The 125304-nt window shown below is 29.7% G+C and overlaps 11 protein-coding genes and 1 pseudogene across 17 annotated transcripts; 7 read left to right on the top strand and 5 right to left on the bottom strand.

The window, feature by feature from the left end:
* Positions 1–6777: 6777 nt before the first annotated feature.
* Positions 6778–11581, bottom strand: LOC113846380 (auxin transporter-like protein 1). Of its 4 annotated transcripts, none has more exons than XM_027474557.1 (9): positions 10996–11581; positions 10574–10764; positions 10303–10488; positions 10095–10207; positions 9788–9971; positions 9575–9672; positions 8546–8753; positions 8181–8438; positions 6778–7377 (listed from the first exon to the last, which is right to left on the bottom strand). In XM_027474557.1, exons 2-9 carry the CDS (start codon positions 10751–10753, stop codon positions 7159–7161), a joined length of 1446 nt encoding a protein of 481 aa, XP_027330358.1. In that variant the 5' UTR covers positions 10754–10764; positions 10996–11581; the 3' UTR covers positions 6778–7158. The 4 variants fall into 4 exon arrangements, with proteins under 4 accessions (XP_027330358.1, XP_027330359.1, XP_027330357.1 ...); XM_027474558.1 differs by having other exon boundaries at positions 6824–7377; positions 11440–11581; XM_027474556.1 differs by having other exon boundaries at positions 6982–7377; positions 11194–11581.
* A 19334-nt stretch (positions 11582–30915) lies between these two features.
* Positions 30916–32597, top strand: LOC113847644 (nematode resistance protein-like HSPRO2). Its single transcript, XM_027476872.1, has one exon. It carries the CDS (start codon positions 31080–31082, stop codon positions 32403–32405), a length of 1326 nt encoding a protein of 441 aa, XP_027332673.1. The 5' UTR covers positions 30916–31079; the 3' UTR covers positions 32406–32597.
* A 2565-nt stretch (positions 32598–35162) lies between these two features.
* Positions 35163–37710, top strand: LOC113847403. 2 transcript variants are annotated; one of them, XM_027476496.1, is made up of 2 exons: positions 35163–36925; positions 37262–37710. In XM_027476496.1, the coding sequence occupies exons 1-2, from the start codon at positions 35724–35726 to the stop codon at positions 37509–37511; spliced, it is 1452 nt and encodes a 483-aa protein (XP_027332297.1). In that variant the 5' UTR covers positions 35163–35723; the 3' UTR covers positions 37512–37710. The 2 variants fall into 2 exon arrangements, 1 of the variants encoding a protein (XP_027332297.1); XR_003501773.1 differs by having other exon boundaries at positions 35221–37030; positions 37262–37641.
* A 683-nt stretch (positions 37711–38393) lies between these two features.
* LOC113847404 (glycosyltransferase family 64 protein C4) lies at positions 38394–43298 on the bottom strand. The gene is made up of 5 exons (XM_027476498.1): positions 42642–43298; positions 41066–41462; positions 40229–40392; positions 40047–40117; positions 38394–38799 (listed from the first exon to the last, which is right to left on the bottom strand). Exons 1-5 carry the CDS (start codon positions 42839–42841, stop codon positions 38639–38641), a joined length of 993 nt encoding a protein of 330 aa, XP_027332299.1. The 5' UTR covers positions 42842–43298; the 3' UTR covers positions 38394–38638.
* Positions 43299–50570: 7272 nt separating this feature from the next.
* LOC113847405 (probable aquaporin PIP-type 7a) lies at positions 50571–52379 on the top strand. Of its 2 annotated transcripts, none has more exons than XM_027476500.1 (4): positions 50571–51037; positions 51131–51429; positions 51605–51745; positions 51967–52099. In XM_027476500.1, exons 1-4 carry the CDS (start codon positions 50701–50703, stop codon positions 52057–52059), a joined length of 870 nt encoding a protein of 289 aa, XP_027332301.1. In that variant the 5' UTR covers positions 50571–50700; the 3' UTR covers positions 52060–52099. The 2 variants fall into 2 exon arrangements, with proteins under 2 accessions (XP_027332301.1, XP_027332300.1); XM_027476499.1 differs by having other exon boundaries at positions 50668–51037; positions 51605–51749; positions 51967–52379.
* A 3605-nt stretch (positions 52380–55984) lies between these two features.
* Positions 55985–58999, top strand: LOC113847554 (annotated as a pseudogene).
* Positions 59000–64456: 5457 nt separating this feature from the next.
* On the top strand, positions 64457–65319 carry LOC113848424 (WUSCHEL-related homeobox 7-like). Its single transcript, XM_027477931.1, has 2 exons — positions 64457–64793; positions 65120–65319. The coding sequence occupies exons 1-2, from the start codon at positions 64457–64459 to the stop codon at positions 65317–65319; spliced, it is 537 nt and encodes a 178-aa protein (XP_027333732.1).
* A 4782-nt stretch (positions 65320–70101) lies between these two features.
* LOC113848298 lies at positions 70102–70914 on the bottom strand. Its single transcript, XM_027477754.1, has one exon. The coding sequence runs from the start codon at positions 70702–70704 to the stop codon at positions 70102–70104; it is 603 nt and encodes a 200-aa protein (XP_027333555.1). The 5' UTR covers positions 70705–70914.
* A 4273-nt stretch (positions 70915–75187) lies between these two features.
* LOC113847289 (uncharacterized acetyltransferase At3g50280) lies at positions 75188–77149 on the bottom strand. Its single transcript, XM_027476290.1, has one exon. It carries the CDS (start codon positions 76991–76993, stop codon positions 75551–75553), a length of 1443 nt encoding a protein of 480 aa, XP_027332091.1. The 5' UTR covers positions 76994–77149; the 3' UTR covers positions 75188–75550.
* Positions 77150–90204: 13055 nt separating this feature from the next.
* On the bottom strand, positions 90205–90669 carry LOC113874487. The gene has a single exon (XM_027512708.1). It carries the CDS (start codon positions 90667–90669, stop codon positions 90205–90207), a length of 465 nt encoding a protein of 154 aa, XP_027368509.1.
* A 5481-nt stretch (positions 90670–96150) lies between these two features.
* On the top strand, positions 96151–99051 carry LOC113846687 (probable signal peptidase complex subunit 2). The gene is made up of 5 exons (XM_027475217.1): positions 96151–96334; positions 96472–96623; positions 96979–97060; positions 98442–98584; positions 98730–99051. Exons 1-5 carry the CDS (start codon positions 96254–96256, stop codon positions 98824–98826), a joined length of 555 nt encoding a protein of 184 aa, XP_027331018.1. The 5' UTR covers positions 96151–96253; the 3' UTR covers positions 98827–99051.
* A 4870-nt stretch (positions 99052–103921) lies between these two features.
* On the top strand, positions 103922–109331 carry LOC113874998. 2 transcript variants are annotated; one of them, XM_027513380.1, is made up of 5 exons: positions 103928–104554; positions 104661–104776; positions 107170–107413; positions 107584–108366; positions 108467–109276. In XM_027513380.1, exons 1-5 carry the CDS (start codon positions 104156–104158, stop codon positions 108482–108484), a joined length of 1560 nt encoding a protein of 519 aa, XP_027369181.1. In that variant the 5' UTR covers positions 103928–104155; the 3' UTR covers positions 108485–109276. The 2 variants fall into 2 exon arrangements, with proteins under 2 accessions (XP_027369179.1, XP_027369181.1); XM_027513378.1 differs by having other exon boundaries at positions 103922–104554; positions 107584–109331.
* Positions 109332–125304: the final 15973 nt, after the last annotated feature.

Below are 125304 nucleotides of genomic sequence, written 5' to 3'. Positions count from 1 at the left end.
TTAGACTCCACCCTAATGCTTTGTTCATGTCCTCTATCAGTTTGCACAGCCAAATCCTTAACTTCTAGAAACAAAATAGACAACGATTTGGCATTAGCAAGAGAAAGATCAGAGTAGAGTTTTTCTTTACTATTTGGAAAATTAGACGTCATTTTTCCAAATGCTCTGAAGTTAAGCAGCAAATGTATCCTGTGCTTGCAATTGAACCATAGCTTTCAAACTATTGAATTGCAGAAGAAACTTTAACTTGTATATTAGTTTAGTTTAATGAATCAAACTCCAGCAAATAAGTAACCAATCATGCTTATGTTCATAGAAGACAGATTTATACATGTCGCCGAACACAATATACCAACCTTGTTTTAGGAACTGAAGTTCAGGAAGCTCATACTCTTGCTAGCTGTGAGGACTTGAGTAAATAGATTTCAAATGGAAAGAATTGATAGAGGTTGGAATAACATTACCAGTTTCTACATTGCCGAGTGATGCAGGGTCATGATCGTTGGTTTCAGATACAGAGTCCAAACCATCACTAGTATGAAATAACGTTTCCTGAGCCAGGCAAGAGAAGCCAGCTTCAGTAATCTCAGTTGTCGGAGAAGCTGCAGCTGATGTCTCATTAACACTGTCCCTTCTTGCACTGTCCTGCAAAGGATCCTCGTTTTTCTTGTTTGAAGGAGAGAAATGTATATATTAGTGAGTGATAAAAAGTACCATACATTTAACAATCTAGGCTTAGCGTCTTATATGCCATCCAAGTGAAATCTTTCACATTATTTATTTAGTTGTTCATTCACTCATTCAATTAAAAGTAAAGGATTATTGAATATCGCGAAATATTTCCTCTGGTTGGATAGCATGAACTGTTATTTTGAAAAGGTGTACACAACCAACAGAAACAGTGAATAAGAGATTATGATCTAAGTTTCAGAGCTAAAGAAAATAGAATTTCCCCAGAAAGGTTCCATATTTGATAATTTTCTGATAAGCTATGGCTGCTAGTGAATTATGGCTGTAAATCATATTACCTGAAATTCAGAATCTCAATACATTCATAAAACTTGCAAGTCCACTAAGTTGATAAAAAATTTAGTTTCCTACCAAAGAATGATCTGGGAGGCACCTACAAAAACCGGATGCCTATGTTTCTTATACCTAACACATGCCTTCCATAAAACATGACTTTCTAAGATATCTATCTTTATACGTTAAAGAAAAAACCATAAAGCATAGAATAAGATCCGTAACATCAGTAACCCAACTGGAGGAAACTTCTATCATGGACATTAAACAACACCAAATCCAAATGGCATTTCTATGTGTACGATGTGTTAAACAATAAAAAGGAAGCTTTAGACAGTTTTGATGTCGGAGAATAACTAATGAAAACGCAAGAAGAAATTGACCAAGCGAAGACTAGAAAAATGAGGGAAACCATAATAAGGTATTATTTTCTCCACATCTCGGAGAGAATAGTGATCAGAACTTGGGCACATTACAGAAGAGCAAGCTTTGCGATGAAGTAGAATTAAAAATAACAAAACCCAAAAAGGGAATAATTGTATAAACATAAGCGAAAGAAAGAAATAATGAACACAAGTGTAAAATGGGAACATATTAACTCGTTTGCTATAAATATTTACCCTATCTTCTGCTGAAGTTTGTTGTTTGGCAAGTAAGGTTTCGATTAGGAGCTTGTAAGAAGCCTCTTCAATAAAGGGCCATCCTTGTGTTCCTTCATATACCTGAACAAACCAAGGGATTAAAAGTAAACCAAAATGATGAAAACATTTAGCACTTTTTTTCCTTTAAGAATTTGGAGAAGAGAACACCAACATCTAGAAGCTCTTTAACCGTTTTTCGAACCAGATGTTTCTGAAATCCAAGTTGAAGCATGGCATCCAGGGCAGCATCCATGCGCGTGTTACCCACCATCCTGTCCTGCAAACATAATGCAGAAAAGTTGAAGGAAATGTGAAGAAGAAAGTTGAGAGGGTGAGAAAACAGCAGAGAGAGCGAGAAATGAAAAACCTTTCTGCGGTGTTCTGCTCTTGGCGCCATTCCTAGTGTTCTTCTTTCAGCAGAAGAAACGAAATGAAGGGCCCTTTTTTCTTGTTGAAAATATCAAAGTGCACAGAATAGAAGAGAAGAAAAAGAAAAATAACTTGATGCGTGTGTTTGCAAAGTTGGATTTGAGAGTGAGTGCTGTAGAACGAGGAAGAAATGCAACGAGAACGTGTGTCCTTCAAATGGTACAGCTTTCACAGAACAAGGAAGGAACTGATGACGTGGCAGTAACCATGCTACCATTGGGGTTTGCTCTTTAAACGCCATGTTTTTGGTATGATTAGACATGATTCTTGCTTCATAATCATAAATAATCATTAAACACGATCCGTGCTTAGGGATACTCACAAAGGGGGGCAAATTTTTGGGTAGTTTGAGAGCCACTCTCACCTTGTGAATAATTATAAATTTTATTTTAAATTATAGAATTTATATACATATTTTTACAGTACAAAACTTATACGGTTAACAAAATTTGATATTAAAAATTACGACACTAATATTAAATATTGGTACATATTATCAATTAAACTCTCCTTTTAATTAAAAAAAAACACAACCAACAAACTGGAAATTACATAATTTTTGCCACTCACCAACTATAATATTTATTTGTTTGTTTAAAAAAAATATGCATTTTCCAGTCATAAAAATTCCGTCTCTTCCCGGTTCAACGAAAAGAAAAAGGTTTAAAAAATTTGTTGTTTATCACTCCTATCATATACCCAATTTTCATCCATATATATATATATATATATATATACCAAAATCAATATTTTGTTTATTTTTATTGAATATACAAAACTTAGTTTGGGAAAGAAAAATAGCTAACTTTAAACTATAAAATTGAATTTAAACAAATAATGATAAAAAAAACATTTATTATATTTTTAATATAATAAATATATTTTTAATAAAATTTATTATTTTAAATGCTTAAAGTCAATCTCGAAAGTTAATGTTAATTTTTTCATTGCTTTAACGTAGTATGTATGATGCAGACTTGTTGCCATAGTGGGTCAAACCATTCTGAACAAATTTGGACCTCTCTCAATGCTGCTAATGTTTGATGGGTTGGGTCCTGATGAATTTTATTTAGAATGTAAGAAAAAGGGCAAAGAATAAATAAATATAGTGTTTCTTTTGTCAGGATTTATATTTAGATGGGAATAGAAAGATAATAATAAAAAAACTAGACGCGTAAAAAAGAATGTGCGTGTACCATGAGATGATGGCATTGTAATTTCATAATAAAAAATCATATATTTCATTTATTATATTTAACGATTGGCAGGATTTGACCATATATATAGTTCAAAACCTAATTAATCTACCTTAATTCTTATCCACGTGTTCATGAAAAAAAGTTTTGAAGTTTCATAACGAGAATTTTTGGAAAAAAAAAAAGTGTAGATAACATGCAAAAATATTTTCAAATATTTTTTTTTTTGTCAAAATATTTTAAATTAAGCTGCAAAATTATGAGCACCTATTAATCACGCTGAAATAATTAAAAGTTGCTTTGAAACAATCAAAATATCTTACACTTACAGTGTCACATATTAAAAAAAAAATCTAGAAGTTGAATTTGAATTATGAGTACAGCATAGAAACATTTATCTTTATTTATACATATTGGCTAATTAGTAGTCAAAAGAAAAAGTTGTCTATTACATTGGTCAAGACCAATATCTTTGTAGAAAAATAGCTTAACAATTAAAAATAATATTATTATTTTATTTAAAATTTTTGCCTATTAAAGGTCAAATCTTGTATATTGATGAATTAAATTAGAAAGAAAATTCTTCGTTCATAAATTTTCTTTTGAGAACATTTTAGAATTATGTCCCACTGATATCACTTTTATTACTTTTTATATTTAAAAATTTCTATTTTATTTATTTATTATTGTTATTTTATAAATTCATTTACAATTTTACATTTTATAAACAATGTCTGTTTAGTAATAGTAATAAATGAAGGGTAAAATAAGAAATTAAGTAATATTTTTTATAAAATTTAAAATGTTAATAATTTTAAAAAATTCTTACGCAAAATTTTAAATGTCAAAGAAATAAAACGAAAGAAATAGTCACAAATTAAATATTCAAGAGTTCTTCGCACATATTTTTCTTTATTAGACTGCTGAAAAAAGGTTTTATCAACATTAGTTTCTAAGGTCGAGTTTACACATGTAATAATAATATTTTATTACAAATATTATATATATTAACCCTAAAATGTACTTAATGATCTATAGATATACTACTATATTACATGAGACATTAAGGTCCATCCGAAACGTATACAGCACCTACAGTAGGCTTTGCTTGGTTGAATGTAGCAATAATTAGCAATAGCATGGTTAACAATCCATCAAGAAAAGTAAAAATGGACCTATGGATTCCGTCAACTTGCACAAGAATGTAAGCATAACGTAGCTTATAAAGTCAGTTTATAGTATAAATTATAATTTAATACTCACCAAAATCATATTCAAATTCAACCCAGAAAACAGGTTCGGTGAATTATCATGATAATGGCAAAAGTAAATTCACCGACACCACATCATATCTAGTTCTTTGAAGCCATGACACCAATCGTTGTCAGTATAAATACCTTCCTCTGAAGGATAAGCGTGTGGCATTGTTTACTACTATACTGTACATATTCGTCGTCTTTGTAAGTTTCTATTCCATTCTCCATCCAAAAGGATAAGAACCTAAGATAGTCACAAGTTATACATCGAAGAAAATGTTGTATCCATTCATACCTTTAGACATATATATCAGATAAGTTTCAACATAAAAAGAAAGCATGGACTTCCAAAATATCTACACAGGAAAAATGATTCCTAATAGTGCATGATCCACTTTTTTTGGGTCCTTTCTTGATCCACTTTAAGCAAGACCAAATGAACAGTTAGTCATGCACGTAGGTTTCTATTCTTCCCACGTATACTGTGTTTTTGCCCTTTTTTCTTATTTTAAGTATAAAGTACGAATAATGATATGATAACATATGATTTGAGTGTCTATTCCAGACACCCTAAACTGAGTATTAAAATAGTATTACACATAAAGTATACATTGGATGATCTTGTAATCGTTAAAAAATATTTTTAAGCACCTAAATAATATTTACACTTATTATTTAATATTCTTTATTATATCATATCATATAATTTATCACTTTTCTTTTTTCTATTTCACTCTCTCTAGCTATAGTAAACTATTACATTGGAATAGTAAGAATTTGCTCTGGCCCAACCTCACTGCCTCCATCCATTTGAGAGCACACAGCTTTGTGGGCTTTTATCAAGTATAGTCTTTCTTCCGGTCCTGTCTCCCTTGAGCATATCATGTTGACGTTGTTTTACAAACAGTTGCTTAACGTGCTATTAATACTGTTTATTAATATAAATTAAAGTTTTATTTTGATAAATCTATAATAATATTAAATATAAATATAAATATTTTTTAAAATAAATGAATTAGATGCTTGGTTTTGAAATCAATCGCACATTCCACCATGTAAAAATGGTAAAGAAAATCTCACCTCAATTTCCAGTTCAAAACATTTCTTATTTTAAATATTTCAATTATTTGAGTGGAATATAAAAATTTATAGGTTTTAAGAATGAAAACCACTAACATAATGATATTTATAATAATTAAAATTGACCCAAAAATTATTATTTAATCTTAAATTAATTATAGCAAAGTATAAAAAATTGTAATTAACTTAATTTTAAATATCACTTCTTTTAATTCATTATATAAAACTTTTTGAATTAAAAAAATTATCGTATAACGTATAAACCCTTTGTTTGGCTAATTTTGAATATTTCAATCAGTGTAGGGAAAAATAGACTGTCATGACAACTATTTAGAAAGTATTTTTTTTGTAATACTGTGTTAACTCTAAACTTATTATTAGATAGATAATTATTAATTTTTTACGTGAATAATTGATAAAATACTCATGATAGATTGGTAAGACGACAAAGGTAAAGATAATGAGATTCCTCGTTTGAGGATTTTTCTTCCGTCTGTGTCTGTAAGGATATAAACAAGTTATTTTTATTCATCTTGTTTTGTGGGCTGCACAGTGCACATATATTCGATTTGTTGTGTAATTGCTTTTGATAATTCGATCCAATAATATCAAATAGAAACAAAGGATGGTTCTTTTGCTTATGGCATTTTCAATGAGGAAGCAAAATGAAAAATCATCTCATTGCCTTACAATTAGGGAATTTTGCTGTTTTCCCCTCAATTCCAGGTCCACCTTTGGATTCTATATTTCTAAACAAGACTCAAGATTTTAAAAGAAGGTTGAATTGGAGAGGTCGTGATAAGGGGAATATAGATAAAGGTGAAAGGTACAAACACCAAACTCAGATTAAGCCTTTACAAAATCCTCAATTATTGCCCACCAAATTCTAAAACCTTTCCATGTCATACACACCCCAATTCCCTTTTTTCCGCTGATCAAATTCCAATTTTGACTAGTCAGACATACAATGAAACTCATAACTTGAACGATAAAGAACATAATGATAAAATGGCTTCAACAGAACGAGGGAATCTTTAACAAATATTGTAAAAAATGCTGGTCAAGAATTTCAGCTTACCGTGTTTATAATGAGAAATACCGGTACGAGTTCATGGATCGCATAAGTAGGCTTGGAAGATAAGAAGCAACATACATTACACGCCTTCATATTTTAATTTCACAAGACATACATGATTTAGTAATACTTAAGATTTTCAAGGGAAAAAATCATTATATAGTCCTATGGGAACATTATTAGAAACATGCAGGCTTTACTTAAAGTCGCTATATGCCAATTGCCAAACATCAATCCCTATATATATATATATGAGCTAACTATAGGCCATGTTTATGATTAACCCAAATGATTCAAAAGCAAAATATAACAATGTTGCCTTGCTACACAAGGGAACATATGCATTGACAATATTTATATGGAGATTAAACAAAAAGATAGGGAAAATACAGCTCACGCCACACAAGGGGGGAGATGCTGATGCATCCCTATGTATCATGCGAAAGAACTTATGATTTTCAGTGATGCAGTGTGTGATTGGAAACTGGGGCTTTTGGTGGGCACTGGTAGCACTTAGCAAATAGTCCAAATGTGTCAACCTGTTTGATGAAGTTTGACATGCTAGCCCACCCTCCAAATCCGAAGCCTACCAATAGAACCCACACTACCACAAATGCATTTATCACATACATTGCAGTCCAGCTTGGGATGAAGAAGGGCAATTTCTCTGCAGCATTCTGTGAACAAAACAGAAATAAATAATCAAGTAAAGAAGTGGCTTTGAAATTGTTAACTTGTTGCTTGAACTGTTAATAAGACAAAAAGTGGTGTCAGTTCACTGTAAGATGTTGCTGACTTATTTTAGCATCTGTTAGGAGTGAGAACAGGAACAGGAACAGGAACAGGAACAGGAATAGTAATGTGAGTACTGAGTAGGGTCACTTAAGAGTTGGTTAGGTTGGCCATGGCCCAGTTCACAGTTAAAATGTTGACATGTGGTTAGCATAGTAACAGTGTAGTGTATGACTATAGCATGTAACTGAATGACAGAGAAATGGCACCAACCTCATCTTGACTCATAAGTTTTTAATTCGAATAATTAACACAACTAGTGGGACAGATACTTAAACTGCCAGTGACATGGGAAGTCTCTTCCAAGTTTAATCATGAAGCTAGAATCATATCCTCAAACACAATTACACCATGCCACATAAGAGAGAAAAGAATCTCATTGGATGCTTTATCAGACTTGCTCATAAAAAAGGGATGGTCATCAATATTGAAAACATTTTTTAAAGGTTATATAGCTTTTGGGCAGGGAAGAAAACAGTGCCTAATTAAGTTGTTTGTAAAGCACCCTAGTAACCCAGTTTCATTGACTAGAACAAACAAGCCTCAACAGTTACTATTAGCATATGATTTGTCTACACATTATGAATGAAGAAAATTTCACTATCTACACAGTAGAGCAAGTTGGATGAGACACACATTAGGTAGATTGTGGAAACAAAGATAAGATTGGAGAGATTGGACTATTTACCTGTCTAGCAGAAGCAGACCTATAAGTGATCATATGAGCAGTAGCAGGAATGATATAGACTGTGAAGCTAACCAAAAGAGCCCCCACAGCAGAGTTAATGGGACCAAAGAAAGGGAAAATAATAGCCAAAAACCAGATTGGTATCACCACAGGCAACCTTGCAAGAGCCCTCAAACATATACTCTTTGTGTCATGCATTCCAATCACCTTCTCCCACACAAAATACAATGGTGTACAAGCAAATCCAAAAGTGATAAACTGAAATTCATATATTAAAAAAAGGTATCATTTTATATAACATTTTTTTCATTTATAAATAAAATTATTATTTAATTAAGAAAATTAGAAGTTTTGAGGAGATGGACCTGGTGAATGAGCATTAAGATGACACCCGCATCACGCCAACCAGAGCGAGGAAGAAGAGAGAAGGCATTGGAGTGGTCCAAGAGTTGGTCACCAAAGGCCCAGTAAACGGCAGTGGCAGATGGGAGGGTGAGTGTGAATACATAAAGAGTAGCAAAAAGATAGATATATTTGAACTTTTGAGGTTTCCACATTGCATGCATGACTTCCCTGTATAAGTCATATATGGTCCACGTTAGTGCATATTGTTACATCAACTTAAATCTGCAAATGACCCATGTGCTCTCGTCTCAAAATCAAATCCCTTCTATTTCCGCTAATATGCTCCAAGTCGAAAATGAAATTGGGTTTGTCAGACCTGGGATATGTCCAAATACATTACAATCGCTTTGTAAACTGACTTTGCAGTGCACCTTTTATTTTTTAATTTAAACACATTGCTTTACCCGAAAGGGTTGAAATTATATTAGAAAGGAAACAATTTGCCTATTGGAGAATTTCTAAAAAAGATAAATTGTGCATTTTTGTACTAATCACTTGTTTCAAAATCAATGGCCCCATGCATTGGATGATGGTGATACTAGAAGCAACTCTGAGAAATCGTACATTAAAATATTAATAAATGCGTACACAAGTATACATAATTTTTGTGTTGCATATTTTTCACTGTAACTACAAAAAATTACTGGAGGCAACTAGATAGCTAGTACATATCATGAGGTAAAATGTCACTGCGGTTGTTGTATTGTATAGATAATTAGATATATCTGAAGAGAGAAATTGATAAAGCTCAACTGGGGCATGAAGTATTTTATAGCTAAGTTCAAATGGTTGTTCAAAAGTGTCAGATTTACTGTTTTGTCTTATATCCAAAGTCCAGAGGCAAAAGCTGCAATTGAAGAAAGTGGTCGTGCAATAAACTTCTACTCTCTTTGATGTTTCATTGTCTTAAGACAATAAAGAAAACTTTCATGATTGTATTGTCTAACTAAATACTCAAAATATTAAAAAAAAAAAAAAGGGGGTCTCACACTGTGACGGCGTGCCCGCCGAAAGTGTAGAGTATGTTGGTGGCGCCAGTGAAATACAAAACCAATTTTTTTGGGCCCGTATGAGTCACATTTTCAACCTGCAAATTAAATAACCAATTTTTTTTTTTTGTTACACCAATTTATGATCAAACGGCATCAAATGAGAGATACCCCACAAGAGAAATCAACACCGTTGTACTTGGTATTGCTTACCTGGCCATGAACAAGAGCTGCAATGGTCAAGTACCAAGCTGTGTACGTGGTCATGCCAAGGCCAAGGAAAGACCAAATCCTATAGTTATGAAACGAAGGTATGAACACTGTGGTGGCACAGCAAGCTCCGAAAATGTATGTCCAAGTCCTCTTATCCAAGTGGTCATTTATGTAGTATATGTTACTGCATAGTGTATAGTACATACCCCAAAGGAAATTATCTAGTAAAGTCAACAAATCTCACTGTTTTTTTGTTATTATTTAATTATGTAATGAAATTCATGCTATAACCAAAGGAAATTCAGACCTTGCACAAGCTATGAGCTGAATAACAGATCCAAAGAGTAGAAAAGTACAATTGAAGGCCAAGCCAATGGCTTTCCAGTACGGACCCAATAAACCTTCCAACACTTCAAACCACTGCATAAAATGAAATTAAATCACTGACCTTGTTCAATAAAGTAAAAATGAAAGGGTTTAAGAAAAGATTTTTTTTTATTTCATTTTATATTTACCTGAATGACATGGTTTTTGAAGCTGACATTCTCTTTCTCTTTTCTGCTCCTGTACTCAATGTACAGAATGCTAATCAAATATGCAGTCCAACTTCCAACGAGGCCATAGAAGATTTGGAATATGACGCCTGAAAGTATTCCCAGCTGAGAGAAAGAGTATGGCAGTGTTAACAGAACCTGTGCAACCTGCACAACACAAAAACCAAAAACTTTATTCTCTTCCACTAATCCAAACGGGGTACAGAATGATTATGTTATGTTATGTTATTACCTGATTTGAGGCACAGCTGAACCAAGCATCATAAACAGACCCACCATGCCAAAGAAGGCTTTTCAAGGTAGAATGTGAAGAACTACTACTACCCACCTTCTCTTCCTCTCTCTCATCACGCTCAATCGTCTCACTAAGGCTTGACATCATGGTTTCTTCACCTTGCTTCTGAGGTAACATTGTTTTCAGGCCTGAAAATGCATACACAGTCTATCATAAGACAAAACCAACTTAAGTGTATTTCGTCGGAACTATTGGTGGTGTTCACTAATCAAAATTAAAATTTTACTTTATCAATATAGTATATAGAACGCGCATAAATTTTGTCCTATTTCAAACAATGAGTTTGACATTTACCAAACCCAGAAAAAAAATTGACAACAGAAATCAAGCCGTGTACGAAAGAAAAAAAAAAGAATCACCTAATATTGGTCAATGTTACTCTGTGGTGAAAGCAGAGAGTTTGTATGTTTTTATAGTGACAGAAACGCCAGCTTATTGGGTAGGTGTTGCGGTTTTGCTGAGGGACGTTGACAATTTCACAGGGTTTTTTGAAGTCTTAAAAGTTTAAACTTGAGGGCTCCAATTGCAAGAGAGGGATGGATGCTTTTATGCAGAACCTTGTGGCATTAAGGTAACTCTCTAAACCTCTTAAATGCGGTTCTGCACAAGGAATTGGCAGAAGCTGGGAGTTTTCAATGGGAGTTTTCAATGCATGAGGTATTACCAAGTACTAAACTCAGCAAGTAAGAACCAGAAAATGAAGAAAAGGGTATTAAATAAGAAGGAAAAAGGATTGGTGGAGGGTTGAGTTTGGTTCCTGAACTTGGAGAATTGAGATCTGACAAAAGGAAGTAGAAGTACACCTGAGAGAGTGAAGTTGAAGTTTTGGAGCTGCTTGAGACTTAATTAAAAATAATAGTGATAAAAATAATAAAAGAGACCAATGGAAAAGGAAGAACTCTGTTTAAACTCTCTATTTGGTTTATTCTTGACAGGCACAAAGATGTTGGTGTGGCTTCTCTTATAGTATGTGTAGTTCACCTCTCTCTCTCTTTTATGTGTTTATTTCTGCCTCCTGCTTTTTGGCTGGGAAGTCTATCAAAATGGTTGGCCACTGCTGTTTGTGTTAGGATCAGTATCAGTGATCAGTATAAGGGAAATATAGATAATCTCCTATATTAGCTAGTTAATTTTTTGGGACAAAAAGTTGGCAAATTTTGGGATGAATAATCAAATTGGTCTTTAAAAAAAAATATCAAAAATATTTTTATCTCTAAAAAAATTGTTTAATTTTTTAAACTTATTGGGGAAGAAAACTTTAGTCTTTACATTTAATGAATACAAAACTAGCATGTTTTTACTTTATAATTTGAGAGATTGTTTATTAATTTTATTTTCAAAAATTAGATTGAGCTGAGTGATTGTTTTATGAACAAAATTGGAATTTTATTCTATTTTTAAAAGTAGAGTTGTATTATTGTTATTAAGTATAATAAGAATATTAATTAATAATATTTAATAATTTGTTAATAACTGTTAACTATCACTTAATATTTACTTACTCTGTAAATGACCAGGAGTCATTTAGTTTAGTTCGAATTAAAGCCCCATTGAGTATTTAAATTAGACTTTAAAAAGTTTTAATTTTATTCTAACTATGAAATAAAAGCTGAAGTTTAAATTTTGAATTTACATTTTATAATTTAATTGTTTAGGTCAATTTGAAATTGATGATGCATAAAAGATTAAAACTATTTCAAGTTTAAAACTTATTATTAACTCTACTTATAGCCTTTCAATTATGTGTTTTAAAGGGAAAATCAAGCAGGGATAAAAAAACAATTAAAGGAGAAGAAAGCACCTCCATAAGTAAACCAATAGTAAATATCACTTTTAAGGTACGATATGAAATATATTTATCATTTATGAACAATATTAAATTAATTATACCTATTTTATTCTACAATTATTCAAATCAAAATTGGAACACCGTTGAAATTGCGGTTTTCGAGAGAAAAAAAGTAGTAATAAAAGTTTTTGAAATAAAAAAATATTCATTATTAAATGAATTATTATAACAAAATAATAATATAGGGAAATTAGAAACTTTAGTTTCATTTATTCATTCATTTTGAAAAAAAAAATTAAAATAAATAAAGATGATGAACAATGGAGAAATAAAATATAAAGTAACATTCTATAAGAAAAGAAATTATAAAGTAACTTTCTCAAAAGGAAAACCAATATTAAATATCATTTTTGAGATATGATAATACATGTCTATCCTCATATGAAGAATATTAATTTAATTATCTATTTATTATGTAATTATTCAAATGAAAATATCAACACTATAAAGGTGAAGTCTTGTAAATAAAAGTTAAAATTGTTTTTAAAATTATATAAAAATAGGAAATAAATGATACTGAATTAATTATTAAAACGAGAAGGTAGAATAGACTTTTAAAAACAATTAAATGAATAAAAGAGGATAAATAATTGATAATTAAAATAAGGAGATAACATTCTCAAAATGAAAACAAATATTAATTACCATTCTTATGACATGATAATAAAATGTTGGTCCTCATATGAACAATATTAATTTAGTTATCTATTATATTCTACAATTATTGAACCAAAACTAAAGCTGTAAATTACAATGCAAAAATTTTGATAAATTAAATTAAATATTAAACTGTAAAGTGTAAATATATAACCAATATTAAATAGCACTTTTATAGTATGATATCAGATATAATTATCCTCCTATCAACAATATTAATATTTCAATCAAATTTATTCTAAAATTTCCTTCAAGACAGTAGTTTTCAAAAATACAAAAAAATAAATGTTTTAAAATAAGAATAGTATGGGAAACAACCTATAAGTAAACTAATTATTAAAGCAAAATAATATTAGACTTAAAACTGTGGGTTGTAAATATTGGATCTTAAATTTTATATTTTAATTATGAATTTTGTTAATCTTAACTCTAAAAGGATAAGTAGCTAATAATAATAAAATTTTATTTAAAAGAGAAATATTTATTATATTTTTATAACTTCAGTATAATAATTATATATTTTTTTATAAAAATTTTATATTTATAGATGCTTAAATTTAAGCATAAAGGTTGAGGTTAATAAAGTCTTTTAATTATAATGTTTAGATATATATTATTTATTATATACATTAAAATAAATAAATTTAAATTATGTCATGTGACAGTTTCTTATATATATTTTTTGTTTAACATTATTTCTTTTTTTAGAAAATTAACTAATTATTATTAACATTATATAATCCAGAAATTCTTATTAACATGCTTAAAGTTAGAGAATCTAAAGTGTTAGACTTTTGACGTATACATTTTTTTATAATTATAAGAAACTGGCATCATGCTACAAAAACCTACGTATACATTGCATTATATAAACGAATCATATCAGAAAGAAAGAAAATTGTTTATTATTAGACTTATGTTCATTTGTTTTTTGAATAACAAATTAAAAACAGTATAAATATTAGGATTTTTTTTTTATTATGTATATCAAGAATATAGTTTAGCCGATAGCAAGATACTAATCTCTTTTGAGATACAGAGATTTATACATAATTACGAAATGCATCTTAATCCACATATTTAAATATTTTTATTATTTATTAATACGTAAGTTTATTATTATTTTAAAATATTTATTGTTATTTTTAAAAAATATTTTTATTTAAAATACTTTTATTGCATTTTTTAAATTGATTAAAGTTCTAAGAACAATGAAATTTAAATTATAAAAAAAAGCATCTTAAATTGACGTAGTATTTTAAGATTTTAAATAAAATAAAATTGAAATAAAGGAATACTATTTAAAAGAAATAGAAATTTAACAAAAATAAAGTTAAAATTTTAATTAAAAAAATTAAAATGTAATTCTAAAAGCTGGTATGACTTAATAACAATAAAAATAACTCTTGAAAATATAATTAAAAAATGAAGACTGATATAAGAATAAATTATAAACGAATAATTATATTTGTTTATGAGAAATATAGCACAGTTGGCATAAAGACTATTTGCATAAACATCCTAATATTATGTTGTTAGCATAGAATGACAAAACAAATTTCCATCAAATAAAGACTATAATAGTGAAAAGTAGCCTAAAGATTGACATTTTTTTCATTAGGATGTTACTTTTCTTGGTAGCCAAAATAACACTTTAATATGAAATAATTTTATTAAAAAAAAGTGACGAAATGGAAAATGACCATTCACAGATAAACATGATCATACACGGATACATAAGCTGTTGAAATGTAAGATATATTTTAATAAATTCATCACGATTCATCTAGTCTCGTTTCATGTTCATCAGAGCATTGTTACAGTTTGTTGTGTATGTATAATCATTTATAGTCAATATAGAGTGAAGAACACAATTATAACTATATAGCTGAAGTCAAATATAAGTTTAGTTATTTGTAGACAAAATAAACATAGAGACATAATTGTAACTATATAATTACGACTCAAGAGAAAAGTAGAAAAATAAGTAAAACAAATTAAGATACATGGGTTTATTTAAAAATTTTAAAGTAAACTACATTTTAAATTATAGTATATATATTGTAAAATGAACAATTTGAATAGTTTATTAAAGGATTTGATTGAAGAAAAATGAAACTTTTGACAAAATGGGAGTCTTGGTAACAGAATTTGGTGAACTAATCCTTTGAGAGTCAAAAGAAAGGGGCATTGGATGTTTTATTTTGTTTATATGGATCTATCAAAATCATATCAATGTTACCTTTCCTTATGAATGAACTAAATTAACATGCTTAGTGATTGGGGGGACCGCTCTCCCTCGTTCACTCGGTTTCTAACTTTTCCATAATATGCTCCTTGTCTCCCTTTTTCTCTTACTCTTGACTCATTATTTGCTTCAACCTTATTATTTTGCAACTTGTTTCATTTTTACACAATTTCAATTTAGCATTATCCTCTCCTATTTCCTGTTCACCCTATCAAATCCACCCTATCTCAGTGGAGGGCAATTTGTGCATCTCTAGGCAGTTCCATTACTAAAGAGAATCTTAGATCATGAGGTAATCCACCACTTAAGTCATCCCTTGTCTTTTTCCCACAATGCTATGTACCATACATAGTATTAGTGTAGATATTAACAGGAATAATAACTTCATTATCTCAATATAATAAAACTAATAATACTAGCAATCTTATACAAAATTATATATTTTTATCTTTACTATCTCAAATTTGTGTCAAACAACACTTTCCTATGTTTGTTTAAGCTTTTAAAAGCTCTTTAAGAGTTGTTTTCCGCAATAAAAAAATCTATTCATTTTATTGCTTCAAAACTCTAGAAAAGAATGCTTGTTTCCAAAGAAAAATAAAAATAAAAACAAAGCACGTTAAATAGGAGTGAAATTCACATAAATTTTATTTGATAATAAAAAATGAATACGTCAAATAATTTGCCACATTCCTCACATACCGAATGTTTAAAAAGAAAGTCTTGTACCTATATTTGTTTTACTAGAGGAAGTATTTCCCTTTTTGCTTTGTTATATATGGCCCGAAACTACCGTACAAGGAAATCGTATACCGTATACGCATATGTTGAGATGATGAATTATGAACAATTATATAACCCTCCGAAACTTGTTCACTTGTCAATGATGAAAGCAGGTTAGGTAACAAAGCATTTAGATGGAAGAAAAGAAGCTTCAACCTTATCTTTTTATTTTCCGTAAAGTTACAAGCTAAAGGGATCGGATAATCCACATAAGTACACATACATGTTTGGTAAACATTGCGTCGATTCAAATCAACACGCAAGGTACAGAGTTTTTGTTTTTATCGATTTTTTTTTTCTTTTAGAGTGTGTATATATATACACTCACACACATCGGAATGAGTTCATGTAATGAGACAAGATCTCTTGAAATTTGCAACCATAAATTGCAATAGTTGAAGCAGTGCAACACATTACGTTTCTAATCATATACTCAATATGTCAATATTTGATACTTAGGGTGTTTGGGTAGCCTAGTTAGTCTTCCCTGAACCAGAGGATCCATGCAGAAGATGATGATTAGAAGGAATTTTGGGGGTACCCACAAATAGAAAAAGATGTTAATTGAAATACCAACGAAAAGGAAAATATTGGATTTATTTGGCTTTTTCCTTATCTCCAAAAGCTTCTTTTCGAATTTTATCCCTTAAAAAACATTTATACGTGCAAGCTTTCCTTTACTTTTCGTGGCTAAACCTCAATTTTCTCTCACTTTCCGTCTTTGGAATCGACTTTATTAAGATTAAAAACGAGCATCCTAGGACATGCTTATGGTCTAAGTCCCCACAATTAAGTTTAATTAAGGGCTCAATCATACACGGGATTAGAAAGAAAATATTTGTCTATTTTGTACAATATTGACGAATAGAATGCAAATCTTTTAAATTCACACTAATTAAATTGCCTATAATTCTTTTTATAATTAGACTTGAAACTTGTAGTGGGATAATAATGAACGTAGGACCAAGAAATATGAATGCCAAGCATGAAACTTGCAGTATTATGTAGTGTGTCTATCTGCAATTCCAAAGCCACATAACATTCTTGAAAGTGCTGAATCCCCATTTCTTATCCATCATTACAGCAATAGGAAGGCAGGTATATGAATGCCTGAGCAATAGCTAGTATGATGGGTTATTCTTACCCTTTGTTGGAATGCAGTTCAAAGTGACAAATGACTAGGCTCTTATGTATGGTATCCATTGGATATGGGTTAGGTAATTGAGCTAGCAACATATACTATTTTTTGTTTTTGTTTCATTTTTTTCCAAGGCATCACGCAGAATTTTAAAGTTGAAAGGGTTTATCACTAATTTTTATTCATGGTTCATGATTATCGTTAATATATATAATAAAATTTGAATATAAATTTTTTATTAAATAAATTAACCTCACATATATACATATAAAAAATCTTTGAATGCTGCACCAACCTTTAAAACAGTATATTATCTACACAGACTTTTTTATGTCTTTCAATTATTTATTTAGTGCAATGGAGGATGAAAATGTATTTCATTATGTTTAATGTGGTATTGGCTATCATTTTTGTTGCAGCAGCATGGGTGTCGTGTAATCACTGCTTTACTAATTGAATTCCCTCTTTTCTTGTTCTTTCTTCTAATTTACTGATTTGAATTCGACCGGTCCTACGATGTGGGATCGCAAATATTATGGGGTCTGGGCCCATTCATCATTGCTATAATTGGTTTGATTATTGGGAGCTGTTCAGTGCATTATATACTAAAAAGAAAGAGAAAACGTAAACAAGAGAGAGAGAGAGAGAGCTTTTTCAATGCAAAGGAGGTGATAGAGGAGAATTACCGCTCCAAATTAGTAAGAATCATTGAATATTTATTTGATGCAACTAAAAAAGTGGAAATGCTAAAAATTAAGTGTCACTAATTTACACACGGCACTCTAGAATTTCTACTTATAGCGCAGAACAGTGTTATCAGTTTTCAATGAACAAAAATTCTTTATCTCGCTTAATTTCACACAGATCAGCTTTACCTATTCAATCAAAGAAAGTATCAGTTGCAATGCTTTTTAGGTGTGCATATCTACATAGTGATCGATATATATATATATATGTGGGTGAACATGAGTTTGGAATAGAATTTTTTAGGTAGAGTTAGTGGAACTCAATGCAACCATACGTTTAACTCAGCTGATTTGTGAATCAAAATCGTACAATTAGTATTGCTCATAAATTGATTGATATAGGCGTGTTCTGCATAATATTTCTCTAATAAACGAGATAGGCCCAACTTGGGAATAGATGAATTATTTAAGGAATTATTATTCCGACAAGAGATATTGTTGGCAATGTAATATAGATTGCCATTGTGATGGGGAATCTTAGCATTACCTGCATTCAAACTCAAGCGGTGACGGAAATAACCTAATACACTATTGGAAGGAGAATAAGAATAATCTCACTGTTTAAATGTTTTGAAATATTGGACTTTTCATTAATATTTTTATTCCTTTCGCACAACACGAGTATGAAAACCAAAGATACCCTACAAAGGTGCAAATTATCAGAGTCTTGACACTAGTTAGCCTTCAAACTGTTTTGGGTAAAATATTTTCTCTTTTCAAATTAAAATTATTGTCGATTTTATTTTTTAACATTATAAAAAATAGTTTTAACTTTAGCTTTTGATAAATACTATCTCTAGTCTTAAAAATAATTTTTTTTAATTACCTCATAATAATTTAAAAATATGTATGGTTAATTTTATTAATGACATAATAGTTATTAATATTTTATATTGTTTTTCAAAACTACCTTTAGAATTACTGGGATCTAATATCTTACTCTCTGCTCAATTAACTATTCTTTTTATATCTATAAAGAGTATTTTTTTAGACATAAAAAAATATTATGGATATCAAAATTTTAGAATGTATAAATCAATTTGATATATTTTATTGATCCACAATATCATTTTTAAGGACCAAACTAATTGATGGATATCAAAATCAGAAACTAAATTTCTAATTGTCATATATTAAGAATCAAACTCACGATTCATTATAGTTATATGCATACTTTACAATAATTTTACTCATAATGTCTATATAAAAAATATTTCCCCCTATTTTAGGGTGTGTTTAGATAAATTTTAAAATACTAAGGTGACTTTGTTAGATTTGTAAACATATACTTAATTTATGAGGAAAATACTAACAATATTATGGTCGAGTCTTTTAATTATCTAAAGCAATTTTTAAAAAATATAATTTCCAGTTGAAAAAAATACACACAAGCAAACAGAAGAAACATTTTTTCTCCATGCAACTGAGAATAAAACAGTTCAGTTTGATAGTTTTAGCTTTCAGGTCATGTGTGAGCTCAAACGGTGCACTTTCACGTCTCTAATTGAAACGATGGTGATGATGATTCATTAACCCTAGATTCACTTTTTACTTACGTGTTTAGGTCTAAACCATGAAACAAACGATAGCCTTTCTGTTTGCTATACAGGGCAGCATAAAGCCATTTTTTCTAGGTGTGGCATTATTGTATGGAAGCACCAAAATCAAGGAACGGTTGCGTCAAATTTGATATGCATGTGGAAGACAAAGTCGGCAAATTCCATCAAATAATAAAGGGTCATAACGCAGCAAGTATACGGTCAATTCCCACTTGAAATCCCACTACATTAAGTTTCATACTTTCATTCTCTGCAATTCGTATGAATTATAGCAACTTTTTCTACTTTGGTCACAATAATATGTTAAGGGTTGGGCTTTTCTCTTAATTTCATATTCTCGTGTGTTTGCTAATTTCTCCTCTCCTTTGTAGTGGGGATCTAAGAGGCATCACTTTCAAGCACTGCCCAAGGTTATCTCTCTCTAGGTCTTCAAGGAAGATTCCACAGAACTAGACTCTCGGGCCTAAGTGATGGACACCCATCACCAGCTATTAACCCTATCATTGGAACAAAGACACGAATTTTTAGCCACTGCTTGTTGCCATCAAGTCACTCAACTCTCAAGTTTTAGCTGCCACTCAGGCTAGAACTGATTGAAGGGACAATGAGCAATTGTAAAAAAATCAAATCATTCTAAAAAGTACAAATTTATCTTAGCTTAAATGATGTGAGTGGAAATTTAAGTACTTGTAGTAAATCAAAATTACAATAATGACTTTGATGTGTAGCTATTATTGACATATAGAAAAACTTAAAAAATAACCATGTTTAAATTAAGGATTAGATTTAAATATTTGGATTATATAATATTTTTTATAAAATGTAAAAATATCAATTTAATTATTGCATATTTTATATTATTTTTATAAAAATATTAAATTTCACATAATTTAAAATTCAATATTGTATTTTTTAAATTTTGATATTTATTTATAGTTTAAAAATATATTATACATTAAAATAAATTAATATGATAAATATTTGTTAACTTTTTAAATTATAAAATTGATCATTTAGATAAAAACTTTCAAATTATTAATTAATCTTATATTTTATAAAAAATTTATTAAATAATATAAGTTTATAAATTTAACACATAAATTAATGAATTACAGTCTATTCAAAATGTCTTACTAAATATGCACTAAAAACCTTTATTTTAAACTGAGACTACGGGTAACTTCAGAAATATTGGAGAAAATTTAACTTGATATACTGTTTTTGATGACTCCGAGGAAGGTAATCAAATGCTGGTGCGATACATACAACAGTAACTTTTTGATAGAACTACCCTTGAAATATTTTTAGCTCTCTTTGTTGACTGTGTGAGTATGTGACCCACGAGGGCCTAACTGCACTTTATTTCACTTGGAAATTGGACCATACGCTGCAATGTGCCTAAATATAACCTACTCAGGGACCAAAGCACACACACCTCACTATTCAGAGACCATAGAATCTACTATAGGTAGTTAAGTATGTAAGGTCCTTGTCATCATGAGTAAATTAGTAAATGAACTGCATATAAAGTTAGAAGCAGAGTTGTACCCAAACTTTAAAGTTAAAAACATAGGGGCTAGTAAAGAGACAGAGAAATCGATGAAGAATGTGCAGTTTTCTTGATGAGTAAAATCAACATCTGTCTGCAATTTTTATAGATTCTTTTTCCCATTTACAAGTCAATTATAATGTTAAAAGGATTTAATGTAACAAAATTGATTAAATAAAAGTAATATCAAAAGGTTTAATAAAAGAGTTCAAAAGTGACCATAAATACCAGTAATCCATACTATCCACACCGAATAGTATTACTTAGTACACAAGTTACCACTAATTGTTGTTACCAAAAAATTTTCCAATTTAATATATCAGCATATTGCTAAAATTTTAGCCAGCTTTATTAGATTTGAGGGAAAAAAGTCACGTGAGTCGATGTATATTGGAAATGCTTTATGTAGGAAAATGAAAGTCTCGAAATTCGTATGCCGTGAACCTGGGCCTTTCCTTTTAAGGTGAAGTCTATCTGATATCAGTAACAAATTATGATGAAACAGACCAAAGCAAAACGAAAACCAAGGGTGGTGTGGTTATTTCTTTTCTCTTTTCACACGTGCTGTCACCTTTAAGTCCAGTGTCATGTATAATCATATTTATAACCTTACATGTGGTCAAAATGGTCCTCATGCAGCTCTGTAGCAATCACAGGCTGCTTATGCTGAGCTTGGATGTATCTTCCTATCTTTTATCTCTACTATTCTGATCAAAGTGGAATTTATAAGGACGGATTCATAGCTAAAACTAGTAAAAGAGGGAGATTCTCCTCATCTACCAAATCAGGGCAACATGGGCTAGGTAAGATTGACTTCAATTTTGCCTTTTTCATGCCTTCAATCACTCGAGGGCATTTGAGTGCGATTCAGAGACCCACTAAATTTTATCAACTTTCAGAACTAAGAACCTCAATCTGACTTCATTTTCAGATCCTTATTTTCTTTGTCTTTTTATTTAATAATATCTTTGACCAAGCCAGACAGGTGGCGGCTAACAACAGAACCAGTTAAACCCACTAAAAATCTGGCAAGAAAAAGGAGATTCTTAGCAATAGCTGCAGCAAATGAGTTAGTGGATTCTCATCCAACGTTTACATAATTAACCAGCTTTATTTGTTTGCATCCATATCTATTTAAAGCAAAACATTTCAATCGCGAATAAATTTGGTGTTATCTGCAAGATTAAGTACTATTTGAACAGCACTTTGAAATATTAAATCAGTATAAGAGAATCCTTCTTTAACTTCATTGCAAGCTTCACAAATAATATAATAGACAAACCATGAGACGTATAGAAGGTCTTTAATATATAAATGAACAATGAAAAGAATGGTTGGTAAAAATATTTATCTCACACATAAGACTTCAAAAAGGAAAAAAAAAACATCAGTGTAATAATACAATGTCAAAAAACTTCTTACACTATCACGTAAGTGAACAAAGGATCGATTCGGTAACTTAAAGGCATGTGGCAATATGCGCACTACAATAACTAGAAACGTGATATTTTCTTTCGTCCTCCTTTTTGCATCGCAGAAACTCCCTCACCTTCCATAACAATATGGTGATTCTATATCAGTTTACAAACACTCGTATATTTCTTACTCAAGTCGCTTAGTAACACCTATAGTGATTTCCAAACAAAAGAATATGGGAATGCAAAATGTTTACAGATAACGGAGCTCTATCTACATGCAAATAGAACACATCCGCATATTTAGCTGTTCTTGTATTTTTGCCTCCACAGAAGATCGAGGACAAATTCAAGTAAGCCATGGAGAAAATCTTCCACGATTGGCTATATTAGGCCACAAAGAATATGAAGATCACGAGGAGAAGTATCAGAATGCCAAATATCTTGATTAGAAGCCGCCTCCTTTAAGATATTTTGTTGAGATGCCTCAATAAAGAACTGGGAGCTCCTTCAACACTTGCCAATGACTCATTCATATTGTCATCAATCCTGCCCAAATTAGTTAGGTGGATTTAATGCTAATAGCTAGAACACATGAACATCCATAATATTGGGATTCAATTTGTTAACATTCACCAAAACCATGATTAGTTGGAGGAAAATTTAGTCCACGTAATCAACGAGTGTCAAATATTCAAGTCAAACAAGAAAAACCTGATAGCAAGCTCCCCTTGATGGGCAACCATTGTGTAGCCAGATATAAGAAGATCCCACTAAGTTCTGTGATAGTAGATTCCACTTTGTGCAGATCAGTTGCTCGACTTTGAGCATAATTATCTTGTCAAGGAACAACCTGCTGTACCGTAGACATTTCTATTTGCTGAGATGGAGTGCTGTCCCCAGCCAACCTTCGTCTGTGTCAGAAAATTTATCAGATCTTGTAATTTAAGTTATATGTAAATCCTAAGCATACCTAAAAAAATTGATCAATTCATAACCAAAAAGCAACTCATCTCAAGAATCAGAGGATAAACTTTTACCTGAGAATTCATAAGCTTCATTAGGCATTAGGCAAATAATTGATTTTGTAACAAGCTCCAAATTTAATGACCATAATAAGCAACAATCTTTTGTGACACTGGTAATTTCCCACTCAGTTTATGCAGCCAAATTATAAATGGCAGAAATGTAAACATCAAGATGTGCAAGGCTTTAAATAGATGCTATTATAATATTTTAGAAAACCTATACGGGAATCTTTGCAAGAAAATTACTCTTCATCAATGTAACAAGGTGGCAAGAGATCTATCAAATTAAACTCAATCAATGTAAGGTGTAAAATGCTTATATTAAGAGCTGAGAAACAAAACAAAAGACAAGCTTAACAATTAGATGATTTATAGTACTGAAGTGACTTCTATGATGAAATTATGATGCAACCATTGATCAGATGAGTTGTGGATTCAAGAGACACTATTGAAAACAAGCACGATTTAGTTCACAATTGAATACTGTGAATATATGACTCATCAAATTAACTAGGATTAATAAATAACTCCCGAATGATTCTACTTGTTGAACCATAATTTTAATTCATTTGTGCAACACAGACAAGATCAGTCATGCACACTAAGAGAGAGAAGGAAGTTTAATTAGTTTGAACCAAAAAAGAAATCCATGACCCTGTAAAACAGAGCCTCCACATATTTAGAAACCTAAGTGGTTATCTCTACCCAGACTATCAGGTTAATATGCTAACTGTGAAAATACTCATCAAAATTGTTAGCCATTCCATCGTGTTTTTTATTATGCTTGTTGCAGAATAAGAGAAAGATTAGTGGATGCTCTGTATCCATCAACACATAATAGTGAGCAAGGAAGCACTCAAGAATTTAACCTCAAATGCACCTAGAGATATGTTGTTATAGCTTTAAAAGAACATTTAAACAAACCTTAGTTGATTGCCAACAGGAACTTCATTTGATGGTAATCTACATGAGAGATAAAGATATATTATTTTACAACAACTAAGCTTTTAGAGTTCTATTATTTTTTGTCATAAAATAAATAAAGATACACAAACTCAGTGTTAATAATTTACAAAGTGAGAGAAGCTTCAGAAATAACTTTTTGAAAGAGACCAAAGCAAATAAATAAATTACACAGACAAACTACATTATAAATTATATGTATTAAAAGTATCATCTTTAAATATGATCAGGCTATATCATAGTTCATTTTATGTCCCCGCACATACATACAGTGCCAAAAATTGAGATTGCCGCACTTCAAAGATGCCATAAGATTTCTTAGCAGTAGTAAACTACCGAGGAAATAGAAAGTGTTATGTAGTTAAGAGATTTTAACAATGTCCCACCAGGTGTTGCCGATATTTATTGAAGCAGCATACTAAAAAAGAATACCTGAAAAGGAATTCAGTAAAAGGCTAGTGAAGACAATTCCCCTCAACCAGTTTAAAAGCACAGTTCAGGACTTCGGTTTGAGTTATTCAGCAGCATGTTCCTGTTGGAATTAGGAAAAAGTGAACTTAGATGTTCTATTCAGGTTAGCCTGGTCCTGGACCTGTTATTTAGGACTCAATGGTAGATTATAAGATTCAATTTTCTCAGAAAAAGGAACAATGATTTTCTATCAACATATTAAAGACACCCAGGCTCTCTCCAGAGAATTTTTTGGGTGGTGACTAAGCAGTCTACAGCACTCACACCTTGTTACGTGTCTACTTTTTTTACAAAAATACATACATGTTGTGTTAGGACTATGGAAAAATTTCTCCTTTCTCAAGTGTCCTTTGTAACCAATTGTGCTTCTCTTGAATTGCACCGTGTTTATAACTATTACTTATCCAATTAAGATAAATATCAAAGTTAAAAGCCAAGAAATTCAATCTTATCCCATTGTGTGCATTAGGAAAAAAATTGAATTTTTGACATTCAGCAAATAAGGTTTGTTAACATAAAAAAAGAACTTTGATATCTCAGCAATATGAATTATAAACCATGTCAAGAAAAGTTTGGCTAGATAAGACCCATGCACATACATATATGCAAAGATTGACCTATCCATTATACAGAAGTCAGAGCCTACCAGCAGCCAACATATGACAAGAAGAGCACTCAAGAGTAAGAAAGCTTAAAATTTTGAAACTGGGATACACCAACACCTAACCTAACTCCCAACTATTTACAGAAGCACAGTAACAACTAACAAGTAGCGATCACATAAGCCCACTTTGCAGATTGGCTAGATTCCCTAATTTTACTTCACATTATGGTAGTTGGGAAGGAACATCCATGTCATGGCATACTGAAACCATGATTTTATTATTCTTTTTTACGGGGCATAAAAACATTAAAACAACGAATTTTTAATTTGGATATGAGTGAATTTGTAAATGTTCAACTTAATTTCTATTTCTATTTAAATGGTCATAGCTTGGAAGAGATTAAGAATGAATAATATCCGTATCGGTTATCTTCACTTGTGCGGTACACAACTATTTCAACTACAGCTTCTTCTTCTTCTTCTTTTATTTTTCTCTTCTTTCTCAAGTAGGTAAATTGTGTGGTACTCACAAAAAATGTTCAAGGTATTGTATATTAAAAATTTTAACTAATAACATTTAAATATGTGTTTAAATAATAAATTTATTTAATAATAAATTATTATATTTGAATTACTTAAAGAGTATTTAAATTAAAATTAAATAAATTAAAATTTAAAAATAAAATAATAATATTATATTAATATATTTTTTATATTCTTAATTTTATTATTAGTAATATTTAATTATTAAATTAATATATTGTTTATAATTTTTTATTTATAATAAATAAATAAATAATATTTAAATATAAATTATATTTATTTAAAACTAAAAATTTATAAAAAATTTAATATACAATATATATATAATAAAACTATGTAGCAAATAATATAAATAATATAATTTTAAATAAATTATATATAATAATATTTTTTTAACTTGACGCATGTTTTATTTTTATTAGTATAAATATTTTAAGTATGATAATCGTACAAAAGTTTTAGGATATCACATCACACATGTTTCAAATATACAACAAAAGGTTATTAATATAAGAAAGTTTTTCAGTGTGACAATTTAATTTTAAAAACATTTTTTTAATTACAGTTTAATTTTCAAATTGGGTGAGTTTTACATGCAACAAATAGTTGATTTAACAAAACACCCCACCTTTTTTAGAAGTACGAATATATAAGATTTGGACACTGTCAAAGTTTTGAATCTAGATTCTCTATAGTTTTTTAGGAAATTGTAACTTGCAATTTAAATTCACTCGAGCAAAATAAATTTTGCTTTTGGTTGAGTAAATTTAGCAAAAGTGAAGCCAAAATTATAAAAAAAATTTAAAACTTTATCTTCTTTCTCTTTAAACTACATAAAAGTTTAGAAATATTTGTGTAAAATTATGTAATTACACTTTATGGTCATCAGAACGTTAAGTGTTTCAAAACATGTAATAATATAACTATTTCTCAACAAATTTCTCAAAATTATAATTTATATAATTCCTATCATCATTCTCAACAATTTTACTTGATTTTAAATGATTTTACATAACTAATATTTAGCACACTAAATAATATATTTGAAAATATTTGTGCAAGATCATGTGGTCACACCATGAAAATTTAAGTGTTTTAAAACATGTAATAATATAATTATTTCTCAACCAATTTCTTAAAATTATCATTCTTATAATCCTTATCATCATTCTCAACAATTTAACTTGATTCCAAATGGTTATCTACCTTATTAATGTTTAGCAAAAGCGGCATACTAAACAATATATTTGGAATATTTTTTAGTGGGATGAAATATATAAGATTCTTTGCTAACTAGGTAGTCATTAATGATAAACAAAAGTTCTTCAAATTTTTTGTAGTTTAAAAAGAAAGAAGATAAAGTTTTGAAATTTTTCGCAATTTTAACTTAAGCTAATTTTTTGGCTTAAGCAAAAATCACTTTTTGACTAATTTTGCTTAAACAAATTTTTTTGATTTAAACCAAAATCACTTTTTACTAAATTCACTTAAGCAAATTTTATTTTGTTTAAACGAATTTAAACTATAAACTGCATTTCTTTCCAAAATTACAGATGATTCAGATTCTAAATTTTTTAGATGATGTAAGCTTTTTAATTGTAAGTGCTTTTAAAGGAGTTAAATTGTGACTTTTTTGAAAAAAAAAATATCGATAATGTATAAGTTGATATGATTTATATAAAAAGTTTAATTCATTTAATATTCTTTGCTGATAAATATTTATTAAAAATTCATCTAAATTGATTTTGTCTGAAAAAAAATAATGTTATTTAATAAAAAAGTTTTGTGTAAAAGTCATTACGATAGTGATACATCCTATGAACATTAAAGAAAGTAAACATGCAAGGGCAAATATATTTAAAGAGTTCAACGGTAATTGATAATTCATTATTTTTATTAGAGTAATAAATATAGTTAAAAAGTTTCACGCCAAATAAAAAAAATAATCAATATATAAATAATAATAACTCACGTACTTTATAGTTTAAAATTTCGGATTAGATGTGATGTTAAATTAACTTGTAAAATTTTCCTACAGCCATTAATAAAAGTCTTTTGAATGTTTTTGCCTAACTCTTATATCTATTTGATAAATTAATAGAATAAAAATATTAAAACATTCTTAAGACTTCTAAATATTTAATAAATAATAATTTTTCCAATTACAATAGGTTTTTCAATAATCAAAGATAATAGTCTAGTGAGACTCTAAAATGTTGAAATTGAATTCACGAGTGCTGTTGGCAATTTTATATAGTTTTCACAAGAAAGTTTACATCATGCTTCTTAAAATCGGACCATTATATTTTATCTTGTAAAATTAACACGTTTTAATATATATTACAATTTTGTGTTTGAATATAATAAAAATTAATTTAATATAATAAAATATTTAATTTATAAAAAACATGTTAATTTATTATATTAATTTTTAATTCAATATTATATATATTCAATTGAACTAATTTTAAAAACTTCGATTTATATCAATTAATTTATATGTTTTTCTTAATTAGTATTTCAATAATATGAATTAAAATATTAAATATTTCTTATGAAATATTTTTATTATTTAAAGTTTTTAATGTTTTAAATTTATGTTGTTTGTATTTTAAAGACATTTGTTGATAAAATATATTTTGTTGTACCAAATATTTTATTTTTTCAAGGCAGGCCTTAAGCAAGTTTTTTTTTTTCAAAATATAATAATAATAATAATAAAGAAAAAGAAAAAGGAAATGGCTTTTATGATTCAATGTTAAAAACTGTTGCCTTTGATAGATGAAAATGATTGATGATGAATAAAAATGAGGGACGCGATGCGATGCTTATGCAGCCGTAGACGACATTTTGCATAAAAGATTTCCACAAAATGATTGTTAATTTCTTATGGTAATGAAAGGAATCGTGTTTATGCAGTGACGCAATCAAATGCTAGTGACCCAAATTCTTGACCACCATACACTACTATCCATGAAAGTGGTAATGGAATAAGTGCATGCCGCTGTCTTCTTTTCTTTACTTCTTTTCCCCTTTCGTATTCCTTTAAAACCCAAACATTTCTCCATTCCTTTTCTACCGCTCCCTTGGATTCTACTCTATCTCCAACACTATCTCTATCTCTCTTTTTCATTTTATGGATCATCTTCTCTCATTAATCTATGCGGATAAACACACAGAACCCACAATTGACTCTCAAAGTCAAATAACTATGCATGCAACTCACTATTTGGGTGGTTCCTCAAGACTTCTCATTGCCCATTCCCCACGAAGACGAAATCTTTTTCTATGGTAACTTGAGATTCAAGAGGATATTTTAAGGTAAATATATAATATTATAAAAAGAAAAAATCATCATTAATTAACTTGAATTATGAATGTATATACGTTATTACATCATTGGACCCTCACGATGGTTTACGAAGCTGGCGAGGGTTCATACATGAGTTGTGAGGAGAGGACGTGGCATTTTCCTTCCTCACGTGGCAGTGTTTCCACGTGGAAGCATCCAAGGCAACTGACCTGGCCGACATGGTGGGTGCAAACACGTGCTTGTCACGTGACGTGTACGGGACAGAACACGTGGCCAAAAAGCGTCGATGAGTTGGATCAGTGAAAAAACACAATGGGAACGGGACATACCCATTTCCCATACATAACGGCTAAAAAGCAAAAAGAGAACGAAAGATAAGTTTATACTTATCTTCTGTGTTATCCACGACACATCGCGTGGATGAAATGAGAATTCAAAATAAAGCCAACAAAATGTTTAATTTTGTATATAAGTATAATTAAAAGAAAGTAATTAGTATTAATTAAAATTGAATAGTGCTTTGTTTGTTATATCTGGGCTCTACACACAGTACTGTTTCTCATTTTTATACTAGTTTGTGTTAACATTGTTGTAAATTTATATCTACGGTTTGGCTCCTCGGAATGAGCTTGTGTAATCTTTATTTGTTAAATGTATCCATCCATTGTAACTCTAGGAGACATGCATGTACTTTTGTTTGAATTTAATTGTATTTTATCTTGCACATGTTAGTTGAGTAGAAAAATAGATGACAAACTTTTGATTTTATTCTTTTTTAATTTAGTCCTCGAATATCATTTTACGCACACTAGTTTTATCCAATTTTATAGTGTTTTTTTAATTAATATTTATATTAGTTCATAAACAAATATTTTAAATAACTAAATTACAAAAAATGAAGATGAGTATAAACATTTGAATATCTAATAAATATAAAAAAAATCAAAAGTTATTATTTAATTGTAGGTGTTGTGTATCACTAACCAAATAGAAACGTGAAAAAGGAAAGTGAAACATTTAAGATGAGTTATGAGTAGGATATGCATAAAGGGGGTTTGAAATTTTGGATAATTTGGTTGAGGAAAAAAAGTAAAATTATGATTATGTAAGTAGAAGAAAAGGGAATGGCGCAATTGGGCGTTGGAGTGGGATTCGAAAAGAAAAGAGCCAAAATGGGAAGGATTCTAGTCTGACGTCGCATGGTGCGGAGTGATTGGGTGTTGATTAGGTTCTTAGAAGGTCCAACTTCAACGACTCAATTGTTGCATTCCAATTTCCAAACACAAACACAAAGTCTCTTCTCCTTCAACTTCCTTTCTTGTCCTTTTTACGGTGTGGATAAGCTCCATGTGCTGCTCCACTTCCTCCATCACATGTTTATATAATATTAAATTTCAAATAAACGGTATTCCACACCGCCGCTACTTTCAAATTCCTTGTTCTTCTTCGTGTCCGATTCCATCCCAACCCCGGTCCACACGTCTTTCTCTCTCTTCTCCGTATAAATACACCTTTCATCTTCCTTCCCCTCTTCACACCCCAATTCCATCATACTATTTCACTCATTCACAACAACAATGGTTGATTTATATTGGAAATCGAAGATGATGGCTTCCAACGTCTCCCCCAAACTCTCTCTCCCGGATAAACCAAAACCCCACCTTTCTTTCCCCACCTTGCAACGCACAAACGACATCACCACAACGTCCTCCCATGTTTGCGCTGCATACGACAACTACCTTCGCCTTCCTCAGCTTAGAAACCTCTGGGACTCCAACCACTTCCCCGATTGGCCCAACGAGCCCATCTTAAAGCCCGCCTTCCACGCTTTAGAAATCACGTTTCGCTTCCTCGCAACCGTTTTGTCTGACCCAAGACCCTACCCCAACCGGCGCGAGTGGACTCGGCGGGTCGAGTCGCTCGCCAAGGCCCAGGTCCAAATCATCGCCATGCTCTGCGAAGACGAGGAACAGAACCCCGAGAAACGTGGCAAGGCACCGGTTTGTGACGTCAATGGGATCACCACCCAGAGCAGAAGCTACAGCCATGAAAGCTTGCTTCCCCGTCTCGCCACGTGGCAAAAATCGAAGCACTTGGCGCAGAGGATCCTTTCCACCGTGGAATGCGAGATGATGAGGTGTTCGTACACGTTGGGTCTGGGAGAGACCAATTTTGCGGGAAAGCCGGTTCTCCGTTACGATGCCGTTTGCAGGCCGAACGAGATTCACTCGCTGGAGACGACACCATTTGATCACGTGGAGAATTACGAGAACCGTACGATGCACGCGACGCACCAGATCGTGGAGTCGTGGATACGCGCCTTGCGGGGGTTGTTGGAGAGGGTGACGGAGTCGGTGGAGAGTGGAAGGTTGGAGAAGGCGGCGGGTGAGTGTCACGCGGTGGAGCGGATCTGGAAGTTGGTGGCGGAGGTGGAGGAGATGCATGTGATGATGGATCCGGATGATTTGTTGAGATTGAAGAAGCAGGTGGGGATGAGATCGTGGAAAGAAACGATGGCGTTTTGCTTGAGATCGAAGGAACTGGTGGAGGTGACGAAGATGTGTAGGGATTTGAGGGAGAAGGTGCCGGAGATATTGGAGGTGGAGGTGGACCCCAAGGGTGGGCCTGGGATGGTGGAAGCGGCGATGAAGGTGTACGCGGAGAAGAGGAGTGGGTTCGAGAGGGTTCATGTGTTGCAGGCCATGCAGGGGATTGAGATTGCGATGAAGAGTTTCTTCTACGCTTACAAGCAGGTTGTGACAGTGGTGATGGGAAGCTCTGAGGGGAATGCGAATTCCTTGAGTCAGATATTCCTTGAACCCACCTATTTCCCTAGCTTGGATGCCGCCAAGACCTTTCTCGGTTATTATTGGGAAAATCATCAATATCCCATTTCTTTCTAGTTAATTCAATTCAATTCATACTCAATCATACACCAACACAAAGTAAAAATTAAAAAAAAAAATCATTTTTTTAGGGGGAGGGAGGGGGTTTATGGATTAAATTTTGTAACTGGTTGTTGTAATGTAAACAATCTTTGTGTGTAAAATATTTGACTATTTTTTGGATCATATACTTCCCCATGGTTATTTATCTCTGTTTTAAATTCTGATCCCCACATTTGAATTTCCAAAGGGCTTACATTTTGTTATGGATATTAGGGAATATAAACAGAACTGTGATCGAGGACCACGTAAATAATTCAAATGCAGTAACGAGTGTGTGAAATTGAGGTGTCGATAACTAATACTCCAAAAATGTTTGATGATAGGAAAACAAATTGAACCCCAAATGCCTCTACCGATTTACAATAAAGTTTAACATAAAAAACGATAAAGGGCCAGGATGATCCTTGGTTTAACTTTTCTGTTTATTGAATAACGAATTAAAATGATTCACTTAATGTGTTCCTACTCGGAGAGAATTCCAGTAATCATTTCTCAGCGTACGTCCCAATTGTGAACCTGCCATAGGTTCTAGTTTGATTGTATTCTAGCCTTGTGATGTTAGAGATTGTGGCCTGTGCATGGTTGCGAATTTCGACCTTGTCTGTGCTGTTAAAGAAAAAGGTGCTGACAGTTTCCAATGAATTTTTTCAACCACTATAATCAGTCAGTGGGCACAAGCAATCTAGCATATTTGGTGAGGCGTGATTGGTTTATGAGAAAGGAGGACTCGAACAACAAAGAATTGGGGGAAGGAAGAAGAATCTTCGGATACAGATACAAGTCAAATATGGCTGGTGAATACCTTGGACAGAAGACAATCAATTTCGCAACCCTTCTAGAGAACAAAGCTAACTAGATCTTCAGATTTTATATGTTCGGTGAGATGATCTTCCAACAAATCTTTTTCTATAAATTAAGTTATTTGAGTAGATGATAAGTATCAATTATTTTGATAAATATAAATTATACATATTTTATGAGAAGGTAACCTCTCATTTGCCCACCAACCAAAATAATGTACTGTTAACACATGTACTGTGAATATAAATTTTTTGCAATTTTGACACAGATTATGAATATAAATTTATATTTGTTTAACCAAAAACAGAGCTCTTTTTAAAATTTTAAGAAAAAAATGTATACTCGCTAGTGAAAAAACAAATATTTATTAAACGAATTAGTGGGCGGTTGTGTTGCTGGAAAAATGCGTTGGAATGGACGGTGTGATAAGCTCAACTACAAATTGAAAGAAGAATGGGTCCGTAATTCTCTTCCAGTCTACAGTCCATAATCTAGAACGTAACTAAAATAAAATTAAGAAAATGGTCAAACACAGATTATGGTAAAGCTAATCCAGCAGGAAAGGAAAATGAGAACAGGTCAACAATTTCTACTATTTTGCTGTTAAATAATCTCTCTTTGATTTATCCTTCCAATTAGAACTTTTTACCAATCCATTTTTTTTTGCCTGCTTGGTACGAATTCAACATATGATTACGAATATGATAGAACAATCAACTATGCGTGTATTGCCTGTTTCAAATCTATATTCAACTGCTGAAATCTCCTCTCTTTTTCCTTAAATAAAGTTTATTATATTTCTTTGACATGGAGCCACATATCTTAAGGCCTATCCAGGGTATGTTCCCCCTAATCACACGTTGCATGGCCACAGTGAATTATGAAATTTCATGGGCTTTTGTTATAAACAGCATTACTCTAAAGATTGAGTGCCACTAAAGATAAGTGGGCTTTAGAAGCTTTTATAAAATTTTGACCTCCACAGGCTTGCTGTATAATAATATTGGGCTAACTAGATTTTGAGATTACACTTGGCTCTTTGCTTTTTATTTAGCTTTTATTGCAAGAGCTTCTGTCATTGTCTGTTAAACATAAAATATATTGCACACACTTGGTCGATGAAAGAAAGAGAGGAGTAGAAAAGGATAAGTTGCAACAAAATCACTGTGAGGATTACATTCTTGAAAGGAAAATGTTTTGATGTGTCTACCTCTTAAGATAGAAAATAATTAAAAAGAGAAATAATAAATGTAATGGATGTTGAATGATATGATATATTAAAAAATTAAAAAAATAAAAATATTAATTAAGTTATAATACTCTGTGAATGTTTATAAATTATAAAAAAAACTTTTTTACATTAGTATAAATTAAAAAAAAAATATACTTAATTTGAACTATTTATTTAATTTACATCTAATAATAAATAAAATAACATATTAGATGTAAGTTAAATAAAAAATATAGATTAAATATAAAAAAATTTAAATTTATACTGGCTTAAAAAATCATACTCTATATTATAGTACTCTTTAAAATGAATACAATGTCACAAGGATTATGATCCTTTCGCAGTACAACTATAGTATGGACGCACTTTGAAGAGATTAAAAACTAAAGTTTCATAATCTCAAAATATATGAATTTATCCTTTGTGCCTATATCCAAAAAACTGAACTATTGGTCATCCAAATCCACTTATTGGAGAAAAAATCTGGTGTTATTTACACGTTCGAAGTGATATAAAGCATGTAACTCGCATCGCTATTGGGATCACGAACCACTCAACTGAAAAGAGCATGATCCACCAATCAATCAATATCAAGAGAAAATCCATTCAAAGCTAATTAAAAAATTAAACAAATATCTTCCAACTTTATCTCATTGCCACGTAAACTAGGCCCCCGTGTTATCCACTCCACTCTTCTACTCATCAAAACCCTCCTACGGCTTATCAAACTTTTTCAGTAAAAAAAAACATCCTCTTCTGTTGCCATCTGTTATCATCGGGTTTTGGCACACAACATTCTTGAACTCTCACGAACCAGCTTCTTCAGCTTATTTCGGTCTCAACTGCACACATATCTTTCTTTTCAGCTTGAACGAACTTCTTAACTCTTTGACTTTGCACCCAAACCCCTGAAAACTTATGCAATCTACCTTACTCAAATCCTGCCATACCCCTTTTATATTATGATTTTTACACTCTCTTTCACCAAAAAAGGATCGTTTTTTCTTTACCCCTTTTGGTCGGTGTCTTTCTATTCATAATAAATTGCGGTGATCTGATTGTGTTATTAATACAGAAAAAGAAAGACTGTGTGTACAACACGTTATTTACTTCACGGGTTTTCCGTGATTTTGATTATTTTCTATTTGGGTTTAATGATGATTCCCTTTTAGGAGGTATAGTTTTTTTTGTTCAGTGTATTCATTGTTTCTGTGATCTCTGGAAGAACTTGGTGATCGAAGATGGGTTCAAGAGTCTCTCCCAATGTTAAATGTTGGCAGTTCAGAACCCCTTATTGTTCTACCTGTGATTCCTTGAAGACACCACGTGCTGTTCCTTCTTCGCTATTGAGACATGCCAGTGAGAGGAACAATGCCATCATGCCATGCGGCTTGGTTCATAGGTCAACCTTCTCTGGCTCAAGGAGTTTGAAGGTGCAAAGAGGAAAACGTGCCTATTCTGCACTTTTTGATGACTTCCACCATGAAGAAATGATGAATCCGGTTCAGGATAGTGGTGGTGATGAAAATGGCAATGGAATTGCTTATGTTGTGTCTGGTAAAACCCAAAACAAACAACTCAAAATTAGAGGTTCCTCTGAGGAAAGTTGGGCAATGAAGCCTGATGTTTTGGAGCCTTCTCTTTTGGGAATAGAACCAGAACCACCAAGCTGGCCAGAAAGAGATGAAATTTTGAAACTGAGGTTTGAAAGGAAAGTGAACAGTGTGGAAATCCCTTTGTCAATTCGTATGATCAAGAAGAAGCTGCAATTGGAGGATGGTATTAAAGAGGCAGGTGAATTGACTAACTCTTCTGTGAAGAAGACCTTCTCTTCTATGTTGTTTATCATGCACGAGCTTCAAAATCATGCTTTGCAAACAAGAGAGAGCCTGTGCTGTGAAGACTTGCAAAGTGTCATGGCCAAGCTGAGGAGAGAAATGGATGCTTCTTTTGTGTGGCTCTTTCAGCAGGTTTTCTGTAAGACACCAACTCTCATGGTCCATGTGATGGTCCTCCTAGCTAACTTCTCCGTGTTCTCTATGGACAACAACACTGTTAAAGCAGTCACTCCTTCATCTATGATCACCACTGCTCTATATTTGACCAACAATGAGAGTAAACTACGACATTCACAAGTTGATGCTGATTTTGATCAAGGTGAGTATGTAAAGGAGGAGTTGACAGAAGAGGAGGAAATGTTGTGGAAGTCCATGCTAGAAGAGGCTTCAATATTGGAAAAGGAATTGAAGAGTGAAGTTTTGGACCATGAGACAATCCAACGGTTAGTAGCCCCCGTGTCTGTGGAGCTTGAAGGGGATCAATACGAGGAATATGTCAAAACTGAGCTTCATTACAAAAAACATTTACTCCGGACACCTCACAGTTCCCTTTTGCTGTCTAATTATGCACAGTTTCTATTCCTTGTCCTTCATGACATTGATGGGTGAGTTCTCAAAAACAAATTATGTGATAAAATGTAGCTAGCATCAGACGATGCTGCATTCTTAGTTATCCTTCAGATTAGCGAGAAAGAGCAAAAGAGCGTTAGGTAAGAATCATGTTGATTGTTTAATCACTGGAGCTCAATTGACTCTTTTTGAGTGGATTGACATTTTGCAATATTGACAGACAGTCAGATTAAAAAGTGTTACCTCTTAATAGGTGAAAGCATTTGGCAAAAAATGTGTATGCATTCTTCTTTAAACCCTGTGGAGTCTACAAGGTGTTGTTTTGCTGAGATATTTTTTCCTTTCCTTATACATTTGATATGGGTTTGCAGGTCAGAAGAGTACTACAAGCGTTCAGTGCTGGTGGAGTCACCTGAGGCTGAGGCATTCAGTCGCTATGCTGACTTCTTGTTGATGGTAAGAAAGGATGTTTGGGCAGCAGAACTGAGATATATGCAAGCATTGGAAGCAGATCCTGGCAACACTTATTATTTATCTAAGTACGCCAGTTTCCTTTGGAACACCGGTGGACAAGATACTACTAGCTTTCCTTTAGAAGAATTGGGCAACTTACAACTATGACATTGTCCATATGATCCATCATAGTCGAGTGAAGGTACTTTTTGGTTTTTCCTGGATAGTTGTTACTCCAGTTAGTTTCTTTTTTTCCTAATATCAATTAGTAATTAATGGAACAACTATCTTTGTTTATATATAAAAGTGAAGATGTGTCTACCCTGAATGATGATATCAGCTCAAAATTATGTTCGTGAATAGTGCCAACTCTACCTTGGAACTCGATAAGTCCCATCCAAATTACATTGCTTTATCGACCTGTTTAGTGTTTACAGTCCCGCTGATGCGACTTCGTTACTTAACTATGGATCCATTAACATTAGCTATATGTAGCATATTTTTATAAAATTTGAAGGAGACAATCTCTCCATCACTAAACTTAAAACTAGATACGTTATAAACACTTTATTTTTAACTTTTATAAATCAAAGCACTAAACAAGACAATTTCTTGTATGTAATATTTTTTGTTGGTGAAGCATGTGTAATTAGATCTCCTGACTTATATCGTTCAACAATTATATGGCACATGCTAACGAAACTACTTGCCTCAAATTCATAAACTACCTCAAAACTATATTATTTTGCTTGATTAAGTACTCACTTTGCAATCATTACCCTTTCTTTGGGAAATTTTGTTTCAACAACTATCAACAATTTGCTATGGTGCTATTCTTTTGCGTTCTATGGAGTCATGCCACTAACTCATTCCATTGTGAATGCCATTTTCATTCTTCTGACACTAACGTAATCGATTGGGCTAGTAGACGATTAATAAAAATTATACGGCGAACCCAGGCAAGCCCCAACTATCCAAATGATAATAATAAAGACAGCAGATCCAGTGAAGAGCCGTATAACAGATGGAGCTTCTACGGTGTAATGCCTCTTTAATATTCTACAATCAAATTCGTAATATTCTGAGAAAAAAGCACCAAAGGATGCTGCCTTGTATTACATGACAATAATACAAGAAATCAACCTAAGGAATTTGCTCAATTAGGGGCAAAATGCATGAATTGTGTATAAGATCCAATATTATACAGCACTGTGACTAACGTGAATGGAGTAACTCAGCTAGCTACTAATTGACGTAGTGGAATTTCTAAAAAAGCAATGATCAAAATTCCAGCGTCACCAAAACCAGATATTGCGGCTATCCACAGCCTTAACTGTCGTGGATACCAAGGGCATCCGCCCAAACACGACAGCAAATTTGTTGACGCATTCTGTTCTTCTTTTACTGTGACCTCCCAAACTACTGATTCCAGTAGATCCAATCTCAAAAATTTTACCTGTATTAACAAACAATGACAAAATAGATGAAGTTTACATATACATACATACACATATATATAATGTTGGTATTACATCAAGATGGTAAAACTAATGCGTGCAATCTTGAATTTGTATTACCGTGACTAGACAACATAAAAACAAGCATTGCGATAGAACTTCACAAACAGCAGTGTACTGGCATGGGTTTCAAAAATAAGTCTTGTGGTCAAACACAAAATGAGTCATCATATTTTTCCAATGATCGCCAAGAGAAACTGAAAGCATACTATAATGATTTCATAGCTAGGCTTTCAATTGACAATTATGTTGATAGAAAGGAACAAAATATCAACCCTATAGTTAATAAGATATGCATGTAAGTAAGCATCAATCCGTTTAGTTTTAGACCTTACAAAATCTTTAATTTTGCAAGTTGTCATTTACTTTAGTTAATTTTGGTACGAAAACAACAATGAATAATAAAATAAAAAAGGACTAAAATCAATGATTTTTTACAGTCTCAAGAACTAAAGTGAAGATTTTAAAAAAAGTTTAAAAATTATAGCGACTGCAGCTTACAATCTCATAGACTAGCATGAAAGTTTATACACGTGTTCTAATGAGTTGGAAATAATTTCTGTATCAGTTTTAGCTGAGTTAGCACATCGTGGTATTCTTTCACACTATACAGGGTGTAAATACACCATCTACAATATGACTGGGAAAAGGGAGCGCAGAGGGTAAGAAGGCCTAATTTCACTGAATATCTGTAGTACAGCTGCTTCCTTTTACCAATTATATATCTCTTTATGCATGCTAACAAGATATCATATACCCAGATACCATCGCAAGTGAAAAAGAGAAGAGAGAGGCAAAACCTCTAAATGAACACAAAAAAACTACAAACTAGTTCAAGCAGTCAATAAGTAGCATAAATCTGCATTGGTTTTAAGTTTATTTTAACATACTAAACAATTACATATATCATTTATTGGCTTCCCAGACACAAACCAATTTTACAAAACGTCAAGAAGTTCATGAATCCCTAAATGGGATAACTTTATCATTAAAGATCAGTCACTAGTAAACAAAGGCATTATGCATTTGGAGCAGTAAAGAAAATGAAATTCTGAACTAAACAAGCAAAAAGGAAAAAAAATCATGCAATTCCTATTGGTTATAAGATATGGCACTGATTCAATGCTATCAGTACAAGGGGGAAAAAAACTCAAAAAATCAAATATGTTTATTACAAATCAATTACCTTTAACCCATATGGGGGGTGCACCAGTTGCATTTGCAACAAGGAAAGACATTGCAATATCTTCACAATTCCTGGTAAATCAATTGAATTATTGAGAAAATGACAAAAACTTTGGAATCAAAGTTTGGGAGATCAAATATAGTTGAAAAGGAAGGTAATAAATAGTTAGCCCAGAAAAAAACCTGTTCTTGGTTACATATTCTCTAATTGAGGATGGCATCTCATTTGTGTAGATATTGAAATACTTTTTGTGAAAGAATGCTGCCTTGGAGAGGACCATGCTATATGTACCAGTCCACCACACAGACCACCATCCGCCATAACTAAATTTGTTGTCATCACCTTTCTGCAAAAACATTGAATAAGTTGAGAAGTTAGCCTTTTAAGATTTTCATATTTTTCCTGTCACAGCACTAAACTTAGGAAAAGTAATGAAGGAAACCTAAACGATTGCAGAATTATAGATCAAACATCACATTCATCATTAAAGTTCACATCAAGTTTAAAGATGCATCAAAAAAGTTAGCAGCTTCTTGAAGATCGATTAAAGATCAACAGAAAAAATTCATTTTTCTAGGATAGAAGTTCAGCTTTCTTTTCCCTGAACTTAGATCCTCAGCAAAATCATATAACAGGTCTCCAGTTTATGATAAGGATCAATTTTATAAACTAAGTTACACATAAGATATACAAAATGAGCTATTTTGGTTGTTTCAATGTCAGTCAGGAGGATTCATGCTCAAATTTGAAATGGATGGACCATATACCTCACAAAAGAATGCTTCCTATGTTTTGCAAAACCACATGTTGAAAGGTAAATACTATCAGTAATCAAGACAGTTATAGGGAAAATAGTGGAGTGCAAACAAAGAACAGGAAATAATGCATGAAAACCAAAATAAAAAGGATTGACTTGCTAAGTTCTCTTGAGCTCCAAAAGTGGAAGCATAAAAAAATATTGCGCATCCAAAATTGCCAAGGATCGTGAACTATATGGTAAAGAAATAGATGAACCATACCAATGAATCCACCCAATGGACACGAGGTACAAATCCAACCATTGTATCAGGTGCACTTTGCCAAACATCAAATGCAAATTCCACCGAAGAGCAAGGAAATATGACATCATCATCAATAGAAAAGACAGCATCTGTCTCCAAATCCTTAATTTCTTTGAATCTATTGTTCAAACTGTCTTCCTTGTTGATATCAAACTTCAAATTCACTTGTCTTCCATCTTTAGACTTGAACTTAACAACACGGTGCAGAAATTTTGAAAGAATATCTGAAGGAGGATTCGGTTCACTCCACACAATATGTACTGATTCAAGTCGAGGACATGATGAATAATGTTTGATGGACTGCTTTAGGAGATCATATCGCTTCCATGTGTTCATTACTATAGAATACCCTTTCCTGCGAACAACATATAAACCACAATGAGTCCTTTGACACAAGCAACATAAACTCGGTACTCTTTAAGGGAAGAAAATTAGAATGAAAAGGACCAACACCAGACTACCTGCCACACATTTGTGTAACAATAATACATGATAAAGAAGGGGATCCTTAATACTCGAAGGAATTATCTTTACAAAGGATAAATGCAGAGGTAATCACACCAGCAAGCAAGCATAGTGCAATAGCAGAGAGCCAACAAATGCTACAACTGAAAGATTAGAATTGAAAGGGGACCCTGAACATCTAAAAGTAAACAGTTGCTATCATCATTCTCATTTCGAAGTCCAATGCCTAGACCCACTGTACTACACCCAAAGTCAAGACTTAGGCTAATAATCTAAACCCCCAAACCTGAAAGCAGTTTACCTTTTTTCCAATTCCAGATGGTTGGATGATTAGAAAGCTCATCAAGAAATGATGAATCTCAAAGTATTAAACACTTCATCATATAAATCATTATCAACCCAAATTCCGTTGGATGATATAATCACTAGACAATAGTACCAAAGAACATTTCAATCCAGGCAATGGCCACAGCGTAAACAACTAGGACAATAGCATGACATCAGACATTCCCAAACATCATTATCCAAAATTTCCAGCACCAATAGCTAACTCAAGCGTCTGATCTTGTGAAACAATCTATAACACTGATCACCTTAACAGATAATTTCCAAAAACACGGGAGCTAGACATAAAATTATGTTCTCTCTAAAATGAACTATATTAACCTAGCAAATAAAAACCTACGTAATTCTATTCCTTTTTAATTTCTTTATTGTCGGCCTGTACGAAACAAACAAGAAGACGACGAATAGAAACCAAACAGAATCCAAGTTGCAAACACGTATATGGAAATTCCTCTAAGGAACTGGACTAGCGTAGACAAAATCCTTTCCAAAACATAATTTCTTCCCAAAACCGAACCGATCTTAACCATTCCACGGTGCAATGGTCAAAGCAAACCAACATTTTATTTATATTCTTTTTCAATTATGTTAACCTAAAATAGAAACACAAAACCATCAAGTGGAGTACATATTAAGTAATTGAAAATTTTAGAGATTAAAATAATTAATTAATGAAAAGAAACAAGACAGAAGCAGAAAACATTCGCATCGGAGTTAAACGAACCTCGAATCAGGAAAGCGAGGGTAAGGAGGTGCTTGATTGTTCCATAAAACGAAGGAAGAAGCGCTCGTGGAAAACGCGAGAAGCGTAAACGCAACGCAACAACAGAGCAGAAGCTTGATCTTGGCTGATTTAAAGGTGGAGATCGCGATTTGGCGGAACCGCTGCTCTGTCCGACGGTTAAACCAACAGTTCCCTCTCATCACCGCCACAAGAGAGTGGAATGCGCGATGATCCCTCGGAGTAGAACCGGTCCGGTTCAGCAACGAACCATCCCGAGCCGGAGCTTTGGAAACAGAGCAGAAGGTACGAGAGGTTTGCTAACGTGGGAAAGTGAAAGTTAACGCTGCAGCGGACTGATTGTGGTGCTTTGTCGTGGCGTGTATCTGTCTCAGTCTCTCAGATCACATTGACAAGAATAGATGCGAGAAACCAAATGAGAGTGATTCCATTATTTTCCATTGGTTGGGTTCCGACAACGCTTTGGGGCGGGTATCTATCAATCCCTCCATTCACATAAATCAGGTGCTGGGTGCCACGTGGCTTCTTTCCTCGCCGCTTGATTTCTCATATCAGAGTGAGACGATCCCGTCGCCGCTCCTGCTTTTCGAAGAGTTATGCTTCGCTTCACACATTTCGTTCCTATACGCAAGGATGGATCGTCTTCTCAAACCTCATACAATTTCTTTCTTCATTTTGATCATATAAGTCTTATTTTTCTCATTTTATTTTGTTCAAACCTCAAGCTCCTCAGCAACATAAAGTCGTACAGATTTTTTCAAAATAAATTGTCCTTATCACACGTATTATCGCAAAACGCATCGTCCAATACTTAAATTATATTAATCAAATCTATTTTATATTATATTCAATTCATTATATGTATGTATATAGAATTTTTATATCAAAAATATCTTCCTGTACGTTCAATATTTTTTTAACAAAGAAAGAGAAGAAAGATATATAGGAGAGAGAGACAGAGAGAGAGAGAGAGCCGAATAACAAAAAAAAGAAATAGGAAAAACAAATGTCAACTTATGAATCTGGTCAAAGTTTAGTGCTGATATAAATTAGTCAAGAGAAAATTGAATATAAGTTTGCCAAGTGTCTAAAGCCAGGAATTTGCTGATATAGATCAAAGTCTTCCCTCGCCCTTTTTTCTCGCTCTCTTTATAGATATATTATTAAAATAATACTTTTTGAACATTAAAATAAATTAAATGGCACTAAATTAAACGTGAAGACAAATTAATGATGTCATCAACAAAAAAATTCGTAAACTCTGCTTTTATATTCTTTGAAATGCCATTCTCATGCTTTTAACACAATCTTTTCATTTATTTAAATTTATACAGGTAAAACAATTGTTATTGAAAATCATTAAATATTTAAATTTAATTTAATAAATATAAAAGTATATTAAGTATTTTATTTTTTAACAAAAATTAATTTTTTAAGGCCTCCAAATAACTGTCGTTTGAAGCATTAATTTTTGGGGGAGAATTAAAAAATGGAATGAGCAACGAAGAGCGAAGGGTTGAACGAGAGAGGGCTTAGGCATATTGAACCAGCAAGAGGGTACGGTTGGTCGCCACCGTCACTCCGTACCTCAACTTTGACGGCTTCATCGCGCTTAAAACCGCGTCCATTTCCCTCCGATTATTTGTTCACATTAATATTATTTTCTTTTTTTAATTGAACTTGCTGAGTTACGCTTAAAATTCAGTTTCAAATCAAGGTTTAATTTCATTTTTCATTTGGACTTGTCTTTTGTCCACCATCTGATGGACATAATTGCCCTTAACTGTTTTGTAGCTGTGTAAATAGATCCTTTTCCTTCTTGTTCTTTCTAAATATTTTGCAACATCTAAATATATCAGGGCCATTTCAATTTACTTTTCCGTTTGGAGAAAATATGAAAAATAGGAGCTATTTTAGGGAACCTTTATCATATAACATCCTCATTAAATGATTCTGTTTAATTATATAGAAATTTGCTCAGTTAGTAATACTTTCCCTTAATACTTCACTTGTCCAATAAAATACTCTTGTATATAATATATAAATTAATTGATATTAAGAAAATGTGTTTTTTTTTTTTGTTGGGCCGTGGTGGAGCCGACAGGAGAATAACAAGACTTGGCATCCCAACCAAATTTGTCGTTCGGAGCCCAAAAGTAAGCGCGGAACTAGGCTGGTTACATTGTTTCCAATGGTATGACCAAAAAACAATATTCGGTTCCAATAGTGCAAGCCAATTTAGTTTCATTGATTGAGTTTCGTTATTATTGGCTCGTTGATACCGTTAAAAAAATTGAAAATTAAAATTTCTTAATTTTTATTTAAGATTAATTATGCATTAAAATTTATCAAATGACGGTTGTTTTATGCATTAAAAAATGTTATAACTACTTATATATAAAATTTTGATAAATAATTGTGCAACTCAAAATTTAAAAGAATAAAATGAGATTTTTGATGAGTTAATGTTAGACCTAAGTTTGGACATTAATTTAACCTAAGATCATGAATAGTAAACCTTGCATCTTTTAAATCTAACATGTTATTTTTTTTTTCATTAAGTTGCTAAATAAAACACTAATTGAATATTCATATATTAACTAAAAATTGGATTTTAAAAAATACTAAATTTTAAAATCTTCCACAAGACACAGACAGCTTAATTATACTTTTTTTTTTCACGGTAAAAGTATTATTTTGAAAATTGACGTTTACGAAAGATAAAATTATACTTTTGATCTTTTAATTAAACTTTTTTTTAGCTCGAATCCTTTTACATAAAATAAAAATAATTAATTCTCTAACTTAAATGCATTTTGAACATGAAATTTCTTATTAACCACGTTATCAAGTTTTTAATTGGGAAGCAGGAGAAGGATAAAGAAGAGAAAAATAAGCAAAATAAAAGTAATGAACGGTCATGTGTGAATAATATTTAACAGGAGACTGAAAATGTTAATAAGATTTAATATTTTTAATAAAAATATTTTTTTTACGAACAAAATTATATTTTTAAAAATCAGGAAATCAAAGAAAAAAATTAGAAAAATAAAAACATATTTTTACTTTTAAGAATTAATAAGTTGTCTTTGATATCAAAATGTGTGTTAATAGGTTGAAAGAATTTAAGGGTGGCAAGGGAACTAAACAAGTATAAATAGAGGCTGAGATTCTCTGCATTTTTTTATCAATTGCACTCTGTAATTAGTGTTATTTTTGCATTTTTATTTAAACAAAAATTTATCACTTGAACAAAAGTAAAAAAATAATTAACTAGGGGCACATTTACTGCAGAAAATCCTGATCAATCTATATAAATATTAGGTATTTTTGGCAAAATTTTGTTCCGTATTTGTTCATATACTCGCATCAGTATAGTAAATTTTAAAAAATTTATGTTATTGAGAGTATCGACAACAATCTATCAATATTTTTTGAAAAAAAAACAAAGCTTATATATAAAATTATTATTGAAAAATATTAAATTATAATAAAAAACAATATTTTATTTTGTCAGTAACAATACAATATAAACTCAACCACACGTCTAAAAGACACCATAAAATAACAAAGTTAGAATCATTTTTATACATGTAAGAATATTTTAATAATTTTGAAGAAAAATATGAGTTCTGTGCACACAAATACTACAGTACCTGCTCGTTTCATTAATAGATGAACAGATAAAATAAATACGCAAGTGTTTATACATAAAAATATTTTTTACACATAACAAAATTTTACCTATAAATATTAACAAGAACGAATAATTTTGTCATCTTTGCATATTACTTAGTTAAAAAAATTATAAATGTCAAATGAGGTTTTTTTAAGAAATTGCGATTCTAAAGAATTTGAAGTGTATTTTTATTCATGCACGACACTTATTTAAATTCTTTTAGTATGAACTTTAAATGAAAACAACTCTTCTAAAGTCTTTGCATGCATAACTATTTTTAATTTCATTTCCTCCAACTAGTATCTTTAGTTGTTTAAGATGATATATCATTTTTACACCTTCCATTATATTGTAATTCAATTAATAACCGGTATTCTAATTGTATTAGCCGATGAAAACTGAATAAAATACGGTTAAAGATATAAAAACTAAACTAAAAATGGGGGATATATTTAAACATTAAGAATGTGTGTTGTTATTTCAATTATCGAATAAGTGAATAGTTGAAAATGAATTACAATGAATGGTTTTTTTAAATAAAGCTAAACTAAACAAGACACCATAAGTGGGTGGAAAAGTAAATCTTACCCAAATCCAATACCTCCCAAAAAAGAAAGGAAACAAAAACAGAACAAAAGGGAACATATACGAAAACAATTGCTAAAATTCACTCAGCGAATAATCTATCATGGAAAAGACGAAGAGTGGGCCTTTCGGGAAAATGCTACAATGGAAAATAGAGTAAGCCTATGACCTAAGTAACAAAAATAACAAGAAAAATAATAATAGGAATAATAAATTAATAATATTACACCGTCAAGTGCAAGGAAATACTTTTTCTTTTGCTTCCAATCAAAGGTACAGTGATTGAAACCATTAACTAAGCAACTTTAAAATGAACCTAATCCTTTCCTCCCAAATAGATAGAGCTGCACAAAAGTATACTTACCTAGAGCTTTTCTTTCTTTATCCTGAACCCTCGATTCTCGCACAGTTCGTAAGCAGGATTTGGAATTTTATAAAATTGGAATGCAAATTAGCTCACTAATTAAGCATATTAAAATTTTTGACAGGACATACGAGTATGTGGCTTATGAACATGAACCTTGTGGCCCTAATTTCGTTGACGGTCTGGAGCTAATAATTTAACGTGCTTTGAGGATAATAATAATAATATAATGCAGCCCAAGAGGCAGGAGAGAGATAATCTGTGGTATGCTTCTCTTAAAATGAAAAAGACAGCTATTTGTGACCACAGAAATCCATTACTTTGTGAACAACATATTATTGTCAAAATAGTGACACGGTAACCACTTAATACGAGAGGTTTCTAAGATTTCAAATTTAATATATATCGTGATAAATCTCCCCAAGATTATAAATTAATATCTACAGCGTCATCTGGAATCGATCAGATAGGTTAGAAGAAATTTCAAATTAGTTATGTTATTGAAGGGATAAATATACTAATTCATGGCGTATTGATTTAATTACAATTAAATTACAATTAAACAACTAATATATATCACGTAAAGGAAAATAATAAAAGTATAGCTAATATGTTAGTACGCAAGCCTCGTACACGAGTCTTTAGAACCAAAGAGTATTCTTGTTAAATAAATTTTCTATAAGATAATTCACATTAGTTTATAATTGATTTTGAGCTGATTCAACTGGCACTCCACCCAATTCGCTGCTTAAATGATTTTGAGCTAACATGATTTTTTTTTCTGTCAATGATTAAAAAAGCTGAGCAATTTAAGACTTGGGGTGTGTTTGGCTTGATTTTTTTTTTTATTTTTTCCTTTCAAAAGTAAAATATTTTCGAATTAATATTTTTTATAGAAAAACAATTTTTTAACAATTTTTTCTGACATTTTATTTTAAGAAACAAAGAAAATAAGAAAATGAACTAAATGTTTTTTTTTCCAACAGTTGTGACAATCGTTTGATATTATTCTTAATCGATAGGAATTTTGTTATCAATACTAGTATTAGTATAAATTACAAAATGGTAGTTAATTATCAATCGTTTGACCACAATATTGCCAATAACAATCATATATCACGTGACTTTCATTTCAAATATAATGAAAAAAGTTTCCCCCTCGGTAAATACATGTATAAAACTTCCAAACAGTAACTGATAAGAAAAATTATTCTTCACTTGAAAACATCATAGTGAATTCAACGAATAATATGATCACTGATTAAACCTAAAAGAGTTATTATATTCATATAATTAAATTATATAACATTTTTTTTTTGTTTTTTCTATTGTATCACACATCTTATCTCATATATATTTTTTATCTCCTTGTCTATCTTATTTAGGAAAATAAAATGTATAAAAATGATGCATGAATATAATTTCCCAACATTAAAATTAATATAGCTTTGTTTTCCCCCTTTTATTTCAGGTTAAAATAAAATGTCCCAAAATCAATGAGAAGAAACCGAACTTTAACGAGGAAATGAACATTATACGAATAGCCAAAAGATGTACCAGACCTACACATTCTTAATTCGAAGCCACGAGACAGAGAAACAAAGGGAAGAAGAGGGCCCTGACACCCAAAATCTGTCTGGAGCTGATGCGTCCCTAACCTGTGGCTTTTGCCAGAGTAGAATGACAAATAAAAATTCCAAAAGATTCCAAAATTTGTTGCTCACAATTCAAAAATCAAATTGATCAAGAACCGTTCCTTTTATTAATGTTATCTTGACAAGTCATTGAGACTAATCAAGGTACTAAACTAATGCATATTAGGTAATGCGAATAATATAATAACGCTCTCAGAGCATTAATATTGTTTATTTTGCTTTTTTACTAACGACTTTTGTATCTCTACGCTAAAGAAATTTGAGCTGCCATTATCCAACTTAAAAAATAAATAAAAGCTACAGTTATAATAATGGCCTCTTATCAGTATGCAGACTTGATCATTGTCTCATCCACGAAATAGAAACAAAATATACAAAAAGAGAGGAAAATGAGTATATGTACATTTAATAATGGACACGAGATTAGTTAATTGCTGACAGCCATGTGCCGACCATGTTTTTATAAATGGAATGAAAAGAAAGAAAAGTTCGAAAACAATAACGTACACAAGAACCTTGTTCATCTTCACCCGTTATTTTAGCTGAAAAAAAAAAACCTCGTTTATCCAATCATTGCATCATATGTTTCTAATCTTCAGTCTCTTGTCAATTCACCATGCTTCGTATTAACATTGGAAATTACAATGCCAACAACTCTTTTTGAGTTAAATTTTAGGAAACCTATACAGTTAACTTGAATTTATGTTCTATTACCTTTAATATTTCAAAATGACAGTTTATTATATGTATATTAAAAATTATTATTTTACATTTAGAAATGAGTGCGCCACAAAAGTTTTGGATTAGAATTCATCCCTTTTAAATTTAACTTTTTGTTTAAAATTAGAATCGTACTTGGACATCAATTCTATATAATTACAAAATAATTAGCTTGAAGTATTTGAGTATACAACCAGTAAAGATCACTCTTGTCCCCTCTACACTTCGATTGTCACGTATACCTTTACTATTTACCGCCCTAATATTTACTACAAGATAATAAAATTAACATTTAAATTAAAATCCTGATTTATATCCATTGCTTTATACAGTCTAAAATGTTTTACTTAGACATTTAAAAAATAAAAATCAAATTCCATGAAAGTATAATTAAATTTTGTGATATAAACATTGATTAAGTTGGTTAGATTGAGGAAAATTCTAAAAAAAGCACAAGAAAAGAGGGGAAAACTGTTGACACCTGGTGACGAGCAGCAGAGTGGTAGTAGGAAACTAGCAGCAGGAGCATTTGCGTGTTGGTTTCTAATTCTCGAATGGACCATGCACTATGCAATGCACAAAGTCACAGGAGTGACACGTGTAACTTGGGAAGCGCGAGTTGAAGGGATTTTTGAAAGAGCATGACAACGTGCACCGCCCAGCAGCAAGGCGATAGAAAGAGCACGTGGAATTTGGTCCCTGCAACCGTTAATCCAATTTACCCTTCTCTGATGGAAACTACAGTAATCCACGTTCCAGTGCTGCGCGGAACATGGTCGGTCTCGCTAGGAGTGGTTGGAATCACGCCAGCTAGGACCGACCTCCCTATTCATGATTGGTCCCTATCAACAAAACATTAAAAAAAATCAACAAATTACGCAGAACGGGACCCACCACACCTCACCCTCACTTCCATTAACTCCAACTCATTCTGATTATAAATCCGCATCTTCGTCCTTACTCACTCACTCATTCATTCACCTCACTGACACGAGAGAGAGAGAGAGAGAGAGAGAGAGAGAGAACAGAACCCGAGACATGGAGGGGAAGGAGCAAGATGTTTCGTTGGGAGCCAACAAGTTCCCGGAGAGGCAGCCGATTGGAACGGCGGCGCAGAGCCAAGACGAGGGGAAGGACTACCAAGAACCACCACCCGCGCCGCTGTTTGAGCCGTCCGAGCTGACATCATGGTCGTTCTACAGAGCTGGGATAGCAGAGTTCGTGGCCACTTTTCTGTTCCTTTACATCACCATCTTGACCGTTATGGGCGTCAGCAGGTCCCCATCCAAGTGCCAATCTGTTGGTATTCAAGGAATCGCTTGGGCTTTCGGTGGCATGATCTTCGCCCTTGTTTACTGCACCGCTGGCATCTCAGGTCCCTCTCTGTTCCTAATTTTTTTCTCCAAAAGAAAAAAACACCAAAATTACTGAAATTGAAACAACTTGTGTGTTTGTGTTTGTGATGCAGGAGGTCACATAAACCCGGCGGTGACGTTCGGGCTGTTCTTGGCGAGGAAATTGTCGTTGACTAGAGCGCTGTTCTACATGGTGATGCAGGTGTTGGGTGCTATCTGTGGCGCTGGTGTGGTGAAGGGTTTCGAGGGAAAAACTAGGTACGGTTTGAACAATGGTGGTGCCAACTTTGTTAACCCTGGTTATACCAAAGGTGATGGCCTTGGTGCTGAGATTGTTGGTACCTTTATTCTTGTCTACACCGTCTTCTCCGCCACAGATGCCAAGCGTAACGCCAGAGACTCTCACGTCCCTGTAAGTTCCCCCTTCCTCTTTTTGCTTTTCTTTTACATATCGAGAATTAGAATATTAGATCATTTCTATCATAAATTAAAATTTTTACTACATATACTTGTTACTAACAAATTTGAAAAGTTAAATTCGAATGTTTCATGAACTTAGTAATGGTGTGATTTGTTTGCATGAGTAGATTTTGGCACCCTTGCCTATTGGGTTCGCTGTGTTCTTGGTGCACTTGGCTACCATCCCTATCACCGGAACTGGTATCAACCCTGCTCGCAGTCTTGGCGCCGCTATCATCTTCAACAAACACCTCGGTTGGCATGAACACGTACGTAAAAAATTATTAATTAATTCCCCTTTTACAATATTTTGTTTATTTTTCTTTGTTATGTCGCTGGTCTTATCTTCTATTTTTATTGTATTATAAATTCGTTATATAAATAGGATTACTCTCTACAAAATAGAATAATTGTCTGATTGTAGAATTTTCGGGAGAGTGAGCCAGAACCGTGTGATTCTGATGCTAATTGAATATCATTATTTGTGCAGTGGATCTTCTGGGTGGGACCATTCATTGGCGCTGCTCTTGCGGCTCTCTACCATCAAGTTGTGATCCGTGCCATTCCCTTCAAGTCCAAGTGATCGAATCAAACGGTTCGTGATCAATCAAGTTGGAGGGAAGCAAAACAAAAGAACAAAACAAAACCAAGCCATGTTTGTGGGTTTCATTTCATCATCATGATCTGTTTATCTTTTCGGGTTTTTTTCTCCTTTTTTATTTTTAAAGTAATGTATGTAAAGGTGGATGTAAAATTATGATGATTATTAGGTGGTGCATGTGTCGCGTCATGGGCATAGTTATCCTCTACTTTTAAGTTGGAACAGGGCCCAGCTCATGTGTGATGTACGGCTGTGATTGTGTATTTTGCCAAATCAAAAATAACACCCGAGTCATTTATGCATCTTTTTTATTTATACAATTATCTTTGGATCCCATTCTGTCCTCACTGGAATTTTTGTCCTCTTCCCCAGAGGATATACCAAGGTTCGGTTTCTTTATCCACGCCTGTGCTCGTTATCCCTTGTTATGGATATTGAAATCCGGGTAGTAGTGACCTTGAGACTTGAAAAGAGTGGGGTTGGGTGGGTGGGTAGTGATGTTTACCTAACCTGGGACCACATCCTTCTTCAATAATGCACATCCTCTAGCGTTGTCCATTTAACAATGATTTGTGATCATAGCTTCGAGAAAAACCATACACTATTTTATAAATTTGTCCTTAATTAATATAATGAGGATAAGCTTCATTTTGTATATGGATTGAAGTTTCCTTCTAATTATTTACTTCCTTAGAATCCTTCAATAACAGAGACGGCACTCGTGGGGTGGGTAATTAAGGAGAAAGTCTTAGCAACTTGACATGTATACCCTCGTTCCTGATTTTTTTTCCCCTAGTGAATTTTCAAATTTTAAAGTTTATCAGATGCCAACTAATATAAGTGATTTATGCTTTGCCAAATAAACGTGACTCGTCAGTGATGTTTTTGTGCCATTGATACTGTCAAATTCAAAAGCAAACATGCGTTAAAGAGTTGTGCCATTGGATCGTAATTTTTCCCACAAGTTAAATTTCAGCTAAGATCTAATGATACGCGTTAATAGTTTATTGTGAAGCATTCTTTAAATTTGACCAAAAAAACATTCTTTAAATAATGCACATTAGAATTAGCGTAAACAAAAGGGACCCAAACCATTGTCTAATCCTTAAAACCAATGCTCAGTTTGGTGGGAGAGAAATGTAGGGAATAGAAGTGACAATCGACGACCAAAAATTTGGAAAAGAAGTGACACAATCTAACCGCTTTCACTAAGAAAAAGGCATAAGGTCCATATATTAAAACAACACGCATAATTAGAACTACTGTGTTCTTTGCGCTTCGCATGTAAATCGACTGAATACCAATTTAACTTTGGAAAACATAAGACTGTCATAGGACTAAGCTCTATATATTAGAATATATCTTATCATCCGTTCTTTTCTTGTATAATTGATAGTTTGTTTTTAATAAATTATTTACATTCATCAGTAGCCCACTTTAAGTTTTTTTCAATCAATGCATAAACTTAAGTATTTGATTTAATTTATTTTAATTTTTACTTGAAATTTTTAAAAAATAAGCAATTATTTCTAAAAAATAATCCATAACAAACATGTATTCAATATGTTAGCAAATGTCATAAAATAAATAATGACGAGTCATTAGACACCAGCTAGAATAATTTTCTAAATTTAGTAATTACATCAATAAAGCCTTTATCTCCATGGATCACAAAATATTAATTTTAATTATCAGATATAAATGATTTTTTCATTAATATTAATAATTTCCACAAGAGTATTGGAACAATGTTAAAAGTAAAAATAAAAAATATATTAGAAGTCATGGTAAAATTATATTAATAATATTTAAGGATATTAGTTAGCATTTATTTATAGACATATATTAACACAACATAGAGGAAAGAAGAAGAAAGCTGACTCCAGTGGACTAAATCTCAAATAGCTTTGAAATAAGTAGTAATTCAAGCTTTTTAAATACAATTTCTCATCCCCAAAATAACACTGCAACTAGAAAGAGGATAAGATGTATTCTCCCAGTAGGAAATTCAACACCCACCTCACTCCTCACTCCTCACTCCTCGTTCCAACCTCTTTTCGCAGCTGTCTTCTTTTGTTTTCTAGTTTCTTTAGCTTATGTTGATGTTTGTGCAGTCTGGATTTTGTTCCCTTGTGTGTCTTTCAGATTTAACTGTTTTCCTCCAAGAACCATCAAACCTTATTTCCTGTATTCTTTTGTCATTATTCTGTTTCGTCGTATTGCAAGAATGATTATACCTGGTTTTGCTCATAACAATTAAAGTAGCATAGGTGCCACCTCACATATTTGCACATAACCCAAAATCTGGAAGTGGTAACAAGTTGGTTTAATATATTGATATAGGGAATGGTTCATTTTCACATTCCAAGGTGGTGATCAGTTGTTATAATTGAAAACTTGTGTAAAGTATGAATAAGGTATAACTACTTGATTCCGGGTAGAAAATTATACACAATTTGTTAAGGCAGGCTTTATAATTGCTTATTTGAATAACTTGATTTATTTGGATACTCTGATTTTAATAAAAAGTGCAAGATAGTGATGATCACGTGTTATGAAAGAGACAAATACAAATTGTATTTATGCCTAAGACGACGAACCCGTCTACATATAACAATGACTATATATATATTTGCATAAAAAATGTTTTGTTTCTAATAAGATGATGACATGGCATTGTCCTGTTGTCAAGAAAAAAAATTACATATATAAATTCTTGTCGATGGTAAAATATATAATTTCCTTTTTCTTACGAGATATACTAAAGCTGCTCTTCTTTTGGTTTGTTTGTACGTATGAAGTCTAATGCTAACACCATAACTTTCATGTTTAAACACGGTTTTATTAAATTTCTAAACACACCTAATCTAGAAAATGCGATTGCTTTCAGCCTCTAAATTCTCATGGAATAGATCTTTTCCTGTTAGATTGATTATCACGTTAATTTTATGTGCAAAATTAAGTGTTTATATTTATTTACAGATATCAAATACTGTTCCTATAAATAAATAAATTATTATAAATTAGATAAAAAAAATTTTCTTCATATTATTAGTTTCGTTTATTTGTTAATTTTACTATTTTTTAATTTCTCACGTATAGTATTCACATATCACTTTTAATATTTTTATGTTATAAAAATTTCATGTTAGTAATTTGACTAAAAAAAAATTGTTAGATTCAGAGACAATCTATATTGATATGATATGTCATATATAAAAAAAAAAGCTTGAATCAATTATGATTGTAATTATCTTAAATTTAATTTATTTAAAACATATATTTAAATTATTATATACTATTATCTAAAATATATTAATATTTAAATTTTGAATTAAATTAAATTTTATTTTATATTTGAAGTGATTTTGTGATGTTTATTCTAAATTTTTGCCAGAAATTCTGTTTTTGCCCCTTGCCAACAATTGACATAGTTTTTCACCGTTAATAATCTGTTTTGGATTTCCTAGGTTATTATTTATCATATTTATTTTTATTCGTATTTTAAATATTTATTAACTTTAATCTCATTCTTTATTTTTATCACATGTATTATATATATATATATATACACACACACACACAGAAAATGCAAAATTATGTTTTTCTTAAAAGACTACATCAGCAGTAGGAACTAGATTGAAAATTCTAAAAAAATATAGAGACGAAAATAATAAAATAAATTTATTCAAAAAGACTTATAAAAAATAACTTGTAGAAAAAAACAAAAAATCAACTAAAATATAAAAACTAAAAATATATTTACTTTATTTGAACTCTACGCCTCCTACTGATTCTTTCCAACAAAAACTGTTTGTTGGTCCAGTATAAGGGTGGGATATTTCTTTTAACAAAATGAAAACTTAAAAATCCTTGACCCTACAAAAAAACAAAAAAACACAAACAATTGAGAGTGCATCTTTGGACCTAATTTGGCCCATGGCCAAGATCCAGCGTTGATGACCCATTGGAATGGATCCTCGGAGCTCTCTGACTCTTACTCACACACGCCGTGCTTGGTTGTCGCTGAATGTAAGCTCCTAGCATGGCGGCGAGGGAACGGACAGTGTTACAGTTATCATCTTCGCAGAGTTTCAGAGCGAAGGTGCATCCTCTCGTTGTCTTCAACATCTGCGATTGCTATGTTCGACGCCCGACCAAGCGGAGCGCGTCATCGGAACACTCCTCGGCTCCGTTCTTCCCGACGGAACGGTCGTTGTTCGTAGTTCCTACGCTGTTTCGCACAGCGAGTCTGTCGACCAGGTCATGCATCTCCTTAGGTTTATTTTTATGTTAATTATTTTTTAAATTCTGGATTTGTTTCTACGATTTTATGAATGATTTTTGCTTGTACAAGCCCATTCATTATTTGAAACTAAACTAGAACTCGACTTATTCTATTTTTGGAGTTTGCTTAAGACTTCTATTGCTGGTACTTTGTTGTGGCATCCATTGCTTCTGAAAATCAACTGAATTACATTCTTCTTCTGTAACTTTCTAAAATGGGAAAAATCTGATATAATTTTCACTTTTTTTTACAGGTTGCTTTGGATATTGAGTATCACCAGAGTATGTTAATATCCCACAAGAAAGTGAATCCAAAGGAAGTTATAGTTGGATGGTTAGTCCAGTTATTTCAAACTTCATTTTTTGTTATTCTCTTTTTGAAGTTTTAATTTAGTTAGTATTTCAAAGTTCTATATATTTTATTCACAATGGTGTGTCAATATAATATTTCCCATGGGTGCTCTTGTTTGTTAAGCATGATGCGTTTGTGTGAAGTGGGATTCTAGAACATTTCCTCAATGCATGGGTTCAGGGTGTCCTAGCGGTTTTAGCTAATAATTTTGTTCATTGGAATTCACCAATTGATATGCCAAGGGACTGAGAGCTCATTTAATCTGATATAATTTTTCCTCTCTTTCTTTTTTACTTTTATGTTCTTTGGAGGGTGTCCCATATTCAGTTTCTGTATCTCCGTTTTGTGCAAAATAGGCAAGGCTAACTTTGTTTACTGCATGTGCATGCAGGTATTCAACTGGTCATGGAATAACTGGTGGTAGTGCATTAATCCATGAATTTTATTCTAGAGAAGTACCCAGTCCCCTATACATTTGACTGTTAATACAGGATTCACAAAAGGAGAGGGTACCATAAAAGCCTATGTTTCAAAAAATTTATCTCTTGGAGATCGTCAAATTGCTGCACAGTTTCAAGAAATTCCTTTGGACCTTTGTATAGTTGAAGCTGAGCGCATTGGATGTATGTATTATTGGAGTTCATCTTTATTATATTTCAGTTTCCTTTATAACGGATTCTTTTTTCTTTCTTGTGTAAAATACTTGCAAAACATTATGTTTTTTGTTTCATCAAATGATGAATGCATCTATAGAGATAAGTGCTTCAAGTTTCCCTTTTCTTTATCAATAACTGACATTGCTCATGTGAATATGCAATTTGCTGTTCAATTTTGAATTTTTCCATTTAAAGGAAGAATGATACAAGAGGCATTGGGGGATCTCAAGATAGCTTAGTGATGCTGTTCTGTCTTTCTTAGCTGCCACTTAGAAAGCCTAGTGATGCTACCTTACCTTTCATAATACAAATTCTCACTAGTTAGACTAGTTTGTCTGAGGTTTCAATTGCTGATTTCTTTAAAGGGTAATATGTTTTTTCAAACTGTTTTCTTTACATATCTTACGTGCCCAATCTGGGTCGTTTTCATGGAAGTTCCCAGTAGCTATTCAGAATGTAGTTGTTAAAGATCTTGTCATTTGTTGCGACTTGATCATGACTAAAAAGTGATCTGTATTCTTATTTGTATTTGTGAATACTGGTATATATGAGTTTATGAAGTAATGTGTTTAGATGGGTTCTAAGTCCTTAGACCAGTTTTTGATGATTATTTTTGGTTGAAGTAAAGGAGCTTTTGTGGCAATATGCAATATTTGTTATACTTTGGTGCATTTGGATGAAGCGTAGCTCTGACAATTTTCAGAATAATATCTCTTCAGATATACAATTGCTTTCTGACAAGTTTAGGTGTTCGACAGACTTACAAAGTAGGGGGTCTTTTCAAAGGGGATTGGGTAGCTTTGTTACTTTGACGTCTTTAGCTCCTTAATTTTTTCCTTTTCTTTCAGGAGTATTTCTTTTCCTCTTTCTCTGTGTTAATAATTTTCTTCTCTTAACATTAGTGTTTTATCAATATATATTTTGGTTTTTTTCCTTTCTTTTTGAATCTAATTTAATTTATAAACTTATCTTTGTGATAAACAAGAAATATTCTTTGGCTTGAATGATTAGAAGCTTGATCATATGTTAATTCTGGTGATGACAGTTGATCCTCTGAAGGCAACTGCTGTTGACAAAATACCCTCTGATTTAGAAGGAATGGAAGCAACAATGGGACATCTATTAGCGTTGATTGATGACATCTACAAATATGTTGATGGTGTTGTGGTATGCCGGCAATGTCTTCCCTATTCATTCTCGTCATTTATGTTTTTGGACTGTATTCAACCTTTTTTCTTTCATTTCAGGAAGGGCGTATTGATACAGATAATAAAATTGGGAGATCTATATCGAATGCTGTAGGTTCCCTTTCCAAATTGCCCTCATCAGCTTTTGATAAGCTCGTGAATGATAGCTTGCAGGTAAGATTAGGTTTTGGTCATATTTTATGGTCACTAAATCAAATGTGGGGGCATTTGTTTGGTTCAACAATTATGAAAATATTTCTTTTGGCCTCCAAACCAGTTTTTTACTATTTATTGGTTTATAAATATATCTTCTAATGTTTTTTGGGATGACGAGTGTTTCGTCTTTTTAGGATCACTTGCTCTTGCTCTATTTATTAAGCATCACAAGGACACAGTTTAACCTGGCCCAAAAATTGAATACGGCTGCTCAGATTTTGTGATTCTGGTTGTCCATGAACAAATGCAATTTTGCTTATGGAAGTGTTACCTTTGTGTGATATTTCCCAAAACTTGGAGTATTAGCATTTTATAATTTTTAAATTGGTAAATGTTGGGCTTAATTTTGCATAGGTTGGTTCTTGTCTGTGGTCGCTATGCAGTGGTCCACTTGTCATGTAATCTGTAGTCTTCAAGAAGATAGTGGAATCCTTTGCTTTGCCGCATATGTAGTTGTTTAATGCTTTATATATCGTTGTACTATTTATAGTTCTTTAACAAGGATCGATTAGGAACTATGGTCTTAAGAGAAATTCGGAAGCTGCTGAGTGCGACTACATCTTGGTAAGCATCATTTTCCCTTTTGAACGCAAAATGTAAGGGCGACACGAAAGTATTTATTGATTTCTGGGACAGAACCCTTGTCTTTGTTGTGAAAAGATGTTCTTATGCTTGGACAATCCCATATTTTAGATAAAACAAATAGAAATTTTTGTATAAATGTGATGTATCCGAGATGGCTGCAATAATCTTAAGTAGTGGAATGACCTTTCTTTGGTTGAAGAAACGTGCCTCTGAAACCGAACATGGATTGAGAGCATGACCCCCAAAAATTTATTGAAGTTCGGTTTTCAACTTTATACATAAAAAATTATCAAGAGCAACACGGAAATAAAGCCAAGCTTAAAAATAATTAAAAATTCTAATGAAATCAAACCATACCCCTTGTCTGCCCCTAGTTATTATGTTTTTGAATGGAAGAAATTCAATTGTTTTTCTTTATGCTAATAGAGAAAAAAAGTCAAAAGAACCATGATGAAAACAGAGAAAGAAAGTATTATTTAAATGGAAAAATAATTGTAACCTGTATCTTTAGTTCAAATTTTGATACTAATTTATATGTTGTTTCGCTTAACGCATTCAAAATCATTGAGGAGCTAAAGTAAATCAATAAGCTATGTCATGAAGCGATTTCGTCTCTATGCAATTTATCATTTTTTTTATTCAATGATTTTCAAGCAACATTTGATTTGTTTATTTTAAAGTTTTTTCACTGAAATTGGAATTGGAATTGGAACAATTTGTCGTTGCAAGGCAATCTCTTTAACGGCAAAAATTGTCAAATTTCTTGAAATTGGATTCTCATTGTAGTTTTTGCGAGTGTCATCAATTCCCCTCTTTAACTAAACAAGTAATTTTGACTTTATTAAATTGTGGGATGCATTTTATTCATAATATGTGGAGTGATAACTCTTGATTGAAAGATTAACTATTAAAATTGATGATGTCTTTCTGTTATTATCATTCGTGTTGTCTACTCATTTCTTTTAATTAGGGTATGATTTGGCTTTTTTAAACTACAAAATGTGCTTTAGAAATTTATAACTATTAATTAAAAAAATATAGTTGAGATTATGATAAATTAAATCCATTCTTTGCTTTAAAAGTGCAAGATATCTCAATACGAATGCTTTAAATAATGAAAACAAAGTTTTGCCAATAAATAAAGAAGAAAACTGATTAACATGTAATTTGGTGTCGTTGTCATTAAAAGCGGTATAGATTAGAGAATCCATGGATGGAATTATATATGTACAATCCATGATACCGTTTAACACTTATTCGGTTGTTTTAAAAGGGAAAAAATTAAATAGCAAAATTGAAACGGGGCCAGTGATTTCACTTTCAGGATTTGTAGGACCAGCAACTTCGTACTAATTAAATGGGAATTGTGCACAAATATAGAGTAAATATTCACAGAAATCACTGGTTATTGCAACTTATTTTCTCTATTTTTATTTAGTTGGAAGCATTAAAATGAGGAAAAAATTAAATATAATTATGTTAAATTACTTTTATATTATTTGAATAATATGGTAAATAGGGTTATAGGTGAACAGCCATGTTTTTTCCCGTTGTGATTTTCTCTTAAGTTATTTTTAGTCCTATGTGATTTTTTATTTTATTTCTTCTCTATTTTCTTTTCCTCAATTAATGTTTTTCTTTCATCTATTTTCTTTACTGCCATGTTACCCCCAATCAATCAAAGCTTAAAGCATGGAAGACAGGAAAGTCAAAAGTGAGTGAGTTCTAATTAGCCAATTAAGCTGTACGTACTTCCATAGTTTCTTTCACCTTTTAATCCAATATATTAACCTAACTTGCCTTCACAAAAACTATGCTCTCTTTTTTTCCTGAGGGTATTTCCAAGATTCCCACTAGCCCGAGACACTGTGACATCACAATATTCACATTATAGAAGTGGGCGAAGCAACCTCTCCCAGTTATGGACAGTGTTGGTAAGACGGAATGTTTGACTCCTGTTAATGCTAATCTGTCTTTTTTGTCTTAACTCAAATGCACATCCACATTGGAAGGATTGTATACATTGTCTTGTTAATTAGTAATCCAACACACTTTTTTATTATTAATTCAAAGAAGGAACGGGGGTGCAAGTGTAACTGCAATCTCATGATGCCAAGTACCAATGTTTTTATAACGTTGTCCGCATATTCGGTAGTTGTTATCGTAAAAGCACCGACAAAAGTGGCGGAGACAAGAAAGTAAAAGACACCGATGATAAGGAGACGGATGGCGGCGTCCTTCTATTTCTAGCTTTCCACTTCTTAAATTATTCCCCATCCTAACCCTAATAAAACCTAACGCTTTCCACTCCTTATATACGTGCATGAAGCTAGCTAGCTAAAAGCAAGTCGCTTTCAACAATCTTAAATTTACCTCAAAATTAGGATTTGATTTTGTTAACTTGGCTACTAGAGGTAAGTTTGAATATTTTTAAATAATTTTTTTATTAAAAATATATATTTATTGCATTAAAATTATAAAAATATAATAAATATTTTTTAATAAAATTTTATTATTATTAGTTATTTATTCTCTTTCCTTAAAATTATTAATATACCGAAGAAATCTTGTATGTTTGATAGATTCTGTTGGTTTTAACTTGTATATAAGTTAGGCTGGATTTATGCTTCTATTCAATAACCAAGCGAACTAAACGAAGCGAAAAATTTCATTTATGTATACGTAATGTTCAAATAAATAAATATTTAAAATCAAAGTTAGATGTTGCTAAATGGGTTGCTCCAAGGCTTGTTTGTATAAAAATGGGGAAATTATAGTTCTTAGGTGGCTAGCTGGCAAACAGGTACAGTCCAAAAGAGCTAGCAGTTAGAGCAGGCAAACACCTTGTGCTTGTGCCAAGTTTCAAGAGACAAAATGAGACTTATGAACAGTACAACATCCTCGGGAATTGTTGAAAGTGCGCGGAAGAATGTGGTCTCTGTCCTTTCTTCACTAGCAATCTCATATTAATAAAATAACTTTTTTATTAAAAATTATATTAATGTTTTTTTATTATTCATTATATCATGTATTTCTTGAGTCTTGTACACACATTTCCTTATTTTTCAAACAAACATGCTAATAAATTATAACGATATTTTTAAAATATATTAAAATTATATTTTTCTCATATCCTTTTTATAAAAAATAAAAACTAAATTACTAAAATTAAAATAAGTAATTAAATTAGTTATATATTTTATAAATATAAATTTTATTTTAAAAATATTCATAATATTAAACAGTGTAATTAATAATTTATATATTTAACGATATTAATAAAAAAGTTTAAAAAATTTAACATTTAATATATTTTAAATTTATTATTATTTTTATTCTGTTTTTGATAAAAAGACTGGAGAAAGTAGTTTGTTAGTATATTAATTTTAAAAGAAATTTATTATTATATGTCAATATTTATAGTTGTTAATATATTTTTTTTATTTGTAAAATAGTTTAATAAATAATAATAATGATTTTTATAATAATTTTAAAGTATAACTAATCAAAATTCTCATTCTAAAATTAGGTAAATATGCCATCACAAGTCTCAAAAGTTTCAGAAGAAAGAAAGGAGGAGGCTTGAGAACCCATTTGTAGGGCTGCAACAAAGCCAGGAGCAAATGGCGTTAATATTAGAGAGTCAAGTTGCCCCGCTCTGTGCTGTTCGGAAGTTGTCCCTCCAATCCTTTCTATTTGGTGCCTCTGTCGTCTCTAAAGTTATGCTCCCAAATCTTAAAAGAGAAGATTCCCATCAACCTTAGTCAACCTAATTCAATATATCTCTGTCAGTCTCTTACGATCACAGCCCTCCAACAGAGATCATACGATGATTAAGCGTGTAACATTGACTTACATTTCCTTGCCATTCCATTCTACTTCAAATAGTAAGTATTAGGAGCATCTCATAATGGCTATTTCTTATTTAAGTAAAAATTAAAATAAAAAAGTAAGTTTGTATTAAATTATAAGTTTACATATATTTATATCCTTTAAAGTGAAAAAAAAGGTAAAATGAGAAAGTGGGAGTTTATTTATCATTAATTTAAAGTAAATTATATTTATAAAATACTTTAATTCAAATCAATGATAAAAAAGTTATCTCATTTTTTTTATTTTATACATTTTCTCATTTAAAAAAAGTTAAATGTGTTTATACAACTTATTTTTTTATTTTCAATCTAGTTAAAATTCAATTTTAACCTAGTGAAATCTATTCTAATATATGTAACAACGTTTAACTATTCTCTATGAACTTTAGCGGACATCCGCTTCTTTTTAAAAGCGAAGTTTGGCTTAACTCACATGTCTTTATAGAATTGGATTTTAATCTGATAAGTATGCTGTCGAAGCACTAAGCATAAGAGATAAGACAATGAAAACTACACAAAAATATATAATGGCAATACGTCTAGATAACAGTATTAAATTTGGGAGTAAGTGCACCTTTACTGAAAAACACATTGCGTTGTGTCTAAGAAGAAGAACTCGAGGAAATAATTTATTTTTATAGAGGATCGTATACAATATAGTTAATATTCAATTAGTGAAACGTGTATGTTCGCTGCTCCAAGACCGAAACGATGAACATTGGCTGCTTTTGCGCATGACTTTACTTCATATTTCTTTAATAGCATGAAAAAACACCCTTCTAAATGTTGATCAAATCCACATATATCATAGAAAAAGACAAGATTTAGTGTTATTTTAGTAGATACTTTGATACTTTTTTTCTAGTAAAAACATAACAAGTGCAAGAATTCATCTATAAAAGTGTAATAAGTGTAACATGATATATTTTTATTAGAAAAAAAAATATAAGGATTTGTCCGATAAAAAAAATCCGCATATAATGGTCCCTCCCATCACCTAAATTCAAAGCAGACAGAACGTCGATTACAAGATCTGTGATCCCCACACAAAAGCAATAAAAAAATAAAAGGAAAAAAATAGAGAGAAAGATTTTGACATTAGATTATTCAGTTGGTATTATATATCTATATATATATTCACACGGATTAGGATCTTTATAGTTCAGATGAACTCAGAGCAAAAGTTTTGAGCTGAATCATTGAGAGGAATATTGGAAGCAAAAAATGAAGGAGGGTATGTCAGGCTTTTATATTAGATCAGGAAATGTGGGTGGTAATAAAAGTGGGAACACAAGTGGCACTAAGTGTGGGCGTTGGAATCCCACCACTGAACAAGTTAAACTTCTCACTGAACTCTTCAGGTCAGGGCTCCGCACCCCAAGCACTGATCAGATTCAAAAGATCTCCACTCAGCTAAGCTTTTATGGTAAGATAGAGAGCAAAAATGTGTTCTATTGGTTTCAGAACCATAAGGCTAGGGAAAGACAGAAGCGCCGTAAGGTCTCCTTTTATGAGAAGGATGTGATTCCTAGAGAAAATTTTATGAATGCTTCTACACAAAGTAAGTAGTTTTATACCTGATCAGATCATGGGGGGAATATATATATATATCTCACTTAGAAACTGTTTGGAAAAGTTTGTAAAGATAATTTATAATTTATGTAGTATTTTTCAATTTATTTTAATAATTTTTTTATATAATAAAAAACTTGTTGAATAATCGTTTAAGTAAGCTGTTACTTAAATGCATTTTAAGTGTAATTATTTTATTTTTATCAATTTTTTAAAAATAAAACTTTCTAAATATGCACTGAATGGAACCTTATTATTTAGGTTTAGATGGTCTATATATGTTTTTGACACTTTTCCTTATTGTTGATCTTGCAGAGATGTATCAAGTTTCGGAGCCAGATAGGGTGATTGAGACTCTTCAACTCTTCCCCTTAAACTCCTTTGGTGAATCAGAATCAGAGAAGCTGGAGTACTTGCATGCAGATGAATGTGGGGGTAGTAATTCAATGTTTTCATACACATTGGGAGAACAAATGGAGCACCCACCATTAGACCTGCGCTTGAACTTTGTGTAAACAAGGCATCAATCTTTTATGGGGGAGGGGAAAATATTTTGTTTTAATAAATTCATTGTTGTTATTTACTCAGTGAACTTATTAGGTTTAGCATAAAAAGAAAGCACTTAGGAGTGTATCATGGACCGTTAAAAATACAAAAATTATGTAGTTTCAAATTAATATTTACTTAGTGATCAATTTTATATCCATATATCTAAAATATATTATAAATGCCTAGACATTCTCCTGCATGCTCCTTCAGCTTGGTTTTGTCTCACTAAGTACTGTTGGATTATACTTTTTAACATTTTAATTTTGGGATTCTAATTCCTTTCCTTTCGTGAGATGTCTCACCTTGGAATGCAAAAGGGATAAGTGCTTTTCTGTTCTACGACTACAAATGAGTCATACCTCGGGTCTGCTTCCATCTTTGAATATCATGAATTATTTACTCACAATAAATTATATATATACCTAACCAACTTGGGGATGCCATTCATCGTTATTCTCAAATTAATCTTAATTTTGTTTCGGAGAAAGATGGAGTTGGATCAATTATGAAAACCATTGGTTGCAGAATATTATATATAAAATTAAAGATACTGACTATTATATATAACACAGATTATAATATCTTAATATAATTTTAATGATATATAATTAAATAATTATATTAAATATGTATTTAATGAAAACCTGTCGGTCATAAATCATAATTGTTTTCAAGTAAATGTGTACTACTTTCTTTTCTAATTGTTATTATCTCACACTATTAACTTTTTAATAAAGCAATAGATATATATAAGTTTAATCAAATAAGATAAAAAATTTCTTGTTCAACACATAGAATGATCAACCTGTCACACCATCACAAAATATTCACACTAAAAACTTAATCATAAAATCTATATATTTAATACCAATTATATATATTTATTTTATGTCATAATTAATTACAATAAAATTATAATAATTTAATAATATTAATCTACAAATTAATATAAATATTAATATTAATGTAAAAAATTTAACATTGCTCTCACTCGATGCGATTGGTTTTGGCTTTTGATCATCCATTATTTTATTAGTTATATTCAAGCTAAATTGTTCGTGCAGATTCAATCCGGTAGGTTTTGGCTTTTAATCGAAGTATTAATACAGTAGCACTTTTTTATGTCCTCGTTCAGAACTCAGTGTGCATGAATCATTCAAAACACAGGTACCACGGAATTCTCTTTTGAAATTTACTTTTTTTTCCTCTTTCAAATATTCAATTTGTAAAATCCCAATAAGCTAAAAAATCAACCAATAAAATTGAAAAGAAAAATTGCCAACAGACAAAAAAAATTTGAAAGTACTATATTTTTTTTCTCATTTCCCACGTGTTTGTCATCAAAACTACACTATACTTTTGTAATATTATTACAAAATAAGCATTTTATTTTATTTTATTTTATTTTTTTCTCTAGAGTTGGGTATACGGCCCTATCCCATGCATCAGCCCCAAACTTTCTCTCTTTGAGAACTTATGAGTTAAAAAGGTACAGTCCACAAGTTTATGGGCCAATCTATGAACTTGAGTAATCTAATTTTTTTTACATTGAATAAATTAATAAATAAAAAAATTAGTGTTGCGTTTGATTTTAACTTTTAAGAATTGAAAATTAAGGTTATATTTGGTTCTCATACTATTATCCTAGTTTTTAACTATTAAGTAGCATATTCAATTTATTTTGTATTAATTGTGTGAAAAGTCAGATATTAGAATTTTAAAACAAATTCACAAGTTTATAAAAAGATTATTACTATTTTTTTTATATTTTGTATTATTTATGAAAACTAAAATTTCCACAAATTTTACCTAAAAACGTATTAATAGACTATATGCAGGTTGGCTCAAAAGATATAGATCTATTTAAAATATGGACTCAAGTGGATTAACTCATTTTATCTGCAGACTCATTATATTCACCTCTACCATTCTAATGTCCCGAGAACCCTGACCTGACAAACAAAGATATTCAATTAGTTACAAAAGAAGCAATCTTGAGCTTCATTTTAATTGGATCTTTCGATTCAAATTTTGAAATATTATATACAATTTTAAATATTTTTATAATTTTTTTCTTTAAATGTAAATCAATTTTTTATATTTTTTTATGTTCTCTAATTAAACAATGACTTATATATATTTATTTAAATTTTTATAAAGCATATTTAATGGAATTTGTTTATCGTAAAACAAATATAACGTGTTTTTGTTTGAAAGAAAAAATTCATAACAAAAGTATAAAGAACTTAAACTAAGTTTTGTCATTTATTATTTAGAGAAAGAGAACGTCGGTAACACGTACGTTGAGCTAAAAATGGGCTGAGACAAGTTAAATTTTATAAGTCGAAATTTAGTTTAATTTTGAATTTGACTTATTATTTGATATAAATTACTTTTAAGATTTAATGTATAAGTCTGTTTAAAATTTATTTTATAATTTTTTAAATATGTTCAAAATTTTACCTCTAAATTAACGAGCTTAAGCTTTATATACATATATATATATATATATATAAATTTAAACATTAATAAATAAATATATAATATCAAATTATTACTTTATTTATTTAAATAGGCTGACAATATATAATTATACATTAGGTCTTTTGACAAACGGCTCAATTTATTTTTACAATATTTTTTATTATTAATTAAAATTTATTAAAAATTTGTACAGAAAAAAAAAAATTGATTGAGAGCAAAAGGAAAGTGAGAATGGATGTGACCCCTTGATTATGGATATCATCCCTAAACAAGTGTTTGGCTAGCTCTCGATAATATTTTTTGTTATTCTTAATTTCTTATCATAATTTGCAATTATGCACGTGACATTTGTTCCCACCAGGAGTTAATCCTTAGTAATAAACATGATGAAACAAGATAAATCAGCATGATCAAGCCATGCATTGTTGCAGCTATGATTCAAATCCTGCTTTGTATATAATTGATCAGAGGTGCTTTTGTTCATACCTCTTAATTTGTTTTATGCAGGTAAGTGCAAAACTCACAGCCTTGAAGCGTTTGGATGCAAGACTCAGCGAGATAAGAAGTTACCTACCTTGATCTTGTAATTGATGGAAAGCTTCCCTTAAACCATGAGATCCTGTGTCATCTTGGTTTTCATTGTTTCTTAGTAACTGCTGATTCTTTTACTGTTATCAGATGGTCCATGAATTTTGCTTAAATTATTTTCTGTCTATCCACATCACTTAGCTTCGCTTAGAACTGGATTTTTAAATCAATCATTTGAATTTAACGAGTGGAAAAATATTACATGAAATAATCTTATTTTTCTGTTCTCTGTCTTACATGAGGAGAAGCTTTTTATTTTTGGCAGGTTTACTCCATTACGGTATTACTGTGTTTCACCATCTCATGTTTATTTTGGTAGGATGTATTCAACCTGCTGCCAAATCTTGATGTGACTGATCTGTTCAAGGCTTTTGTAGTTCAAGAATGTGAACTAGTGTTAAGTACGAATGTCATAGTTCTCTGCAATGTCCTTTCTAGATTGTTGATCCGTGTCCTCATTGTGTAGTGAAAACAAATGATATGATGCTGGTAATATACCTATCATCTCTCATCAGAAGTGTAATTGCACTCCACAACTTGATTAACAAGGTCAGATACACTACGGAATCATGCTGCTAGTATTGCCTATCACTCTTCGCTGATATTAGTTTTATATGCTGGGGTTCCTCCCTTGGGTTTCACAATGCTTTGTTTCTCGAGGTTCAGTAAATTAACGAGGGGTCATTTATTTCGAATTAATTAAACTTCACTTAAATTCAAGTTTAGTATCTAGGCATTCGATAGACCAGATAAGCTTGTCAAGTTAAACATGCTGCAAATTGGGTGATTTTTGTCTTTTTAACATTGGAATTAATCATATGAGATACTCAACAAGGAACATAGAGGGCAGAAGACTCAAAATCAGTGACTGTACCTAGTGCAGCTGGAAGTTAAGGTTTGAGAGGGTTGTGATGCTGGGAGCTCTATGGGCAATGTCATATAATACAATCAATACATGGACCAAGACAATTCCACCTTTGCGACCTTTTGTGTTGGTCATGACATGAGCATTCCTGCATGGTGTAGGGAAATACATGTAACATGTCACAACGATTTTTTTACCCTATGAATTTTGTTCCTTCCGCATGTGGTTCATTCATATCAATCCCTACTGTTGTAACTCTGATTCTATCATCAATGATGATAAAACCCATATGTGTGTGTATTCATGAAAGTAACAAGGTGTGTAAAAGGATGGGCGGATAGAATAACTAATTATATTCAGTGTTAGTAATTATATTGCAACAGCTTCATCAGCTGTGAAAAATGATTGAGCTTCTGGTTATTATTCTGATTTATTGAAAATATATGTACACACAAATACGTCAGAAAATATAAATATTTCTCTGAGCAAAATATCTACATGGGGAACAAGATCTTACAACATAGCCCCCATAAGTATTTATTAAGCAACTACTCAGCAGAAATATGAAAATCAAAATTCATATTTCGGACGTGTATGTATGAAACAAAAATTGATTGGAATGGAACAGGAACATCACCAAAGATCCGTAAGTAAATATATCTCAACATATGCTGTTAGAAAATGAAAACCTTTTTACCTTCAACTATTTTAAAGAAAAAGTAAAATAATACATACAATTTTACATGTACAAGCCTCAATTGAATACAACAAAATATGAAGCCAAAAATTGAAGGGCAAAACCTGAATACAATCAATCCTCCTCTGTATCATCATCAGCTAGAACCGATTGCTCAAAATCAGCATCCATAATAACCCCATCCATGACATGTGCAACAATCTCCCTCTTTCTAACATCCACTATCTCTGATCGAATCCTGTTAACAACCAACATTCCATCGATGTCTTTTGAGATGTACAAGGGAAACCCAGATAATGAATCATAGGACACAAGCTGACCCAATTGCACATTAGCTGAAGAAAGTGCACGAGGAACAGCTGAGAATCCCAATATACGAGTCACAATTGCATATGTATCATTGAACTTTTCTGGTTTCAAACTATCATTCACCAACATACGCAGATCTCGCTTGAAAGCTTCCTCAGAAGGAACAAAAATAGTAAAAGCAAGATCTTGAGGCAACATATCTACCATCATTTCCCCAAACTTGCCCAACTTCACATCTTGAAGATAAACTTTTCTGGATCTGATTATTGGGTAAAACCCCATTTTATCACTCTTTGTTGGGGCCTCTGGAAGCTTGAGAAATGTCACAGTCACAATCAAAAGGCAGCAAGCACACACCATCACGCTTACAAGAGCAATTGAATGCTTCAAAACCTGACGCTTCCTCATTTTGATAAAACCGATTGTTCCAATAGTTGAACAGTTGCTATTCTATAAATAAAGTTCTCAACTTTTCTCTTACCCACGATCAGCTTCAAAAGCTAAGACTCAAACTTTTAAGAGTCATAACAAATGAAACACAGAACTACAATACCCATTAGATGCCGAATCTTAAAATATCAGAAACTGGGTCTTAATTGAAGTCAAATGGTGAATTGACAACTTCAGACTTTTATATCAAAGAAACAAGCAATCCCGATGTTGAACTCTTCGTCAACGTCGCCGTTGATGGTGGGCTATGTTTTGGCCATCTCCCAATTTCTTTCGGAAATTATTTCTCCAGTTTAAATAGTACGATTTTTTAAATTTGCACAAATGATAAAAATTAAATAAATAGTAAAAAAAAATTTAAAAAAAAAATTAATAACATCAACGTATTAAAAGTTTACAACTTTTCTTAAAAATATTATATATAAATTTTGACTATGGGTAATCTTCCTCGAGTTAAAAAGTTAAATAAATATTATTGCTATGATTTCACTTTACGAGGATCCTCTTAAATTTTATATAGATTAAATTGAAATTTTCATAAATTATATTATATACAATATATGAAATAAATAAATAAGACAGAAATGTTGAATAACAAGTTAAAAAATAATTTAAAAATTAGACTAAAATTTAATAGTGTTAAATTTGTTAAATTTAGTAATGTGTTAAAAGAAACCAACTAATGTGGTGATGGATTGGCTAACTTAGAGGCTCTGAAGTCTCATATGTTTTGATTTTTTTTTTAAATTTCTTTGGTGAAAATTGCGGTCTTAAGAAAAAATAATTACGGTATTTATATACAATTTAATTAAAAGTAATAATATATATTACAATATTTTTTCCTCTTCAAAGTTAAAAAAAATATTATAAAATTAATTAATTCAACCGTTAAATCTATAATTATGTAAAACAAATCTTATATAGTTTGATAATTTATAAATATGTTATTTAATATTTATTTATATTTTTAAAAATACAATATTCATTAAAATAAAGTAACATAATAAAATATTTAAGAATTGTTTTTTATTTTGGTTTTTAATTTTTTTAATTATATTTAAAATAAATTTTAGAAAATTAATTTTAAGAAAAATAAGAATAAAAATAAAGTTTATGCTAACAAATAATTTTTTTGACTTTTAAAAATAAATTTTAAAAAAATAGAAAACAAATAATCTCTTATTCATTTTATTTTTTTAATAAAAAAATTTATTTTTTTAATAAAAATTTCAATCGAATTGATTAATATTGTATTTATGAAAAATTGTTAAAAAATTTAAGTGTCTAAATTTTATACTTAAATTATATATATATTTAACATTAAAAAAATTGTCACAAGAATGTGGGAGAAAAATGTGAACATTTGCTAAACTTAGTATTCGAACTCTAGTTATGGAGCTTAAGTACTAGGCAGTTCTTTTTTTAAGTTTTTTGGTCAAGATGTCCTAAAGTAGTTCATGCCACTGAATTATCATCAGAAGGACTTGGTCTGATATAAAGTTTTCATTTTTTTGTTTGGTGTGAGGTCTGACAAAGTTAAAATGAGACAGGACTTCATGCATCAGAAGGCCCAAACTTCATTTACGACCAGAGGCTTTACTATAGGCCCCTTAGCTGCCATGGACACATGCCAGCCTCTTCAAGTTTTGTTATTTGTACGCTAACTCTTTGGGAGGGTGTAACTAAGAAGGAAACTCCCATCAACTTTAGCTACTTTAAGACTTTTGGTGTTTCTCATACATGCCACTATATCCACCAACATTCTTAGCTAGGAATTTCATTGTTCTGAATCGCATGTTGCATTGGGTTAGGCGAGTGTGAAATTGAACAAGTGTTGGGTAAACTGAGGGAGTTCAAGTGGATTGACCCTAATGTTTGGGCCAGAGATGAAGACCAAGACAGAAGATCGAGTTAATCCTTACTTAGTACATAAATTCACTATTATTAAATTTGATTAAGACATAATATTAAGACACTAATTATTAAATTAAGAGTGTCAATAAACACTTAAAAATTACAATAAACATGCTCTTTATTTTTTAACACTTATTAATCTTATAATTTAGCTATTCGATAAATATTTATTGATTGTCCCAATCTATTTTGTCATTTTTCTAATATATAAAAAGATCTAAAGGGAGTGAAAATGACTTGAGAATGGTACATGTTAAAATAGGTTTCGACGATGTTTCATAAAATGACAGATTATTTTATATTTTCATACACGTTTAATAATTATGATTATTAATTTAATATCAATAAATAATAGAGTTAGTATTTTAAAAAAATAAAAACATCTTTTAATATTTTAATATAAACTAAAAATATATATTTAATGTCTCGTCAAATTTAAGAGTACTGTAATAAACATCATTAAAATATCTTAAGTATTTATATTGTTGTTTTCAAATTTTATTTCGTCTTATATTACTAATGAATAGTCTCTATTTCCTTTTTTTTTTCACCTTTCTTATATTATTTTTCTCTCCCTTTTTTTTTCTATATAAAAGAACCCTAACTAACACCAGCCATTCTAAATTTGCGGCATACCTTAACTTCAGAATCATAAAATTTTAGTTTTTCTTTTGTAGCTTTAAATTTGGAGACATTGAACAAGTTCTATGGCAACAAAAATTGGTGAAGTCTAGCTTGGTCGGCACGGTCAGCTTTATTAATAGCACATGAGATAAATCGATGTGCTTTGACCGTAATCAACGGAAATTTCCGTGCGAAATCATAGAACGTTGTATGCAATGCAGATATTCAGAATCAAAATGATGCACCGTGGAACATTCAGCATTTCCTTTTTTGTTTTTGGTCAAACCCATTCAGATTTTCTCTTCCATGACCCCACGCGATTCATTCTAACGGCATGTAGCCAAGCCCATTTTATGAGACATCTACCCCCGAAAGCCCAATGTCTCTGTAATTATATTATTCATGAAATATATTTTTATAACATTAATTGGAATTTTTTATTAATTAGTTACTTTGTTTTGTATTTTATTCTATTTTTCTATTTTTATTATATAAAAATGAAATTTAATTGTATAAATACGATTTCACTAATGTAAATAATATTATGGACTGATAGAATTCAGTGATTTAGTACATTGATATTAGATGTGAAACTATTGGGCCTTTAACTACTCTTTGTTGTTTAGGTAACAAAAATAAAAAGAAAAAATATTTTGTATTCACTTATTTAATTGACAGTAAAAATACACAAGATATAAAAAATGCCGGTATAATTTTTAATTATCCCTTCGAAACCTAACACTTTTCTTGTCTTATATATTTTTGTTTGTTAATTTGTTTTCAAGCTTTTTTCACCAAAATCAAACAAAACCTACAGGTTACAGGTAACTTTTGCAGATACGTAAATGTCATGCCACTGTTGCCAAGGAAAGGACAAAACGCCTCTTACCGCGCGATGTGACCAATAAGAATTCTTTTGGCATTTTTTATTTAAATTAAATTAAATAGAACACTTAATTATTTATCTTTTTATTGTTTTTCTAAAATTTCCTCCAACTAACAACCTTGTTGTTGTCCTAACCCCATATTATCGTTCTCTGTATCTGTTTATTTTCCAATGTGGATGTCAGAGCTTATATGTGTCCTTGTCCGTTACTGTGTTTTATGTTGGGGTCTCATTCGGCCCTTTTCTGATGAAACAGACCACTATCTTTATTTTTATTTATTTGTTGAGAGAAAAAAAATAACAATTTTGTATGTTTAAAATATTTTTACTATTTAAAGAGATTAAGAGTCAAAATAATACTAATGAATAAAGATTATAATAGAGTGTAATAAAATGATTAAAATTATTAATTTGTATATTTTTTATTATGTATCATATAAATTATAGATTATAAAAATCGACAAGTTCAAACAAAATTACCTTTCTCTCTCAATAATAAAGAGAAACACAGATAATCCAATACAGTCAAATGTTGAAAAGGGACAGCACTGTCTACAAATATAATTTGAAGGAAAGTGGAGCAACTTGTTGTGTGTCCAAAAACTTTGTACATCTGAATTTGGTTGATATAAATCACCTATAAGCCTGACATTGACATTGAGCACATATCAAGTGGTAAGGTGGATAGAATCAAAATAAAAGCGCTAGATTCAGCTGTTCGGGAAAATGAAGACTTCCACGGTCAAGTCTCTAAAGGGATTGTAGCACGCCTTTGTAGTCTCTAGTACGGCAGTACTTGAGCCGAGTCCCAACTCCCAATATTTTATCTTCTTTTCGATTGTAATTTATAAACTATAAAATTAATTATTCAATTCCAGTATTTATTAATTAATATAATTCCAAGTATGTATCAGTATATTAAATTAATTTGAATAACACATATCACCATTAATGTCAAAAATAGAACTGACCAGGGATAATAATTTCAAAAATAAAAATAACATTTATATACTCTTAAAACAAAATTAATTAATGGTAATAATTTTATACTTTATTACAATATTTATTTATTCTTGGACTCTCCCTTCAATTATTTTCTAAATCCGTCCCTCGTTCTAAAAAAAAAAAGGAATACAGTGACGATACAGATGTAATGGTGGAAGACAAAACTAAAGGAAATTGTTTCTTACGTAGACACATGACAAACAATACATCATACTCAAAAAGTAAAAGTAGATAATAGAAAAAGCTAAAAAATACAACATTATGTCACAAGGATACAGCCCCCAGTCCGGAACCAAATCATCACCGTTGGAACGAGAACCTGACACGTCATGTGGATCAAATAGTTACGCTGGGAGCACCGCGATACGACACGTGTCATGACTGCCTCGTGGCGTATAGCATGAACTCGGGATCAGATTCCAGCCCCGCCATTGTTTCGGGCGCCAACACCACCTCCAAATCAACGGTTCCGCTGCCATCTCTACCGGGAAACGCCGAAATCTTACCGTCAAATTTGTTCGCCCTTCCACTCCGCACCGCCATAGGCTTCCCCCAACCGAAATCGTTGTCGTACATTGGAAACCTCGGTGAACTACCCATAGTGATCGATGCACCGTCGGGGTTCCCAAGCGGGAAGCACCTCGGGTTCCTCTCCCAATCCTCTACGAAGCGCCGCACCATAGCGTCGTCGTGCGCCCTCACGTTCTTGTTCAACTGCTCCGCGCACCACCGTAGATCCCTTGACACTACTTCGCCCGCAGAAGCATAAGTAGGCACGCTCTGAATCGCGTTCCCGAAGTAGTACGCTTCCAATTTAGGTTCTATCCGGTGGCGACAGTTAACTGCCATTCTAAACGTCGTCGTTTTGGACGCTGGAAACTTCCTCGCGCGCGTGACAGCGCGCCACAGCAGCGCGCACACCGATTGAAACGACGAAATCTCAACCGTTTCGGTGACCGTTTGCTGTTTTGAATTAACTGTGCTCTTGAACCAGTTCTCGAGAATCGTGACGACTTTACTGTTCTCCTTCACGTGAGGATCGTTGCTCTGTTTCCCCATCAACTCAGCGGCGCTGTTATTCTCCGGCCACCGGCGGTTGTTTGCTCGGGCTTTCAGCTTCTGAATGTCGTCGCGGCTGAAGCTGAAGATTCTCTCTCGCAACGGCGCGTCGGCGTCGAACGTCACGCAAGGACCGCCCTCCGGCAACCGGAGAACGGCGTCGGAGATTAGAACGGACTCGCGGCGGAAGTCCGGGACGTTTTGGAGGCACTTACTGGCTCCTCTGTAGACCTGCGCGAAGGTATTGAAGAAATTCCAAAAGGAGGTGCCGTCGGTGACGGCGTGATTGACGGCGCAGCCAATGAAAACGCCATCGGCGAGTTGGGTGACCTGGACGGCCAAAATCGGAGAGGAATGGCCGGTGTAACTGACTTTGCTATCGAAGGTGAAGAATTCCTTGAAGGAATCGTGGACGTCGAGTGGGGACAATAGGTCGCAGATGCAAAGTCCGGTGGCATTGGCGTGGAGGAAATCGACGCCGGCATCGTTACAGGTGATGTAGACGTAACCATCGGAATCGGTGGTGAGACGGCCGGCAAGAGGGGGAAAGAGAGAGAGAGTTCGAGAGAGAGCAGATTTGAGGATAGGGATGAGAGTGTGGAAAGGGATAGAAGGTTGGGTGAATAGGCATCCCTTTTGGATGTAGTGGCAGGACAACATGGGGAGGTCCGAAACTGAGAGTTTGAGGTTTTTCAGAGTGGACTTTCGGTCTGGGAATACGGTGCATTTTGAGACTATGGTGGTTTCAGAAGAAGGCATTTTGGTTTGGATAAAAGAGATTTTTGTCCCTTCTTCTCACTTGCTGGTGGTGTGCGTAATTGGCAAGTGAGTAGTAGTGGGTGGGATGGGATGGGATGGGAGAGCACTCCCATATATATAACTCAGGGAATGGTGTTCGGTTCATGCATTTGACACTTTTTTTTAATCTCTTGCTGACGAGTGAGAGTGGTCAGATTGAGTCCTGTTTGCGTTCTATATTTTATTTATTTCCATCTCCTATCAGTGGTTTTGATAATAAATTCCTAATTTTAACCTTCAAGTTTCGATCAGCCTTTCCGGTTGCTTTGGTTACTTTTTGATGTGAAATGTGTGAAACAAACAAAATGGTTCATTTATAAAACTCATTTTATATTCTGATTAATTTTAAAGATAAGTTGATAGCTACACTTAAGATGCAAAAAGACACTTGTCTCTTATTCTTTTTACTGTTTCTGTTCTTTTGCATATATTAAAAATAATGGGAATTGATGATATATTAAGAATTAATAAATTTTTAATTCATTGTGGAAAACTTTGGCAAAAAAATAAATTATGTGACGTGTGAATAAACACATGAAAGAGGATTGTTAAATAGCACGAATTTCTTACACTTTTCATAGGCTAAATAATAAATTAGAGAATCAAAAAAGAAAGAAACTGACGAAAACCATCAATTGGTTATTAGTATAATTATTCGTCAAGATTTGTTTTGTATTATTTATGATTTTCGCACATGAAAATGTCTTTAAATTCGAATTATGTCATTTTTTTAAGATTAAATTTCAAAATATTATGAATTCTCAATCACTTAAGATCTTAGTAATCCTTTAATTATAAAATGCATAACATGATTTTAGACTTAATAAAAAAAATTGATGTCAAATGATATAATTCGTTAACAATTGTTACTTGAGCAATTAAAAATTAACATCAATGTGATGTCATGGATATTTATATATATACGCATATTAGAAATTAAAAGAAATAATTTTGGTTTTGAAAGACATGGTTTGGAATGTGGAGTATACAGTGAATAAATTGAAAAGCATGTTGTGATTTTAATTAATTGGAGATAAAATAATTGTAATAATAACGATAAAAAAGGTTTTGATTGTTATTTATTTTGTATACATACACGTGGGATTGTCTCGCGGTGGATATTATGGGAAGGTTGAATGAACTTAGTAAGAGAAAGTGAGCGGAAAAAAGGGGGGAACGGGGACGTACTTGATTTGGATATGTTATGTAAAAGGCAAAACAAGTATCTGAAATCCCAAATCGAAATAATAATAAAAGATGTGATGCAAATTTGGAGATTACCATGGATCTCCCAGATTTTTCTTAAAATCGCAGGAGTATCGCAGACCCTGTGGTGGGTGGTCTACCTTCAAGGACACATTGCAAATATATGCACTGCAATCGCTGATCCCATTTGTCTCCTCCTTCACCCTATCTTTCGTCATCTTCTTTCTTTCCCAAATACTAACTCCTCCCCAACTCAAATATTTTCTTTTCAAAATTCTTCGCAATCTGAAACTAATTAATCATTTTTATCAGGACAAACAATTCTAATTGCACCCATATACTGTTCACATACACATATTGCTGTATTTTTATGTCTCCAAGGTGGCCAGTGACTCGCGTTTCTTTCACCACAATGTTTTGTCATGTCCCGAAGTTATAGTACACTTATGTTAAATAAAATAAAATTTACAAAAAAATTAATGCATTTAATTAAAATTAATAACTAAAATAATATATAAATAAAAAATGAAGGGTACGAATATAGTGAAATGAAAAATGTAAAATATGTTTATAATCATAAGATGTTTTTTATAATAAATATTTGTAAGGATTAAAAAGAGATCTTACAGGTAAGAAAAGGAAGAGGAGCGCCGACTATTAGCGTTCTGTATGTGTGCTGTGATTCCTCAAATCCCAAAAAGGTCGGCTCCTTAGAATCTCAACTGTTGAGCTAATTCTGAACTGTCTCACATCCTCAATCAAATATTGTTACGGCTACTTGAGCCTTATTTTATGTCTGTGCCTTCATTTCTTTCTATCATTAATATATTTCAGTAACTTAGGTTTTGGATCATCTGAATGCAGAAAATAGTTTAGTTAAACCAACTACTCAGAATCTCCACAACCGCCATTTCTGATTTGTCGGTTTGTATCAGCATACATAATATATCATATTAATAATTATTACTAGCTCAAGATTGTCATTACAAAACTCCTATAATTACTTATATAAATCAACTTGTACCACATTTTGGTCTGTGCTATAGTTAATTGTTTGACTAAAGACAATATATTAATGTATTGCTCCTTTATAATAAAAGATTAATCCAAATAGATTAAATATAAAATAGAAAATTAGCATATTAATTAATTTTAATTTTTTATATAAAACATTGAAGTTTAAAAATTAGGAGGAGTAAACCATGAACAGTAGACTGGAGAGTGGTAAATAATGTGGTCTGCCACTGTGGACAGTGGGATTTGTCCAAGTTCTGAGATCCTCTTAGCCATTTTGATTACAATGTACCTTGGAATCAGCCACGTGGCTCACAGTTCAGGCCCAACCATATCTGTTCTCTGGGTTTTATGTGTGACAGTGAACTTGACAGTTGCCAGGTGTGTGACAGTGCAAAGCTTACCATGAAAAAAAATTATACTAAAGTACAATGCTATGAACCCTTGGGATTACTCCACTTCTTCTTTAGGGGGACCGTATATACGTAGGTGGCATAAATAAATTAAATCTCAAATACTCAATGTATTAATTATATAACATATCATATCTTTTTATATCTGCACCAGTTCATTCATTTTTATAGAAACTATTTAATCATTTTTTATGTCATTACCTTAAATAAAAAATATTAAAAATAAAATGCAAAATATAAATTTTGAAAATTGTTATTAATTTTTAAGACTGATTTTAAGTATCTAAAATTAATTTTTTCAAAAGTAAAAGTGTTTATTATATTTTGACATTTTCATTACAAAAAATATTTTATAACAAAAATATTGTAAATTTTAAATATTTTATAAAAAATAAAAAATTAATATAAAAAAACTAGTAATTTTTTATTAAAGAAATCCATTGGATTGATAACGTGGTTAAATAGAAATGGCCAGTTGGCATAATGACACAGGTGGACGAATCTTTGTACTTTAAAACAATGTTTTGGCCGGTAATTAATTCATGAACCTTGTGCCTAGGTGATCTTGACTCTATTAACTGTTATAATATTTTTTGGATTTAAAAATGTGTTTAAGAGTACATAATAAAAATAATAAATATTTATTAAAATTATAATATTTAACATTATACTATATTAAATTAAACATTATCTTATAATTTTATAAAAATAGTATTAGATACAATTTTTTATTATATATCCTTGAATATATTAAAAAATGGATAAAATAATGAAACCAAGTGACAGCATATGTCAAAAACAAGTTGACACCAGAAGCAACTAGAATAATTTGCACATTACTATTAGCTCAATAGTATGTTTCGGTTTAATAATGAATGTGCCGGCCATGGGTCACTCAGCTTCACAACTCATACTCAAGTATTAGAAGTAGCACATGCATAAGAGTTTTGAGTTTTATATATATATAACGATGAGACGTTGACGTCCCGTTAATATGGCTTGATTCCATTTCTCACGTAAGGATTTTAGATAACCAAACAACTACGCCATGGAAATGGTAGATGATATTCTAGAGTGTTAAATCTATTAATTTTTAATTAGTAATAAAAAAGACAAACAATTTTATGCACGTGATCTTTTCCTTATACCCAGTATATCGATGCTAAAAATTTGTCAACTGAAAGGTTTTCTTTTTCTTCTTTGCTGTTCGTCTTACGCATCCTTTTTCTTGTACCTAAACCAATTTTGCTTTCTCTTATTTGTCGCTGCGGATGAATTAATAAGAACCATGAAAACTTTATTCGTACCTTGAAATATAGATTGCAGGGATTCTTCGTAATACTACATGAACATAGTCTAATTAGGGACAAAAATGTTGAGACATAAAATCATTAGCACAGAACTTCTATTGCTAGAAAATATAGTAAAACTCCCAGTTTCAACGAGGGGATCGTTAATTTCCATTGGCACGATGGTCACCAACGAACTTCAATTTAGGGCATTTGGCTATGGGAGAAAGATTGCAACACGTGAGAATAATGACACACCAACTTTTTACTTTTATTAATTTAAAGCTTTTAAAATTAGTATTTATTATTTGATTCCCAGTGCACTATATATTCATTCATTAACGAGATGATACTCATTCACGGACATTCTATTGTAAAATAAGTTGATGGCGCATAATATTTAAACTTTTTTATATTTTAAACTCTCAACAATGAAATTAATTTTTTATTTTATTTCATATAAAAATGTTTCTGTTATAATTTTTCAATTCATGGATGATAATACTAAAGATGATATTGTCCTTAAATTTTGGACGATTGAATAATGCGTATCAAATTAGCTTATTAAACAATATGAACTACGGCATTTTTTTTGGGAGGGTTGGGGGGGGGGGTGTCTATGTAACTTTAGTGTGCCATTAACGCCTGTAGGTCCAAGATTCAACTTACAAATTAATGTTTTTTATTCAAGTAAAATAATGAATTGAGTTTGGGTCTTGTAATACATGGAAGGTAGAAGAGTTTTGCACTCTCAAATGCTTCTTGACCTCAATGTGGCTTTTAGACACGGAGACCAACAAAATAATATTATTTTTCTTATTATATATAATAAGTACTAAGACTAGTTTGGTGGTTTAGATATATAATAAAGTAAGATAAGAATTTGAAGAAAAAAAAAAACAGAGCCTTACAACGTACATCAAATAGCCTAATAGATAGCACATTATATAAATTGTACACAAATAATAAGAGTTTTCTTAGAAATAATAAAGTGAGGGTGAGAATAATTAAGCTTAGTTTGAACTAGTAGGATAAAATATCCTTTGTATGGACTCGTTGAAATGTTTAGTTATAATTTTTTTCCTTTTTATTTTTCTAATTATAAAATTAAGCCTAGTTTGAACTAGTCTTTGTAAAAGTTTTTTTTTTTTAATAAAATAGAATTATTCTCATAAATTACCATTAATTTATCTAGTAGAAACCGCTACAAAGGTTTTTATCTAATTACTATTGAGAATTAGGATGTGGATTCTTGCTTTCTTTTGCATAAAATGGTTCTTTCATTTTATTCCGGAAGTGAGGTTTCATAGCTTCACCTAATTATTAGTATATTTTACTAATTAACAAGAAAAATAGCAAGAAGTAACTGTGTTTTATTTTTTAGGAAAGGAAAAGCAGAGCCTTTCTCTCTGTATAGGCGGCAGCTGGTTATTGAAAGGAACAGAACAAGAAAGAGTAATTGGTTTCTCTTCGTCTGTGGTAGTTGTAATGATGATGAATGTTGATGAGTTCTTTTGTTGAATAAGGTCGGAGAGTGTGCATGGTCAACTGAGAGTAGAATACATTAAAATTTGGTCTGTGTTTGGCGTAGATTCCCCACCTATAATATGCTATGGCCATTTTCCATGGTTCATACTAATGATGAATTTTCGTGACATGAACTTGGTCATTTACGGTCACCACCCACCGACTATTGCAGCTGCAGCTAGAGTTCCAAGTCTTAAAAATGGCTAGGATATGCACAATGTAGCCTTTGTAAAAATTATTGTTTTTTCGTGCATGTCATCTCACAATGAAACATTTATCGTCATGTCATGACAAAAAGATAGGATCAACCACGCATGCACCCTCTAAATGCATGCATTGTGTATGTTGCCACGGTTGCAATTGCCTTGTAAATAATAACTCTCTACTGTGTACACTACCCTAGTGCTTGATGGAAGGCTACCCAATAATTATATATTGCCATTTTATTTGTTCAACGGGGTTGGGCTGTGGCCTCGGGGGAGATGAACTTTGTCCTTTTGCAACCCAAAATATTAAATAATCGAATCTTGGTCTCTCAAGAAAATATGAATTTGTTGTTGTTAACAGCCAAAGATTGTGACGTTAATTTTAGTTTATTTTAGATGTGACATGAGTTGATTAAATTTATCACAGAACTCAACTAACAACTAACATAATTTTTTCAAGGTCTTGGAGAAAGTATTTAGGGCAAAATTTTTGTCCGCCGAACATTTCAGTGCTTACAAACATTAAATCTTAAGTTATTTTGCAGTTAAAATTATTTGAGATATGTACTTTAATTATGTTTAATGATTTAAAAATATTTTTATTTAAATTTAAAAAATATTACATTTTGAAATTTTCTTTTTATCACAACTAAAATCATGACGGACGGCGACTCACTAAAAAAACTAATGACAAAAGTCGCTTGTTAAAAAAATTAATTAATAAAATAATTTTAGAAACTAAATTATATATTAGACTTTCTTATTTTAAACATGCTTTAGGATTTATTGTATATTTAGGAAAGAGTTTTTTTTTAAGAAATATTTACTATTTGTTTAAAAACTTTTTTGTATAAAGGTGGTAAAATTTAATATTTTTTTAAAAAATTACTAAACTAGACACGGGTTTAATCCTTTTAAAGAATGGGACACATTTTTTGGAAGATAAATTTTGAAGTAATGCTGTTGATTATAAAATGAATTATTGAAATTTTAGTGTACACGTTTTTTAATTGTTTCAAAATTGTAGACTTTCTCGTTGTTTTTAAATTATCGTCACTTTAGAATTTAAGGATTGGCTATTTTTTATATTCATATCTTTATTGAATAATTGGTAGGATGTCATAAATCTAAAATGATCTCTACTAACTAAATAAAATAAGAAGAAATTAAAATGAATATTATTTTAGTCAAGAAATAATAACATTTCACATCAATTAATAATTTTTCAATCTATATTTATCAACGCTAATAGGTAATATTTTAAAACAAAGAAAGTATATTACGTTAAAATTTTAAGTATTAAATTTTTAATTGATATTTTTTATTGCATTAATTTTTTTAAAATTACACAATAGTGCATTTTGAAAGATCGCCAACTCTTATGTTTTTCACAGGGACGCGTACTATTTTTACTGTACATTGAAAAGGTGATTAATGTCGTTTAAACTGAAAGATCATTAATGTTAAACTTAAACTTTAAGTAAATTTCAATTCAAAAATTATATCATCGTATATAAAAGAAAGTCATTTCATTGGAAGAATTTAATCTTAATCAATTTATAAAAATCATAGTAATCCATTTTTTTTAAGGTAGTTTCGATAAAAGTTTAGTAGTTCTTATTATAAGATATTTTAAATTTTTTATGCAGCATTTATTATTTTTTAATAAATAGTTAACAAAAATTTAAATTAATACTAACAAAAATAATTTTTTAAACAATATTAAGTTTTAAATTATTATATTTAGCTTCATACTTTCCCTAACTGCTAAACTTTAGAGTATCATTTTAGGATTAAAGTTTATTCTTTAAAATAAATTAAATATCATTTGAATTGAAAGTGACTTTAGAAAAATTGTGTTTCTAATTCTAAATATATAAAACCTTATTTAACTAATATTTAACCTTATGTACAGAGTTAAGAATGCAATTAAAAATATTTATTTTGTTAAGTTTAGCAATATATATATATATATATAAGAAAATAAATTGATGTATAAATCACTTAGAAAAATTAAGCTTAAAATGTTCTATATTATCTAATTGTATTGACATTTTCTATCCTTTTTTTATTATTATTATTTAGGTATCTGTTCTTCTAAGTTGTGACATTAACTTTATCTTTGTTCGTTTGACTTTTTTAACACTAGCACAAATAATTGTGTTACATCTCGCATTTATTAAAATTATTTTAAAAAATTCATATTTAAAATGTGTAAACTCTTTAGTTTTAGAATAACATGATTTTTAAAATACTTTTTAATATATTTTTAATTTTCAATTAATATTAAATAAAGTTTAATCTTAATTTAATATTTTAATATATTTATAAATTTTAATTAAAAATATATTTAAAAAATATGTTACAACATTCTTTTTAATTTTATAACTAATATGCTCACGTAAAAAAGTCTTCCCAACAATGATCGTGGAAGAGAGAGGATAAATAGAAACTAAGTGCCACTATCACATTTAATTTATCCTATTTATAAAAATTTTAAATTTAAATGTTAAGCTAATAGTAATTATTTTTAATAAAAAAAATTTAAAGCATTATTTCATCGATTTAAATATATGTTACCTTTAAATTTAATATTTAATTTGGTCAAATTTAATGTTTATAAAATTTATTAAATAGAATAAATTTATCAAAATTATTTCTAGAGTATCTTGATCTTTTCTCCTTCTCTTCTAATATTTTGTATATGTTTTATTTTAAAATAATGAATTTTTTATAATTTTATATTTATTTAAAATTTTTAATAAACATTCTTTTATTTTATTAGTTCATTAAAATAACTTAAAAGATATTTTATTTCAACTAATAAATCTTAAATAATAAAAATAACTATTAATATAAAAATAAATTTTGTTAAATCAACAGAAGTTAGTCTGATGAGTAAAAAATTTCAATATTATTTAAATAAAATTTTAAATTGAAATTTTTATGTATATAAAATTCTTTTAGTAATAAACTAATATAACTAACTATTTAAAATAAATTATGCTTAAATTTTTTTCGTTATCATCTTTAAAAAATATCAAATTCATTATTAAATCTTTTATTTCATAATCCAAATTATTATAGTAAATCAACATTGCAGTTATACATATGACGATTAAAATATCAAATAATTAAAAATTTTGAATAGCTCACTTGACATTAAAATTAAAATTAAATTTATTATAAGTAATTAAATTTTTAAAATTTATTTAAAAGTAGAAAATGTTGGTAGAAGTAAGTGTTCCCATCACTTGAAATTAGGACATGTAGAGAAAAGGTGTCGTTGTTATTCGGAGGATGAAATCACTGTTGGAGAGAAAAATGGGCCCATGGGCCGTGGTCAAGGAGAAATTATTCCTTAGGTGTCATATTATTATTGATCCAGAAAATGGTAGTAAATAGCTGACAACAATGTAGAATAAGAGAAGAGACTATTATTGCACAAACTTTCTAAAACATACTAAAATTATTAAATTTGTTTGAACAAATTTATAAATAAATTATAAAAAATATTTTTTATAGGTTATTTATAATTTGTTTTAATAAGTTTCAACCTTAATTTTTAGCACAAACTATCAATTTTTTAAAAATTATTGAATAATTAATTAAATAGATTGTATATCTAAATATACTTAAAAAATTATGAAATAAATTTTTTATTTAAACTATTAAAGATTAATACTATAGCATTGAATATAATTTTTTATTTATTATTGATTGATTGATTTATATATATATATATATATATATATATATATAATATTGTAAATGATATTTTGAATAACTATTCTACTACAATTTTTATGTAGTTGTATAATTTTTGTAAATAGCCATGTAACTTTAAGATTTCTCTTTTTTTTTTATTCTAAAATGGAATTAATTGATTTTTTTTTATCTACATCATTATAAAAATAAAAAATAATATTGTATTAAATATTAAAATAAAAAATAAAATATCACTTAAACACATATATTAATAGATCGAAAGTTGTTTCAATTTAATCAAAAGTCTCAAATTTAGGTAAAAATGTATTAATTAATGTCATTTTTTTATCAAATAAAAACTATTATTTGAGTTGTACGTGTGAGTTCCTCTAGGATGTTCTAGATGAACCATTTTCCCTTTCGAACTAAACTAATCTTGTCTTTTTAGGGACATAATTGTACTAATTCATACACTGAAGTTGAATTTATCTCCAACAAAGCATGGTCCACATTAACACCAAATACATCATCTTAAATTGATTTATACAAGGTAACAAAACTAGAGTATCTAAAATTAAGATTAAACTAATTATAATTAGACATAAAAATCATATGAATGGTTTATTTATTCTGAAATACTTATTATTTTAGGAATCGTGGTTTGTTTTAAATCATTTTCATTTTAAAATTTAGGAAATTATTATTTATTACTTATCAATTTTATCCTCATCTCTTAGTATTTTCAATTAAGTTGAATGAAAAGTACCAATAGAATAAAAATAATTTAATTACATATAATTATATTTATTAAAATTAAAAATATTTTTTTAAATTTTTATTCATAACATAAAAATATAATTATTTTATTTCAATGAATGCAATTATATTAAATGTTTAAATTTTTTTATAATATATTATAATCTTATCGAACTCTGTGACTATGATGAATGATTAATTATTTTGAAATTAATGGAAAATCAAGTCGGGTATTATAGTCATATTATTCGCTTCAATTTAATCTTCTCTTGCATTGATATTTGATATTATCCTCTTGGTTTCCTTTATTGTATGAGTGTCTAAAATCTCACTTTTCTTTGTTAATAATATTTGGGTTAAAAACACACAAAAAATGTGTCATTGTTGGCTCACGAGTACAATGTACTGAAAGGATGGGATTATTAATTCATTTGAACACTCGATTAGTTGATAAGCCAAGTTTATCTGTGTCCCCAAATAATTGGGTATATTTAGAGTTTGGTCTGCTCTGTGCACTTGGCACTGAATCAAACACCCAGTAGTATAGTCAAAGCCGAACAACGATAAGATGCTGATTCATATTATTGACGAATATGTCTGCTAAGTGGGCAACCCAAAACATTCTCACTGGAATTGATAACCCAATACAGAAAGCATAAGATAAGGTACATTTGGAAATATAAGATTTTGTTGGAACACATGTTTTTCCCATTTTAAGCAGGTACATTGTAATCAATCAAATTTCAGTCCCATGAATAAAACTGCACTCTTGTGAAAAGGTTGTGGATTAGTGTTTCTTGTGCCTGTCGAATACAAATATAAAGACCGAAAAAAAATGGTCTCCCAACTTTAATGGGCTGCGGTAGAAGAGCATTTGATAAAAGGGTCGTAATTTCAATCATTTTGTTGGTTTTTTTTTAGACGAGAAGATGTGTCAAACATTACGTAAAGGGGGGAATCTTGATAAAAGGGTTGTAATTTCGAGCTTTTCTCTCTCATTACACCACATTACTTCTTTTGTATTCAATATTTAATTTTTTAACTCAAATTTACTGAGTTTTAAATTTTCATAATGATAGAATGGCACAAGCAAATTAATTAAGAGATTGAAAAATGTTAAAAATTATGATAAAAATATATAAATTAATACTTTTTTATAAAATATTTATATTTATAAGTTTTTAATTAATATTCTTCAAATAGTTGTTTTACAAATCCTAAAACGGGGAAATGATAGGTTTTACCATTAAATATATATAGATCCAAAATGTCCCTTCTGCCTTAAAGAGCCGTGAGAGACGTCCATAGTCTATCATCCTCTCCTGTTCTGTTTTTATTTTATTAACAGTGATAATGAAATTTCAACTTACAATTTTTATCATGTTTATCACTTACATCAGCGAACTTGTTTTATTATATAAATATTAGCCATACCAAAAAAAATGTAAAGGTAATCCTAATGCAAAATAAAAAATAATTGAGATGTGGATATCCAATATAGACATCAATCAATCCATTTAGAGAAATTCGCAAGCTGATAAGATCAAATGTTGGAAAAAAGAAGTTCGTGGAGATATACTTGTGAGAGAAGCATTAGAACTTTTAATAAAGACGTACGACCCAACATACATATACTCCTCAAATAAATTTTATTATTAAGAATAAAATTATAAAATTAGTAAAATATTAAAAGGAACCAAAAACAGAAGGAATGATATTTTTTTGCCTTTAACAAAATTGTATGGGTCGGTTTCTTGTCTCGACAAGGCCCATGTATGGTTAGAGTTAGATCCAACTGTAATTGCTACAATATTGGTCCAACCAGACAACTCTTCCTGTCTTTTATGCAATTAGCGTATTCTAATTAACTAGTAAATACATATAAACTTTTGTTTTTAATTTGTTTTAAAATATTAAAAAAAAATCATACATGATATCTACATATTTAAATATCTATTATGATTTTTTCTTATAAAATATTAATATGATTGTTTCATATCAATTTAAATTTTAATTAACTTATTATTTTAATTTTATATTAATTTATTACTTAATATATTATATAATATTAAAAATATATATTTTATTGTTATTGGTTTGACTTTGATTTCGACTCAACCTTAAATCAATGAACAAATCTTTCGCTAGTTTAATGACTGATTCAATTTTAAAAACACTAATTTCTACTGACGTGAACCAATGAAAGATTAAAAAAGAACTACCATCGATGTGTTCTACTTGAGTGTGCTTTAAGCATACTTCAATCCATTTATCATGATTTTCTGTTGCAATCAACCATAATAAAGATATGCCAATGCTTTAAATTACATTCAAATCTCTCTTTGTCGATGAACGTGAAAAATACAAAATTAGAGTAGCTGGAACTTCTGTTACTCCTCTTTTTAGATGAATCCCAAATTCCTGTTACTTCTTTTCTCTCTCCTTCTTTCCCTATCCCAACATAGCATAAGTAGTGATTTTGAAAATTAAAAACACAGAACACAGTACTAGGGGTTGTGGTGGTCACAGTTAAGCAACTACATGTTTAGGGTACCTTCTGAACTGTTTATGAAAAACATTTTGAGACTCTGATAAGTTATTTTCACTGTTTAAAAAAAATTATCAAATAATTGTTTAAATAAGCAGTTATCTGAAGACACTCTAGTTCTTGTGTAGGCAAGATGCATGTTTTACATTGTGGTTTAGTGGAGCGATGGAACAACTTTAGCAAGAGAGAATAGGAAATACAAAAAGAAAACCTGCAGAATCAAACTGATAAGAAACGCAAAATGAAAACTATAGTTAAAAACGCATTGTATAAACCTTGCACACATAAAATCATACATGAGATCCACCCTTTAACTATGAATCCAATTATGGTTTCATGCACTTACTCTAACTTTAAAACTCCTTGATGGAGATAACATAAGCAAATGACCATATACCCAGTCAATTATAACACAGAAATTAAAAAGAAAATGAAAAAAGTTCATTAATCATTACCATAACTATCTTTAATTAGGGGATTCATAGAGCATTGAAATAGCATCTGTCTATTTATTCTTGCACCGCTTGAGTTCCATAGAAAGTATAATGTGACCTTCAGCCTTGCATCGTCCACTTTCAACCCTTACCAATCCAAAGCGCCCTGATTTTTTACAGTTAACGTTCTTTGGCAATGGTATCTTTGCTCTCCCTACAACGACTACCCCATTTGAGGTTCCTGGATCAGTCACAGAATTGAGCCTCAAAACTTCCAAGTATAGGAATGTATATTTATCAGGTAAATTCCTTAGAAAGATGACACCTTCACTGTTCCAAATAGGGTTCAACATTCCCATAACTGTGTTTGTATAAAACTCTCTACCAGGCATAACCCATAAGACCACGCAATAACTCCTGTCGCCAACAGAAGGGTGAAGATTGGGTTCATCAATGCCTTCAGCATGAAGAATATTCAGTTGCAGACTAACAAGAGGATTGTGTATACCCTGTGATAGCTCTTTCTCCATGCTCATCTTCACGAAGAAGCAAAAAAATATTTGATTTTAATTAAACTTACCAAGTCATAATGGAAGGAAGGAATTCAAAAATGATGTAAAATAGTTATGAACTAACAAAGAAAAAAGTACATTACAGAAAATAAAACAAAATAGAGCTTAGAATCAAGCTTTTTAGAAAAAGCTTAATGGGCATCACGAATACACGATAAAAATAGTGCATTTTGATCTTGAGATATAATCACTTATTTTTAAAAGTTTTCTAAAAAATTAAGAAATAGTTTCTTAAAATAAATTAAATTAAACATACACTTGATCTTTTGTATAGTATTACACGAGAGAATTGGAGAATCGCAAATTAAAAGGTACTCGTTACTTGTTAGGCTAATTTATCTTTGACTGTAATTAAACTTTTAATTTGATAATTTTCTAAATATTTATTTGTAAAATATTTAGAGATGAAACAATTTTAAATCTCTGTATCAACAAAGTTTTGTTTAAAGAAAAAGAGAGAGAAGACTAATTTGATAATAATCTTAATTTAAGAAATTTTAAATAAAAATGAGAATTTTTATGAACATAGTTTCTCACATTAAAGAATGTTTTAATTCTCGTTCTTTCTTTCCCTCTTTTTTAAAAATCTCAAAAAAAAAATAAAATAAATAAATAAATAAAAATAAAACACGAACAATTAATGGATGTCACTCTCAAGATTCAAAGTTTGTCTATCAATACTAACTTCAATATACTAGGCCAAACACACAACCCTTTGCAGAATATTGAACGAGAGAATTTAAGAATAAAAATAAAAAAGAACCTACTCTTTGTTAGACTAATTTGTCTTAGACTATAACTAAGTTTGTTTATAAAATATTTATAGATAGCAACACTATCAAATCTATCCATTAAAAAAAAACGCAAAATAGTTAAAGTAAGTCCTTATCAAAATTCAAAGTTTGTCTATCAAGACTAACCTCAATTTGTTAGGTCAAACATACATATGATTTTGTGTGAAGCACGCAAGAGAGAATTGGGAAATCACAAATCAATTCGCACTCAATTGCTACTTATCAGAATAGTTTATCTTTGAGTACAATTAGGTTTTCATTTGAAATATTTATAAAAATTATTTACAGAGAAAATACTTTCAAATCTCAATAAAACGCAAACAATTAAAGTAAGTTTTATCAAATTTCTGAGTTTGTCCACCAAAATTAACTTCAATTTGTTAGAACAAACATACACTCGATCTTTTACAAAATACTAAAGAAAAAAAAAAAAGAAATCACATACTAAATGGACACTATTTGTAAAATCAGTTTGTCTTTCAATGCAATTAGATTTTTTATTTAAAATTTCTCTAAATATTTGTTTATAATTTTCTATAAAAAAAAAAACACAAACAATTTATAAGGGTTCTTATCAAAATTCAAAGTTTTTCCATAAGAAATATTCTCAACCTGCTAGGAAACATCTTTCACAAAATTCTCAAGTACAAAGAAACATCTAACATAAGACAAAACAATACCTCTGGTTTGAAAGACCAACTCCTCACAGCAGTCCTGAGATGGTAAGCGAGTTCTTAGAGCTTTAGCAAAATAATTTACCCCTCAATGATGCGAAGTATAGCTATAAAATTATGTTCTGGCTATGGCGATAATCCCTAAGCGATACCTTGTGCTTTGTTTGAATTTCATTAAAATCCTGATTGCAAAAAGAAAAATTAATTTGTATGTTCTTGTTACCTTTTAAGTAACTTTTAAAGTTATAGAAATTAATTTTATAGTGAGTAAAATTATTTTTAAAATTAATAAAATAAATTTTTTAATGTGCTTTTAATATAAAATATTGTTTATTATATTATCAACTAATCAAAATACACGATAAATATATCTTTTAAATTAATTTATTGCTATATATATATATATATTTGTGAGTTATAACTCTAAAAAGTTATATATTTAGTAAATTTAATTTATCTCATGTAACTCACTTTTCATCTACATTAAAAGCGTAATTCACTCTCCAATGTGAGAGGGTATAAATTTATTATCCTTTTACGTTTAATTACATATGAAAATATGTATTTTAATATAAAATAAATCTATTTAATGCAATCATATTTAATTACAAATTTTGTCATTAATGATACAAATATTTTAAAATTTAAATTTTGAATTTTTATATTTTTTAAATTTAAAAATTCTATCTATTTGTTTAATTTAATTAATATAAAATATATTATAATCAATTATTAGAATATATGTATATTATAATAATAATTATACAAAATTATTCAATTTTTATTTAAAAATATATTTAAATTTAATAAATAATTTTGTCTCCTAGAGAAAACTTCTGAGTTATTATAAAAGTCAATAATTATTGCTGATATAAAACTACATTATTAAATAATAATGTAATAAAAATCCTATAATATCCACGAATTTTAATTAAATTTTCTAAATAATTCAACAGTTTTGGCTCAGATTTGCCTTTTGTTATATTTTTTTCTGAACATATCTTTTTGAATTTAAAATCCAACCAATTAGGATTCTTCTAGAATTTAGTTTTATCTAGGGAATAAAATAAAATAATTAAAAATTTATTTAAGAAGAAAAAATTTTGAAGAGGAAGTAAATTATTTTATTTTAAATAAATATATTTAAAATTAATAATGTTAAAATCAAATATATAAATTAATATAATAACACAAATTTAATGTATTAATTATATATTTATTATTATAAATGACATATTTTTTTATTTTTAAATTAAAAACTATGTTCTTTTATCCTTCAAAAATTATTTCCCAAATATTGTATTTTTAACTAAATAATTTTTATGTTAATTTTATTTCTAAAATTTTTTATCCATTTATTAAATTTTTTAATTTTCTTTTTAGATCACATATAAAACAACCATGTTCGAATTGAAGAAAAGTTATCTTTTAGACTGCACTTAAAATATAGTTTATGTTTTAGAGATTCAATGAAAAGCAAAATTTTATTTTCTTTGTTTACGATTTTTAAAAGGTACCTTCATTTAAATTTTTTTCTCAAAATATAGTTTTTTGGTTATTCAAAAATATTTAAAATTTTAATCATTTGAAAATTCTTAAACAAAGACGCTAAAATTCTTAAAATTAATTTACTTTAAAGTAAAGTAAAAATTTCATGAAATTTTGAAACAAATGAACTCAGTCTTTTCCAACCATAAATTATTTTATTAATCTTAGTTTTTTAAAACAAAAAATTTTACATTAAATTTGTAAAACTATTTATTATAATAAAAAAAATGAATCATTATTAATTGAATATATGAAAATGACATTTTAATTAATTATACCAAAATTAATAAATGAAGCCGTAGATGAAACGTTTTTTTAAGTAACAATGTTGTTTACATTATTACCATTTATAAAATATTCAATAATATAGTGACACATGCACACGATATTTTTACAATATTTTATATTTTAAGATATTAATGTCATTTAATATTTAAGATATTAAAAAACTCATTAACTTACTAACACAAGTTAATTTGAGAAACAGGCACTTAGGTATATCTTAAATAATATTTTGAGTTTGATTTGTTGTGCATACAAATAATTTTTAATGATAAATTCATCTACCACATCCAGTTATGCAACCAAATGGAAAACTAAAAAAAAAATCATCAACTTAAAAAGATATAAATTATATCAATCATTAAATTATACATTAAATAAAAATTAATTTATAAATAAATTTAAAATATTATTAATATATAATTATTAAAAATGCTTTTGTCTAAAAAAAAATTCATAAATCTTTTTTTAAATATTCTTAAAATAATTATCGTTGTATATATTAAAAGTGTGTTTGAAGATTATGTGGCCATTTTAAAAATCTCTAACTATATTTTACTATTTTAAATTGACTCTGAGTTGCTATTTATTATTTTAATATAAACCTTCGGTTGTGATTTAAATTATAATATGAATTAATTTAACATTATTCCTTTTAATATGTTGTAGTGTGTTTTTTTTTTTGTTACTTGTTTTTAAACCCTCTTTCAAACCTTTTCTAGATATACCCACGATAACAATTAAGAATTAAGAAAATTCATTTAAATAACATTTGCCTAAAAAATTAAGAACCCTATCTTTTCCTCTTTTATCTATACTCAACTCTTCAATTTCATCTTTTTTTACCGTCATTACTATATCACTCGCTCTCCTTATCTACATACATTCTTAATTATTTCTTTTCTCTACACTCAGCCTTCATATCTTCAAACATACAAAATTCACTTAAGATAAAATAATTTGCTTAAACGAATATACAATTCGCTTAAGCCAGAAAAATTAACTTAAACTAATTTTGCATAAAAAAATTTTGACAGTGAAAGAAGGGGAAATTGAAGAGTTGAGTATAGATAAAAGAGGGAAAGATAGTTATTGGGTGAGGTGAGAATGAGAAGAGGAGGAGAGGAGTCAGGTATGAGGTTGAAGGAAAAGTGAGTTAGGAGGGAAAGAGAAGAGTTAAGTATAAGAGAAAAAAGAAAGTTGAATATGGAGGTTGAAGAGGGAATGTTATGTTTAGGGGGAAGGAAAAGAGAAAATTGAGTGAAAATTAAAACTCTCTGTCCATTTTTCGCTTAAGCTATTTGTTTTATGAAAATTGGCTTAAGCCATTTTGTCATGATTTTAAACGAAAATAACTCATTTTCGCTTAAGCGAAAAAAGAACTGAAGGTCCAGTTCCCGCCTAAACTGGAGACAATCCGGATCTCCTTCAAACCTTTTTTAGATACACCCACGATAACAATTAAGAATTAAGGAAACTCATTTAAATAACATTTACCTAAATAATTCATAACCCTACCAAATATCATTTATTTATTTGAAATAAAAACTATAAGGTTTTACTAAATAAAAGTTTCTACATTAAAAATTACATGAAATGATATTTTCTATTTTAAATTATTTTATATTTAAAGATTCTTTTTATAAAGATCAAGAATTTGGCAAATTACTATTAATGTGATATAAATATATGAATAGTGCAAATATTTTTTTTACATTTTTATTTAATTATTAATTATTATATAAAAATAATTTTTTATAATTATCAAGTTTAATAATTTTGACATGATCACTCAATATTCAATTGTCATTTCAGTAAAAATACTTGATATAAATGATAATTAATATAAAAATCGCATTATAATGTATTATAATTGAGCGACAGTGCAAATAAAATTTCATTGATAGTGTATAAAAACTAGTTTATTAAAAATTAGCCTTAAAATTAATTAGATATCCTCTTAATTATTATTCTTTTTATTTGTTTTTAAATAATTAAATATTAAAACTCTTACAATGTTAAACTCATCCAATTCTACTAAATATTTTATATTTTGAGTAATTTAAAACTATTAAGAAAATATCAGTAATAATATTTTGCCTTTTTGCTTAAGGAGAGAGTGCGCATTACGCACCGGTTGTGGCAGTAGCAAGTAGCAACTGCTATTGATATTGAAGGGTTGAAACGCCGAGGTGCTTCCTTGTTGGGGTCAATTGAAGTCTTACAAAAGAGAGAGCGAAGAAATCAGAAATGGCGTCCAAAGCTCCAAAGAAGGCCAATCTCTTAGATCACCACTCAATCAAGCACATCCTGGACGAATCTGTCTCTGAGGTCCGTTAAACCCTAACCCCTTTTCGATCTCTTCGACATTGGAACTTTCTTTTTTTTCTTAAATCTAATTTCGTATTTTATTGCGTTTTCGGTTAACTAATTGGACTTGAAGTGCCTCAAATTTGGGGTTGATGTAGGTAGTAACGAGTCGTGGGTATGTGGAAGACGTGAGATTGAGCAACGCCAGGCTCTTCATTGGGGCCATTATCATCGTCGTTGCTCTCTTCGCCCAGTTTTATAAAAAGAAGTTCCCTGAGAATAGGGATTTTCTCATTGCCTGCATCGCCTTATATCCTTTCCCCCCCTTTTTTTTTTTTTTGCGTTGTGATGTTTTAATTTTTGTTTGAGTGGGATAATTGGATGAGGAAACATCTCAAGTTAAGGGTATTTGGAAATGGAACTGCTGGATTTTTATTTTTTTTCTATTTGATTTGAGTTTTTTTTTTTTGTTGGGATGATGGTTGTGATTAGAATAGTGGAAAATGAGACTTCTAGGTTGAAGTAGTTTTTTGGATGCAATAATTATTCAATTTTAATTTTATCATGACTTTGGAGCTTTGTGTTAAAAGTGAAATGCGATTGCTGATGTTTATAATTTTTGTTGATTCTGCTTTTATTCTGTGTGATCCTTAACCCTTTTGCACGTATGTAATATTCAATGGGCTCTTGCAGCTGATCATATACACTAAGGAGAAAAATGCCATTCTGTTTACTTACCCTCCTGCTGTAAGTACCTGTTAACTTAGCTAAGGCACTTTATCTTTAAGCTAGAGATTTTTGGTACATATGGAGAATATACGCTGTGTTTTACTTTCCTAATTGCATTGCTTTGGATGTTCTTCTACTGCCCTTATTGGGTCGGTAAATAACAATATATCAATGCTTTGGTGTTGGATTGGAAATTGTAGAATACCTTTGAAACACATGTAATCTATATTGCTCACTGCTTTGCCTAATGTTTAACATGATCTTTAGAATGTGTGATGATTTTTTATGATCCATTGGTTTCAATTAATAAAAATTGCAGGGGATATAGACCTTTTTTTTTCATCATTTAAATAATTAAATGTATATTCAAATTGGGTAAAACAATTTCTGGATGTTCTATTCCTCCCTTTTTTGGGCACTGATTGGGTTCTCTTTGAATCTGACCATTTTAATTCATCTTCCCATTTATGGAGAGGAATAACCTATCTATTTTGTGTGTGTGTGTGTGAGTGTGAGTGTGAGTGAAAGAGAGAAAGGAAAATGCCTTTTTTTTTTGTTTAATTTGGCAATAACTTTTTTTTGTTCTCCTGATAGAGCAATGATGTAAATATTTTAGTATGGTTAGTTTGTTGGACTTGTGTCAATGTGTCATAGTATGGGCCTTTAGATACATATGATAATCTAATCCTGACCATGTTAGCTCTATAATCCTTTTAGACACTAAGTGGATGTGTGTATTAAATGGGCATACATCAAGTTGACAGATAGTTGAAATTAATATCAGTTTGATAAGCTATTTATAATTGTTTGATGCTGTAGTGTCATGAAAGGATTGCAACGAACTTTTATCATGTATTGGTATAGTTATATTATGTTCTCTTTATCCTTCAGTTGTTGAATTTCATATTAAGTTTTATAAAAGTTGCAACTGGATAAATTTTTCACACTCACTGGGTTATAAACAAAAGCAAACTGATTATAATACATCTTTAGGTTCGAAATTTTATCCTAATAGTTGTAGTAATTAGATGTGCACTATAGCAGCGTTGCAGCCCGGAACAGTCCTTGGCTGCCACAGAAGTGCCGTTGCAAACATCAGTTTGGGTGATATAGCAGCATAATGCTAATGGGTTGCCAAAAACTGTTTTTCGCCCTTGTTCCAGTGTTGTTTTGAAGTTATTATATTTATGGTTTTTTTGTGGACTAACGGTATATATTTTTTATTTTTTAACCTTTTGTAGTGGCTATACTGGAATATGTTGTTTCTTTCATCTAAATGTCTTTGAACCGTGTCCCCGAATCAAATTATGCTTTTTAGCCTTTCAGGAGCAGCTCCAGAGCTGCCTAACTTACATTATCATCATGTATTCCAACCTATAATTTTCCTCCTTTTTTACAGGGTTCTTTGACCACCACTGGCTTGGTTGTTTCCTCCAAATTGCCTAGATTTTCTGACATGTACACACTTACTATAGCAAGTGCAGATCCAAAATCAATTTCTGCAAATGAACCAGTGCATTTTACCAAAAGTGTTACTGAGTGGTACATCTCTCTCTCCTGCTATTCCAACCCTTGGGTTATGTTTGTTCAGACAGCGACAATTGACATATGAATCAGTATGTATGCACTTATTGCACTGTGTTTTTGGAGATCAAAATGCATCAGTCTATTTTTCATTGGTTTGCAGGTTCACCAAGGATGGAGTCTTAGTTGAGGGCCTGTTCTGGAAGGATGTTGAAGCTTTGATAGTTCAATATACGAAAGAACCAAAGAAGAGCAAGTAAAACAGAGACATGAACTTGGTTCTGCAGAGCCCTTTTTTGGAAGAGAAGCATATACCTGGATATGATTTATTATTCTATACATTTTCGACATTTAAAATGAAAGTGAGGGAATCAAGCTTTCACCAGCTATAGGGCACCATTTATTCCCATATTCGACAGTTTATTTCGTAGAGAAAGGTCGAACCTTTATTCTCATCTAATTTCATAAGAACAATTAGGGGTTGTCTTACGCTCGATTCTTTTTCTTTTCTTCTTGTTTTAGGGTATAGAAAAATAAATTTTGAGGAGAAAATAAGATAAGACACCCAGGACAAGAAAATTACACAAGAAAACACCTAGGATACATTTTTTATTGACTTTTTTTTCCTGCTTTGAAAAGTTGCGAAGGAAATTATTTATGTTTACTATTTACTTCACAACGTATTTTTTCATAACATTCATAGTTAAGGCGTTATAGCACATAAAAAATTTTCCTAACATTTTTCTGAAAGGCCCACGAAGCAACTTCTGGAATATCAGTTAAGAAAATTTTAGGGGATATACCCATTGTAAAGAGGCTTTTCTAAATGTCAACTCTAAAGAGCGTAAATAAATCGGGCGAGGCCGAACTCTTATTTTATTGTTTTGAAAAATTAATAGGTGGTAATAAAAATGCGTTATTTATTGATTTTACAATATGTTTGGACTACAGATAAAACAGGGGGGAAAAGTGAGAAATATAGTAAAGTTTGAGTGAAAAATGTGTTATTCAAATGAATAAAAAAAAAATCTTCTACCTGCTTTGATAAATAAAAAAGAAAATAAAGAATAAAAAAATACATTAAAATATTTACAATAATGATAAAAAATTCATTTTAACCAAAAAGTTAATATTTTATCATAATATCTTTATCATTAAAAGCTATTTTTTATTTTTTTGTAGTATGTGCAAAATGTTTAAAATTAAAATTAAGTAAAACAAATAAAAAAGTCTGGAGTTCCTCTCCTCTTCGTTCAATTTTTTTTTATTTCTACTTCCAAATACAGAAACTAATTCTATTACGGGGCGGGTAAATGATTGGTTAGATGATTGCCTCCAAAAGACATGTTTAAGGGATTTCTCTCCCTCTTGAATGAAAAATAAAATAAAATATTTCTCTCTATCATAATTCTTAGAGATAGAGAATATCATGGAAATGATAACTGAACGAAATCACTGGTGCAGAAGAAATTGGAATCCATACAATGTAATTTGCAGTTGTGTCTTTTTCAAGTGTCTTGTTCAAGTTGAGACTTTAGCTCGCCTACAAACTATCAACTATTTAATTAAAAATACACTTGGGATTTAATTAATCATTTTTATAATGTTTCACAAAAATAGTTGTGTGTACACACAATATGCGCGTTGACAAATCTAACCACACCATAATACATGAATATTTAAAAATATTATCTAACTGATGATCTATTTAAAAATGCAGTAAGAAATTACTTCTGCCCAATTTTTTCTCTAAAATTATAGAGTAAATAACGTATAAGCTCTAGTTTTTTTCTTTCCAAGTATTCTAATTCACTTTGTCAATTAGTTAAAATAAAACAAAATCTTATTAAAAAAGTTTGAACATATTATACATTTCAACACAGATTTTAAATAAATATATTAAAAATTGATGTTTTTATTCAACGTGATTCAATTTCATTCTAAATTAAATGTGCCAGTATTTTACAAACAAATTATGAAAATAATTTATAACTATTATTTTAATTATTTCACTAAATTTTATGATTAAATTTATGAAAAAACCTTAATATACTAAGAACTTATTAATTTTGCACTTAATTAAATTATATACTTAAACACACACTGATCTTGTTGATTTTCTTGATTCACTGTTCACTAAACAGAAATTTTACTAAATATTAACTGATGTATTTAAGATATTTATAAAAGATTAAAACAAATAATATTAAATAAAAATAAGAAAATTAATTTAAAAAAATTTGAACGTATTCAATATTTTTAGTTTTTAATTCATGTGCATTCTGCCAACAGAATCATTCTTTTAGTAACAAATTAGAAATAAATGAATTGATGTCCACGCCAATCACTCGATAGAAGGGGCCTACGATGAAGACATGCTTGTGAAACCGAGTCCTCTGATTGAATTTTTAATCGAATCAGTCTCTTTTAATTTTAAACAACATTTGGTCCGTCCTAGAGACCAGACAAAGAACCACTGATAGCAACCACAATAAAAAAAATTTTCTGGGTACAATAATTTAGGGCAGTTTGTTTGCAAAATATATTTTTTACTAAAATATGTTTAAAAATTATAAAATAAACAAGGCTATTAAAAAACACAGTCTTTTTAAAATATTATATTATTAAAATAAGTTCAAACCAATGACATCCATGAATAGTTTAAAAAAATAAATCATAAAATAATTTTTTTTAAAATGAAACAAACAGAGCATTAACATTGGGTTACATTTATGCAAATATAAAGGAAGAAAGTAGAAGAAAGAGAGATAAAAAAATATTATTTGAGGCAAAAAATTAAAAAAAGAAGAAGTAAGACCCTGGAACATTTTTCTCTCGCTTAGCCGTGAAATTGGGTATATATTTTTTAAAATCTTTTCGTAAAAAACAAATATTTATAACATCAAAGATAATTTATGTTAATAAATAATATGTTAAGAATTTTTTTTAAAAAAATTCAAATAAAAGTCTTCAAAATTAAACTAAATTATTTTTAAATCATTAAACTGATCTAAAAAATTAAAAAATTTATTTTAAATTTTAGTTTAGTCTATTTTTTATCCTATTCTTAAAACCGAACTAAATTGCATTTATAACAATGTTATATTGTTTTTTTATTATAATTAAAATAATTTTTCATTTTTATTATAATATTATATAAATATCTAGTACATCACTTTTATTTATTCTATATTTTAATTTTTTAAAAATTAAATATTTTTTCTCCATCAATAATTTTATTCTTTAATTGTTATTATTTTTCTATTTAATTATTTATTAATAAAATTATTTTTATTTTTGAGCTATTAGTTATTCTAAAATTTTAAATATACTAAATTTAATTTATTGAATAAAAATGATAATTTTAAAAATACAATAATTTAATGATAAATAAAAATTGAAAAATCTGATTCAAACCAAATCGATATTGTTTAAATGATATTTTAAAAAAACTAATTAAACAAAATGTTATTTTTGTTATATTATTTAAATAACTTTGTAAATCAAAATGGAACTAAACAACTGTGAATATTTTTATTTCCAATTATTATAATTTATTATTTATTCTCATTGTAAGAAAAATTAAATTGTAATAATTGTACACATAAAAGAAGAAAATATTAATTTTCAAATTTTTAATTATATTTTTAAATGCATTAGTATTTAAATATGTAAAAAGAATTATTCATTTTAATGTATTAATATTATTTCCACTTCACAAAAAAATATTATTCAATATCATGTTGAAAGAAATTTACAAAATTTTGGATTAGTATTTTTAAATAACATTTAACAATTATATTATGTTCATCACACTTCAAAAACGTATAAACCTTTTTTTTTTTCTGACTGACATGAATTAAATATACTAATTTAAATAGTTTAGTGTCTATGGATGTATTAATAATATTTTATTAAATATTTATATATTAAAAATTTAAATATTAATTATTTACCATAAAGATTAACATTATAGTTAAAAGAATGTGATTTTCATTCAAAATATCTATCATATAAAACATGAAAACTTTATTTATTTATTTTCATTCCTAATAAAATAAATACTATTTTATTAAATATTTATAAATACTTAAAAATAATCATCACTAAATAATTTTTTAAAGATTAATGTTAAAGATACACGAAAATGATTTTTTTTATTAAAGATATTTATTATACTAAAAATGAAGATGTTATTTATTTATTTTCTTCCCAAACAAAAGAAATTCAAATTAATATCCTTTAAATAATTCATAAAAATAAATATTAAATAAATTTATATTTTCACATATAAACATTTCTTAAGTAAATTCTTTTTTTTTTATCATAAAGAGCCTAATTTAAAAAAAAAAGTTACAAAATTATTTATAATTTTTAAACTTATTTTAATATTTTACGATCAGATTTGTAAAATAAAATTTTATTAAATAAACACCAAATTCAATCTTCAACCAATTGCACACAATAACCATTAAGAGGTAATTAGACTAGTGTCAAGCAGAAAAGAATTTCTGCAACGTAAGAAATTAGAACTCTAATTTAGATGGACAACCTCAATATAAAAACATAATTTTTAAACCATATTTAACTTTAATCTTTTAAAAATTTCAAATTAAGTATGTCTGTTTTTAAAAAATTAAATAAAGTTGTCCATGTCATCAAATTTATTACCTAAATATTTTAAAATTTTATTGTTTGCTTGTAATTTTTTAAATTAAACAGTTTTAAATATTTTTCCTTACCAAAATTTATTGATTAAAATATTAAACTGTATATAAAATAAAAAAAATCTCAATCTTTTCGTGTAAACTCTTATATCACATTTTATAAAGTAATTTCAATTTTATCATTTCTTACATAGAATTTATATTTTTAAAAGCATTTTATATCCTAAAACTATAGTAATAAAAAGTTCCTAAAACTATTAGAAATATCTAAATATCCATTAAATGAAAATTTTTAAGAGAAAATTCAAATTTAAACACTAATCTTGCGGCACACAATTTAAATTGCAGTGATAAAAAGTACATAGAAGGAAAAAATATGTACACAAACTTCTCTTCAAAGCGCTGCTCGCTGGCCCTGCACAGGGTGGCCATCATCATTATCAGCGTCCGTATTCGACGGTGTCGTTTTCAGAACCTAATCACAGAGAAGGGTCGGCCAAAGCTCCAACGTGGCACCGCCTCACCTTCAAAGCTGGACCCACATAAAGCTGACGTGGAAAAAGGACCCCACCAAACACTGCGCCTGGATCTCAAGCAATGCCCAAACCTCATTCTATAAACCATTTCACGTCCGCCACGTCACCCTGGCGCGTCTACTATTTATGTAACAACTAGGCATTTCTCATCTTCTCCATTTCGGGCATTGCTACCACCTGTTCAAGATATTATTTCTCTCTCTAAAACCGTTGGCATTCTCTCTCTATAAATCATTTATCAATTATCGGCTTCATTTTACAATCTCTGGAATCTGTTTTGCGTCATTTCTCGATTGTGATTCGAGGCATTTGATTCCAATCTTGTAACGGAAGCTAGGGTTTCGTGTTTCTCTGCTTTCTATCTGATTTTTTAAATCAAATTTGTTATGGCAAACTCGAGAGGACGTGATTTGTTTTACAACGACGGGATTGATCCCGTTGATGCATCGAACGGTGAGGATTTCGACGATTCTTCGTCTGTGGACGGTGCCTCTTCGTGCGGTGAAGGTGGATCTAGCGTGAGCTCTACTTCTGCTGGAGAGGACGGTGGTTCGAGGAGGCAGGTTGGACTTACGGAGCGGTTGACGGATATTCTCGTCGACGAAGGCGACGGCGATCTGTTGATTCAGCAGAGTAATAGGGAAGACCGGCTGTTACAGTGGCTGCAGGCTCTTGATATGCAAGTTATGGGAGCTTGTCGCGCTGATGAACGGTTGAAGCCCTTGCTGAAGATGAACACAGCCTGTGGCGTCGCTGAAGATCCTCTCCTGACTCAATTAACTCAGGTGAGATTCGTTCTTGATGATTGCGAAAACTCTTTTCTGTTTTTTGGTCGCTTTCTCTTTATGTTTGCTGAAGGAGTTTTTATGTTGTGTTTTTTCCGCTATACAGCATTTCGAGCCATCTGAGGTTGGAATGTTAGCTAGATGCTTCTGCGTGCCTCTTGTTTCGATCCGCGTTGGGAAGATCAGTACGGAAGGAACTCGCTTCTGTCCTACTTCCAATAGGTAATTTCAATTTTAAATCTGTGGAAGTGGAAATCTTCTTCCCCCCATCCCTCCAGATGCGATAAATTTCTTCGACTTTTTCATTTTGCGTAGTACGTGGATCGTTTGCATAAGTTATTTGCATTATGCATTCTGTGAGATCGAGTATAAGTTACTGTTAGCATATTACGTTCCTTTTCTTTTCCTTTTTGTTTGTTTTGTGTTTGTCGTCGTCCCCTTTTTTTGAGTTCCACAAATACCAACTCCGATCAAAACACGTCATTCTGCATTTTGATGCCAAGGCAGTCAAATTATCGACTGGAAAATCATTGTGTGTTTAGAATTATGCTTTATAGCCTGTGCAGGCTGCTCCTATAAATTAATTCATGGTGTTAGTAAAGTTTTGATGTTTTACAGTATGTCACAGATGTAAAATACTTGTTAGATAGTGTCTATGTGGGTTAGATAGTGTAAAATACTCGCAAGTTACCTATGACTGTGATTTGCATTCCTTATGGAGCATTCAATTCAAGCCCTTTACTTTTTGTTTTCAATTTTTATGATCATACTGGGTCATTTTTATTCTCTTGCTCCCTTGTTGGTAATAAGGCTGCATATTTCCTTCCATCATTTCCTGACCATCATTATTTTCGGAGGAAAAGGGATTTGGTCTGTTCCTTCTTTAGAGATGAGCTATAGTTTTTGCCTTCAGCTATATAATTTTGAGCGATTGAAATGCACATATAGTTTCCTTTTATCTGCGTCCACACTTGCGAAGAGGAAGCATTTTTATTGCAACTTTCTTTTCTTTTGGGTCAAAGTATTGGGAACTTTGTTTTTCTTTTCTAGGTCAAATGGGCCAATCCTGGTCGAATTCCTTTTGGGATTTGCCCAGTCCCGCCTGTGGGGTAAAGCTTACCCACACCACATAATTGACGCTGTACATAAGGAATTGTGAAATCTGTTATTAAGATTTAAGGATTTTGATTTCCCTGTAGAATTTCTTATCATTTTAATTAAGTTTATATATGCACAATTATATCTCTATATCTGTTTCCCTACTCATAGCTGTGTAATTGATCCCTCTACATGTTATTGTCAATTACTTGTACATTTTGTTTTTCTACTTGGCTATTCTATAGATTTGACTAGCATTTATATCTGTTAATTGTGAACTTATATCTATTATATTATTTTTGGTTTCCATTAATTTTGTTTACCTGTCTGCAGCAGTATGAAAATTCTTTTATGATTGGATGCTGTTGAATTTTCGTAACATGCTTGTAACATAATCTTACTGAAGTGTGTAATTTGTTGGATGATTCATAGATAATAATTACTAGAGTCTATAGTTTAGTTTATTGATGGTAATATGTTCATTCTTCCAAGTAAAAATGTCTTTTGACTTGTAGGTAACTGGGCGTATTCTATTATGATCTCTGAATTAAGAGGAAGTAAAGGTAGTTTCATGATCCTATATTATATATATCACTGTTCAGATTTTGAGATCATTATGGGTTTGAAGCTTTTGTGGGGTAAAAAAAACACTTGACTAGGGTACACACAATCTTCCAATAGTACATTTATTTGTTTATCTGTTTGTTTTGGTTTGCTGTGTATTTGATATTGCAAGTTATATGCGCTATGGTTATATGTCAAACACATTGTTTTTGTGAAGCCCCCTCCCATCTCTCCCAAATTCCTCTTCAATATGATCTTGTATGTCAGTGTCTTCTGATAATTGTCTGAATTAGCCCATATTTAATATGGATTTCACTAACTATTTGATTTTGATTTTTTATGCTTGTTCTAAAGTAATAAGCAAAATAAAGTGGTTAGAATTATTTATACTCTCTATGAAGTGGATTATCTGAATTGAAAATGATAGAAAGGGCTCAATGCTTTAGACTGATTTTTTTATTGTGACTAAAATTGCACTTTAATATTTCCTTTTGGTCATGATGATTTTGAAGTTGGAATGGGAAGCCAATGGCTTTGTGCTCAGAAAAATAATTAGTTTTTAGTATGATATTTCAATGTAGAAACACATTCTCTTAAGGATACCCACATTTTCCAACTTTTTGAAATTTTATACTCTTGTTGGGAAAATATTGTTGACAGGAATAACTTTGATGTTCACAGTGTTCATTTTTTATTTAGATGCATACCAGGAAAGACTCGGGTTTATATTTATGTTTCTAGTGTAGGAAAGGTCTGTACTTGTGTTAGGAGGACTGATTGCTTGTATTATTTTTTGGTTTAAATTGTTATGACTAGAAGTTACGTTGTTTATTGGAAGATTTCTGTTGTGCTATTGGGTTAAGGTTTTGAACTTTTAAAATTATGTTACAATATCTTCTTGTCTGATTAATTATCCCTTAATAAGGTATCATTTCATCTCGATTTGTTCACAGGGGTAACTTGACACTTGTACTACTGCCAAGTTCTGATCTTCGTCTCTCATTCATTGGGGATGATGGTAAAACTGAGAGGCTATTCACCCTTAACAGCAAATCTCAATGCTGTGCTGCTGCTGTTGATGAAATCCCTACTGACAGTTCTGGCCGATCCTTCCTTGTAAGGACTCCAGATACCAGAAATTTTTACTACTGGTGCTCCGAAAAGTCAAAGCTTCTGGGAGCTGAATTACTCGGAAAGGTAATTTTTGCAATTTTTCTTGCTCGGAATCAGTTGCTTAATTTAATAATTTTTATTATGGTATGATATTAGATCTGAACTTATTCTGCATTCTTCCTATTCTATCCTTTATGATGGAGTGTTTTGAATATTATTATTTTTTGCCATAAATTAATTTTCTTTTGATTCAGATGAAGGATTTGCTCCAGAGGAAACCATCCATTGCTGAGTTGAGTGGCATTAGCAAGTCAAGGCTTGACTTCTTTGCAACTCAGCTTCGGGCTTTTCTTGTGGGGACAACAGGGGGAAGCAGTCATGATAGTTCATTTTGTCCTTCAACATCTGCTATTTCCGTTGCTTGTGTTTCTGAAAATTCTCATCCTTCATCTTCAAAATTTCCCCGGTCTCGGAATATTGGAGGTCAGACAGCGAAGGGAGATACAACACTTTACCAGAGTATTCTTAGTCCAAGATCAAGTTCTTTTAAAGAAGTTCCCCCAAGAAACTTGTCTTCTCACAGGATTGCTGCCAGGGAGAAAATTAAGCGTCGTGGTGACAGTCACCAGCCAACAGTTGATAACTTGACGAATGATTCAGCAAACATCCTGGATTTATCATCAACTTCTGATCAAGACAAAGCTTCAGAAGTAAGCAAAAGTCTTACCTTTTCTCCAAGCTTTCTGGAATCTCTAGGAAAGCTTACTGTTCCATCAAGCCTTGGGCTGGATGGGGAAGTCCCTTCTGTAGTGCCCCCCCTTTTTTCTCCCTACTATTGTTGGTGTCCGCCAGGGATTTCTACTTGTCCTTCCATTACAGCAGTTACACAATCTCCCGACTCATCTATTGAAACACTGCCGTTTCCCTCAGGTGCTTCTTTATTACCCAACACTCTCTCGGCTAGCCTGTTGGAACCAGCACAGCCTCTTAATCTTAGTTCTTCAATGGACTTTCCTCCATTTCTACCTGATCCATTGGTCAGAATTTCGTTGCCTACTTCTCAGCAAATTCCCACTTTCACACCATTAATGTGTGATCCAATTGTTCACGTCCCAGTAATTGATGTGTGTTCTTCAGGTCAGGGCTATCTTGTGAGTGCTGGCCCTGCGATGGCAACTAACATTCCGCCATTGCATCCAAAGCTTGTGAAGCCACTGATCCCTGAATCTGATGCTGTGGTGAAGGGAGCTAGAGAGACTCTAAGATTGCTGATTAGCGGTTCAAGCCAGGATAACCAACAAGTGATGATGGACGCTTTGCCAGCAATTTTAACTAATCCCAGCGAAAACCAGAACCACGTACTTGTTGCTGGCAGCCGTGGTCTATATACAGGAACCAGAGATATTAATGTGATTGCGAACAGCATTGCTGCCATGGGATTTGTATCAATGTCCGGAGTATCCAAGGTAGACAATGGGGGCTATTCGGAGGTATGTGGCAAACATGGGATTTCTGAAGCAATAAAGAAATCCAACGATTCAGGGAGTGCCTTTTCGGATAATGCGAGGGAGCCTTCTTTGGATTCCAAGCAGTAGTAGTGAATAAATGCAATTGTGTTTTTTCTTTTTGATGTAGATCTCTTTTGTTCAGCAAATGTAGATATGTGCTGTAGTACTTTTGAATGGTTTTAAAAGTGCGAATTTCACCATTCAAACTTTGATCCCACGTAGTATGCCTTGAAAATTCTTTCTTGATTAGAAAATTGGAATGTGGCTGAATCAGATTTTGGCTAGCTGTTTACCCGTTTTCGGATGTACTGTGGTGTTTACCAAATTGGTACGGAACGCTGATATCCGGCTTCCTTTACAAGTTTGTGTTTGAACAATAGCGTAAAGTACAAGATGGCTATTGCCAATGTGATTGTAACATAGTGCTGACTCCTTCGAATTAACAAGTTGATTGTAGGTTTTGGGAGAGATTTGAAAGAGATTTTGAATAACTTTTGTAAGTTTTTAGTTTGTTAATTGGTATGTTTGTCATTTTAAACTTATTGAACTATATTTTATAATTAAATTTGTAATAAATTTTCATGTGATAAGAATTTATTGAATAAAAATTCAAATTCTTTATTTAAACACATTCTTAATCCTAAACTTGTTATAATTTTTGCTTAGATTTTGTCCAAGAGGGATGGAGAAATAACTGATTAAACTGTAAAATGACATGATAAATTAAGATAATAAAAATATATTATTTTAAGGGATAAGATTCAAGCAGTTTTGTTTTAGGTCCATGATTCGAGCAGTTTATTTTTTTTATTTTTTTTTTGGTCAAGAGTTTAGTAAAACCTAAGGGACTTTTTATTTTCAACATCTTTATTAAATGCCAAGTACTGCCCTTCCAAGTTCCAACCCACCCACCCCGGGCCTCTCTTCTTGCTTTTTGTGGGCTTTAGGCCTTATAGCTCGAATTGAATAGTGAAAGAAAACTTTGTTCTCCTTTTATTGTATAAAACCTTACTTCACTCAACTCATTTTCACCTACATTCGATGCACTTTCAATAATTTATCGTCTTTTACAATGGGCATTTAAATCAAAGTTAAGGATGATAATAAGTAGGGTACCATCCTGAAAATTTTCATATTCGTTTTTAAATAATTATTCTACCTGATTTTATATTTAATGAATTTTTTTATCTTCATCTTTATATTATATAATTACCTATTTTCTCGCATTTGTCTCAATCATATATAAATTTAATATTACATATATTTACTATAATTTACAGGTATATTTTAGAGATGAGTTATTAAAACCTATCTATTATAATCTAATGATTGAGAATTTTTTTTTTATCTAAAAAAGTCACTCGCACATTATACACATAATAAATAAATAAACTGTAATTAATATATATAATATTAAATATAAATTTTCTCATTATATATATATGTATATAATATGCAAATAAATAAATATAAGGACTGTAATACATATACTAATACTCATAATTTTATATATTTGTATACTTAAATTTATAGAGCGCATAATTATCTTGCTTGTTATAAATACTTCTTGCAGGTATTTATTTAATATTATGCGTATTGTTATTCCCAAGCAAAGCCAATTTTGTCTCTCAACCTAAAATAGAGCCTCGACCGCCAAAGGACCGTCTCTTTGGCCCTCAAGACCCATTCAATAACCTGTTTGATATTATATTTTTAATTGAGTCTTATTAATCGGTATTTAAGAGACTAATCAATAATTCTTTTTTATTAAAATTCATATTAAAATATAAATATTAACTGTAATTTTGTATTTTAATAAAATATTGTTATTTAAAGTTTTTAATCAGTGTACTTGAAGTACTTATTTAACATTTTGTTTTGGGAATTTGATATTAGGCTTATTTATTTTTTTAATGTTTTTTAAAAAACAAATTCTTAAAATAATGTTTTTTAAAAACAAATTTCTTGTCTGGGGTCTTTTTTGCCACGTCAAGACCTGTTTTGCATACTGTATAGACGAAATATATTTTTTTTTATTTTTTAAATGCTATTTCGTCTTTAGTATAGACGAAACTATCAGATTACGCCATGTGTCAACATCTGGTGTGTTTCGCCTACTACAGAGACGAAACTCAATGAATGGTGTAATGGATCATGATCTGGATCAATTTACGAAAATGGTTAAAAAAAAATTTATATTTGAATATTTAATTAATATTTATTAAAAATAGAAAATTATAAAATTTAAGAATAAAAAAATTATATAATTTTTAATTAACTTAATTAATAACTACAAATATATTAAAAATGTATATTGAAATTATACTATGTATACTGTATGATGCAAAAAAGAATACCCGCTAATAAAATTATAAATTTATAATTTTTTTTATTCAAACTAATATGTAAGTTAGGTGTGATATTTAAAAATCTTAATAATTTATATAATAAATATGTATTTTTTATAATTTTTATAGATATTTAAACTAAGATTAACAAATTCTTAACACTATATTTTTTTAATATATTTATAATTATTAATTAATTTAATTAAAAATTATCTAAATTTTAATAATTTATTCTTAAATTAAATATAATGATTTTTTTATTTTAATATATTTTAATTAAATATTATATTTTTTTCCAATACATTTCCATTAAATTCCAATGCTGCCATTATAAATTTATAATTTTATTAGCAGATATTCTTTTTTGCGTCATACATTATACATAGTGTAATTTCAATATATATTTTTAATATATTTGTAGTTGTTAATTAAGTTAATTAAAAATTATATAATTTTTTTATTCTTAAATTTTATAATTTTCTATTTTTAATAAATTTTAATTAAATATTAAAATATAAATTTTTTCTTTTTTTAACTACTTTCGTAAATTGATCCAGATCATGACACATGGCACCATTCATTGAGTTTCGTCTCTGCAGTAGGCGAAACTCACCAGATGTTGACATGTGGCGCACTCTGATAGTTTCGTCTATATTAAAGATGAAATAGCATTTAAAAAATAAAAAAATATATATTTCATTCATACAATATGCGAAACAGGTCTTAACGTGATAAAAAAGACTCTAGACATAAAATTTGTTTTTAAAAAATATTATTTTAAAAATTTATTTTTTAAAAAACATTAAAAAATAAATAAGCCTTGATATTAGGTCCAGGTTACAGTTACAGAGAACGAAAAGGAGGAGAACCACACACCTATACTGATTGTGGATCCCAAGTGGAGCTATGAGCTTAGGTCCTGTCTCAATCGAAGAACACCATTAAGCATTAATATTTGTGCCCAGGTGATATCAGAATGCCATAAGTATGTTTTTTTAATAATGTTTGATAGACACCCATTACATGTAGATGGAGAAAGATAATATTATATATGATAAGTAATATAAAGTAATAAACAAATATTAAAAATTATTTACGTTGTAAAAATGTCTAAATATTACCATTGTTTTTTAAATTGGTTCATAGCATTGCCTTCAAACCATGGCACATTCACCGTCAAAGCTCGTGACCAGCTGGATTGTTTGCCCAGGAAAAAAGTTTGATCTATATCAATTTGTTTTAATTATATATTTTTTTCTAATCTATTTTGAACTTTTAACATGTATTTTTAGAACATATATTAAAAAAAACAAAGACAAAGCGTAGGTGCAGGTACAAATTTGGATAATGTATGTTGTCCTTTAACGTTGTTGTAATTACTTTTAATACTAATATTTGTTATACAAATTATTGATATAAAATTTTAATTCTGATTATAGTATATATTACTAATATAAAAAGTATTACACTTAATATTTATCTTTAAAAAATTGTGGAATTAATTATAATTTTATCTTTTTATAAGTATTAATATGTAATCTTAATTTTCCATAATCTTTTTACAAATTCAAGCTCTCAAGTATTTTCATTGCTACAAAAATTTACTTTATTATTTTTTTTTTTAACTTAAAACTCTCAAATTGCTATTTTTACTCAAAGTATTCATAAATTGAATCAAACCCATTTTGTAAAAACTTATAAATAAATATTTATAAAAATAAAAATAATAATTAAAAATTTCCATGAGTTAAATCAACTTACGTATTTCAATTTTTTCAAATTAAATCTGTATCATTTGAAGCTTTTTCTTTAAATTTTATCAATATTAACATACAAAATTTCAAATATTATATCATCTACTTAAATACATCAATTTCATCAAAATTTCACTAATTTTTGTTGCTTTATAACATATTTTAAATTATTTCATATTTCAACTCTTCATGAATCTCTAACTTTTTTAATAGAATATTATGTTTTAAGACTTATAGATAAAAGAAATTTGACAAGATTGAATTTGCCTAATTAAAAAAATCTGTGACTTAATTTACTTAAAAAATTTTAGAAATAAAAAATATTTAAAAAAAGGTAAAATTTTATTTAAAAAATTTAGAAATAAAAATTTTACTTAAAAATATTTAAAATTTGTGAGTATTTTACCATAAAAGATTAAAATAACTGTAAATACTTAAATTTTATTTAAAAAATTATTTTTATTTTTAATTTTCTGAATTTTATTTATAAAAAGAGAATGAAAATATAGTGCTTAACAAACAAAATTTTGTGAGAAAAATTTAAAAATAATTTATTAAAGAAAAATAAAATATTATAAATAATTAAAACCTTAAATCAATGTTACTTTATACATGAAAGGAAAATTTTAAATTTTTAGTTTATGAAAAACCTTAATAACAATTGGGAAAAGAAATATAGAGAAAGAGATTCAAGAATTCGAGAGGAGAGAGATCTTTCTGAAAATATAGTAGAGGAAAAAAAAAGGAAAGAAAAGAGAAACGGAAAAATACCAAATATTAGAGTTTCAAGTAAGTTTTATCATATATTTTATAGTAATTTTTTTTATATACATTGATACTTTGAATGAGTATTTCATACATTAAATAAATTTCATAAATTTTAATAAATAAATTTTACAAACTACTGCTACTGCGAGTTGCCACTACCACTCAATATGTCATTAAAGTTCAGTTGCAGCTGATCATCACACTTTTTCACTATAAAAGTCTTTCTTTCATCATTTTTTATCTTTTTCTTTCCAAATCACACTACTTTTAATTACTCCATTTTTCACTAGTCATTCTTTTTTCTAAATAATTACTTTCAAACACTCAAGATCCACTACCACTCCATCCATCATTTTTCCTCTCTCTCTCTCTTCCTTATTATCCCCAACTACAAAATCTATCATAAAAGTTTTTCCCTTACTCATCCTCCTTTTTCTCTCCCTCTATCCTACTAACTTTTACTATCCAAAACTATGACTTCCATTAATCTTATCTCTACCTTTTTTATGCCTTTTTTTTTTCTTGGAGAAAAACACGTCCACAACTCTAAAATTCTATACCCCTCAAATTTAAAAGTTTAGATATTTTCTCTTTTTATTTATTTTTTGAGTTTGAATTTTTATAATTATTTTGTTTTTTTTTTATATTTAGCTCAACGTATATTTCCTTATTTTAGTTTTTATTTTTATTTTTATCACTATTATTATTTTTAGTATTACTATTATTAGATTATTATTATTATAATTTTGTCTAAAGATAATGTTCTTATTATTTTATTTTTATTTATGTTAGCCTAGTTTAAATAAAAAATATTTGATTTTATTTTAATTCTTTTGATACTATCTATTGATTTTCCCAAGTAATAATAATTAGAAAAATTATAATAAGAGGTTATTAAAATTAATTCAACATAATTTTTTTTATCTTATTTTATCATAGTATATTTGAGTTGCTTTTTTTTTAAAAAAATAGATTATTTTACTCTAACATTAACAATAAATTCTCTCTATAATTGTTCATGTTATTTCATTGTTTATATCTTAATTATATGTTAGTTATTTATTGTTTACAAATATTATCTTTTATTTTATATATTATATAGTTGTAAAATGTTGATTGATTTAATTTTATATTTATAATTTGCTTTCTTTTATTTTATAAATAATAAACTTATTTTTTTATAAAAATAAATAAATAATAATATAATTGTATCAATTTATAATACTAACTTATAACTTTTCTATCGTCATGTATTATAAAATGATGAAGGCTAAGTGTACCTACGTACTTTGACTTTACACCATATTAATTTATTATGTCTTGTTTTTAATTAAGTAGATAATTATCTTAATAATTGATCAAAATATGTTCCTTTTCAAATGACTAACTTACTAATCAATCAACTAATTTAAATCTAAATTGTTTTATCAATAAAACAATATTATAATACTAATATATAGGGACTCTACTTTTATCTTTTATAAATTGTTAAAACTTACATGTATTAACGTTACCTTAAGTTTTATATACTATTAATTTATATAAAAATTAAATCTAACTTCTAAAATTAATCAATTATATGATTATTTTTATTTGATGAAAATGTATCATTTAAATAAAAACATTTTTCTATTTTTTATTATAAAATTATTTATTTAATTAAATTAAAACATTTTCATGCAACAATCTATAGTGTTATTATGTAACGTTTCTGTCTTTATACGCTTTAAATTGTTAAGACTTTTGTATATCACTATTACCTTGAGTTGAGTCATTTGCAATATAAATTTATCAAATGAAGTTTTAATTTTTTTTATTAAATAAATATCTTCTTTGATCAATTCAAAATTATTCCTTTTATTAAATAAAATTAATTTTAAATTTTAAATTTTTTTATATCATATTTCTATCTTTGATAAATTAAATAACTAAATATTTAATTACTTAATTTTATTTCTTTATTTTATTATATATGTTTACAACATGGATATGTGATTTATATTGGTTTTGGTTATTCAATAAATTATAAGAGATTGATGAATAGTTTACACAATCTTAAATTCTCTTACAACGTAATGATAATTAAAATATTTCATTTACAAATAAAAATATTTTTTTAACATTCTTAATCATAATATAGTTGTGTGATCTCTTTTTATTTTATACATTATTTATTGTAGGATACATGTATAAATGCTTTATTTTTTATTATAAATGTTATAATCTTATAAAATTAATTTTAATTTCAAAACAATTTTTTTTATTAAACGTAATATTAATCAACTAACTTCATAATTTTTATAATAAAATTACATGATTTTGAGTTCTTCATTGTACTTAAGTATATGTAGAAATAGGAATTAGATTCGTCGAGTCAAAATAATTTTTCTTTTTCTTAAGATATTAATTAATATTTTAATAAATAAAATTTTTCTTTAAAAATAACAATAGCAATAATTATTTATAGAAGTTAAATAAATATTTTTTAAAATTAAAATAAATTTGTATAGTTAATTTAAGATAACTATTATTTAAACAGATATTATAAAATACTAATATCAAACTTATTTTTAATTTTAATGATATTTTTAGAAAACATTATTTTATTTTTAAAAAGATATTTTTTTTAAAACGTTTTTGCCCATACGTTGCCACAATCACATACTTATAATTTGTATCTAATAATTTGCCCAGTTGAACTAACTCAAATAGATAGCATTTTAACTTTGTTTTAGTTTTGATACAAATGAAAAATGCAACTAGCACGCTCTTTTGAAGGTTTGTGTGGTCCATTGAGAAGGAGATCCCAACTTCTGAATACATTTTTCACTGTAAGTAACTGTTCTTTATTTGAAATGTCACAATATTTATCCTGTAAATTGATATTTTTTAATCACGCCGAGTATAAGCTTAATGATTAAAATAATATTTTTTTAAAAATTAATTACTGAATTAAAGTTAAAAAAATTATTTCCTGTTTGAAACAAATTTTTGTCACCTAAACAATGATTTTGTATTTAACATAAACAAAATTAATTTTTTTAAATTTTTTATTTATTCAATTTATTAAAACAGAAACAAAATACTATAAAACTCGCCACGTGTATGTAGTTTCGTATCATAAAGGGATGAAATATATTAAATTCATCTTTAATAAAGACGAAACTGTGAGAAGATGGTGCGTGTGTAATTATAATTGAATTTATCCTAATTTTAGACGAAGCTGTAGGGATCAGTTTTTTTTGCCTCAAATTCATCTCACATGGTGACGAAAGTGCTTATTCTCCCATGGTCTATTGTGTACCCATGACTAAGTGTAATATTTTGTTAATGTCATTTTTTATTATATAGATTACTGTGATGAAACTTTTATTTGAATCGAAAAATAACACTAATAATATACATGATTCTGTACTTAGATTTTGTAATTTTTATATTTTTTAGAAAAAAAATATTTTCAATAATGATAAATATTTTTAAAACTTAATCATGTAAATTGTGTAATAATTCAAATAAATAATATAATATTGAAAAACTACTTTTAAATAAACCATGTAACATTAAGAAAGACAATAAATGGCTTGAACGAAATAAAGGGCTCAAATGAAATCTGCGACTTGGACACCCTTCAAAAATGGCTTGAACGAAAAGTTCCAACTTTGCTTGAACACGCGTCATCTTCTCACAGTTTCGTTTTTATTAAAAAGTATATTTCATCCTTTTGATACAAAACTATGTACATGTAACGAGTTTTACAGTATTTCATCTCTAAATGAATTGAATAAATAAAAAATTTAAAAAATTAATTTTATCTATATTAAATACGAAATTATTGTCTATGACAAAAATTTATCTAATAAGAAATAAGTTTTTTTACTTTAATTTAATAATTAATTTTTAAAAAAATATTAATTTAAAGTATATTAAAAATTATATATTACTTACATTCCTTTCAACAATATCATACAACACAGCGAGCCATTAGGATCAAGGGTCCAGATTAATTTTTCAAGTCAAACCTTATCATTGAACAAAATAAAAAAGGAAACTGTCTAAAAGGAAAAGCAATCGATGTCGTGGGGTGTTTGAGAAAGAATAATGATGATTCCTAATAAATTTTGATGATGGAGCCAACGAATTCTGAATTACAGCACCCTTTCCTTTTCTTCTTAACTCGCTAATTAATCTCCTTCGCAATATTTAGTATCAAACCTTCAATCATGAGGTTGACTAGAAAGAATGGTTACATAATGATTGTGAGAGATTTTGTAAATTTCTACAGTTAAGCAGTACTAGTCTAAAGACAGGTAGAACTGTAGCCGTGGAAATGCCTCATATCACTACCAATCAGTCTCCTACTAACATTGACAAAGTCAAGAACTCCAAACCTTCACTTGTTCAGGAATCATCACCTAAATTATTGATAAAGGAATGAAAACAGCACCTTCCCTTAACCGCTTAATTTGATATTTTAAGGTAACTCTTGGAATTTGTTTGATAACTTGATTTGTTTGGGAACTTCAAATGCGGTAAAATAAAGTAGTTTAACTAATATAGAATGCGAGAAGATAGAAGGAGAAGAGATGGATAATAATAAAAATTATTATTGTTTTATATTAAAAATATATAATTTTGTTTATTTCAATTAGAAGACATGCAATTAATTAAAGTAGATCTTTATTTGATAAAAAAATTAGTTTTTAGAAATGTTATATATTTATATTATTTTAATTTATAAATCTTTGTACCCACTTTACGTTATGTTTGAATGAAATAAAAAATAATATATAAAAAAAGTAAAATAATATGAGAAATAAGATAAAATGATATATTGTTTGGATGGATAAAAATAAAAGAGAAAATAGTAAAAAAATTATTTACTTATTTGAATAAATAGAAAAGATAAAAAGTAATTTATATGAAAAATATTTTTATATCATTTTAATGAATATGAAGCCCTGTTTCTATAACTTTTTTTTTTATTTTCTTTTGGGAAATGTAGAAGTGACATATAAATGGCAAAACAAGTTGGGACAAAAGTACAAAACATCATGCATCGGGGTTCACTGGTTTTTGTGGCAAAGGCTACGGTTGTGGCAAAACACGTGGAGCTAAAATATTAATGTTCCCTACAGTCTATTGGGAAATTTAAGACCCGAAATCAAAGCCATAGGGTAAGATCCAGCATCATCATTCATCATCGTTTTTCTCGTATGTCTCAAACCCCAAGGTTATGATTTTCGAGGCCAGCACAATGTGTATATACGCTATATATGGACAAAAGGAATAGTAGACCCCTCAAACAAATATTTCAACAAAAATTTGGAAAAACAAGGTTAGGAATATAAGACGGGTACAAGTTAAAATGTCTGAATCAGGTTAAAGGACGATTGCAACGTGGTATATAATAATGGGTGCCAGTGTCCTTTAAGTGGAGGACCACTTTGTCGTTACCGTGCTATTTGTCCTCTCCAGAAGCCACCTACTTGTTGGAGATGCATTGTACGATGACTGGTCTGTAGAGCATTAACTTTTATATTAACGATAAATCGATCGGATTTACGTTTAAATGAAAAATTAGTAGAAATTTGATAAGACGTGCTTTAATTTTGAAACTATAGGTATTTGTGGTTTTCTTAAACAAGACCACGCGATAAAGTGAATTTGTATCACATAAGCTTGAAGAAAAGTAAATCATTATCTTTGAAGTAATTTTTTATGTTGGATAAAATTATTATACGTGATAAAATTTTAATTTTAAATATCTAATATTGTTATATTTATTAAAAATTAAATTATTATAATTTTTAATTAATTGTTTCACGTATTCAATTCAAGTAATTTGATATAAAAAGAATGGAGTAATTCTTATACCAATTAATGGTAAATTTTTGGGATTGTAATTATTCTTGCATGGAATTGTTGGAACTGAATTTTGTTACATTTACTTGTCATTAATTCGTTGAAATTGTATTTTAAGAATAATATTTGAAAATGAATGCAAACGATTTGTAAGAGAAGAAAAATAAATGTGTAATTATTAATTTCATATATTATTTAAAAGCTTTATTAATAATATATATAGGATATTTTATTACATTTTGGTACCAGAACACCATAGGACAGGATATAGATTCCGATGACCGAATCTATTTTGAACTCAATTTGCAAGAGAAGAAATCTCTAACCTACATGTCCCAAAGGAAAGAATCTTGACGCAGTATATTCTCTTTTATATGGTGATCTCCTGCCCAAAAATTTTGATAGGAAAGAAATTAAATAATTTATATTTTTTAACTTGTGATAAAAGTTTTATTATTTTTATATTAATTTTTTAAATATTTTTTTAAAACTTTATCCAACTGAACTTATTTTACGTAAATAAAAAAGCCTCCCTTTAATAAGATAAATAAATTTTTTCTTTAAAATATAACTGTGACCCAAATTTTTCAAAAATCTCAAAATAATAACGGCAAGTTAGATGAACTACACATCTTAGAATACGGTATGATTCTGATGCATAGCATTAATTGTTTAGAATTGGATATCAAATCTACTAACTATTATTATTTGAAGAATTCCTAAAAGTCAAGACAGTGTTTTTGTCTTGGTAATAAAATAGCATATATACGTATTTTAAAAAATAATAAAAGAGTTTTACTATATTCACTCTAAAAAAATAATTTAAAATTATTTTAAAAAATTGAACAAATTTGCTTTTATGCATATCAACCGATAGATTTTCCAACTTTATGCACCGCTACATGGTGTTTGTTAGTGCAACGAGGTCACCAAGTCAATCAAGGAGCATGGGCCAGTGGACCACTGCAGCCCATTGTGGACACAGCATGACGGCAAAGGCATATTAATATTCTACAAATGTTTGGCGCAATAATCTTAATTTTTTATATGGATTAGGAAAATCATTCATATTTTATTTTAAAAGTTTTATAATGATTAAATAGACTCAAATTTGAAAAAAATTAATTTTATGTAAATGAATTCCCTTTGTACTGAAGTTTTGAGATCTTTAAAATATTGCTATATCATTTATATTATCCTTCGTTTAATTTATTGGAGATACTGGGAATCAATGATAAAGTTAATAAATAAGCAATGTCTTCTTAACTTTGTGATGTTACGACCAAAATGGAACAATTCTCATTTTATGAAATGACATATATTTTTAATTGGAAGAGGTAAATGACAACTAATTTAAGAAAATTACTCATTATTATAATATACAAAATATTTTTATCACTCTTTTTCTCATTCCATTTAATTGAGATGCTAAGAAAAAATGTTAGTTAATAATTAATATCTTCTTAATTTTCATAAAGTGACAAATAAAGTAAAAGATAAAAGTTTTTCACTGTTAGAGTAAAATTTATTCAACTTGTATTACTAATCATTAAAGAAATTTGACGACTAACATTTTAAGGTGTGCAAGCATATCAACTAATGGGATCAAAATCTAACACACCACTTTTCATATCGACAAACATTTTTTGTTTTCGTTAAATTTTACTATTTTTTCGGGAAGAGCAAACTCATATCCTAGCACATGATTTACGACTTACAACATTCAATGGTCTAATAGTATGAGTTTCTACATTTTAACAAAATTTTGGTTTCAATCATGCTTTAAATATATTGTGCGGTGAAATAAAAAAAATTAATTATTTGAAATTAAAATCATTTGAACTAAAAAAATAATTAAAATGTAAGGATACAAAAAATATTTAATCCCAACATTAAACAGCGAACAACAACCAGCAGAAAACGGAGTATGCGGTGAACTACAGTGTGCTGATGATAAAATATTATTAAACAAAAATAATACAATGCAAATTTTTGTTATAGAAATACTTGAACCAAATTTTTGAAAAATAAGAAATTTTCTTGATAGAGAGTTCAAATAAAAAATAACTCTTGAAGTGAAGAAATAATTTTTTTAGAAGAAAAGGAGTGTACTGTTGAAAGAAACAAAATTGCTTACAACATTGAAAAACTTATAATTTCTCGTAGAACGGTGGGCGTTCATGTTGTAGAAGTCGAAGGAGAGAGTAAGGGATTGTAAAAATTGTGAAGGTAGAAGAGAGTGATTTTGAAATTAACGTGGAGAGAGCTCAAAGGGTTCAGGAGATTTTTTCAGCAGCAAAGAGTGACGTGTTTATTTTAAACAATTTGTTAATTTCTAATTATAAAGACAATAATGGGACAGAGATAGAAAATTGCAGAATACATGCTGTAAAATAAAATTCAAATCTTATGTTGTATTTTTACGTCTTCTTTTAATTAATTCATTTTACTGAGTTGTAACAGTTTAATAGGAGGACCACCGAAAAAGACACAAGATTTTATTTTCAAAAACGTATTGTACTGACTAACAGCAATAGGAAGAACAAAGGCCTGCATGACAGAGACAGGAACGAATTAATGGAATCGATCTTTCTCAAGAACTGTCAAACAGTAAGTTGCAGTTATTTAAACTTAATCAAATATCTGAACTTATGATAATTAATCACTATTAATTTAGTCCTTGAGGATCTTAGTGACAAACCCATGGGCTCTCTGGTGGACCCTGAGAAGCAACTACAGGAATTAAAAGATTACTTTAGTCTAGAATCAAACAATCACTTTTATTCATAAAGTCGACTTTACCAATGTCAAAAGATATCTGATGAGAAACTTTATAAATTCCAAATTAATTATGATCAAGTTGGATGAATTGATGATGATACATCATTTGGGGGTCAAAATTAGAAGCGACAAGGTCAAATAATAGTTTGGATTCACAGGGAGGAAAAAACAGTGTCTTGGTAAGACGGGTAAGTTGAAATATATTGCAAACCACGGCAACGTGCTTCATATTTGGGCGTTAACAGCATATGATGATCTGAATTAGGGTTGAAGAAAACGTGGCGTAATTTATAAATGATCATCTCATCTTTTGCATGTTTGTTTGACAATAACTCTTTATTGTTTGGGATCTAAGTTAAGTATTGATTTCAAACAGACACAGAGGATATCTTCAAGTGCTAGAAAGTTATTCTATATAGTTATTTAAAGTAAAATTGACTTAATGCATTTTTCGATGAGTGTTTAAAGTTCTTAAATATGTTTGAAGATGTATACATAGCGTGGTATTTATGTTAACGTGTTTAATAATTTTATGATATAACTGATTTTTTTTTTAAATTTGCATTTAAATTAACATAATAAATTATAATTTTGTGTTGACTTAAAAGAGTTGTATTAAATTTTGGTATAAACTTACTTTTAGACAAAAAAATTTCAAACTTAAATCGCATCACTTTAAATTAACTTTTAAATAAAATTATTTTTATAAAATTAAATTCGTTTAAATTCAATTTTGTAAACATTCGTCCAAGCATACAATTAATTGTTGTAATTCAATTTACATGAATCTGAGTTAATCTCTCTTTATTAAATGATAATACTTATAATTGTGCATTAATTAATATTTCTTTGGCAACTTAACAATTTTTATGATATATTTGAAGATATAACAACGATATAATGCAAAAGATACATATAGCTATACATTAAAGGGTAAAATATTTTACAACAATTACTACTAAAAAAAAATTAAAATAGTTTTGTTTTGTTTTTCTATTAAATAGTTTGGTTTTTATTAATAACTAATATAACAACTGGAATAAGAAAAAAAAAACCACAAAATTAAAGAAAACTGAGAGATATTTAATAATTATCTAAAATGAATTAATACTTTTTGCTCTCACAGTGATCTTTATCATCAAACAAACTTGAATTAAAGATATAGTGTGAAATTTTAAAACTTTTGAAAAATTAAAATTAGTTTAAACTTTTAAAACTCTTAAACTAAAACTAAAAATCATATTTTATAATTTAAATTTAAAATTTAAGTTAAAATATTAAAAATAGTTTAATTAATTCTTTTTTATTCAAACACGATTTATTTTAAATTAGCATATAAAAAATAAAAAACTAAAAAATCACTGCAAGTCCAAATAGACTTTAGAAAAAAAATCAAACGCGACAAACTAAAAAAAACTTATTTTAAAATTTTTTATTAGAAAATAATTTTAAAAATTATGTAGTCTATTTTTTTATTTTTAAAAAAGAGAAATCTAAAATAAATTAAGTCAAATATTACTTAAGAATAGATTATTTCAACTATCGATATTAAGGAGGGTTGGCTTCGAGTTCAAGCAATCGTTTTTTTTCTTCCAAAGAACATCATTTAAGTGAATGAATTTTTAATTGATGTAAATAGATTTTTATGATATTAAAATCGTAGTTGTAATGCGACGATATTCCATATTCTTTTGAAACATGACAAGTCCGAAGGAATTTCAGAAGATAACGGAAAGAGCAAAATGGGGAAAGGCTGCGTAAAATCACTTATGATTGGAGATTTGACCTAAAATACATGGTATCGATTCTCAGATTAAATATTATATATATATATATATATATATATTAAAGTTATAAAAATATAATATTTTTAAATAAAATTTTATTATTATTAATTACTTATCATTAGTTTTTAAGGTTAGTATTAAATTTTTCTTTAAATTAATAAAAATACAATTTTTTTGTCAGTCTATTCTTGTTTTGCATCCAAAATTACAATAAAAATGTTATAAATTTAATTTTGTGACTACAGAATTAGGGCTTACTTGTTTTGTTTAGTTTTTAATTTTTTAAAAATATATTTAAAAATAATTTTAAAAAATAAAATTTTTTTATGTTGACAAACAACTTTTATCTTTTTTAATTAAAAAAACAGAAAACAAACAAACCCTTAATATTCTTCTTCTTTAATTCTATTTGCTATTTTAATTTTATCATTTGTTTTTTATTTAATTTATTCATTCAATTATATTTTAATATCATGGTAATTTTTTATTATAATAATATTAAATTTTGTTAAAAAGTAATTTTTTCAGTTATAAAAAATGATTAATTTTTCTAAATATTATATTGTGAGCAAGATAAAAATTCAAGTGGTTTTTATTATATTTTTATTTATTTTTATACTAATTTTTTCTCTCATAAAAATCTTTCTAGAAATATTTTCAAGTTAGACTTGAGTGGCATTTAATTGAAATTAGTTGTGTTAATTTTTCACTTGCACATAAGACTCACTCACTACAGGAAGTTAACGGAGGATTTATTTCGTTGCTAACGAACCGCAGTTGTTTGCTTGCTAAACTAAATAGCAAAAAGGATGTTTGAATGCTTCATTCATAAGGAAGAAACAGGAGTTTTAATTTGTTTTTGCAAATGATCTTTTGTGATCTTTGTACCATTTATTTGTTATTAATGAGGATTGTGAACGCTTCATTTCGGCTTTAGGCTTGATGATCTTGCAGTGCTTCAATTGCTCCAAGTATCGCATGAGTGTCATCGATTTGATTTTGAGCTTCTTCCTTGTTCCCCTCGACACATCCTTCAAGGTCTTAAGCTCGTGGACCACTTCTATAATAATTTCTTTGAATACAGAATCTAGTTAAATACTTATTTAATGATTTTTAATATTATATTTTATGCTATAATTTTAATCATAAATTTTATTTTAATAAATT

Source organism: Abrus precatorius, unplaced genomic scaffold, assembly GCF_003935025.1.
Source record: "Abrus precatorius isolate BTA unplaced genomic scaffold, Abrus_2018 Scaffold8, whole genome shotgun sequence".
Classification (NCBI taxonomy): domain Eukaryota; kingdom Viridiplantae; phylum Streptophyta; class Magnoliopsida; order Fabales; family Fabaceae; genus Abrus; species Abrus precatorius.
This window is presented reverse-complemented; position numbering and strand designations above follow the sequence as displayed.

What these genes read in the sequence shown, in the direction of transcription:
- LOC113846380 (XM_027474556.1), bottom strand. An exon ending in TCTTAATGCTCATTCACCAG is followed by an intron (nt 8,439 to 8,545) that starts GTCCATCTCCTC and finishes TATGAATTTCAG; the next exon opens with TTTATCACTTTTGGATTTGC. An exon ending in GGTCTGCTTCTGCTAGACAG is followed by an intron (nt 7,378 to 8,180) that starts GTAAATAGTCCA and finishes TTTTGTTCACAG; the next exon opens with AATGCTGCAGAGAAATTGCC.
- LOC113847644 (XM_027476872.1), top strand. Translation starts at nt 31,080, where the DNA reads ATGGTTGATTTATATTGGAAATCGAAGATGATGGCTTCCAACGTCTCC.
- LOC113847403 (XM_027476496.1), top strand. Translation starts at nt 35,724, where the DNA reads ATGGGTTCAAGAGTCTCTCCCAATGTTAAATGTTGGCAGTTCAGAACC. An exon ending in GTCCTTCATGACATTGATGG is followed by an intron (nt 36,926 to 37,261) that starts GTGAGTTCTCAA and finishes ATGGGTTTGCAG; the next exon opens with GTCAGAAGAGTACTACAAGC.
- LOC113847404 (XM_027476498.1), bottom strand. Translation starts at nt 42,841, where the DNA reads ATGAGAGGGAACTGTTGGTTTAACCGTCGGACAGAGCAGCGGTTCCGC. An exon ending in GAATATGTAACCAAGAACAG is followed by an intron (nt 40,118 to 40,228) that starts GTTTTTTTCTGG and finishes TTGATTTACCAG; the next exon opens with GAATTGTGAAGATATTGCAA. An exon ending in ACCCCCCATATGGGTTAAAG is followed by an intron (nt 38,800 to 40,046) that starts GTAATTGATTTG and finishes TTGTTAATACAG; the next exon opens with GTAAAATTTTTGAGATTGGA.
- LOC113847405 (XM_027476499.1), top strand. Translation starts at nt 50,701, where the DNA reads ATGGAGGGGAAGGAGCAAGATGTTTCGTTGGGAGCCAACAAGTTCCCG. An exon ending in CCAGAGACTCTCACGTCCCT is followed by an intron (nt 51,430 to 51,604) that starts GTAAGTTCCCCC and finishes TTGCATGAGTAG; the next exon opens with ATTTTGGCACCCTTGCCTAT. An exon ending in CGGTTGGCATGAACACGTAC is followed by an intron (nt 51,750 to 51,966) that starts GTAAAAAATTAT and finishes TTATTTGTGCAG; the next exon opens with TGGATCTTCTGGGTGGGACC.
- LOC113848424 (XM_027477931.1), top strand. Translation starts at nt 64,457, where the DNA reads ATGAAGGAGGGTATGTCAGGCTTTTATATTAGATCAGGAAATGTGGGT. An exon ending in TATGAATGCTTCTACACAAA is followed by an intron (nt 64,794 to 65,119) that starts GTAAGTAGTTTT and finishes TTGATCTTGCAG; the next exon opens with AGATGTATCAAGTTTCGGAG.
- LOC113848298 (XM_027477754.1), bottom strand. Translation starts at nt 70,704, where the DNA reads ATGAGGAAGCGTCAGGTTTTGAAGCATTCAATTGCTCTTGTAAGCGTG.
- LOC113847289 (XM_027476290.1), bottom strand. Translation starts at nt 76,993, where the DNA reads ATGCCTTCTTCTGAAACCACCATAGTCTCAAAATGCACCGTATTCCCA.
- LOC113874487 (XM_027512708.1), bottom strand. Translation starts at nt 90,669, where the DNA reads ATGAGCATGGAGAAAGAGCTATCACAGGGTATACACAATCCTCTTGTT.
- LOC113846687 (XM_027475217.1), top strand. Translation starts at nt 96,254, where the DNA reads ATGGCGTCCAAAGCTCCAAAGAAGGCCAATCTCTTAGATCACCACTCA. An exon ending in TGGACGAATCTGTCTCTGAG is followed by an intron (nt 96,335 to 96,471) that starts GTCCGTTAAACC and finishes GGGTTGATGTAG; the next exon opens with GTAGTAACGAGTCGTGGGTA. An exon ending in CTCATTGCCTGCATCGCCTT is followed by an intron (nt 96,624 to 96,978) that starts ATATCCTTTCCC and finishes ACCCTTTTGCAC; the next exon opens with GTATGTAATATTCAATGGGC.
- LOC113874998 (XM_027513378.1), top strand. Translation starts at nt 104,156, where the DNA reads ATGGCAAACTCGAGAGGACGTGATTTGTTTTACAACGACGGGATTGAT. An exon ending in TCCTGACTCAATTAACTCAG is followed by an intron (nt 104,555 to 104,660) that starts GTGAGATTCGTT and finishes TCCGCTATACAG; the next exon opens with CATTTCGAGCCATCTGAGGT. An exon ending in TTCTGTCCTACTTCCAATAG is followed by an intron (nt 104,777 to 107,169) that starts GTAATTTCAATT and finishes ATTTGTTCACAG; the next exon opens with GGGTAACTTGACACTTGTAC.